Consider the following 142,159-nt stretch of genomic DNA (forward strand, 5'->3'; position numbering starts at 1 on the left):
TTTCAGTATTGGTGCTACCAGTGTCTCATTTTCCTCTCCCTAAGTGCAGTGTGCCACTTGAATCTGCCATACACTTGATCTGTATATTTTGAGGGACTTTTCCCTTCTGTTACCTATCCTAATATATCAAAATCCTGAGTCTTAGTTCCTTCACCTTTCTAACCCTCAGGTGCAGGCCGCCATCAAGAAGAAGGTGGAGAAGCAGAAGAAGCGCTCCATCGACCAGGGCACTTTAGATGTCCAGATCACTTCTCCTCTCCCCCCTCACCTCCAAAGACCAGCGGAGGCTGCAGCATCAGCAGCTGAGGTGGAGGAGGTGGAGGAGAGTGAGGAGCTGGAGAGGACGCTGGAGGAGATGATGGAGGGACCAGTGAGAAAAGAGAAGGAGAAAGAAGAAGGGGAGCCTGTTGACCTGATGCCCATAGTGGACTCTGTGTTTGGACAGGTAGGAGCCATCTGTTGCAGAGTGTGTGACCCCTGAGTTCATCTGTGTGTGTTTGTGTGTTTCATGTGTTCTTGCATCAAGTTATCTGGCTGATTGAATGACCCGCAGATGGCCTGATGAAACTCTAAGCCTCTGATTCAAATTTAAAGCCTGGCTGCTCTCCAGATTTTGTAAGTAGCTGTCTCTCCCTTGACCCCTGACCAGTCCCACCCCACAATACAAAAGATCACAAAGCTGTTACCCAAACTTCCACCATTTTGCCTTTTTTTTTTTTGTTTGCGTTAACCCATAATCCTTCGAGGGCAGGGAGAAGATGGAGCTAGAGCTAAGGATGTAGATAGCGTGTGCTTGAGAGGATTTAAAACTCCTTTCCTTTAGGAAACATTATGAGAGAGTAATCCGTAACAGATACGGCCATCGTGAGCCACAGATCTGACTCGACCTCGGCATCCCATCACTCTCATGGTAAGCAGTGACACACGACACGGCACAGTAGGCTACAAACATTACAGCATCTGCCAACCCCGAGGTCAGACATGTGGGATCATGGTGTGAGAAAGTGCTGGCTTTGTATGAAAATAAAAATAAAAAAGGATTACGCTGAAGTTAAAGCCTCTCTCGTCTCCTGCTGTGGACTTCAGCATGGGAGTGAGTCACTCTTTTTATTTCTAACACCAAGAAAGAAATAACCTGATCTCAACAGCTAAAGATGTGTCTGCCCAAGGTTAGAAACAGGAAATCATTATAAATAGAGAAAAAAGTAATGCCAGTGATGATGCATGTGATCCAAAATAAGAGAAGGATGAGAGAGTGATTGGGGGCGAGGATGAGAGCTGAGGAGAAGAAAATAGTTTCTCTTTTCTAGTTTCCCGCAGGTTCTCCATGGGATCTCTTCAGGGTCCCTGAACCTTACTTTGACTTATGTTGTGTAAGACTGTGTGAGATACTGACAAGAGCATGATGGAGGGATGAAGCTCTTAACTTAAAGACACATTTCAGTGAAAGAAAACAGAAAACTTCACTTTAGGTAAATCTGGAAGATGCCTTCTGTTTCCTCAAAAAGTTCTGATACTAAACTTATGAGGTAAAATAAGATAGATACATAACATCTCACACTGAACTAAGTATAGATGCTGCAGGGAACAGAGCTTTGTTTATTAGTTAAGACTGATTACTGCCAATATTTATAATATCCATTAGGTTTATTAAAGGTTTTGGCCTTATGTAAGAGAGCATGTGATCCATTTTATTAGCATTTTTATTTATTATAATAATAAGAATAAATGAATAATCATTAGACAACAATGGAACCAACATCAAACAACATAAGAACCTAGATATAATAAGATAACATAAGAACCTAGATATAATAAGATAACATAAGAACCTAGATATAATAAGATAACATAAGAACCTAGATATAATAAGATAACATAAGAACCTAGATATAATAAAAGAACCGTGATATAATAAGACAACTTAAGAACCTAGATCTAAAAAGGCAACCCAAGAAGCTAGTCATCACAAGACAACAGTAGAACCTAGATATCATAAGACAACATAAAAGGTAAGTTTAAATTATACAACTTAAGAATTTAGTTATCATAGAACAACATAAGAACCTAATATATATTATAATAAGACAACATTAGAAGCTAGTCACCATAAGAAATTGTAGGAACCCAGACTTCATCAGCCAGTATAGGTACTGAGACATAATAAGACAGCATAAGAACCTTAACATGGTAAGACAACATAAGAACCGAGGAACCTAGACATCATTTGACAACACAAAAACCTGATGCATCATAACAGAACATAAGAACCCAGACAACATTGGACAGCAAATGAGATTATGAGTACCTAGACATCATAAGACAGCACAAGAACTATAAAGTCGTCAGACATGATAAAAACTTACAACACAAAAACTTAAACATCATAAGACCGCGTAGGAAGCTAGACATAATCTATTTGTTGACATGAATATATTCCACCATAATGTTGTATGTTATCCACAGCATTGTTTTATCAGTCACTAACATATAAAACTGATTAAACATTCCCTCATCATGAGTGGCAAAACAATCCTTTAGTTCAGTAAAACTTGACCTTGACAAAACTGCAACATTAGATTCCTTCTTACACTGTTATGCATCGTTGCTGGCAGTGCTATATACATCCTCAACCTCGTTGCCCTCCTCACTCTGTCTCGTCTGTCTCCTCTTTTGTTTCTTTGATTGACAGCTCTGGTTAACGGACACCAGCTGATGCACATCTGACACCACGTCAGTACATGATACGTCTGTTTGTTACAGAGAAATGCAAGGGTGCGCTGAGTCCCAAAACAAAGAACAGAGTCAGTTTACCTGAGTACTGCACACACAGCATGTTTAGTACACGTACACGTCAAACAGTAGTGTGCTTGGTGTGAAAATTAACCTTAAACGGCTTTTGTGGCAGTCATTCAATGCTGGAGACAAGAAATTAGGTGTTATTTAAGACAGGTCTCGAGTCAAGCCAAGATAACGCTTAAAAATAACTGAACAACATGAGAAAGGTACTGTGTTACAGAGAGAGACAATGAACTTAAGATAAAAGGATGAAGAGCATCCATATTTACAATAAATCACATCATTGATCAAAATGAGATGAATATGAATGGATGAATGAAATAACAGGAAGGAGCAGGGCCAGAAAATTAAGAAGAGATGGGTGTACAGCACTAGCTTAAATACATCATGGATTTAGCAGATTTTATACATAAATGAATTCTGCTATGTAACTTGGGAGCAGCCACCATGAAGATTTGATCCTCTCTGTTTCTGAGTTTTGATCTCCATGAGAAGCTGATCAGTTATGTTGACCTGAGTGGTCCAGCAAGAGTTTTGTAGTGCTAGCTAGTGCTAGTGCTAACCCAGTTAAATAAAAATACAGGCCTGTTAAAACACTCACTCAGACACACACAGTCGTCCCATCTGATTAATTGAGTTGATCAGTGATGGAGAATCTCAGGCCTGATGGTATTGGCTTTGTCTTGGTTTATTAATGCAGCTGCTGGTGTCAGCTCTGCTGAACATAGAAGAATGTCATCTATCAAAGAAAGGAAGAAGTTCATTTATTTTATTTCATTTTTGGTTGCTCTGTTGGACTAAAAGGGATAGTCAGAGGAAAGAAAGTAGAGCAAGAAAAGGACAAAATGCAAGGAAAGAGCGGAGAGGGGGAAAGATCCCAGCTGAGCTGCTTCACTCTGCACCTTCTCTCATCAGTGATGATCAAACTCAACATTTGTGAAACAGTGATATCGTTAAATTTTCTGTATAACTTTCCTGTAACACTAGAAATAATAACAAAAAGGCATAAATAATGGAACATGGATTCTAGATAAGCACTATAACACAAAGTATGTGGGGCACGTCATGCTTTATGCTTTTTGTCACTTTTTATCCTTTGTTAGCCATTTATCAGAGCGGCATGAACTGAAACCTGTCTTTCTGCTTATTCCTTCTGACTTTATGAGCAGAGCCAGGCAGACCTATGACCAAAAAGCCATACCTACATCAATGCGTTTGTGTCAATTTTGGTGAGCCCTGTAAAGAGAAAATGTTATATCGATTCTCCTGCTGACTTTGTCCTGTACATGCCTAAGTAAATCTAAAGACACCCTGCTGTCTTTAAACATGGGACACATGCAAATAGCATCAAAAAAATAACACTCAACCTTTCCAAAATAACCTCTATGCCTGTGATAACTCATCTAGTATAATAATACAGTTTGTATAGTACTTTTAAAACAGGGTTTACGAAGTGCTTTGACGTGTGCAAGGGCAAACAAAAGAACACAGTATACGCTCATAACAATGAATGATCTTGCCTCTCAGTTGAGGTTTAGTTGCAGTTAAATTTTGCATTTAAGGACCTGACTGCAATCAGCCTAACAATGAAAACAGAAATCCACTTGTTTTCTTTTTTTATGAACAAGGCAAGTTTTTTCTCTAAAGGTTTGAACATTTCACTTTACTGAATAGCCTATAACTTGAATACCACAAGTCTTGATTATTGTAAAATACTCTTTAAATTATGCTGATTGTTAAGATAGAGTGGCTGGTAAAAAAAAAACAGTCAGCGGTGCTTCATATGCTAAAAAAGTGACAAAGAAATAAATCTTCGAATTTGAAGAAAACTGTAACCAGCAAATAATAATTCCATTTGACTTGAATTCATCAAACTAGTTGACTTTTTGATTTTTGAATGTAGTAGTACCATGTCTCCCCTTTTAGCTTTGAGCACCTGCCCCTCTAAAGGTCTCTGCACTGGCCTAATAGATAATGAAGCTGTTTAAATATGAAAAACACAACTTTATGAAAAAACACATTCTCATATTCAATCAGCATTTGCCATGAATTTACATCATAATTCAGACTTCAAAAGACTGAAAAAGTTTAAAGGAGCATATGTAAGTGTTAAAAATTAAGAAGATATAAATACAGTATGCTTGTTTGACACACAACATGCTGTTTTTTTGACATTTCTTTGTGTTAGTGTACAGGTGCAATTATTTTTATTGTGGACTTATAGAAAGGTTAGCAAACTAAAAATCTACGATCCTCTTTATAGGGCACAAGTATCTTGTGTTTCATTCAAACTTTACAGACCTTGAGAGACTGTTTCATTTTCAGAGAGCTGCTTATTTCTAGCAGAAAAAATAGAATAATGAAAAAATAGAAAAATAAAAAATAGAATAGAAATAGAATAGAAAAATAGAAAAAATGGAAACACTTAAAAATAACTACACACAATCAAGCCTTTATAACTTTAGTAAAGCATTGGTAAATACTGTGCACGTGAATGCATTGGTAGTGATTAATTAAGCTGCATATTTTATGCATATATCTTTTTAATAGCATACTTTATTGCCCCTTTAAGCACACTTCAGTTAAGCCACTGCAGCCACAGTGGTGTAAAATAAATCCACCACTGCTGCTTTTTGTCTCATTTCCCTTCATATTTTTGATCTACCTGAAGTTCATTTTTCTCTTTTAAACTAAAAGCAGATCTGTGTCCAGAAATGAGGCATTTGAAAATAAGGAGATTAAATCAATTAAAACAGAAATTAAAAGACTAATTGTAATTAATATTTCAAATAGTTTGACAGCCCTAGTTAATACTTGAGTCTTTATTTATAAGACACTGTTAACTAATTTATACATCACTTTGAACACTATACTGATGAATTAGTAAAGTAGGAAAGGACATTAGGGTTAGGTTTAGAGTTATGAAAGCTGTTCTAAAACATATATTAAGCATTTATTTCTCAGTTTATAAATGCTGAATAAATCACCTCATAATGCTTTGTAAATGATGTAAGTTTTAATAATGTACTAGTGAAGTGTTTATAGTTCAGTTTATAGATGGGATGTAAATCACAGACATTTGTAGATTATGGGGTAAGCTTGGCTAATGCTTTACTAATGTACCAGTTTTATAGGTACAGGTTTTATGGGTTTATAGTTCAGGTTTTTAAATCACAAGTATTTCCTATTTTTTCCCTAATTCTTGATTAATACCAAAGTGCGAAGTTATTAGAAAGAGTAATCCAAAAATTAAAGCAGGATGGAGGCAAATGTCTGCTATAATCAGATGGGACTATTCAAAGCACTACTCTTATTTAACTGGATAAATTGTTGGCAGCCTGCACTCTGGATCCCCCTCTTTAAGATGGTTTCAGCCCAAACAGTCTGTGACCACTTAAGATCCTTTTGGAGTAAAGATTTCATTTACAGTGCTCACTCTTAAGCTGCACGTCACTCATCTAAAATCTATCCCTGAGCCTTGCTTAAAATAGAATCATTACTGTAAGGTTTGCACTGCAGCAGATGTCCGGTGTATTACATCTGTCCTGAAGCGGCCTCTTGTGGTGGCATACTATTACTGCAGCAGATGAACCAACAGACAGACACGCTGCTGTTTGGTTCAGACCACAAAACATTGTGTCCTATTTGATAATGTAAATAAAAGTTTATTAAACTGCACACACAGGGTATGGCACATTTTTCTTTTGTAAGGCTCAGGTGAGGCAGAAGGGGTTTCTTACAAGACTTAAATGGTGGACAGAAGATTTATTTTTGAGGTGCAAGGGTGAAAATAATAAATGGGTATCTGCTGTATGTGGTGGGGAACAAAGAGTAGTCACACATTTAAGGTCAAACAGTTAGAAATCCTGGTTAAAATTGTTTTTATTGTGTAATTATACAATGCCGCTGTAGTGTAACTAAAATGACCACAGAGGCCTTCTCTCTGATGTGATTCTCAGTCGTGCCCCATGTATGTGGGGGTCCTGGATTCAAGTCCATCCTCTTTCCTGCATGTCTCAACCCCACTCTCATACCTATTTCTGGCTCTATCCACTGTCCTCCTCTCTAAAAAGAATAAAGACATAGAAGCCAAAAAATATCAATATTTTTCAAAGACAAATCTTTTTTGCTCAAAAATGAACTGATCCTCTTTATTTTTTGATCTTTTGGGGTGGTCCTTATACACCAATATAAAGTTTCTTATCATGATTTTAAAAGATACATACATGCACATCTGATTTTGACAATGCCTCAGCTGCTTTTTGTTGTTATTGCATTTCTTTCAGCTTCCCATCAAATAATTCTCATAGCTTAGTAATAAAACTTGCACGTCTTTGCAAATTCCACACCGTGGCCATAGAGCATCACCAAGACCAATACAGGAAACTCCAAACTTAAATAACGGTGGTGGTACTTCCTTTAATCTGCTCACTCCAGAATCTAGGTCCTCACTTTCTGTAATTATATCTCTCCATTTTGCCCCATGCACTAGTAAGTTAGCTGAGCAAATTACCTTTTTTTCTGGTTTATGGTTCCATGCTTCCCTGAAGCTCTCTGTCACCCTCCAGGGGAGGCCTGCCTCACTCTTTGAAAACTAACATTATAAAGGATATTTTTAGGTACCGTCTCATTTAAATCCAAACTTTTATTTAAAATAAAATACTTCCAAAGGAGCTTCCTAAGTTTGGGTGAAGTCTCAGTAATCTAACAGCTCTGGTTCCTCTGCTGATTCTCTTTTCATGATAAAACCTCTCTGTATGTGTGCAACAGCCTAATATAGTCCATATTTATGCTTGTTAACACATTTTAAAAACAAGACTGAATGTGACCAAATCTAAAGTTAACTGAGTGCAAAAAGAACATGACAGTTTCTTATGTTTAATAAAAAGTCAGTTCTGACCTCTTAAAATACAGACTGAGCAGCACAGGATCATTTTTTAAGAATATTTCTCCATATTGACGGTAAAATAAAATACTGTACTCCATCTAAAATATGCATCAGCTTTTACACACACAAACACAAGCTGTGCTTTCCATATGGGCTGACTGTAGTCAACAGTGTTTTCAAATCTGCTTTTGGACAAATTTGTGACAGATGTTTAGTATGAGCTTAGCCGACACTTAGCACTGCACTTATAACACCAGTATGTGGTTTTTATGTTTTATCATTTTGAGCTTGTCAGAACTAGTTCTAAGAAGTGGATTTAAAAAGGGAAAGGTCAGATCAGCCTCTGTCTACACCATGTTTCCTCCCTGATAGTCCTGAGTGACCAGAGTTGCGTTCATAAGCTATCATTCGCCTAAGCATCTCAGCTGGTTTTCATAAGTTCAAAAGTTTAGTTCTTTTGAACTTCGTAGTATTTCTAAATCTTTCTCTGAAAAGACTTAAACTCACAGAACATCAGCTCTTGAAAACAGGGAAGGGAGACTTGTTTCTCTCATTATCTCTCATTTTACATTTGATCAGCTTGCCTTTAAAATTCTAACTCAGCAGAGCATATGAGTGTTTATTATGACTGATAGACATTGTTATTCACAGGATTTCTTTTAAATGCTAGATTGGTTTACAGTTTTTGATCTACTGTAAGGTATTGTATGGGTGTTAAAGCCCCTAAGAGTTTTACTTTGTTCTTAAGCAGACTGGAACTATTGTAATGCTGATGTTTGACCTATGAGAGCAAATAAGAGCATCATGACAAGACTGACAGTTCTCAGCAAGGCTTGAAAGGTAATCTGACATTTTCCTGGTGGTCTAACACACATAAGGCTGGAATGATTTAATCTGGATTTTTAAAATTTGAATTAAACACAAGATACTTGTACCCTGGTGAAAGATAGGCACTCAGTGAGGAGACCAAATAATTTGATAGCCCTTTAAAAAGGGACAAAACACTTCTTTTGTGTTGGACCAGTGGTAAGGGTCTGGTTTGTGCCACAAATGGCAGGGCTGAATCTTATTTTCAATTCAGTGCTGCTACATAGTGATTTTAATGTCCGCCACCCTTGCGAGGGGTTCGTGTGTCAGATGAGCATGGCCTTTCTCACTGATGTTTTCCACAGACAATATTTATGAGTTATACATCTGAATGTTACAAGACAGTAGGATGACATCCTTATGCATCAGGAAAAGATCCATCTTGAAAAGCTTCAATCCATATAATTTGTGCTGAACCGGTTCTAACCAATCAGTGTCGTTTGAGGAGAACGAGGCTGCAGCTGAGGGCGGGGTGTTGTTGTACTGTGAGCCAGTGTAGCAGTTAGCTGGGACATACAGATATAGTATGGTGGCAGTATGGCGGATCAAATCGAACAGGATCGTTCTGTTTTTTCATGAATCGTCAGCGAAGTGAATCACAGCCTGTGAATCAGAGTTTGAATCAAACCATCTTGAGAAGGAGAGATTATAATGTGATGTGACAGACAGAGTGTCCGTCCAATCACCTTTGGAGAATTTGTTTTGAAACGTCCTGCTCTTCCTAAACACTTTATATGAGAACTTTCCCAGATGATTGTGAAATATACCCATTCAATGACATGTCAGGTTAGTAATTTCTCAAACCAAGCACAGACATTTCAGAATTCAGCTCTGAGAGATAAATCTGTCTGATGACAGACTCAGCATGTGACAAATCAAATACTCTTAATATATCAAGTTAAGTCTTTTTTTAGAGTTAATTTTTAGGGGCTTTTGGTTTTACTTTGATAGGATTACTGAAGAAAGACAGGAAATAAGAGTCGATATTGTGAGGGAAAACATGCATTAAACAGGGCCAGGGTAGGAACTCAGAGCTGTGAGCAGTGCATGGAGGACAGGACAGCACCCACACATGGTGCAAGGTCGCCTATAAGGGGGGGAAGGGGAGAGCATTCTGGGGCCCAAAAACAAGGTCCATCCTACTTTTAATCAATGATGAGTGAATTTTATTTACTCACCATGTATTAGAGCAACAAAAAAAGCATTTCTTCTTTATTTTTGCTTGAGTTAAATATAGCTGGTTTCAAAATGTATAGCCCCTTTTACCGAAATGTCACAAGACTTTTTTTTGTAAAGTTAACATAGTGGGCTGGTCTGGTGAATTCAACCGTCAGGCCAGTTATTTTGGACTGTCTATTGCCATGCCAGAAGATAATTCAGGATGCCAAAAATGAAAAGAGAAGGAAAAAAAAGCAAACTGGCTCACCCGACTGACCACAACAGTAGCTTTTCTTTCAGTCAGCTCAAAAATGTAATCTGAGTCAGGCCAAATAGAAACATTAGCCAAATGGCTACCACCAACACAGCTAATCTGATGCATTGATATAATTAATCTCCTTTTTGCTAGGCAGCCATTCAGTGGACCTTACAGGGGCCCAACTATTTGTTGGGACAGGCCTGCATTTATGCCGGCTTCAGCTGAGCTAAACTGGGGCCAAGGTTATGTCTTTAATATGCCATTATATAAATGATCTCACTGAGGAACCAGAGGACACGTGCATTATTCAGCTTCAGTCTGTGGTCTTCTGTTGGATGTAGCCTAATGTACAGCAAATTCTCTCTTACCTTCTTCCTGTCGTCAGTCATTTCTGTATCACTTCCTGTTACTTGAACTGATTCTTTCATCACCCCATCTTCTCTTTTAATCTCAAATATTGGGGATTAATCCCTCTCTGTTTACTTCCTCTTAATTCTCGCTCTAAAACTCTTCACACTGTAGAGGAAGTCATTTGAATGCCCATGCAACATGTGGATGAGGGAGGGTGAGCATGCAACTCCAAAAGGATCGAGTGAGCGAGTGAGAGAGGGGGATTAAAAACATTGATGAGAGTGAGGGGGAGAAATAGTGATGCTGCTGCTGTAAAAAAAAAAAAAAAAACAATCAGGCAAGCTGCACTAGGGAGTTTCTTTGTGTTTGGTACTTTTTGTGCTCATTTGTAGACTTTGGATCATATAGAGAGGGGCGGAGTCTTTCAGGATTTTTCATGCTGAGATTAGAGCAGTTTTTTTTTTTTTTTCATCTGTGTGACATCAGATGTGATGAGTGTTTGCAAGCATGGGACGCAGAAAGAAGTCAGAGCTTGAACTGAGACGCCCCAAGTGAAGAGAGCCGGGGAAAACGTGGACAAAGAGACTGAAAACAGAAAAAAGGATAATTAATACAAACAGAGAAAAAGAGGAGGGGTGAATTTGGGAAGCTGGAGGACACCGGCAGGGTGAGATTGCTCGCTGACCGGGGCAGGCGGTGGGTAATGGGAAACTGCACCAAACCATCAATGAAAAACAAAATGAAGAAGGTAAGAGCGCCTTATCTGGTATTTTTTTAGACTAGAGACTAATGTGATTAATACTCTGTTTGTATTTTTCTAAATTAAAAAGTTCCTTGATACATTATGTAACACTTCATCTGCTCTTAGATAACCCAGTCCATACTTGTTTTCCTAAATTTGTGACAAAATAATAGTTCAAAAGAACACACTCGAGTTTTTGGAGCTTTTTGTCTTCCAGCCTTTAGTACCATTGCTAATTGCTGAAATGTTCAGGTGCAGGAAACAGTGAAAGGCCTGTCTTACAACTGCGGAAATATTCCTTTTAACACACTTAATTAAACTGTTTTGATTGCAGATACAATAAAACTGCCTAAATTACTCAATTTTTCATTAGAGTTGATTGTTCTACTTCTATGAACTCATTGTCAGTGTGCAATAATATGCAGAAAAAAGACAGAGCAGCAGGATGGATACAGACGAATTTGTGGAGATAGTTTTGGATAGTTTGAAGATATGAGCAGTTTGTCAGCCTCATTCTGCCTCATGTTTGTGTGGCTAAATCAGGGGCTTATCAGTGAAAGGAACAATGGGTCTCATTCACCAAACGTTCTCATGAAGGAAATTGTTCTTAAAACCCTCTTATGAAGTTTTTAAGAAAACATTCAGACACTCTTCCAGACATTTGAGTGCTGATATGAAATAATAAACTGATTTTGCATTCATCAGCACTCAAGTGTGCTCGATTAAGAATGACACAACAAACTAGAATTTAAATTCTAATTTACAGCACTTTTTGCATAACTTGAACACTTTTATATGATTCAATAATACACAAAATAACATGACTACACTGTAGTCAAGTATTGATTTAAACATGCAGTGTCTGATATAGACTGCAAAATGTTAAATAACTAATATAAATGTAGCACATTTGTAGGAGTTTTATCATTAGACACTTAATTTTAACAATAAAAAGCACATTACACTCAGCTATGATTGCATCAGCAGGTATTAATGTGTTTACATGATGTTAAAACATTTTAAAGCATCAGGATTTAGAATAAATGTATGTTTTTATTAAATCCTGCTGATGAAAAAGACACTCCACCATTCTTTTAACTCATCTGCATCACATCCTTTTCTTATTACAGCATGTTACATGTCACGTCAAGAACCAGTGATTTCATCTGATTAAATGTTTGTAGACATATTTCATATCCACTACCAGTGCTACAAATATAAATAACTCTTCCACTCTAAAAGTTATAAATTACTGGTACCATGCTTCTTCTCTCACTTCTGTGTGGCTTCTGTGTTTGCACCCTGCCCTGCAGTCGCATGCCCTTATATGGGTATAAAAGGGGCATTTCTCTATGCTAATCAGGAGAAATGTGCGTACTTCCTGCTTACAAGCACCTGGCATTCATAAACTTAGGAGCACAAGTGCATACAATTCAGCATTTTAAGAGCATATCATGGTTTCCACATACTGCAGGTTTTTCTTAGAATCTTTCTAAAGAACAAATTTAGGAAAAATCTTAGGAAGATATTGGTGAATGAGGCCTTAAAATGTTTAGGAGTGAAAACACTAGTCATGCAGCTGCTGTCTGACTGCGTTTGAATAACAGTCTTGTCTGCCCTTAAGGGGGTCAAAGATGGGCCCCTTGAAGGTAAAGTAAGGGCAGGGGGCCAGCAGGATCTTCAGCTGGATGAAGAAGATGAACAGGACATGGAGGGAAAGCCGTACAGGGAAACGTTTGGTGCGCTGGTGAAGAACTGCAACATGCTGCACATTGTGGGGCCGGCTTGCGTCTTCCTTAAACAGGGCTTTTCACTGACAACCGTATGTAACAGAAACATAAATCCTGCCCCCTGACACAACTCTATCCACTCATTTTATTCATTCTCATTCACTCACTGTGGCTCCTGATCTCTACCAAAACCAGCTGTGTGATCCCATCACTGGTCTGTTACAGACAGTCAGTGCTGCTGCCAATTCATGCCTGGACTATTCAGTCTTTCAGTTCAATGGAAATAATTGATTGGCTTTTGGGGAACTTGCGCTCAACTGCGTCACAGAATCAAGTGAGGTCAAGCCTGAACACAAAAAGTGCAGGACTGCCTGTTGGCTCCAGAGGAGGCCCCCTGGAAAGCACCAGTAATGGTAAACTTCAGCCCTTTCACACACAATCCAGAAGTTTAATCACAGCCTGACTGTAAATGCTTTTTCCAGCCATGTTCTTCATGTTCCAAGGTTTTCCTTGTCGGGCGGGTAGGGGGGTGGAGGAGACAGGCCACACATGATTTTAAAAAGAGGACACTTAAATCTAAAATAGATGACTTTTTCCCCTCCTCTGCAAATATGTGTTACCAGTGTCAGTGAAAAAGTGATAAAGAACATACTGGTAAGTAGGAAAGAGTATGAAGCCGTTTCATTACATGAAGATCGGTCCAGTTTCTGCAGGTCACATGACATATAGGCTATAATCCCTGCCTGAATTATTTAATCTCAAAACCTCAAAAATCCTTGAGGTTTCCCTCACTTACAATGACTTAAAGATACAAAAGTGCCCAATTAAAACAAACAAAGAAAAGATGATAGTAAAAAGTGACATCGTGGCTAAATGGTTTGAGATCATCATCTTAAGTTGATCAAGAGAAACAACAGCATTAAACTTAGAGCTATGCTGCAAATTAATTTGTGTTTTTGGAGTGCAATGTAGATTATCATCAGCTCTCTCACATCAGCCCACCCCGACTTCTCCTGGAACTCCCTTAACTCATGCAGCTTCAGTCTCCTCTGACATTGTCAGTGACAGATGTGCATATGTTTTTAAATCATGATTAGAAACATCCTGACGGTGTATTAGGACCACACTAGAAGATAAGAAAAATAAAGATGACCTGCTATTTGTTTTTTTTTTACAAAAAGTCAGTTTTTTAAAGGATATAATTTTGGAATCTCAGACCAAGGAGATCTAAACAAAGTCTAAATCACTACAGTGCCCCGGGTTTGACTGGCTTGAGGGAGGGGGAAGGGGGGAAGAAAATTTTTTAAAAAGTTTCCTTCAAGATATGCCACTCTGCTTGCTATTCTGCACACATATGGTTTTGTTTTAATACATTTTATATTTGCAACTGTTGTGGCTTAGATGAAGTGTCTTATTTATTTATTTATTAATGTTTTATTATGAATTTCATGTCTTAATTCATTATTTTCATTATTATTATTGCTGTTTACGTTGTCATAGTTTATTAATTTATGTTTTTATTGTCATATCATTATTATTATTTACAGCTTCCTGGATAATTTATTCTCCTTTTTGTCCTTATATTGTTTTCACAACCTTTTATTATCTTATTCTCGTAAATGTGCAGGACGATGGGTTCAATGCAAGGTATATGATAGAGAGTTGGTTAACACACCAGTGTGTTTAAGTATAGTTGTATCACTTTTGTTTTACTTGGAGCAAATGAGTGACTCTTGTAATAATGCTGACAATGTTTCTGGTTTTGAAGGAAACAATAAAATCTAAATTGAAAAAAAAAGATATAATTTGGGGCTTTAATGCCTTTATTTTTAAGAGAGGAGGCAAAAATGTGGGAAAGAGACTGAACTTGAACCCAGGCTGCCTGCCCATGGGGCATAACCAACCTGCTGGGCATATGCACCCCAAAAAGTCAAAGTTTTCAAGGGAAAATTTGAAAAAAGAGCTTAGGAAAAAAGGTTGGGAACTACAGGTCTATGAAATGGTTGTAGGATTAAGTCAAATAATCTTTAAACAGTGCAGTTTCTACCAATTTCTGAGGACATCATACAGCTTGCCTCCCATTTTTCCCTTGGCTGGGCAGCAACAGCCTGACTGAGGCTCAACCCTGCTCATCACCTTTGAGTAGCTCAAAAAATGCAGACTAAATGTAGAATAATTTCAGAGTAGAGGCCTCTGGAGTCATTTCAATCACCCCAATAACTTAGCTGTGGAGTCCTGATTTCTTGTATTTGTTTTTCCTTCCTTCTTTCCATGTCTGTATCAGAGTGGCTCCTGTTAGATAACTGTGTCGATCAGTATAAAACCAACCAAGAGGCTGGATGATACTAGATTGTTGCCGCTTTGGAGGCTACTACTGATACTGATTTAGTTTGAACTATCCAGTTTGTTGTGTGACTAAAATGAGTCAACACAAAAGTAAATGAAGCAAGGATCTGAGGGGATTAATCCCACGTTTTTCTGTGTAAAGCTCTTACTCTAGCATCCTAGACACTGAACCTCTGCTGTGCTGAGTTTGTGCTTCTGTACGGGTGGACTTGCGTGCGAGCATGAGTGCTATGTGCAACACAGAACATGGACATTAAGTGTATTTATGTTTGCTGAACAACGTATACCAGGGTCTCCACACAAACTAAACCCCCCAAATCTCATAATCTCCAGATGCTTGTTCCCTGGTTAAACTCCCATAAATAATCTGGTGATTCGTTGGGGTTTAATGTTAAATGAATTGTCATGTAAGGCTATATCCATTTATTTAATCCATTTCCCAGTACAGTGGGGTTGTCTTTATATACAGCTTACTGGACAGCACTACTTTTGAAAATGAATGTGTCATATACAGTAGATGGCTATAACAAAGCATGGACACAGTTTGAGGGGATGTAAGAGGGTAACCAAAGGCCAAACTCCATTCATCTTCCTGTCTATTTTTCCTTGTCATTTGATGTTTGTGACTATCATTTTTCCCAGTCCAGTGTTCAAATTACAACAATTACAGTACAAGTTGTGTGTGAAACTGAAGTGTTTCTCCTTTTCCCCTGACAGGACAGAGAGCTGAGACCAGAGGAGCTTGATGGTGAGGTTATTTCTCTACTAACATACTTCCTTGTCTTTACAGCACATCAGCTCATCAACTGACTAACGAACACTGACATGTGTTTGATTGTGTCTCTGTCAGAGCTCCGGGAGGCGTTTGTGGAGTTTGACAGGAACAAAAAGGGCTACATCAGTCACAAAGACCTCGGGGAGTGCATGAGGACCATGGGATACATGCCAACAGAGATGGAGCTCATCGAACTGAGCCAGCAGATCTGTGAGTGGAACAACACTAAAGGTTTTAGAGCGCTTTAGAAAATATAATAAACCCATTCAGACCTAAGGATGCTTTGAAAAACCACCTCTACAGCCACATTTTAATGAAGACAGTGCAGCCTCCGTCTCATTTCACTTTACAAAATTCAGACTGCTCAGTGGACTAGTTATCAATCATTTAACTTTCTACTTTTCTTTTCCTTTTAATCTCTAACAAGTTCTTTTTCATGGTTAAGTTCATGTGACTATCTTTGATCTACCTGTGAACGCAGGTCTTGGGTGCAGGTTTAGCTCAGCTGGTGGAGCAGGCGCCCGCATATGGAGGCTAATGCACTGGTCACTGGATCAATTCCCAGTCTCTGCACTATTTGGTGCATGTCTATCCCCAATTCCCTATCCAAATAAAGGCAGAAAAGCCCCAGAAATAATCTAAAATAGGAGCAGGTCTGTAGCCTAAAAGGAAGTCAATAACCTTCATTTCAAGGCAGTATAAAAATAAAAAATGAAACAAGAACAGTTTTGAATGATAAATAGTGAAGCTTTCATATGTGACAGAGGGACACACTTAACATCACAATTTTTGAGAATAACTGCAATTAAAAGTTGTTATCGTTTGACAGCCCTCATGTGAAAACAACCTCCAAAAAACAGTTTTCTAAAAACTGTCTCAGAATTCTGAACATTTACTGAAATCTTCATTTGTCAGTCTTTGTAGTAGACCAAGGCGTGGAACAAAAAACATTTCAAAGTTTTATCCCACTTCCATCACTTCACATCACTGCTATTATCCTACAGTCTGTTAACTCCTTAAGGCCAGTTGTATCATATTTGATGCACACTTTTATGAGACCTCTATCTGATCAAAATGATCCATTATTAAAAAACATTTTTAATACAATCTGATAAATGATAACAATGCCCTCCAGTGGATTATTAGTTGCCAATATGCCTAATGTATCAAATGTGATGCAAAAAAATATATGCTAAATTTTATGGCAATTTTTTTTTGGATTTTGGTAGAAGATCAAATAAACATGTCAGTTTGAAAAAAATAGAATTCTCTGACTATTATTTAAGTTATCAGGCATCAAAGGGTTAACTTCTTTAAAATTATCAATCTATCAAATCATTACCATCAACATCCTCCTCCTACACCTCTTCAAACATGCTCCTTATCCACTGATCCTTCATATTTTCCTGAGTTTTAATCAATGAGTTTTTCCACATGGAGGCTAAAATCAAAACCTTCCACATCTCACCTGCAGCTCATGAGAGGGAGTGATGTTCTGAACATCATCAACGCTGTGATTCAGTCCTAGGCGCGAGACTGCGGGCCTGTTGAAATAAAGGGGAAATGGAAAAGTGTGAAATTAAAGAGAATTAAAGGAATGCAATAGAATATATTAAGGACAATGACAGAATTAAAGCAAACAACAGCATGACTATATGCAGGGGTTTTTGTTTACAAATTGAAATTAAGAATCAATTAAAGGAAGTTCTTGATAAAGAAACAACCCCGTTTTAAAAAAAGATGATGAGAGCGAGTCACAGCAGAAACAGACATTTTTATGTATCTTGTGTGTTGCAGGTGGAGGTAAAATTGACTTTGAGGACTTTGTGGAGCTGATGGGACCGAAGATGTTAGCAGAGACGGCTGACATGATCGGAGTCAAGGAACTGCGAGATGCATTCAAAGAAGTAAGGAGGTGCAGAGAGTGACTGGAGGTTGAAAACTGTTACTTATTACTCAATGTTGAAATTTTAAATAAACACATTTAGATTTTTATCACTTTTTACTGCTGCAGTGTAATATTTGATTCTGCTATCAATAATGTGGTTATTGTGCTTCAAGCTGTTAAAGACATAAATATGTGCTTCTAACAGCAACAATCAATCAGAATCATAAAGAAACACACTAAAAAATGCTAAAACACACCTGAGTTCCTAATAAATCTTTTAATATACAATGCCAGGCACTACAGACAGGTAAGAGTCTGTGCAGGGTTTTTTGAAGCCACAAAAGAAATTTTTACCTTGGAAGGTCATCATCAATGATAAATAAAGGCTATGAAAACAAAACCTGGGTTTTTCCTAAATGAATAAGATATGATAAAAAAAAAAAAGACAATTCTGACATGTCACTGCAAGAAAATCACAGGTGGAGTTCAGATGAGTAAAGCCTTCTTGCATTCATGGGAGCTGGCTCCATGGTCCTGGTGTTATCCATAATGGCTCACTGGAACTGCTTTCTTAGAGCTGAGTCATCATGTTGGATAATTACAGTGTTTTATTTTCCTGCTGGGACAAGTCAAAAGTTATGCTGTGGAAAAATGTTTAATGAACTTGAGTTTGTGTAACATTTTCTAGTCGTCTGACTAATCAAACACAGCTCACACTTAATACCCAACACATTCACGCATTGATGGTGAATGCTGCTCTGCAGAGTGGCCATAAGTGTTAGGTAATCTCATTCATACATATTCACACACCACTGACACAGCAGTGGGAGCAAACTGAGGTTAAGTGTCTCTCTCCAGCAAGTGAATGTAGAGGCTGGAGAACAAGCAACTTTGAGTCTCAATGGTAAACATGCTAAAGGCAGGATATAAATTATACTATTAAGGTAATGCATGGAAAATTAAATATAGGCAAAAAATATATCTACAGTGCTTAACAAATTTATTAGACCAACTAACCCCGACCAAAGTAAGGTTTATGCCACAGCTGCCCTAAATTAACAGCATTGATAATTACCAAAATCATTTTTTTATGTTTCTGCAATGGTTAATACACCAATATGTAGAAGCTCTTTAACCAAAATGATATTTTTAATGCTAAAATAGAATTATTATTGTTATCCATGAATTTCCAAATTTACTGATTTACAAAAAATGACAAAAAGATAAGGCACATTATTATTTCTTGATTAATAAGTCAAATTATAGTTATTTACTTGCATTCCTGAACAGAAAATTAGTTTTAGTGTTTGAATGTTATGCCTGATTAATTTCTGACTTCTCAGAGAAGCCCAGTGAGCCAGCTCAAATTTGGGTGAATTCAGTGTGAAATTCCTCATTCCTGTTCCAAATGGTAAAACCTGGAGAGCTCACTAAAAAGGAAAGAGTCCGCATAAAAGTACTTCATGATGCTGGATGGTCTCTGAGACAAATATGACAGGTGGTCTAATAAATTTGTTAAGCACTGTATATATACAGTGCTTCAAACTGTGCTTTACTATGTTTTCAGTTTTTTTGTAAATCAGTAAATTTGAAAATTCATGGATAACAATAATTATATTTTAGCGTTAAAAATATCATTTTGGTTAAAGAGCTTCTACATATTGATGTATTAACCATTACAGAAACATAAAAAATTATTTTGGTAATTACCAATGCTGTTAATTTAGGGCAGCTGTGGCATAAACCTTACTTTGGTTAGGGTTAGGGTGGTCTAATAAATTTCTTAAGCACTGTATATGTATGCTAATAATAAGAAATATAAAATAATTAATTTCCATATGTTTCTCAGTCTGTGTGTATCCACAAGCTTTTCCAGAGTTTCTTGTAGGGATTAGAATTGATAAGATTTTGTTGATATTGATGCCATTATCAATTTTTCTCATCAATTCAATTCTTTATCAATTCCTTCCTGTGATATTTCTTTTTGTAAAAAATAGACTATTATAGGTTTGCTGTGAACAACTCAAATCTTTTTGAGTCTCTGATAACTTAAAAATGTTGAACATCAAATGTTTGGGAGAAGAACATGCTAAAATATACAAAAAAATCTCTTTTTTTGTCTCATCTAAAACAAACTGCTCCCTGGATCTTTACTCTCTGATCTTAAATTAACATACAAAACTACTGCTCATTTTTAAGGATGCACAATATTATCAGCCTGAAATGGGTATCAGCAGATATTACTGGTATTGGCAGACATCGGCTGATATTTACATCCAATATTTTGGCCATGAATATCGACACTGACTGTAAATTTTGCCATATATACTAATAAATTATTGAGTTTTACACTGGATCAACAGACCTTTGTCAGTTGAGGTCTTTTTCTTTATTCAATTTCATTCTTTAAGTGTGTTTAAAGGACTAAAGTTTGTTACTTTATTCATCGTTTGACCCTAAAATGTGCTCAAAGGACTGAATTTTCAGGTCTGAAAAACATATTTTAATATTGGAATCGGTTAAAATGAATCTGTAAATATTGGCATATCGGCAAAGACTTAATATTGAGCATCCCTACTCAAATTATTAAAAGATAAATACTTAAAATAAATATCAAACTAGTCTCTGGACGTATAAAAATAAATTGAAATCTTGTACAAAATGAATAGTTCCCTTCCATTTTTGAGAGATAAAGCTACACCTTTGACCGCTTTAGCCTGTTTTTGTGACTGTCCACCATGTTTACTTCCTCAACTTCTCTGTTGCTCACTTTGCTGACTGCCCCTTGTGAGACTGATTTTCAAGGCAATGGTGAGGCAGTCATTAAGATTAAATGTAAATGATGTTGATGAATTTAACCAATTGGAACCGGTTCTCAATTTCCCTATTTTCTACAGACCATGGTCTTACAAAGCTTCTTTCCGAAAGTTGACCCCTGCTTTCCAATTGGTAGCTTAAGTTAGCTGTTTTAAATAGCTCCATGTGCTTAATATTTTCCTTTACTCAAAGAAATATCACAAACAAACAAAACAAACAGTTTGTGCCCTTAGAACGGCTGAGAACATTGACAGGAAGCCACACAGTTGCTTGTTTAGCTTGTTCTCTCTATCAACAATCAGTTTAATAACCTAATTATTGTAAAAATTCTGCTAAACAAATCAAATCTTGTGTAGTGAAAAATCACCATCAAGTCAATGTCATGGTAAGTATTTTCATTAGGAGGAATACTGACTGAAATCAAAAGTGATTTCAATCAAAAACATCTTAACAGGCCAAATTACATGTTAACATAGGAGCCCTTCTTTGATATCACCTTCACTATTCTTGCATCCATTGAACTTGTGAGTTTTTGGAGAGTTTCTGCTTGAATTTCTTCACAGGATGCCAGAATATCCTCCCAGAGCTGCAGTTTTGATGTGAACTGCCTCCCACCCTCATAGATCTTTAGCTTGAGGATGCCCCAAAGGTTCTCAACAGGGTTGAGGTCAGGGGAGGATGGGGGCCACACCATGAGTTTCTATCCTTTTATGCCCATAGCAGCCAGTAACACAGAGGTATTCTTTGCAGCATGAGATGGTGCATTGTCATGCATGAAGGAAATTTTGCTACAGAAGGCACTGTTCTTCTTTTTGTACCATGGAAGAAAGAGGTCAGTCAGAAACCCTATATGCTTTGCCGAGGTCATTTTCACACCTTCAGGGACCCTAAAGGGGCCTACCAGCTCTATCCTCATGAATCTGGCCCAAAACATGACTCCGCCACCTCCTTGCTGACGTCACAGCCTTGTTGAGGCATGGTGGCCATCCACCAACCATCCACTACTCCTCCATCTGGACCATCCAGGGTTGCACAGCACTCATCAGTAAAAAAGACTGTTTGTAAATGAGTCTTCATGTATTTCTGGGCCCACTGCAACCATTTCTGCTTGTGAGCACTGGTTAGGGGGGCTGAATGGTAGGTTTATACACAACTGCAAGCCTCTGGAGGATCCTACACCTTGAGGTTGGTGGGACTCTAGAGGCACCAGCAGCTTCAAATACCTGTTTGCTGCTTTGTAATGGCATTTTAGCATCTGCTCTCCTAATGTGATGAATTTGTCCATCAGAAACCTTCCTCATTATGCCTTTATCTACATGAACCCTGTGCTCTGAATCAGCCACAGATGTCATCTATGTTAACATGTAACTTTGCCTGTTAAGATGTTTTTGATTGAAATAGCTTTTGATTTCAGTAAATATTCCTCCTAATGCTGCAAATTCAACAAATTACCATTTTCAGTTCCTTAAAACCTATAAAATCTTTTAAAACTCAGTTTTGCATAATAATGTGGAAAATTGCATTTTGGGGTTTATATTCTTAAAAAAATAATGGTTATCATTATGAAGTTTGTTCAAAAACATTTGAATTATGCTCTAACGGCTGATGGCTTGAAAAATATTCTGTCATTTGCATTAATGTTTAGGAAAATAAGAGAAAAATGTCATTTGCATAATAATGTGGAAAGTGGTGTATATGAATAATGTTACATTTTTAAATAACCTTAAAAAGTGAATAGGTAATACCAACCCATTACAGCACATACTTTCTGAGATATACAGTGTCTCAGATGAACAGTCTGTGAGAGTGGCTGTCAGAAATGTACAGTCTGCAGCCAGGCACAGGAGACAAGATTATTGGATAAAAATGTTATATTTATTTTATAAAAATATATGCATAAAATAAGTTTATTTAATGAAAATAAAAATATTTTGTTGGTGAGAGTTCTGCTGAAACCAAAATCCTGTTTTAAAAAATCCTCAAAATCTAAGTCCAAACATTACTATTCTTGAATTTGCATGGCCCCGTTCAACTATCTTTCATCCACCTTCAGCTAAGGAAGGGGTCCCTGCTCCCTGGCACCTTTATTTTGGGGGTTGCAGGCTGAAAAGTTTGAGAACCCCTGTGCCATGGGTCAATGAGAGTTATTTTAAAATGTCTCATGTTTAAGGCCCTCTAGTTTTCATAAAAAGGTAAAACCATGGCAGAATGTCTAATCCTCTAATCCATGTCTTTCTTCTGTATTCAGTTTGACTCAAATGGTGATGGTCAGATCAGCTTAACCGAGCTGCGTGAAGCGATGAAGAAACTAATGGGAGAACAAGTGACCAACAGAGAGATCAACGAGATTCTCAGAGATGTTGACCTGAATGGAGACGGCCTGGTAGACTTTGAGGGTGAGAGAAAATTTCTTTGCATCCATTAGAGGCCAAAGAATACAAATCCTTGTCTTCTGATGTCTTTCCTCCTTTAAATGTTTTTTCAGAGTTTGTGAGAATGATGTCCCGCTGACCTCGCTGGCCCACCTGTCAGATGAACATACAGACATTGTGCAACGACTGCTGGATTAAGGACAACACTACATTGTAGTGAACATTGAATATCTGCTCTTAAGAGCATGTATCTTGAAGTCTATTTTTTATATATTAATCAAGAAATACAAAATATATGTATATATTTTGGAATAGATGAATAGCTTCGAGCCTACTACTGACATGAATATCCACTTGTAAACTCTGGGTGCAGCTTAACTCTACATTATTTATTTGAACTGGTGTTAAACATATCAAAAGCTTCATAGACAAAATTCACAGCTGTGTTTTTAGATGTATTTTTATATATTGATGGTTGTCCTACGAGTGTAAATCTTGTTTCTTAACTGTTTAATTCTTTTTTTAATTAAAGAAAGAAAAGTTGGATGTGTGGACAAACTTTTTTTTACTCTGAAAATCTTGTGAAGAATTGTACACATGGTCACATGGTTTAAAAGTTATCCATAAAAATGAGAATACTCTTGTAAACATAGACATCAAAAGGTCTTTGCTGAAATGGAGCAAGTTTTCTGGCAGTATCAAGACCTTAATAAATATTTTAACAGCCCTATAATTGAGTATCTTAGTGTCCTTAATAATGTAGGGAATATGCATCAGCATGCAACCACCTTGAGAAAACAGGTTCTGAACTTCTTATGTTTCAAAAGAGAAAATGTCAGTAATGTAAAAATAAAGACAGTAAATATGAATGTTCTTGTTTCAAATAAGTAGGAAAATGTCAGTGAAAACAGACAACATATTGTCTGGATAAATGTCTCTTGATACTTTTGTTAATTAATGACTACAAGTGCCAAGCAAGATTGCAGAGATGGTTTGACAACAACAGGAACTGATTTAAACTGGTAATGCAAAGTATGACAGATTATTGTACTTCCATTAAGATTGCAATAGCAGAAGTAACATTTCTCTTTCTGATAAGGAGGGCAAAAAACAAACAAGCCTTTTTCTCATGATTTTGATCTATTTGCCTTTAATTTTCTGAAGATAAAAAGATTCATTGACTTGTTATCAAGCAGAAATAAGCATTATCTCTCACACAGTGATATCAGGATACTGATCTAAAAACAATGCAATCATGTCTGATGTTGGTTAAAGTATTTTCATACATTCACATAGAAAAACTACAAATATAGGTTTCACACAATAAAAATTCCTGCCCACAAAATTTTCTCAAAACTTTTCAGGTTAAACATGAAACTCTATTCGGTGCCAATCCATCCAATCAATAAAAACGGATCAATCTCACAGATGTATTATTTCATCTGTCTGTGCTGCTCGTAATAAAAACAAAAACATATTTGAAATCAAGATTTTCCTTTTTATTGAAAACTTGGCCAGGATTCTGTACAGCAGAGGATGTGCAAAGCACAGGGGCTAGAAGTCAGGGGGCAGGGAGCTCTAGGGAATCAGTTTCCCATGATGCATCAAACCCTGAGCCGAGAATCGAGTATGTAAAACAACCAGAGGGGTTGTGATCCCTCTCTGGGGTTCAGAGGACTGTGAGGGGAATGATGTGAGGGACTTTAAAAAAAGGAGTAAAGGGAGGAAAGTAAAACTCAGCCCATAGGGGAGAAAGAGAAAAATAGAGACAGAGAGGAATGGAGGTTGGTCCGGGTGGTCCTTCCAGTGAGGTGTTGTCTCTAATCAGGGGCAGATCTAGATCCTCACCCTTCCCTTCACTGCCTTAGATCACAGAGCATTAAAAGTACTGAGGTAAAACCTCAGACATCTCTTCCCCTTTCCCTCTTCCTCCGCCCCTCTCCCTCACTTCCGCTCTTTCTCTTTCTCTCCTTCCCTGAGCCTCACTTGCTAGCCAAGGTGTAGCAACCCTGTTGGTGCCACTGCATGTCACGGATACGCCTCACGGACTGCAACTGAGGACTGCGGGCGCCGAACTCATTGAAGTGCCTGAAGTCGCCCTTTTCCAAAAGGTACTGGCTGCCACGGTAACCAGGGAACTGGTATCCCACAAAGCTGGAGACAGAAGAGAAAACATTAACTCTTCTCTGTCCACATCAGTGACACTTAGCGGGACGTCTGAGCTGAAACAGACACTCACGTTCCACAGCTGACGATGATGCTGCCCACTCTGTCAGTGAAGCCGTAGGAGAACAGGCTGGGAACATCATCATCCATGATCTCCATTTTGCGACCCTTAAACTCACCAACCTCGTACAGACAGATCTTGTGCTTCTCGGGGTCCTAGGAGAGAAAAAAATATATTTTAGGGAGGACCCTTAACCACAGGGGGCATCTGAGCATATAAAATCAAAAACTTGTTCTTTTATACCATTCTGACGGGCCTGAAGGACAGCAGGTAGTCGTTCTTCTGGGAGTTGCTCCAGGAATCCCAGCGAGGATACTCTCCCTTTTCCAGGATGTACATTTCTCCACAGAGGTTCATCTGCTCAAAACCCACAAAGCTGCAGAGGAGACAATGCCATAAAAACTGTGCAAAGATAAATTAGAAATTTCAAGTGTGAAAACAGAGATAAGCCATCTTTTAAAACTTACGGTCCACTTTCAACTTTCAGTGAGCGCACACGGTCCATGCCAAGCTCACACACATTCATGCACTCGTTGCTGATCTCGATCATGCGGCCCTGGAAGTTCTCCTGGTCGAACACCAACATCTGGAGGCACAGAGGCTCACGGATAAGGTCTTTGATATGATAAACACATCCCGACACGATGAAACGTTAGATCTGAGTGTAGCTTAGACTGAGTCCGTGTGAAAGCTGCCCACCTTATAGGAAATCGTTCCTATATCTGATTTCTTGCCTTGAGTGGCCTTCCCATCAGTCTGGGAAGAACTCTTTGACTTATCTCCACTGGACATGATTACTGTGTGAAAGAGGGAAAAAAAGCACTGAGAGGGGGCTGCTCATGCAACAAATGGGACTTCTTTTGGATGAACAGAAGAAAGAAAAACTACTCTTCATACTTTGAGCAAGTAATGTAGAATAATATGGATATTTTGGTGAAAACCATGCTTCTTCCTCTACAGATTTTAGCACGTGTTTGCGTCTGTGTGTAACTTACCTGTCTGTGTGTGCGATGCCTGCGTCGAGCCTCACTCAGAGTGTGTGCGGCTCGAGTACGCCTCTTCCTTTTATACCCTGGCGCCCAAAGGAGAGGGATTACTGGGAGAGAAACAAACCTGCTGAGGTCAGAGACAAAAGACAAAAGAAGCCCCTCATCATCACAGAGGAAGAACAGAGGCGATGGGCGGAGACAGAGCAGGATTGACAGAAGCTTGGGGACAGAAATAATTCAAATTACTGAGAGATAAAGAGCTTGACATCACATTTTAGATATAAACCTGATATATAGTTGTTATATTTAGCTGATTTTTTTCCCGTATCCCTGCCACATTATCCAAAATGTAACTCCATGTACACCCGTAGGCAGACAGGTTAGACTGCCCTTTCGATAGCTGTAGTGGGATTTTTTGGCTTAATATTGCCAGCTTCTAGAAAGGTGGCTATACTTAACATTTTGGACCATGTGTCCTGGTAATGTCAGTATGATGTATTAATCTGAATGAAACTTTCTCTACTATAGCCTAACTTCTTTTCCCTTAGAAAGCATGAGCCACTGACAGCTACTTGCTAGCACAGGATTTTTTGTCTTTCTTATACTGTTCTTTCCAGGTCCCAGGACTCCACCTTTGCCAAACCCTACTACCTGCACGCTCTGCGGTGGGCATGCGGGAATGAGAAGACTGAATTTTAACTTATATTTTCAGACGCTGGTTTACAGACCCATCCAGTTATCTCCTCCATGTACCTCATTGGGGCCTCCCTGCTCCACTCTTAATCCCCACATTCATCACACGATCCGGGCCCTTTGTGCAGGGGCACGCGCTGGACTGCTGACCGGGGTGCGAACATACCGGAGCGCCTTTTGTTTCAGAGCAACAGCATCTCTATGGGATCTGCTGAGCTTGCCTCTACAGCAGGACAACAGCATCTAGCGGCTGCAGAGTGCTGCCGGGAGTGCGCTTTGCAAACGCTGCACCGCACAGATGGAGTGCATGGTCCAATCAGGAGTCGTGCACGCGCAGATGCAGGCGCGCTCGCTAACAGCCCATATAAAACTGAAGCGCCAGGTCTTCTCAAAGTTCTACGCGAGGCAGGCGGTAGGCGCGTTACTCCAAAGCTCTTCCATTAAAGTGCAGAACTAGGTAAGGCTACATCTCTGCTTTTATCACTGCACACAGCCAGATAGGCAGGTGGAAACCAAAAGCACTCTCCGAAACACCTGATAACCCATTAATTCTTAAACGAGATGTTTTGATTTATATAATTAACCACCGTTTTGCCAAACCTTCAGTTTTTGTTAGATTTCTCTGATTTAAATATGCGTGTAAAATGAGGGCCATCATATTAAACCATTAAAAATATAAAAACAATCTTAATTTTGATACTTTTTACTTATTTTGTTCTCAACCTGTTTTAACCAAACCTTATTCCCTTTACTTTACCTCTGTCTCTTTGTTTTACACCTCAGGAGTAAAAATGTTTAGAACTACAAGGTCCCCCATGATGCAGCCGCTAGCTAACTCAGGACTGGGCATGGCTCCTTTCTTCAAGGTTAACATACATTTTGTGATACGAATGATGTGCTTTGATATGCATTGTTACTGTCATCTTACTCTCTTTCCTCCTTGGTGCCTCTGTTTGTCAATCCTGCTCAGGTTACTGTGTTTGAGCAGGAGCATTTCCAGGGTAAGAGTCTGGAGTTCACCTCTGAGTGCAGCAACATTCAGGACTGTGGACTAGACAACATCCGCTCCATCAGGGTGGAGAGTGGAGCGTAAGTCTCACTAATTCCTCCTCTGGGGACAAAAAGACAATTAAAAGGCTTTGTTTACAAAATGTTAAGAAATCCACTCATTCCAGACATCCAGGGGAGACGAAGAGGATGTTAACAGTTTACTCTCTCTCCTCTGTGAACAGTTGGGTGGGTTTTGAGCACCATGACTTCCAGGGCCAGCAGTTCATCCTGGAGAGAGGAGAGTACCCCCACTGGGACGCTTACAGCGGATCCCTCTCCTATCATGTGGAGCGCCTCATGTCTCTCCGCCCCATCTACTGCGCTGTGAGTAACATCCTGCCTGTTAGTGACGACAACAAACAAAACAATTGAGCAACAAAGACCCAACCTTCCTATGTTCATGGCCCCCGCAGTCTCACCAGAGCAGCCGCATGATTATCTTTGAGAAGGAGAACTTCCTGGGTCGAAGTGTGGAGATCAGCGATGATTACCCCTCTCTACAGGCCATGGGCTGGACACTGCCAGAGGTCGGCTCCATGCACGTGCAGTGTGGCGCGTAAGTACCTTTAAAAGTGTGGAAAAAGACAGTTTTTACACCTCTTTATAAAGCCTCCTCTCTCTACAACAAGTTTACATCATTTTTAACCATCTGTTTTAGAAGCTTTAACAAACAGCTGTGTATGAGGAACGTTATTCTGGTGCAGTCTCTTTTTTTTTCATTCCAAGCTCTCATTAACATGTTATTTGTAACAGACATACTTGCTAAACACTATATCTCCACACTGTCAAACTAACCCTTGCTGCCCTCTCTGCAGCTTTGTGTGCTACCAGTTCCCTGGATACAGGGGTCAGCAATACATCATGGAATGCGAGAAACACAGCGGAGATTACCAGCACTGGAAGAGCTTGGGCTCCCACTGTCAGACCCCCCAGATCCAGTCCATCAGACGCATCCAGCACTGAGGGGAGGACAGGCTAAGACTGAGGCATTACTCATTCCTTTTCCCATCACCTGCTCTTCTTTCCGTCTTTCTTTCTTTTCAATCTTTTCCTCTCTTTTGACTTGAACCGCCCCCGACCAACTCATCGCCACCACTGATACACAGCCGTTGCTGGAGTGTGATAAGAGACAATATCGCACCGTTAAAGCACAGGAAATCAAACACTCCACATACACGCACATGCTGACTTAGATGACACTCACACAGTGTCTTTTTATTTGGTTTAAAAGTCCCTACACACCCACACACACCTGCGCTGTACTCTCACCTGAGCTGGGCAATGATGAGTGGAAAAGTTCTTCAAGCAGAGGTGAAGCTCTAACATGGCACTGTGACCAGGATCCCCCTCCTATCAGTTGCCTTCTCTCATCAGTGCCGTGGACTGCACTGCAGTGCAGCTCAGATGTGTTTGTTGTTGTGTGTAGGAGGTTGATCCACAGGTTGATATCTAATAAACTCATTTTCAATTCATGTGTTCTTCTTTCCTTACAGATCAGTGTGTTATTGTGTGGACTTCTCAGAAGGAAGAAGTAAAAAGCATCACTTGATTTAAAAACCAAACAATTTACAGACTGCAGTATACTCTGAAAACGCTGCACATTGCCACAAATTCTTTGAACATTTGCTATTCTGAATAAATGAAATAACTGTGAAGATAGAACACAACAACATAGTAACATTAAACTGTTTTTAGTATTCATGTTGTGATAAATTTAAATATTCTTTAAGTGATCAGTAATATCAATCACTTGGATTAAGTCATTTTTCAACTGTATCAGATCTCCACAAAAAACATTGTGTGTATGTCTGATGAAATGATAATTATGGTTTTAAATTTACTTTATATGAAGCATAATAAAGATCCAGAGAATTTATCTGAAAACATAAAATAATGTCCTAAAGCTTTTTATTTGTAACCAGATGTAATCCAGTGTTTGTTTGTTCAACTAAATCCACATTTTCACATCTAATCCTAAATGAAACAAATACTTATCTTATATTTTTGGGTGCACATTTTTTTAGTTTTATATTTTTTTAATTGCACTGCCAAAAGGAAAACCCTGAAGTTGAACCTACAATATCTGACTGCACATATAAATTAAGTTCTAATTACCACAATAAGGAGAGTTAGTGTATTCAATTAAAGTTACAATCTGCAGAATTCTTGTATTGAAATGTTGATATAAAAGCTACAATAGTTTGTGATATTTTGTCTGGTAGCATTTAACAGAACAAACCTGGCGAAAATTAAACATAATATTTTTTAGTAGGCCTATCTAAATTAGTGTTCAATCACATAGTTATATAAAATTGATTTATTTTTATGAACATAAAATAAGCCTTTTATTAAAATCTTTTTTATTCCACCACCTCGGATTTTTGCATCTTGCATGTTTCTACTTTACCAAAAAAAGGGGCTAATAAACATCAATGCTTTTTTCCTTTTTTCTAGACATGATCACAGCAATCTTAAATCTGATTGATATACAGGTGCATCTCAAAAAATTAGAATATCACGAAGAAGTTCAATATTTTCAATACTATTGAAATATTTCATTCTATGTGTAATGAGTCTATATAATATACGGGTTTCGCTTTCTGAAATGAGTGACAAAAAAAATGTAACTTTTTTCCATGATATTCTTATTTTTTGTGATGTACCTGTACATGATTGGCAAGAGTATTCTATTTTGCTGGGATTTTGTTCTCCAGATATTGACCAAATTAATATCTCTACATATTTTTAAAATATTTTTATTGTTTGTGCTTTATAGGTATCACAACCTGTAGATCGGTCTAAAACAGGATTTAAAGTGCAATTGAAGTCTCTTCCAATAATAAACAATCCTTGTAATGTAACTTAAGCAAGAAATAGGTCTTCAAAACACTTTGGATTGTCCTCATTTCAACCATATACACTGACAAGAGTTAATGTGTGACAAAGGATTTTACCATAAGCAATAACATACACTATATAGCTAAAAGTATTCACTCACCCATCCAAGTCATTGAAATCAGGTGTTCAAATCACTTCCATGGCCACAGGTATATAAAATCAAGCACCTAGGCATGCAGACTGTTTCTACAAACATTTGTGAAAGAATGGGTCACTCTCAGGAGCTCAGTGAATTTCAGCATGGTACTGTCATAGGATGCCACCTGTGCAACAAGTCCAGTCATGAAATTTCCTCACTCTTAAATATTCCACAGTCAACTGTCGGCGGTATTATAACAAAGTGGAAGTGATTGGGAATGACAGCAACTAAGACACAAAGTGGTAGGCCGGAGCAGGGTCAGCGGATGCTTAGGCACATACTGCGCAGGTCGCCAACTTTCTGCAGAGTCAATCGCTACAGACCTCCAAACTTCATGTGGCCTTCAGATTAGCTCAAGAACAGTGTGTAGAGAGCTTCATGGAATGGGTTTCTATGGCTGAGCAGCTGCATCCAAGCCATACATCACCAAGTGCAATGCAAAGCATCGGATGGTGTAAAACACATTGCCACTAGACTCTAGAGCAGTGGAGATGCATTCTCTGGAGTGACGAATCGCGCTGCTCCATCTGGCAATCTGATGGATGAGTCTGGGTTTGGTGGTTGCCAGGAGAACGGTACTTGTCTGACTGCATTGTGCCAAGTGTAAAGTTTGGTGGAGGGGGGATTATGGTGTGGGGTTGTTTTTCAGGAGCTGGGCTTGGCCCCTTAGTTCCAGTCAAAGGAACTCTGAATGCTTCAGCATACCAAGAGATTTTGGAAAATTCCATGCTCCCAACTTTGTGGGAACAGTTTGAGGATGGCCCCTTCCTGTTCCAACATGACTGTGAACCAGTGCACAAAGCAAGGTCCATGAAGACATAGATGAGAGAGTTTGGTGTGGATGAACTTGACTGGCCTGCACAGAGTCCTGACCTCAACCCGACAGAACACCTTTGGGATGAATTAGAGCAGAGACTGAGAGCCAGGCCTTCTTGTCCAACATCAGTGTATGACCTCACAAATGCGCTTCTGGAAGAATGGTCAAAAATTCCCACAAACACACTCCTAAACCTTGTGGAAAGCCTTCCCAGAAGAGTTGAAGCTGTTATAGCTGCAAAGGGTGGACCGACGTCATATTAAACCCTATGGATTAAGAATGCGATGTCACTTAAGTTCATATACGAGTCAAGGCAGGTGAGCAAAGACTTTTGGCAATATAGTGTATCTACCAGCTGGATCTTGGATTATTCTTATAGTCTGAAATGGTATAGTTTTGTGAATAAGTAGAAGTACACCTCTACAGTTATTAAATGTTGCATATATTTCCTGACCAGGCCATCTATTTCTTATTGATCTGAAGTTGTAAGATGGGTTTCTTGAAGAAAAAATATCTTTGATTTAGGATGCTTAATATGGTTCATAACCTGTTTCAATTTTGTCAATTTCTTTAGTCCCCTGACATTCCAGCTCATCATTGTAATGTCAACTGTGATTTTTTTTTTTTGTTGTACCATATAAAGTACATCTTAGTCACAGGGGTGTAATAAGAAGAAAGTTCGCTTACTAATGCCATGTCGAGTGTGTAACATACACAAAGAAAAATAAAAAAAACAGACAACATACACATCAACGCTCTTGAACCTGCCCTTCCCTTATTCAAACAGAAAAAAAAGGGGCCTGTGCTGGTCCACTCAGCGGAGGAGTAGCTGAACTACTTTACCTCTGCACCAAAGACCGCCCGTGTCCGTCAAACAGGCACCTCAGAATTTTTAGAATATACATGTTGAACCCATAATGTAAAAATATAATCGTGTTAATGAATAAACAATAATTCAGGTTTGCCTGATATCAGGTAGAACTGGGATTAAAGGTTATAGTTACAAAAGAGGTATCTTCAACGATAAAAATGGCTTAAAAATGAAAATATTACAATAATAATCATTATAAATTCAGCGGCAAGAACTGTTTCTAAAAACATTAGCAACAAAAGGCCGAGATAGCAACTTATTTATTTCTAATAAAAATGAAACAGAAAGAGTCTCTCTGGACGTTTTAATCAGTACCTGTCAGGCAGTCTGTGTACCTTTACTTCAGTGGGTATGCAGAAAAACAGATCCTTCACCGTTGTCGTGGTCCGACCTCTCAGGGATGACCTCGGTGAAAATCCTCCGCTTCTTTTTGGGTAGAAAACAGATGAATTTTTCCACCGTGCAGGACCAGTATCCTACTGCATGGGTTGTGTTGAATTCCGCGGAAGATTCCCTTCTCGACGAGCACCTTTCTGATCGAGTTGAGCTCACTTCGTTGTCTTATGGCATCAAACTTAAAACTTTAGGAACCAAATAAGCACCACTCTGTTCTGGCCTGGTCTCGCCGGTGCTAAGGTCCGGTGCACCCTCTCTAAAGTGAAGGGTCCTCCGTTGTCCAGCTCCAGCCAGCACGGTAGCATACTCTGAATGAACTCCATTAGCGGCTGATTCCCTTCAGCGCCCTCGCGGAGACCAAACAGCCTTAAGTTTTTCCAGCCACTGCGATTCTCCAGATCTTCAGCTTTTGTCTCCAAGTAGGCGATTAGTTTCATGGCGTTTTTCAGTTCTGTCAAGTTTGGATCCGAATCCGCCTAACTCCGAGTGGAGCGAATTTAATTCAGCTAGCACCGTTGCTCGGTACGCCACGCTGCTTTTTACTCCGTAGCTTTGTTTGATCGGTGAAGTTTGGATTTGCAGTTTTTGAGTGTCTTTGGGTGAAAATGTCACAGTTTTTGACTGAAGATGTTGTAGACATGATGTTAGTTCAGTTGGCGTTTTTAGTTCGGGATTTCTGGCGTTTTGTGCAAGTTTGTACGGAGCCTCCACTTCAAGCTGACGTGCTGATTCGTGGCTCCATAGCGCCCCCAAACACTGTATCTTTAATGAAAAATTGACTGCCCCTATGCTTTATACATTTTGGTTGAGTTCTTACATTACCTCAAATATTTCCAACAGTTTTCAAAACCACAGAAATGCTTATTTTTTAAATCATTTTAATGGGACGAGCCCCCCCACAAAACCCCAAACCCCCTTCCCTTGGTGCTGAATTTAACTTGAGGCAAGCTCAAGTTAAATAGATAGTTTAATTGCAAAGTTAGTTTTTAATTCCTCAGTTGTGTCTCTGGACATTATTGGGTTCCTCTTGTGTTATTCAATGGAGGTTAGAACAGCCCTACCTATGTGGAATTTCAGGCAGAACTATGTATACACAGTATCTATATCAGAAATTTGGATTTATCGGCAAATCAACAAAAATCCAATGTTGTGCATCCCTTGAATTATTAGTGACATCCAATTGGAGGCCACAGAATAAAGCTGCTGCAACACCAGAAGATAAGAGGATTGCTTTACTTCAGAACTTAGTCTCGAAAGTGCCACAAGAACATTACTGAACACAAACTTGAAACACGGAAGACAAGTTTCCTGGAACACTGATCAACTTCGGCAGAACGTAGGCTGACATTATGTCTCATACTTACAACTAATACAGTCATAGTCATATTCCAACTAAACACTCCTGATTCCCATCACGGCACATAAACCTGATTGTTTTCTGCAAAGAGCTTCTTTCTCAACTGTTCAGTTATGTGTTGTCTTCAAGCTTTCACATTTTATACAATCTTTTCTGAAAATATCAAAGTAATAACCACAGTGTACTGAACTTTTACTGGATCAACTTCTGTGGTCTTTACGTAAAATTCAAACATCTAAAAGTACAAAAATGAACAATGCCAGTCAACTTCCAGCAGTTTGAAAATGGTTAAAAGTAAACTTGAGCTAAAACCAAATAGCTGTGCAGAGCTGCACAGAGCTGTTTAATTTAGTCTCTGATTTTTTTCCACTGTCACTTCTGCAAGTTGTTTTCTTCAGTCCAAAACAACGTGTCGCTCACAGCTCTTATTTTCAATGACAGGGATGGCCGTCATAGAGGTGATTGCAATAAAAACATTTATTGAAGCTACATATGTCGACTTTAAGCTAAATAAAACAAATGACCTTAAAACAAACTGCTTAACTTTAAGACAAGTGGTAAATAAAATGTTTTATCTCAGTCCTACATTTTCAAGCTCACCGTTTTTCAGAGAAGTGAAGAGTTTCGATGGAGCGTAGTCCATCTTTTCTCCAACAACATCCACATCCTCATCTGCCTCCTCTTCCTCGCCTCCTGACCAGCTGATGATGATGGGAGCAGGGACCGGACTGGAGCCTCCAATCACATCAATGTCTTCATCTTTGTCCTCTTCACTGCTTCCTGCTGATCCCAGATGGACCTCTTCTGCTGAATATGCAGACATGTGAGAAGCAGAACCTCCTCTTCCCTTGTGGCCATTCTCTTCATCGTCAAAACAATTTTTTTTAGCAACAGGAGCAAAGTCACCAGTGTCTACTGATGACTCTGCTCTCCTCTTCTTTCCCATCTTTCTTAATCCCTCTTCCTCGTCTGCCTGCCTCTCATCCTTTTCCTCTAGTTCTCCATTCTCTGATTGCTGCTGAGCCAATGACACTGAACTCTCACCATTAGATGAAGTGCAAAGTTTTCTGTTTATCTTGGGCCTACCTTCTCTGGTAGCTGGCTGGTCAGCTGATGGTGGCTGTTGGTCCGTGAGTGGCTCATAAAGGAAGGGCAAACTGTCCTGCAAAACATATCAACCCGTTAGACTGTAGGGATAACGTAAGAATATAGAGCCATGATAGAAAGCTGTCTGTCAAAACAACCAGAGGAGAGAGAGCGGGAGGGGCGGTTTGCCTGGGTGTGTGAAGCAGCGTGACAGAGAGAGCTGATAGGTAGATTAAACATGTGGCTAGCTCTTCTTCTGTCCCACAAGTCAAATCTGTGTTTCCTCCTGTTGACATAAATGAAAAATGTGTTTTCTGAAATTCATCTATCTGTTATTATTGATGCATCATAAAAGTGTATAGTGGCAGTAGCCTATGATAAACTCTGGTATTGGTGCATTAAGTAATTTTTCCTGTCAGTGGGCATATCAATATAAATTCTTCCTGTAAGTGAAATTTAGTTCATGCAGAATTGATCCCCCACTCTGTGTTAGTATTTTTGGTCCTGTATTAGGTGTGCATACCAGAGTCACAATGCAAACTGACTCTGTGAGATCCACCACCACTGGATTACATGTGAAACAAAAAAATGATAATAAATTGCTTTAAAATCCATATTTTAAAAGGCAGTATGTAGGTTATTCAAGATGTTTTCAAAGAATATTTTTCACTGAAATAATTGGCTTAAGTGACAAAGCAGATGAAATAAAATTTGCCCTTGTAGTTTACCCCCAAAATCCTTTATATTAAACATTTAGTATTTCATTTACAGCAGCTGTGAGGGTCTCTCTTTACTTTCTTTTATGGAATCTGTAAACCGGACCCTCCTTATGTATGAATTAAAGGTTTATTCTAAGTCAACAAAAAATAAACTATTTATATATTTAGGTGATAACACATTAGAACAGATAGAATAACGTATGTTTTTAAGCCCATTTAGTCTGCTGAATGCTACTAGGCCAAATATTACACACTGTACCTTTAAATGACTGGTAATTAGAGGCAGTTGGCCAGTTGGTTTCTGCCCCATGTACATGGCCCAGGTTCAAGTCTGGGCTGTGGTTATTTTCCTGCTGCTCTTTCCCCTCTCATTCATCCCAGTTTCTGACTATCCACTGTCCTCCTCTTTCAATAAAGGTATACAAAAGCCCCAAAAAGACCTGAAAAAGGACAGGTAATCCTTAAATATCTATACTTGGATTAGGGTGATCCTATCCACTTTTTCTTTGAACAACCAGGTTAAAAGGGAGCTGGATTAGTTAATTATTGGTAGAAATTAAGTGGATTACGCATTCTGGATTACTTCTATCTTGATAAAACCATTTGAATAGCCAGACCCTAGAGATAAACAAAGCCTGTAGGATTTATAATCATACGATTATTGATCCCAGTACAAAAAATTTGTGTAAACAAATTGGTCCTTACCATGATTCGTGCCTCCCTCAACCGGCTTCTGATTGGGTACACCTTTGTGCTCCAGCTGCCAAGTGGGTATTTCAATGATGATGAAGTGCTCTTTGTTTGTGAGGGACTCTGTAAGATGCAAGATACAAACACATTTTGTTTTTATTTCTTACAGATTCCTTGTCCATCAGAGTCACTTTTCACTGTCATACTGACTGCAGCAAACGTCTGATAGTGACAGCAGGTTTTATCAGAGGAATTAGAGCAGACTTGTTTAAAAAATGAGTCACCTCAGCTCCTGGACTATGACTGCCACGTCTCTGCAAGGAAACTCTGACTGGCAGTTTGCCACTCCTCTCCAGTTTCACCACTGGTATCTGCTGTAGCTGCTTGTCTCTTTCTTCATTTGATGATGCAGTCTTCCTCACCTTCACTCGTTTTTTCTCCAGTGAGAACTGATACTGATTTTTTCCCCATTTCTTTGGTCTTTTTCTGACTGGTTTTGCTATTTCCTCAGCCTGTTTCTGAGGAATGGAAGGAGACTTATGAAGCTGTGAACAACTCTGCCTAATCCCAGCTTCATCACTCTGGGATTTTCTGTATTTGCTCAGGATGGCCTTTGTGCTGCTCTGACTCCTCCGCTCCACGTCCTCCATGGTGGAGCAGCTGTCAACATGCTGCTCAAAGGACTGCAGGAAGTTCTCAAGCATATCATTTATCTCCCCCTCTCCCTGCTGCTGCAGAACTGGCTCCGAAGAGCTGGACACACCTCCACCTTTACCAACAACCTGTGTGGATCCTGCAACCAGAGGCACATTGGTACTGCCTCTGTTTTGGGAGGAAGAATTGTCACCATTGTCGTTTGGTAAAATATCAAGGCCCATCATTACTTCCTCCAAGAGATGATCAATATGTTCAGGCTCGTTGGGTGCAGGAGCAGGAGGAGGTAGGCAAGTGGTGTGGAGGAGAGAAGGTGCTGCAGAGATGTAGGAAGCTGGAGGTGATGTTAGGCCAGGTGATGGAGATGGATGGAGGGGGGTGGATAATGCATGATGAGCATCGTAGAAGCTCACCGGAGGGGAAGAAAATGAGGCTGGTGTTGTTTGTTTTGCCCTCTGAACTGGTCTGACAGGAAGACTGTCCTGTAACCAGAAGAAAACGTGTCATGATTACATGACATTAAGTTCAATTGCCGGAGGAATAAAAATCACCACTAATGAAACTACTTCATCTAAATCAGATACAAGTCAGATCACTGCAGTCTGAACAGGCTAAGTAAATGTGACTGGCATCACTGCGCAGCTTCACAAATCACAATTCTGCCTTGCAGGCCCAAGAATCTGTAGAAGTGGAAGACTCAGTGAAAACAAAACTGGAAGACAGCAGTGATTGAGGCATTCAGTAGAGGGACAGTGAAGTTTTTAGACCTCACAAGTATTTGGGGTGACACTTTTATAAAAGCAAAACTTGAGGGGTCGCACCGTAACCGACCTGTCTTCAAAAGAAATTCAAAAGAAATGGCTGAGCATGGTCACAGAATGATGTGATTATAGCGTCACAGGAAGGGAAAGGCTGCTTCCTCGCTCCTCTCTCAGCTCCACTTGACTTAGCCTCTCTTTGCACAGGAGACACGTAGTGTTTTTTACAATTAAAAAGATGTGCATATATTGCGATTAGTATCTGTACTGGCTAATATAAGTTTGGAAATATCAGCAAAAATCCTATATTGTGCATCCCTAGTCAACATACCTATCATTTCTGTTATTTGAGAAACAACAATACCATCCTGTCTCCCAGTCATGTTTCTATAATTTCATAAAAAGACAAACACACGTCATCACACTCACCTGGTTTGACTGCTGCATGCTACCTTCTCCCACCTGGTTTTTCTCCCACTCTTTGCCGCATCTCCTCCTCCTCTGGTAGCTCTTGGTCGGCTGTAGAAGCTCTCTGGTCTTCACACACAACCTCCTACCAATGGCTCCTCCGCCCTGCCCTGACCTGGGTGTCCTAAACCTCCACCTCTGCAGGAACATCTTCTGAATCTTGCCCACACCAACACTCTGCACGTCCACTGTCTGCATTAAAGCTCCCCTACCTGCCCTCTTCCCTACTGTTCTTGCTCTCGGTCTCCTTGTGCCTCTCTCACTCGTCCCAGCTCTTGTTCCTGCTGCTCGCCCCCCCCGTGGCCTCCCCCGTGGTTGCCCCCTCCTGGAGCCTCCCTCCTTATCAGGGTTCAAGAAGTAGTTGATGTATCCAGAGACGTTACCCTGAAACTGCTCTAACTGCCTGTCGTCTAGATCTTCAGCTGTAGCTCCGGGCCAACAGTGGCCAGCAGATGGGGTCACTTGGCTTTGGTTTTCATCTTGTTGATAGACAAGCGAAACTGGGATGTAGGGAATTTGAGAAGAAACAAGATGGGGGTTTGTCTGCTCTAACATTTGGAGAGCACCCATATCAATAGTCTCAAAGCAGGCTGCTGGTTGAGAGAGGGGAGCTGTGTCTACCTGCAGCTTCTCTGTCAGAGTCCATGTGGCTTTTACACTACCTGACACTCTCTCTTGGCACAGAAAGGTATCTCCATCCCTCTCCTCTCTCCTCCACCAGCCCCTTCCCTCCTCATTTTCCTCATTAGTCAGTGGCTCTGTCTGAACTCCGACCTCCCGGTGCTGCCCTTCTTCTTCCTCCTCATTTCTTCCTCTTGTGACCTCCACCAGCCCATGAATGCCCAACCTGGCTGCAGCAGAAACAGCTTCCTGTCTCTCCTCCTCCCCTTCCCCAGCCATCTGTCCCGAGTACAGCAGTCTAACCAGGTGGAGTAAGGTGCAGGTGCCAAGAGTGTGAAACTCAAGTAGACGGCTCTGTCCTGTAGGAGGCATGGGCATGGCGGACAGGGAGGAGGAGATCTGGGGACTGATGGCTGAGAGAATACAACTGTGTGCTGGCACAGAAACACCTGAAGGAAAAGGGAAAATAATAATGGCATCCACAGCTACATTTAACTATAAAATGACATGTTTGGATCTTAAACTGTGAAGAATTTTCACACAGTTTATGTTTACATGGCACAAAACATAACTGACAAACTCTGAAGACAGGGATGCACAATCACTCTATGCGACTTAGTGTTTTTGTTAGAGTATTCATACCTTCTGTTTTAAGCAGAGTGTCACAGAACTGGTTGCACTGCTGTTGCCTCTGCAGCTCAGCAAGAAGAAGGGCTTCAAAGCCCGGCTTTTGGTAGCACCACATTTCTCCATACACATCTGAGAAGGACCAGGGAGGAGGAAAGAAGGAAGGTGAAGTATCCAGAAACCCGAGAACAAGATTTGCAGCTGTTTCCACACAGGAGCAATACATTTTTCTAGGTGCTTCATTATCTCATGAAGGTTTGAAGGTACCATGACCGTTAAAAAGGCCACATGAGCATTACCAAAGAGAATAAATACTGAGACTGAAAGTGACGTTATTAAAAAATAATTTAGCCAGTGACAGCACCAATGTTTTCTTTATTACTTCTTCTGGTTTTAGACTTCTACTGTGCCAGCATTTTCTCTTGTGTTTTACCATGAAAACAGATCAGAGATTTGAAAAACATGTGAATTCTTCTGAAAGAAATCTCTTCTTTGAACCCCCCCCAATATTGCAATTGTGATTTAATATCCAATTATCTTTTGGATCCTCTTCTTGTGCATTTTTCAACAATCACAGCTAATAAATCATTCAGAATTATAACTTACATAATATTAGATGGAAAGAAATATTGCACCTTTTTAAAATGGACTTGGTAAATGGATTTGAGCTTGAATAGCTCTTTTCTAGTCATATGACTACTCAATGCGTTTTATGATATACTTGCAAATATTGTGTTTGGATTATGAGGTGGGGATGAGGGGAAAGGGATGGGGTTGGGTAGAGTCATGTATTCTTTCTTTCTTATTCTGTTTGTGTGTAAAGCACTTTGTGCTACATTGTTTTGTTTGAAAAGTGCTATACAAATAAAGATTGATTGATTCTGGAATTTTAAAATAGCAATTAGCCATTTAATCTAAATTTCCATTCATAGCCTAACCTTATTGGACACAACATATTGAGACTGACTACTGACATGCCACATCATTTGCAGAAGGCCAATGTTTGTCAACAGGTTGGCTGATACTGATGTTAAACCGACGCATCGGTGCATCTTAAATTAAAATTTTTTAAAAATTCACAGTTTAAAAATTCTTACTAAATATGAAAAACACACATGGCACTGTCTGCATCAAGGTCAGAATAGTTTTGGATTTTTCATTAGTTTTTTTTTTACTAATTGTTTTAAAATTCAGCTTAGTTTTCATTAGTTTTTACTGCTGCTTTTTTAGTTTAGTTTTTATTTGCAAAAATGCTTTGTTTTAGTTTGGTTTGTATTAGTTTAGGGCAAGACCCTAAAAAAAAAGAAAAATTTAACATCTTACAAATCTTAAATACACATTCAACCAAGCTACTCTTAAATTTTTGATTTCTTTCAAGGTGTACATATAAAATCTGACATTAGACATAATAATATTTAAGACCTTTTTAATACCACCTTCATGCATTTTAAGACTTATTGGATCTTTAATTTCTAACCAGTTACATTAACGACACAGTTACAGTTATGTTGTGTGGTGATAGGGAGACAAAAATATGACAAAATAAAAGAAAATTCCAGTAGTATTTTTGTTTAACTATGTAAATAAGCTTTCCTTGAGCATTTTAAGATTACATTATGAGAACAAAAAGATCCTGACACCATAAGGCAGCTGAATGAACAGTCTTATATTTTTATTAAGAAGACTAAAAGTAGCTATCCTAAAATCTGAAAGTATCTTTATACAAGCACTGCCTTTAAAACTAAAAAAATCTACAATTAGATATTAAGAAAAAAGGAAGGTATAGTTGCCAGAATATGTATAATCATTAATTGATTTTAAAGCATTGATGTGCCAATGATCACGTTACTGTTGCAGCTGATTAGCCATGGCTCACAATAACTGAACTGAATTCATTTTGATAATTTAGCTCCAAAAAAGTCTCATGTAAATCTTTATATAAAAAACAAAAGCAGAAAACTAGACTACAACTTTTCTGGATGAATCAACTTTTAATCATCATTAAGCCCCTGTGGACACCCTTTATTTATTCAAATTTGATATCTGATTACAACTAGGGCTGAACGATTTGGGAAAACAATCTAATTGCTATTTCTTTTTACCTAATATCGTGAGTGCAATTTAACATGCGATTATTTCTTAAGTTCCTCATCTCATGTATTTTCCAACAAAAACAAGCAATAATTCATTCTAAACTACAACCAACACAATATTAGATTAAACTAGGGCAGGATCATTTTGAAAATAATTTTAATTTTGGTGATTTTGACTCATTTTGCAAGTTAGATATGAACAGTTGTATTAAAGGACGTGATAATTTTAATATAATTCTAATAATCAACTAGAAAAATATACAAAATTGAAGTAAATATGATTTTTTTTGGACACTATTCTAAAAATATGCCACTAAAATGATTGCATATGTTATGCATAATGTCTCTGCTGCAAAAACTTTTAAACTGGTATTTTGTCACAGATTTCAGGTTAAAGAAATATTTCATCTGTGATTTGAAAATTGCAGCAGGCAATATTGCAATTTAATCTAATTTGCAATTAATTGCTCAGCCCCGATTACAGTCTTTGAAAAAGTAACCACTAAAAGTAAAGTCTTCTTTAATAAAATCAGGCCATTTTGTCCTCCCCAAGCCTGGGTGTTTGTGTCAATCTGCTGCTGTTAGAGACTAAAACTAGGTAGATTTTGTCCTTTATTTTATTTCAGCCAGTTTAATAAACACAAAATTAAGTTTTTGTTATATTATTATTTTTATTAAAAAGCTTAGTTTTTTATTTAGTTTCAGTTAACTTAAATTCTTTTAACATCTGTTTTAGTCATTTTGTTAGTTTTAGGTAACCATTATAACCATGGGTTCCCATTAAGCTCTGGCCCAGCAAATCTGTGCACAAGTCCAAACTTCTATGAGCAACATCAGTCTCTTTTTTGTGATTTTCTTTCTATTAAAATGAATTTTAAGAGAAAATGTAATCTTGTAACAGCAGCACATCAATAGCTGGTATAGTAAAATGAACCAAAGATGAGATAGTGTTCATGCATGTCTGCTTTTGTACATATTCATGTTCCTTGTAGATATAATAAAATTTTCCTTATAAATATAATTTTACCAAAATGTTATAATATTTTGATCGACTTTGTGTTGGATTCAATGTATTTTAAATTCTATAAATATGACGTTTTCTGCGTGTAATAATCGATAATCTACAAATTCATTTCTTTATGCAGTCTCTTATTTTATTTTAAACTATGCTAAATATTGAACCCTTGCAACTGGATAACTCTAACAGCCATTAACAGCTTTAATTAAAACTCATGGTTTTAATGTTTGTGTTCTTATTTTCGGAGAAATCCTTTTAATTCATTCAGCCAGTCCATGTAAATCCAGTTGATTTATTTGTATTAAAACCCATTGGCCTGCTGTCAGATTTGTACTGAATGATGTGTCTGTTCCGCAACAGTGCCTACATGTCCACGTTTATCGGTCTGTTCAACATTTCTTGAATTTATAATTTTAACTGGCATGTATATTGTACATGAAAATACATACAGGACTTAAGTTAATTAAGTTAGTAAAGTAGAAGTAGAAAAGTGAAGTAGGTCAGCTGCCGTAAAAGCAAAGATACAAAGCACACCTGCAGGTTAGCATCCTTGCTGACAGCTAGCACATAGCTAACAAGAGAATAAACAAGCCCAGGTCACCCAGAGGGCTGAGGTGTAGACTTGTCATAGCAGACCATCTGTTGGTTATAATGTCATTAACGTTAATTTATTGTCTTTAAAATTTGCCCAATATGAGCTAATTTCCACCGCGGAAGTGTGCATTAAAAACAAACGCGGGCAGGTGACAACCAGGTTCACTCACCGGTTTCAAGTCTCAAAACCGTCCATAAATCCGTCACAACGTCAGCCAAACAGAAAAAAAATATATCTAAAAAAAAATGCAGATGCTTCGAAATTATGTTAATATGAGGTTGTTTTCTTTTCAGTTTTTACAGGACGTTTTTTGAGGGTTATTCTCGGGTCAGCGTAGTCATGAGCAGGAGGGGTAATTACACTGTTTGCCTCTCCGCCACCAGGGGGCAGAACAGAGCAGAGACCATGGCAAGTCAATCAAAGAAAAGAACGCCAACGACGAGATAACTCACTTTACGTACTTCCTTTTTCGCTTTATAAAGATCATAGCTTCAAGATGTGACTTGTTACAACAGTTTATATTTGTGTTTAATAAAAAGCTCGAGGATAGAGATACAAAGCTTATCTGAAAGAAAGTTTTCTGAATACACAGGAGATGACTTTATCCTGCAGTTAATTGGGTTGAATAAAAATGTTAAATAACCAAGTATGGAGATACATGGATAGCATCACTGGTCTGGTATAATTATCCCTGTGATATCAGATGTAAGCTAATATTAGTGCAGGTTGTGTATTTAACTGGTACCACTAACTTTAGCTGACTTCTTTCTTTGTGAAAAACAGATATTTAAAAATAATGTTCTCACTAGTATTTTTAATTTCAGTTTATCAGTTATCTTTAATTATCATGTACATTATTACTGTATCATTTTGCCTGTAATAAGGAGGCAGTTTAGTTGCACAGATACTGTTTACCACAGTAGAAAAAAATCATTTCATGAAATGTAGGCAAACCTGTTTTCCCCATAGTAATATCTGTTGGCATCTGTGGTGCTGGTAATAAAAATCTTAAAATGGTACATAACTGCAGCTGAAGACACTTAGTGCTAAGATCCAATAAAACACAACACCGTGTTTATTATCACCACCCAAATCTGCTACAGCCACAGTAAGATCTTGTATCGGGTAAATTATTTCAATGAAAAACCTTGGATACTTTTCCCAAGTAGTGTGAAAAAACAAATTATATTTTATCTAGGCCTCCTCTATACAATATCAAAATAGCTACGTGTCTGCCTGTCAACTCTGCCTTCTTGCTCATGTTTTTAAATAGGTATAAAATGTCACAGTAAGACACTCTAATCCACTATAATCAGGGTATATCAACACATTTCTGGCTGTGTAGCCAAAAATAATGTACAAAATCCAGGTATTATTTGGTTATGTTTATTATTTGAAAGGTTATTTGTTGGTTGCTTTTATAATTCAGGGTTGCAGTGGAATTGCAGATGATGAAATTTAACAGTAAATACAGTGAAGATGAAGCATATCGAAATTGTATGTTGTGCTTTTTAAATTTGTCATTTTTCTTCAAAAAACTGATTTTTAAAAAGAGCTCCCCTGAAGAGACATTAATACAAAGTGCAAATTCAAAACAATAGTGTTTTCTCTTTGGAAGATTTATGCTTAGAACAATACTTAGACTGTTGTAATTTCCATTTAGCTTTGACTCAAGCGTTAACTTCAGCGTTTTTTTTTTTAACACACAGGACAAACAAACTGCATGATAACTCTGGTTCTTAACATTTTAAGGCAACAACACTGTATATAAAACATTCATAAAACTAGTTTCAATTTATTTGACTTGTTAGAAATTCAAGTTCAAGTGCCTTTTATATAAAGTATTTACAAAATCCCTGTCAAAAGAGTTGTACTACAAAAATGCAAATGTAAGAGCAATGTTGATTTTAAAAAGGTTGAATAGTTTGTAAGAAATGTGGTGGCCCAGTCTCATGTTTCACACAAGCATGACAGACTGAAGCACATGGATTCATTAAAAGTTTTGGCCTTGAAATAAGAAGCAACTAAGTCAGCTTCTTTAAAAACTAGTGCACAAAACACTCACCTAATTTAGTCATTATAGTCATAAGCTTTAGTAAAAAGGACAAACAAGAAACCTGTCCAACAGCACAACCCAAATTGAATTAGTCACAAATTAGCCTTATAGTAACTCCAAGCCCCAGTTGAAGCACTGACACCTGATGTACTCCATGTAAAGTCTCTTTTTCTCATATCCATAAAAGAAGTCTTCAGTCTTAATCAAATACTTAACATAGTTTCATTATCTGTGTGGAGTCCAAAGAGGACTTGCTCAAGAGATGAGGAAGGGACCGGACTGAGACCGTTGCTGGGTGCCGGAGAGTCCTGTTGGATGGAAGCAGGCCGGGGCCAACGCTCATTGAACTTGACAAAGAAGAGCGGGTCCTTGAAAGGCCCCCCATAGATGATGGCCTGCATTAGATAGACAAGGGCCACAACCATGAAGCTGATGAGGAAGAAGGGCACAAAGGGCCTCAGGTGGTGCCAAGCCACCCCCAGTCCATAACCCAGGCCTCCAAGTCCACTCTGCTTCCTGGTGTGGGATGTGTGTCGAAAGGAGTCCGGGGCTGGAGTATGACCGGGAGACTCATCATCAGAGTTTGAAGAGGAAGGGCTAGAGACACCCATGAGTTAGACCCCAAAATGAGCAGCTTTGTTGCTCTGAAACAGAACTCTTTTACTTCCTTCCTGATACCAGCTCCAGGGAATCATACGGAAGGAAAAGCAAGGCCGCACGTTATCTCCCTGCGGTGTTGTCCCCTATCTTATCCTTACTGAAGTCCCTAATGTAGATTTAATGGGATTTGTCCTCTCTTATCTACGTTCAGCAGACATTCTCCTCTGTACGAATGTGCTATATTCCCTCAGCTTTATCCTTATGGTAGTTGTCCTCGTGCTGGAGTAAATGTTGCTGCTCGTCTTTGAGCTTGAGTGTGTTTGAGAGGAAATGAACAGACGGGGAGCTCTAAATAGATATGATACCAAATGACGGTACATGGGGAGGGAGAATCTGAGGCGCTCGGTCATCTCAAGTTTAAGGCTGTGTGCGCGTGTGTTCATACCAGCTGCACGGGTTACAACATCACACACCAAATGACTAACAGACATGCACACAGACTTGTCACTCAACATGCTCACTGAAGACAGAGGACAAAACCATGAATGTTCCTCTACGCCTATAGCCCTGTGTTCTTACATTATGGCAGGTGCAGCTGTAGAGTCTAAATCAACTTACACACATGCTGGCATGTCATGTCTTAGCACGGCTATAGAAAAGGTTTTAAATGTACTAAGGGCACAAGTCCCCCACTGAGGTTATCTTCTTTATCATTTGAATATATTTTAAGTGTTCAGTATGTAAAATTGAACTGCCAGGGCTGTCAATCAAAAAATAAACACAATATGATCTCCACTGTTTGCTTCTTATTTTGAATTGAGAACTCTGTTAAAAAAATCAAAAAATCAAAAAAATAAAAACAAACAAACAACAAAAAAAAAACGCACCTTATGAGGCGTAGTTACCAAACAGAAAAGGGGCATTTTGTTTTCATTCATAATTTTCTCATAAAGAGGGAGAATCTAATTTAAAAGTGCACTTCTGCATTTGTGCTGGAAATGATCCCAGAATGCACAAGTTTAGTCAGATCCAGGGATGCACAAGCACTCTAACGCCACTTCCAGCGCGAACACAGAAATGTACTTTTAAATGCATTTCTCTATCATTATAAGCAATTAATGAACAAAAACAAAATGTCACTTTTATGTTTAGTAAATACACCTTGTAAGATGGCTTTTTATCATCCTCAATTCATGATAACAGTAGTATTTGAAAAGAAGGCTGGTAATGCTGAGTGTGGGGCGTTTCCATTTTATAGAGGTGAGTTTGGGCGACTGAACTCACAACCTATGGAGGCCTGCATGACAAGACATGTCCTTGAATACTTAAAGAAATATCTGAGATACCACAAGACCTCAATTTAAAAAATATGACACAAGAATGTCACTTTTTAAATTAATAAAGATATTTCAGTGCAAAAATTCTGCATATTATATCTTTAATGTAGGGCTATAATCCATATTTGCTCTTGTGAAGAAGGACTGCTTTTCTTATGAATGATCCAAGTATGCCTTTCAGATCTAGTATTTTTCAGTGTATAAACCAGTGTTTATTATGGAAGCTATTCTGCATTTAGTGTAAATCTCTAAATTAAAATGCCTTTCAGTTCTAGTGACATTTTAATCTTTATCACTATTTCAAGTTTTAGTCTAATTTTAGGTGACAAAAACTGAAAAACATTTAAGTCCAGTATTCTGCCCTTACTAGAGTGTATTTGTGTTTTCCAGTGTAGCAGATAGTTAAAGTTGTTAATAAACACCCAGGAGATGGCAGGTAAGTTTCTGAGTGTTTATCAGTCTTTTATCCCCCATGAAACTGTAAGGCAGATACAGCAGATACATTCCCAAATTTACATTAAGTAACACTCATTAATCATTGTTTTATCTAAGTTTAGCACTGTGCAGAACCTCTAAGCATGTTTGGGCCAAAAACTGAGGCGCAAGAAAGGCGTAGATTTGGCAAGTAGGCCACCTGAGGGATCCATTATGTAGGAAGGAGGACTGGCACAACGCTGGTAATGCTCTGTATGTTCTTACATATCACCAGGGGCATGGAAAAACAATATAATAGAATATTAACAAAGTCTAAACCTTTAGGGCAGAGCAGGGGGTGGATGTAGCAGGTAAGCACGACCTAACTGTGGGTGCCCAAAGGGCCTGGGAAACACCAGAAGTCTCCAGTTGTATTATTTGAGGGGAAATGTCTGGATTGTCAAAGAAAAGCATCTTTAGATCAACATAATTTCTACCTTGTCTCTGTGGTTTTTCAGCATTCTTAAACACAAGACTCACTTTACTGGAAGACATCTGGTGAACCTTCTTCCCATAACTGGAGGACAGAACAGGGGAAGGCAGCTGCATATAAAGAATGACAAATAGGACGAAGAGCCGAACAGAAAAAAATCTGATGAAGTTGGGCATAGTATCTTACTACTATTCAAAGGCCAGAGTAAAGATCAGGTGGATGAATACTGGCCCGATGAATTAGGTAGGAGTTATAATATATTGTGGTTATATTTATTTACCTTACTTTTTAACTTTAATTTTAAGTAACAAGTTTCCCAACCCCTCTTGGATACTGTTTTGGGCAGGGGGTTGTTGCAACAGATTGTGTTAAGTATTCCATATCTTATGACTGATTTATAAGAAAATAAAAACTGAAAGCCATTAAGAGACAAGACTCTGTTTATAAACAAAATTTTTGAAAGAAACAAAAAAAAAGAGATGATTATAGAATAGATTCAATTTATAAATTCAGTTCTATATATATTATCCCCATGGGAAAATGACATTTATACTCTTGTTGTGAGACACGCTGCACACACAGTGATGTCAGTGCATGGGCACTTCAGCATTGCTCAGAAAATAAACTGGCATCACTAGCTGCCCGTCCAGCATTGCATACTTGGTCTGATACAGGACTTTAACCAGCAACCCTTCAGTTTCCAGCCCAATTCCTACAGACTGGGCCGGTGTTAATTTTGTTGACTAGAAATATGACTAAAAATATTTGCAAACCAACTTTGTACCATGAAGAAAATTAGACTAGCACTAGCTGAAAATAGATCTTTGATGGCATAATTCTCATGGAAAAGGCTGTTTGGTTTATTTAAGGAGACTTAAACGAGACCAAAATGGAATTTGTTTTTTGTCAGACATTCAAAATATGTTATATGAGAGAGTACAAGTTGTTGGTAGGGTAAATCTGTAGCTCTGCTGCCTTAATATAGAAAAAAAAAAAAAAATTTTATATTGTATTTTGCTATGCTGTACTGTACTATTTTATATTATTTTTACACCTTAACTTTGTTTTTAATATTCATACTACAATACCAAACTACACTGTTATCTGTATATCTTGTATTACTTAGAATCTTGCTCCTCCATACTGCACATATAACATCCCACTCTATTCGATCTCTTTTGCACTACCTCATGTTCATGTCATACCACTGTTCTGTATATAATCTGCTGCCAACAAATGTACCATGTCACTTTACACAAGCATGTGCAACTTTAATAACTACTGCCTGCAAAGAACCTTAATTGTATATACCTACTGTGCCTTATTTAATTCTTTATTTCACTTTTATCAAGACATATTGTTCAGTTCTACTGTATTTTTTCCACCTTTCTCCTGTGTTGTGTTGCTGCAATGCCAGAATTACCCTCTGGGGATCAATAACGTCTTATCTTATCTAATCTTCCAGCTGCAGAAAGCAGGGATACCAGGTCTTGCAGGATGAATTGAATACAGTGTTATGATTTGCAACAGATTCAGGCAAAGAAAGTTCTAAATGGGAGGAGTTTCTGGACTAAAATGTTTCTTTTGGCTTTTGCAGATAAAAATTAGGTTTAAACTGTAAAGGCTGAACATTTCTTAAAACAATTTCAAACCACCAGTGGCATTAAGTTTGTCTATATACTTTTGAAATGCCTTCTATACCCATTTTGTTTGTATTTAGACTGAACTGGGTTGTCATCTGCAGAATCTGAACTTTCTAGGTGTTTCTAAAACCCATATCTTTCATGGATCTCAGGTTACATCATAACTTATTTGACTAATATCAAACATTCACCTCATGATCCAGCAGCTGCTTCTCAGACTGTGTGGGAGACATTTCTGCTATGCATGCCAGAAACGCTGAGATCCCTTCACGTCCTCAAACAACCCTCATGTTTCTTGGCATGTCTAGAGAGTGACACAGACACAGCAGGCAGGTTTTCTGTGTTAAAATTTGTAACCAAAGCCAACACCCACATAGAGTATCAACACATCTTATCAATGCTGCAGTGTTTCAAAGTTAATCAGCTTTACGTAGAATAAACACAAGACCTGAGCACATGCTGAGCTTTATTAATATAAGTTTGTTGAGTTAAAAACTATCTAAAGTGGTCTAATAGAGACAAACCTTCATAGAAGTAGAGAAATTTAAAAAATATTAACATGGCACACTGGTTAGAGTGTGAACATCTGACATAGTGTTGAGTGCATGTGTTTGCCATTTGCCTTAACAAGGGTGAGGGTATGAAATTACTCAGACGATCAGAATGCCTCTCTTTAATTAGACATGTTTATCTACATGACACAGCAGTCCTTCATCTCACCACAGAGCCACATCAATCACTCGTCGCCAAATCTTGTCTAAGAAAAGATCTTTATTTATAAAAACAACAGTATTACCAGATACATACTTTACTGAAAAAGCAAGTTCTCAGAGCCAAGGCAGGTATGAATGGTACATCATAATTTTACATGGATAGGCAACATTACAAATATACTGTGTGGAGAGTAAAAAAACAACAAAAACACAAAGATGATTGGTCTCTTTCCTTAAAAACAACTGTAACGGTAAAACTGGGACTAAAAAAGCTGAACAAATTGCATAATGCTCTCACCCACCAAAATAAAACACAAACCAGACAGAAAGTGAAAAATAAAAAAAATAAAAAAGGTATATAGGAAATAGAGTTTTTCGTCCATCTCCTGTATTAAATTAAAGGTCAGTATCTGTTAAAACTCGAGTCTGCTCTGATGGTAAAAGCCTGCCATTTTTAAAGTGTTTATTTATAAGACGACAAGGCCAATAAAAAGAGCAAGTAGTGATTTGTAAAAGTTCAGATTTTAAAGTGGAGATATTATTTACAGGAGAGTATCCTTAAGTGTTTGTCACTTTGTCTAAATAAAGGATAAAGCAACGATTAGGCTGCAAGTCCATCATAGAGGAGCCAGAAAGGATTAATAAAGCAGAGGTTAAATTATTGTAGTGGTTTCGTAGTGTTTGGGTTTTCAGCGTAACACATCAGTACCACATTTTATGTGATTTGATGCGTTTAAGAAGCTTAAACTGTCAGAGTTTTCTTTATGGGAGCAGAAACTAAGCTGAAATTAAAGTATGAAACACAAAAAGAAGCAGTCAGTACATAAAAAATGGATGAATCAATGCTTTGTCACAGGAGTAGGAGCACAAGTTAAAAACAACATAAACTGATAAAATTATCAATGTGTGGTCTTATAGGTCTGGTCCATGCACACATTCACTCAAACACTCAAAGGTCCATATCAATTTTCCACACACAAACATGGCCACAGGTTTACTGTATGACAAATATACACACACCTGCCCTTTCTTGTCTGCATCTGTGCTCGTCCCAACCGAGAGAAAATAACTCTAGACAGGAAAATAACTCATCTATAAACAACATTCTCGCTCTACAGGGCGGTCCGTCACTCCGTCCAAATCTCCCAACAATCCCAGTAAAGGGACGATTTAAATTAATGAGCCGAAACTAATGCAGTCATCCCATTTTCTTTTTATATACAGTATATACCCTACATAGAAGTCTACGTACAAATTCATCATTAGGATGTGGGTGTTTGCAGCAACTTTTTGACCAAACTGTTTTAGCAAGAAAATATAGAAACAAGCAGGATGACAACACCAGAATTAAATGATTGTCAACAAAGGTGATTGCCTTTACAGAGGAATTATAATTTAAAAAACGGAATATATTTGTTGCTACACTTGAATAATTTGTCAAAAGAAGTTGTGTATCTATGTCTTTAATTGTGTATGTTGTGCGTGTTGCATGAAAAGCTTGCAACACAACCACTTTCTTTGGATGCCGACCCTCGTCTTCTAATCCCATCTGTGTGTTGATAGAGAGAAAAAAGAGGAGAGGAGGGGAAAGGGGGGCAAAAGGGAGAGAGTCTGTGCATCTGAATCTTCTCTCCTCAGTAGCAGTGGTAGGGCAGGGATGGCCCAGTCTGGGTGATACACACGATCAGTTTTTCTAGAGGAAAAGAGCAAAAGTATTTAGTTAAACCAGAGAATATGAGCATGAGAAATATTTACAACTGACACATTACAAACAGAGGCAACACAAGGATTTAATATGAGGTATAAGTATGACTCACTGCAGTAGGGCTGTCACAATAACCAGATGACAATAATAAATGCCAACATAAGTTTATCAATATTGTTTTATAAGCAGTGTTACAGTACAGTATAATATTTAGTCTTTTAAATGAATGTGGGTTTTTTTAAACCTCCTGAATGTTTGACTCGTATGAGGGTTTTTCTGAGAGTATCAAACTACTGGCAAGTTGCAAAGTTAAAGAAACACTACTTTTTCAAGTTGCTGACTTCATAAAATAGTTTTACCCAAAAATTGTGGCTTGCTTTTCCAGCACATTTTAGAGGTTAGAGGTTTGACTTTCTGTGACTAAATGGCTTAAAAAATGTGGGTACAAAGTATAATAAAGAGGGCAAAAATATTGCAGGTAAATACAGCAAAAAACACAGATTGTTCTTTCAATTATCATTTCCATGGTTTTTCTATTATTATTATAACAATTTTTAATTGTCCTAATATTCAATTCTGTGCCTGATTAATCAAAAGTGACATACAAATTGACAGCAATAAGTAATGTAAACATTTTGCATCTGAAAGCTAAAGTGTTGGTTTTCCAGAATCCTTCTGACATGGCATGGTCAAACAAAACACATTCATGTAAACAGCAACTGAAGCCTTTAAAGTACGGCAAGGACGACGCTGCACACTGAAAAACTTGTGATAGTGTAATCATGTCAGTAGAGAGTTAGTTTGCTTATCTGGATTAAAATAAACTTTTAGTATGGCAATGAAATTTCATTATATTAAAATTCAAGAGCAGTAACAGGAGTAACAGGAGTTTTCTGGTACAATATTTTTTCTTTAAATACCAAGGTACAATTTCTTTTTTTAAACAATTTTCTTGTCAAACTGATTAAAGTGACTTTAAAATGTTAATTACAGAAACAATAAAATCCAGTACAGTGTGTTAACGCTTTACATTTTGGGAGATTGTTGTTGTAATGTCCTGCACAGCCACAAGAGGGCACTGAAACACAGATTTCCAGCCTGAGGTAGCAGCCATGATAAGACGGTTGTATCTGAGAACTCTGATGCTCTGAGTTTTATACTTTAAAGCAGCAGACCCCAACCACTGGGCCATGGACTGGTACTGGTTTGAGGGAAAAAATAAATAACGACTTTTCTTTCAATTTTATTGACTATTTGAGTTTGTAAGATGTTTTATGTTGAAAAATGACCAGATTCTCTTCAGCAATGTCATCTGCCTGTGCCTTTGAATTCTGGACACCAGTCAAGATGCTCGTCTCGGTCAGATATATCCAAAAATTCAGCTCACAAGCTAGCTAAAATGTGTAAATAAGAAACCTCATTGGAGAGCTTCCTTGCAAAGGGGAAAGGCTCAATGAAGAGGCAGATGTAGAGCCTACAAATACCAACAAAAAGAAAGCTGTACTTTAAAAAACAACACCAAAATTCCTATTAAAAATATTGGTTTATTGTGACAGGCTATTCTCATGTGGTCACTGGTTTAGCATTAGAGTAAACTGTACTCTTTCTGCATTTGTTATGCTGTTTGTAAATGTACCAATCTCTTCCCTGTTCCACTATTTTGAGTACCAAGGTCATTTGATGCACCATATTTTGTATGATCATATTTCACACTTAAAGTCTCTGTAAAGCAACAAAAAAAAATTAGGTCTTTCAGTTTTTCGGATGACTGTGGGCTGTGTTATGACCCTCTAGGCCAAATTTCAGTGATGAAAAGCATCTCTAAGTAAATAAACTAAGCTTCAAAATCAGGAAAAATGAGGCAGTGTAATCTGCTCTACAATACTGTTGGTGTGCCTGTTGAATGTGCCACATACAAGAAAGACCTTCTTCTCTCCAAAAGGACAACCTCACTGGAGGGCTTGTATGTCTGCTCTACTGGACCTGTCTGCTCAGGCAGATAGTTCAGTACTTAAGAGTGTGAGTTTCATTTTCTCATCCTATATCTAAAGACAGCAAGCATCTCAATATTTCATTTTGACTGTAATGTGTGACGTGAACCAACATTGCTATATTGTGTTTATGAGACGTCTGAGTTTTAAGTTACAGCTGAATGTACTCATTTACTGATGATGCCTTCAAAATAAAAGTCTTCCATGATAATGAGAGACAGAGACTTTTATTGTAAAGTGAAATGTGCCTCTCATCAAACACTTAACTGAACTTTAGCATCATGACACCAGCAGAGAGCAGGGATTAACCACCCCTGCCTTGAGAGACACAGCCACAGCCCACTTTTCAGTTAAAACACACTTTAAGCAGGTAAAGATGTTAGTTCCTGCTGTGCTGGTTTTATGCCAAACTGAGACAAACACTCAAGCAATTAGCCTGCCCCCTCATTACAGCGCAGTTTAGTCTCAGAGCATGGGTCCCTGTCTTAGAGCGGGAGAGGCAGAAGACTTGGATTAAATTCAGCTATAGATAAAGGAGCTACATAGCTACATAGCTAATTCCACTATGTAGCTAGCATAGCTACCGAGCTAAAGCTAAGCTCACAGGGCAGCTATGAAAGCTACAAATGTACATTGTTTACGTAGCTTAGTTAGCTTTAGCTTTGTTTGCTAAAACTCAAGCTATGTTAGCTTCGCTACATCTAACAAAGCTAAAGCAAGCCACTGTTCCTGTAACCACTTCTTAAATGAACCTATGCATAATTTGAACCCTGATTAGAGCCCTGATCTTTTTCTCTGTTTTATTTATGAAATGTTTCTGTAATGTTTGGAATATGGTTGTGTCATGATTGTAACTGACAGACTTTATGAACAAAGGTAACTTAAACAAAATATCCTGAGATATGCGGTGTCTCACATGAACGATCAGTGAGATTGGCTGTAAAAAAAGCACGGTCTGCAGCCAGAACCCTCTCTAATATTTTGCCCAAAAAGAATCTAGGTTTGAAAATTGTGAAGAACTTTAGAATCTAAAATACTAACAGTCTAATTCAGTCACACATCGCTCTCAGTCTTTTCATGTTTACAGCAACTGCATTCTTACATATACGGTGTATTTAGGAATTAATTAGGGCCCGAGCACCGACCTCGGAGCGAGGACCCTATTGTATCTGTAAGGATTATTATTTCTGATTAGTTTTACAGGGACTTTTAAGTTCTGGTTTTGTGACAAATCTACTGCCAAAACATTTAACTGGTACACCAATGACCAAGATACTGATCACAAATCTGGGTCCATCTCTGCAATAGACAGACTGAGAACTAGAACCTTACAGCATACTATACCAGCATGTACACATGACAGCAGGGCGTCTTATAGCTAAAAGTCACTACAGAGACCTTCACCAGTGTTTTAGTACAAGAGAAACCAGGTTCCACTGAGGTTTTTAAGTTATAAAAGACAAAGGAAAAGAGTTGACTGAGTCCATGCAGGACGAGAGGCGAGTTGGACATACCATGCTGTTACATGCAGAGGGGGGTAGAGGGGAGGGGGAGGGCTAACCATCGTAGGAGTCCAAAAGGGGCAAGGAGCCCTTTCTGCCCCCATACACCCCTCGCTGAGAGACAACCAGAGAGAGAGAGAGAGAGAGAGAGAAAGGGAGTGAATGTGAAAAAAAGAAAAATGTCAGTTAAAGTGAAGTTTTAGAGACTTCCAAAAGAAAGAAAAGGTTTTAGTCAGGAAGTACTCAATGCAGTGCAGGAGACTGAGGGTGAGTGTAGTAATGTTAGCAATCCAACATGTGAAAGCGCCTGAGACTGATTTGAAGTACCGGTAAAGTGTCTGTGGTTTCATCTAGAGTATGTCTTCTCTCCCTCTGGTCCAGTGTAGAGTAGGCCTCTGAAAAACAAAGACAGCCACAATGAGAAGAAAGTAGATCCTGCGAACACGTTAGGTAAACACAGTGTATTTTGATAAATATACAAACCAGGGCCAAGGTCGTTCAATGGAATCATGTCCCTCTTCTCCCCTGTGATAACAGAATAATTAAAACAAATGCAGACATTAGTTTTCATACACAGATGTAAAAAATAAATAGCTTTAAGAGAATTATAAATTATGCTCTCCTTTGAAAACCACATCTTAGAAACTGTTCTGTTAGTTTCCTAATGTTTGGTTTAAATGCTATTTTTCGTGCAGACCCACCTCTGTCTAACAATGGCGTTGTGCTATCTTCATAGGTGCCGTTGGCCCGGGTGCTGGGACCATTGGTGGTGCTGGTATTGGGGCTGAGGTTGACCATGAAGTCTGTCTTCTTCCAGCCGTCCTTCTCCAGAGGCCGACGCAGCTCTTTGTGGGCCCAGACGAGCTGGAGTACCTGACCTGCCCCTCGCACTTCACGCTCTGATCGCTTACTGTGAGAGACACCGATATATGTTTAAATGATCAAAGCTTTAATTATTTTATATATAACCCTTGGCTCAGGTGTCTTCAGATAAAATCATTTACAAAAAAAATTCTGATCTACAGTACCTGAAAATAACCATATCACATCTAAGATTTCAAAATATTTCATGTCTTTGTAAAATATGGGAAGAGTTTATTTAAAACCACTGCAAGTAAACACAGTCAAACTCATGTGTGTAGTTTAAGTTTGCTTCACAGAAAAACACATACCCATCTTTGTTGATGAGAACCAGCCTCTCAATGCCCTGCGACGCTCGGAGGGTCTTTGCTGCCTCCAAACTGTTGCCCAGTACCTCAGCAAGCGTGCTCAGTACAGACACCACCGTCTCCTCTGACAGAGCGCGCCCAGACTGGCTCTGGCCTCCGGGCAGATTGGCCACAAGGTGAGGCACTGCATGCAAACCTGCAGCACAGACAGAGTTAGGAAAGATTATATCAGGACAGACACAAACACAGAGTTCCACTGATGTTTAAAATTCTGAAAGCACTATTCAGAAGAGGAGAAGTGAAAGCTTTGATCTGTTAGGGGAAAAAGAAGAGCTTTGAAGCTCATTTTACAACATACCAAGCAGTTCACAGTTACGGTTGTCGATGGCGAGGTTCCTCAAGGCTCCAGACATCGCCCGAACCACGCGGTCATTGCCATGAGCCAGCAGCTCTGCCATCATTGGAAGACCTTTTTCCAGACGCACAGTGGCCCGAATATACCGACCATACTGCAGACCAAGCAGATAGAGAAGGGCCGCTAGATATTAGCATAAACTACGAGCTGTTTAAAATCATTGATAGTATCATTTACTGTTGATGACTTATTAGAGAAGCCCTAATTTTCTTTATAAATTCTGATCTAAAGACATAGTACTCACAGTCCATCGGCCAGCACACAGGTTCTGGATTGCACCAGCAGCAGCCTCCAGGACTGAGGGGTTCTTGCTCTCTCTGAGCAGTGAAGTGTAAACACGAACCACCTCTGGCTGGAACAAAAGCTCGTAGCCTGAAACAGAAAGAAAGAGGAGGCGGTTAAACAAAATTTGACATTCTTGCAAGAAATATAAAGCCAACACCAAAAATGAATCTAACTAGTATTTGTAAATATTCAGACTAAGCCTGAGCTGTTTATTCTAGGAGGGTTTGGGAGAAAAATGTGTAAATTTTAAGATTAAATAGATTCATCTAATGCACTTTGAGAGCAAAATTAAAAGGATAAATCTATGAGACGCTGTCTAATAAACAAGTTCGTGCTCTTGGAGTAAACCAAAGATGCACCGATTCCAATATGGTTAGCCAGTTCTAATTTTCAACAGTTTCCTGTTCTGACTCGATAAAAATGTTGGCAGATGGACGAGTGGTTTAAGGTGCGCACCATGTACACAGTCAGCCTGGATTTGAATCCGGCCTGTGGCCAAATAAAGGACCAAGAAGCTATGGTGGGGCTATGGCGGGGGAGATTAGACCACTGAGGAGTCCCATAGTCTAGGTAAGTAATGGGAAGCACTGAATGAGCCATCAGAGTCTCCCCTCTCTGCTGCCAAAGCTTGGTAGTCATCTTGACCAGGGGAGGAACAAGAGGTGGCCATCCAGGGCAACGCTGAAATCTGATAGGACACCTCAAATCACTAATAAGGCTATTTACCCTGTTAGCTATTTGTGTTACTGTAGGCTGTTATTTAAGCATATTCAGTTACTAAGCATATCTTGGATTTGTTTCACTAACTTTAATACACTGACGGCGAGGAACATCAAAGTGGCCCCATCATCCTTACACTTTTTTGTACGTGGCCATTAGTGTGAAAAGTTTTTGCAATCCTTTTTTAGGAAAATTAACAAAATATAACATGTCTCAAAAGAGTTTCAGGGGTGCTGGTTTAGCTCAGTTGGTAGAGCAGGTGCCCAGAGCAGCGTCTGAGGTCCTCAACACACTGGGTATGGGATCATTTCCCGGTCTCAGCACATGTGTAGTGAATGTCTGCACCCACTCTCTCCCCATATTTCCTTTCTCTTTCCAGCTGTCTTATCAAATGAAGGCAAAATGCAGAAAACAGAAAAAAAGTGGTTCAAATAGTCCTGAGTTAAATACGTCATCTTTCTTTTTTTTATAACTGAAAATGTCTATCGACACTCAGAAGCAGGAAAGAAAGACACAGAAAGAACAAAAGGACAAAAATAAAGTTATAGTACACCATTATAAATAAAATCTAAATTATCTTAAAGGATGTATATACCTTTGGCAGGTGTTGTCCTCTTTGGGATATCAATCTGATCTGCGCTCCCATCATCTCCATCCTTCTTTCCTAAATTAAAAAAGAAGAAAAATATCCAATCAAAAATTAAATACATGGAAATTTGAACTAAAGAAATAACAGATTATGCTAAAATTGATGAGATGAGCTGTCAGTTCTCTTCAGTCCTCTAATCTGACAAATTCAGCATGAGAAATGTGACCATGCAACAAGGGGAACACACACTGTGACCATGCAATGCGGTCTGCATGATGTCAGGCGAGCATGCTCATGAACTGATGTGAATTTAATATTAATCTGCATTTATCTTTCCTTAGTTGTGTTTTTTCTGTGTTAGTAGAAGAAGCGATGAAGAGCGTGGTCAGTGGTTTCAAAACGCTCAAGACAGCACCGATAGAAGAATCTTACCTTTGGAAAACCACTCATCTAAACACATCAGAAAGAAGGATGTGAAGGCAAATAGGAGGACGAGGTTGGGAGAGAGGAGGGAAAAGTGGGGAAGGAGGGAAACAGTGGTAGAGTGTGAAAAACAGCAATAGGTGCATCTGCCACCAAGAAGCCCAAACACACCAGCAGCTACCAGCATTTCATTAGCAAATCTTGTGTCGCTCGGAGCTGTTGTATGTTTGACTCTTACCTTTGCCTTTTCGAGAGCCAAAGCAGCCGCCCTTGTTAGCAGGGACTGGTCCCTGGTTGAGGGGTGTGGCCTCTACGTAGCGCTCAGAGCCGGGAACTTCACGGTGAACATGATAGGAGAGATTTCTAAGGAGGCAGACACAGTTCTCCACCAGCTGCAGGAAGAAAGAAGAGCAAATAGCATGGTCAGAGATGGAGCTGGAGGAAGGTGCTTTGATAAAAGTTAATCTGTGCAAAATCTGTCAGCTTGTACCTTGTTATCCACATCCTTGCGGTTAATCTGTGATTGGACAATGTACATGAGTGAATCCACTAATCCTGTGCACTCTCTCAGCTTTCGTCTGGCCTCGCTGCGTTCTGAACTCACATTCCTGTAGGAGAGGGATAAGTTGGGCACATAATTGCATGTTTTTCTTCTCAAAATAACTCCCTTTTTGACCCTTTACAACTTTTTCCACGTTCCATCCATTGATCTCTTGCATACCTAAGGCAGCCAGCAGTGTTGGTCAAGGCGGTCTCCCACTCCAGATGCCGTGGTTTGCAGCTCTCCTCTCCTCCTCCATTGCTCCCTCGCTCCCAGCCAGAGTGCGGGACAACCACTTCGTCTGCCAGAGCGTGAAGGGCATGGTCGACAATCTCCATCTTTACCGAGTCGTGTGATGAAAGGTTCCACAAGGTGCCTGTGAATACATAAAAGTACCGTTAATATTGCTGCAAATACGATAGAGGCTTAGTCTTAAACAATAACATTTTTAAAATGACTAAATGTTGCTATAGTTTGAAAAAGTTAAACAACTTCCTAGATCCAGAGGTGGAAAAAGTACAAGAGTACTGAACTTGTATAAAAGTAAAGTTACTTTGGTGAACTGGCCAGTTTCATGCTGTTCATAAAAGCTAGGACTTCCTCGCTTTAACTTTCAGTTTTGTTTTTACTTAGTACTTGATGCTAAGAAAACTAATTAATTACAATACTCCCCCAAAAAACACACTTAGGAAAAAGGGAAATCACTGATTTTAAAATATACTCAAAACAGTAAAAGTACACCAAAAAGCTATTCAATTGCAGCAATCACTAAAAACTACTTCATATTATATAAGTACCTGTTATGGTGTCAGTCAGATCCTGGTCATGGGTTTTCCTCAGTAATCTGATCAATGCGGGGACTCCATCACAATTCTTGATGGCAATCTTGTTGTCCTGATCCCTCCCGAATGAAATGTTCTTTAGTGCTCCACAGGCCGAATGGTGAACGTCTTTACTGGGGTGGTCCAGCAGTGACACCAGGGCTGGGATGCCCTTCAAGCGACGCACCTCTGATTTAACCTAAGACCACACACACAAAATTACCAAACTCTCCACATAAAGTTTGTGAAGACCAGTTATTTGGTTGTGTCTGAGCTCGTTGTCTCACCTTATCATTTTTAAATGTGAGATGCTGCAGGAAAGCAGCAGCATTAGTCTTGACAGGGTCCAGGCGGTAGTTCAACATGGCAATGACCTCTGGCAGCTCTGGCTGTCTCCACGTACCGGGAGGAGCCTTCCTCAGCGTGCTGTCCAAAGACGCCATGCTCCCCCTCTCCATTGTCATGGGAACACCCCACGCATAAGGGTCAACTCCTCCCATGTCACCATCTAAAGTGTCCTCACAGCTCCTGCATTTTGCAGAGACATAGAACATAAGATTTATATCAACAAAATGAGTCTAAAAAACTGGGATCTAATAGAATAGAAATCCTTTGAATGTTTTACCTGAGTCTTCGTCTGTCCATACCCCCAGGGCCAGGTCCCAGGCGGGGCATGGTGCCATAACCACCAGGGTGCATGGGTGGAGGGCCCATGCCATAGTCATCATATCCCACACTGCGCTGGTCATCCTCCAGACCGTAGTGACCGTGGCCATACCTCATCTCCATCGCTGAGCCCAGGGCCCTCATCCCCCGGCTCACCTGGGGCTGTGCTGCATATGGGTCGAGCTGCTGGCGGCTTGGGGCTCGGTAGCCTGAGTCCAGGGTCCTGTAGCCATCAACAGGCCTGACGAAAGAAACAAAAACAGATGCGAGAAAGTGTGAGAACCAATCCTGCGTCATTTGCATTCCAGCTGACAAGGAGATCAATTTCTAGCTGACACCATTTGGACTTTTACCAACTTTTAACTTCAGCATGATAAAGTGCAGATGTTTACCTCCAATGAGTGTTTAACTAACTTTCTTAATAAAGGCAACTAATAAGGGACGGAAATTTAGAAGTTTAACCACACAGACCAAGCTGTCTGAGCATCAAATTGGAAAATATCTTTGGACAAACATACAGTGCTCATGTCTTAAGTCTGGTGCATTTTAATATAATGTATGAATTACAGGAGTAATTACAGTTGTTCTAAATAAAATTATACAAGCAGTGAGTGACAGATATAAACACATCATGCTTTCTTTTGTTGGAGCAGGATAAGAGACTTGATCTTTGGAATCAAATCATGAAAACCAAACACACCAAAGTCCTCTAAACAAACATATTTCAGCCCTTATGAAAAACATTTACATTAAAAAAAGCAAAAAGTATTCAGAGCACTCTTTTTGTACCTGTAGCGGTCGTCCATGTGTGAGCCCCTGCTCAAGCTAGGATATGCCTCTGAAGGTGGGCCTCCACGATAGTCATCATAACCCCCAACAGGACCATAGTGGTAGTTCCTGGGCACCGTGGCAGTGGGGTAGTCTCCTGCTCCAGGCTGCCTGTAAGGACGGTCTAGTGTGGCGCTGTAGCCGCCCATACCAGACACGCCATCGATGGACATGGAGTCAGAGGGCAGGACTGTCCGCGAGATTGGTTTCTTCATCTGGTTAACAAAGTGACAGATGGGAGTTATTTTGGGGGGAACTGTGCTTGGAGTCATCACTGCTTCCGTACTACTAAATTCAACCAAAACAATCACAACAAAAAATGGCAAAATGTTTTAAAAGAGCCACTGCAGGTCTTAAAATCTGTTGATGGACACTGTGCATGCCATACTTACGCCATTGTCTTGGCGTCGTGCAGTTCCTTCCTCAGAAAAGACAGAGTGCACTTCCTGGGAGTCATCCTCTGGTGTATAGCTGTCATCTACAGCGCCGTGTGCAGGGTCCACCATTCTGTACTGTATCAGACATCCCACATGATTATAAACTCAAATCTTTCTCACATTATATTTTGATCAAGATTTACTGAACACACCAACACATACCTGTGTGCCGTTTATGTATGCGTCAGTTAGTTTCAGTCGTTCTATGTCTGCATCCCCCAAACGCCCGTTCTGACAAAAGAGAAAGAAACTAATATCAAACATGCTCAAACATGCAAAATTTCACATTATTTAATTACACAACACTTTAATATGATCTTAAGGCATGCTTCAGAAAAGTCAGAGCAGTCTACTTTCCCACAACCACCCAGATGATGTTACTGCTGCTGAAGCACATTCAGTGCTGACCAAACCATCCCTGCATGTTTATGGTCCGTGAGTCGCTGCCAGACATGAGGGAGGACATTTTGGAGAGCAGCCACTCATCCTCACACCCTACTTCCTCCTGCTTTCTTCTTTTACATAACCAATGACTGTCACACTGACTGCATGACTTGGACACTTTCTACCTTACCCCGAGCAGCACTCACTTTTATGCAATGTAACTGCCTCAGATATCAGAAATAGCCTTCAGCTGACATGTCTTCATTGATATTTCTCAACAACTGTTCTACGTTAGAGAAATTCAGTACTTCTTTGTCATTATTGACTGATAAAAGAGAACACATTATTATGCATCTTACCAAAACCACCTCTGAATTCATTTTCTTCAACAACTCACACTGCACTTTATTCTATGTCCACAGGGAGGCAACTCTGTTATTTAAGAGCAATGGGAAGTACAGATCATGCTTTTACTAAAAAGGGTGCACTTCCTCTACAGCTGGTGCTTCCTAAAATACCAAATCTTTTACCAACAGCTGTGCTGTTTCAGAGAAATGCTCTAAAGCAGGAGTATCTACACTAATTATCTAAGCAATATACAGTTGACACATGGCTGAAACCAAAAATTCCTCTTTTCTCAGACTTCTCCCTCCAGCTGCCAAACACTTATCAAATATACCAATGCCAAGGCTATAAAGAGACAAAACATCCAAACTAATCTATGTCAGCAAGCTCTCAAAGAAAGGAAAATATCTGGGTAGAAGGTTAGAGTTATAAACACTTAAACTCAGAGCTGAAACACGTCCTAAAAATGTCAAGCCCTGAACGCGGCCCTGCTTGACCTTTAGTGTTAGCTGAGGGCAAAATGATAATGGCTTTACTTTAACTGCTCTTCAAGGCCTAGAGGCACCAAGGGAAAGTTTTTCTCTCTGATAGAGTCTTTTGATAGAGACCACAAAAGAAGACCAGGCATCAGATGCAGCCTTGCCCAACCACATAACTCAGCCCTTAGAATAAAGCAGCCTTGAAAGTCAAGACAAGAGACACGATCTTCAACTATAAGAGTCTTACTCATTATAATCAAGCTAGTTTAAAAAAAAATCAGTCGAGGAATTGTTTACAACTAAAACAGAGATAAATAAGCCACATTTTTGACACAACAATCCTGTTATTACTTGCATCATTACTGCAACAATGGAAAAAGAACAGTAGGCAGGAAGATGCTACTGCCAACTATTACAAGAGTTGATAAAGAAAGATCTGAATAAATAAATCAGAAAATTAACAGCAGCTATTTGAATATTGTTTTTTAAGAGTCAAATCTTAATGCAAAAGCAGAGAAATCCTCAGGTACTATTTGCTCAAACTACTGGATTTTTATGGCGGCATTTATAAGATTCGGGGTGTGGGACAGCCGAGTAGAAAAAAAAGCTAGGGCTCTGCTAGACTGTGATAGGGATTTTCAAAATGTATGCACTTTTGATATATTTAAAAAAATTTTAAATATTCGTTAAAAAAAGGTAAAAATAATTTCAAAAACTCAAACAAAAAGGCAGCAGCACTGAAAGGTGTTTAAATCTGAATGTGTAAACCATGTAGGACGACACATGAATTTACAATTGTTTTATCTTTAACCCTCTTAGCCCTATGCCATCTTTTCAACCATTGTGTTTCACCTGGATTTTCTGTCTTAAAAAGTTTGTAAAACATCAACCCTGTGGTGCATATTCAAGCTCTAAATATCCTTTTTTTCAGGACAACCTGAGCTTTAGGAATACATATGCTTCAGCAATGTCACTTGATTTTATTTAAAAAGTTATGGGGCTATAAAGACTTTAAAAAAAGAAATTAAAACTCAAAAATTTTTATGTGTTACACACAGTAAAAAATAATGATAACTTTTTTTTTTTTGGCACAAAGGTGTTCATCCATCTTTTGGGAACCAAAAAGTAAAAAAAATCAATCAGGGACAACAAGTCTTAAAAATATTGACCTTTTTCTTTCTTTCTTTTTTTTTTTTTTACAAAAAAAGTTCTTCCGCTTTTGGGTATCACATATCGTGCTGCAGAAAGAATACATGTCAGTTTGTTTCAGAATGATTCAGCCCAAACATTATGCAATCAATAAACCACTAACACATTTGCTATACAAGCACATCTAATAAAATCAAACAAATCACTTAAACAAGCAGCATGCAATATATTGAATGATCAACAAAATGATCAAAGAAAAAATCATTCATGGTGAAGAAACCAGACTAGATGCAGGACTATGTGACACACCACAACACATGAACTCATTCATGAACACAACATGCCACAACAGGAAGGTAAATAGCAGAGATTCCACAGGGGCCAGGAAAGGTGTTTGTGTGTCAAACGTATCTGGTGAGTGACAGTGAAGGCATGCAGCAATGATGACCATCTCAGGCATGTTTAGAGTAGTGGAAGTGAGTGCAGGCGGAAAACTGATGTGTGCAGATGAGGGTTGAAAGACAGTCGGTCTTATAGAGTCAAAGATGAAAGGCATTTAATGATGATTTACACGAACATTCAAGGACGCAAACTCGCCAAGCAGTGGTGGAGACGAGTTGGAGAGGAGAGAGAGGGATGATTGACAGATTGATGGATGTCAGACATTTTTGAGGACTGGATGGATGAAAGGCTGATCCATGGACTGGATGTAAGTGACAGATGAGGGCGGTGGACGCCTACAAAAGACTGTGATCGGGGATGTTCGGGTTGGTTGGGGATGTTACCTGTGTGTGGGGGAGGGTGCGACCCAAGGCCGAGGGGCTGGTGGCAGGGAGGCCCACTCTCCTCCTCTCCTCCTCCAGCGCCCTGGTCAGCTGTTCAAACTGCACCTCCTGCTCCCTGACCGACTCCAGCAGAGCCGCTGCGCTCTCACACTGCTCCATACACACTACACGGCCCCAAGGGGAAAGAGGGGGGACATTACATACTCATCCAAACAGCCTTATACACTCTACAGAACAGGGGGATCTTGCCATACTGAGTACACCAAGATCTGGATGATGCAGGACTTTTGAAGGGGATTTAGTGGTTCATTTGAGCCTATGGTCACAAATAGCCAAATAATTCAAATCTGCTTAAAGACAGTCATGTGATATGGGTAAAGTGTTTGACAAGGTATACAAATATAATAAAGGTGCAGAAGAAATGTCCGCTAAAAACCTGTCCTAAAGATACAAGAAAACTGTTTGGTTTGAACCCTTTCAATATCAAATCATGATATTAACTGTTACATCATCAAAAAAAGGCTTTTTTCCATATTGTGCAACCCCATCTTCTGCCCCATCTCTCCTTCATCTGTTCTGATTTGGATCAGTGACAATTAGCTTAGCTTCTTGGAAAGATTTCTGCCCACAGTTGGGATTGTACAACAGGGGATTTATTCCTTTCTTCAGTAATAAGGATACAGCAGACGCCACTGATGAGACATATCTGTGGTTGAAACTGACAAAGTCTTGCCAAATGACACCAAGTATCTGTACATCATGCTGTGGTGTAGTTATCCACGTAAGTTATTGTCCAACAAAGAAACTTCAAAGGAGGCCAGCAAACTCAAATTTCATACTGCCTTAGGCACTAACTGATCGCATTAGCGCTCATAAATCTTAGACTACAAGGAGTATGTTATATCAATCATTGCCAACAGTGAGTGCAATAGAGAGTGCATATCCATAATAACGTGCTGATAATGAGAGCAACATTGCAATTGTTACATAAAACCACCATCATTATGCATACAGATCAATACACAGGGTATCACTGAACACATACATAGAAGAGAGCTGACACACCAATGCAGACAAAGAACTTTTTTTATTATTTGTCTTTCTTTAGTGTAGACTGGAGCGCAGATGTATAAGAGACATGAGGTATGGTCAGTGTATTTTCTGGCCGTTCTATTTCCTGTTTAAAACCAGCCTCAGGATTCTGGATAAACTCTTGACATTAACTTTTTTGTTTGTTTGTTTTTGACAGAAAATGGAAAACAAGAAAAACATAGCTGTTTTTTTTTTCATTTCTGGACAAAACAGAATCACCAGCCATTTTTCTTTTTTTTTTTTTTGTTTCAGTCACAAAAATTGAAAAATGGGGAAACAAATTTTTGGAAAAGCAGGTCAACTTTTTGTGGCTGTCTATTTTTTATTTTGTTTGTTCTTGTTTTAATGACTTATTCAAGGAAAAGGACATCATCTGACTCAATGGGAAAGGTGAACATTTCAAAAGAAAATCCCCCCATGTCAAAAGTAGAGCCTACATAGCCATCCGTGGTGTTTTACTGTATAGTATTAGGTCTATTGGTTCAATAAAATGTATGGAAATAATGTCAACAGCAAAAGTACTTGTGAAATAATGGACTGTATTAGTATTATTCTGAGGAAAATAAATTAATATGAATAAATACACCAATTTGATAGATTGTTTTTCTCTTTGATTACAAATTTATTTACCTACATATTCTGTACACACAATAATATATACACCTTTCAAACAAACCAATCATGAATTGAAAATGACTTCTGTTGTGTGTACATGTATAAATACCTCAAGCAGTCCAGGTTTATTTTTTCAAATCAATTAATTTCCCTCCAAATATTATTGTAGTCCATTAATTCACCAGTACTTTTCCATTTACAATATTTCAATACATTGTACAAAGCAAACAGGCCTATTATTATACTGTACTGTAAAACACAGTGGATGGCTCTGTAAGGTACAATTTTGAAATGAGGGCTTTTATTTTGAAATGCCCACCTTTGCCATTAGGTCACATGATTTTCTTTTTCTCAAGAATTTCCTAAAAACAAGAAAACATAATAACGGAATTGAAAAGTACACACATTTTACTAATTTTTTTTATTTGTTTTCCCATTACTCCATTTTTGACTGAAACAAAAATAAAACAGGAAATGGCTCTGTTTTTTCCTATTTTTTGTTAGAAAAGAAAAAACCCATAATGACAAGAGTTTCTCTGGATCTCTGAGGCTTGTTTCAACCACAAGATGGAACTGCCATTAAATGCACTGACCAGGTGTGTTGCAAGAACAAGATTGTCTTATTTATGAGGAGATACTGATGTGCTTAAATTTGGTTTGAATTTTAAGCTCCTCATGAGTTGAATATTCTACTGAGTATCTGATAGTGCTTTGGCAGAATGGATTTTTAAAAAAGATAGTTCCTGTTTATACACACAAATTAACTGCTGAATCAAGAGGATGGGGCTTATTAAACAAACAAAGCCTTCTTTATACTTTGTGATGGCTTGAAACAAACAGAAGACACAGACATTAAAACCAAGGATCTCTTTGTTTTCATGTGTGGTTAAAGCACAAAGCAGAACAAGGCATCACAGAAACACACCGTCAAAGCTTATTTCAGAGAAAGTCAGAAATACACACCTTCACCTGCGGGCGTGGTTTGGTAGTAGAGGTGAGAGATCACGCCAAGGTCAGAGGTTGAGCTCTAGTTGCTCATGGGTAGAAGATCACAGAACTACCCAGCCCAGAAACAAGGAGGATTTAACTGCAGACAGAGACAGGCAGAGAGGTGGAGGAAAGAAAAAAACAAGGAGAAAGAGAGACAAGTGTTTTATAAACAATCAGCCACCTCAGTTTGAAAAACAGCGTCATAGTGAGAATACCATGCATGTGTATCAACAGGATTGTTTTCTCTCTTTGTGCAGAAAAACAGCAAGAGACAGGGTTGTACAGTAGCTCCAGCCTTTGGACACACCCTGTATTTACTCAAAATTTGGCCTGTGTGCAGCAGCTAGCTGTGGGAAGTGGACCAACCTGCAGCTCTTTCTGGGACAGACAACATCAACTGTCAGCAGAAAAAGAGAGCAGGTCTTGTCTTTTTTTCTCCAGCAATTTAGCTATGTCTTTTTCTCCAAGCCTTATTTTTCATTTATCAGTGTTCATCTACCTCTGCTCTGACAGTCAGTCTGCTGCTCTTGTTCCCTCGCCTTAACTTCCTTTCATCCCACCCCCCTGTAGCAGTTCTTTGTTATCTTGACTGTGCTTCGAGAGAAAGCCATTGTTATACCACAGCCAAACAAGTGGAGACTTAGATCCTCTTATCTCCTGATACAACCTATGCAGCAGCGGCATGACTCCCCATCTGTGCTGGCTTTAAAGGTGAATAAGCCCAGGTATTGCCATCCACCTACAAATACACCTGCATGACCGGTTGGACCAGGTATAGGAGGGGCTACGAAAGTTTAGCTACTAAATGTCTCTCTTCAAGCACAGACACACACTGGTGATTGTTAGTCTGCAGGGATTAAACGCAGGCCTGTATTTACAGGGAGGCCGCAGGTGTTTGTGAGCACAACAGGTAGTGTTAACAAGTGCAAATAAAAAGACAGACAGCATGGAAGTAATGAGTCCAAGTGAAGAAACAGTGATGAATGACGCACAGTTTCACCTATATGAGAGTGAGCAAACACATAAAAAAGGAGAAACACAGACATGGTGTCACCTTTCAACAATCACACTATTACTACACACTTCAGCTGGTAAGCTGGAGCAGGACGAGGCTGAGACAGTTCCCGTATGCGTGTTAAACAAATGACTAACAAACCCATGCATGTTAGTTTGCTTATTTGAAGAAAAAAATCCCCGCTGTGGGTGTGACCAGCACTGTGGGAAAAAAAGGGAGGAGAGTGGGATGAACTGATGAGAAAATGAGGAGTGGTTGAAACATATTTCACAAGACAAAGTTATTTGGAGGAACCAAAAGGAGGATTTGCATGGAGGACAGGCTTGACTGACAGGAAGACATGATGTCACATGCACATACTCACACAAATGGTCCCTGAGCCATTACCTCCCACCTGAGCAAATCACACATTGCTGTCCTGCACTACACATGCCCATATATGGTCACAGCCAGGACAGGGCTGATATTATCCTCCGTAGACAGACAGAGACAGCAGAGCAGGAGCTGCAAACAAATAAAACTGTCTTTCAGGAGAGTGTGAAGGTACACTTCAGAAGAGATGGGGGGGTCGTGAGACACAGAAGAGTGCTGAAAATGAGGCAAAAGCTAATCTTGCATTCCTAGCATTGTCTCGTGTCAATTCAGCACAGCAGCCCACCCACTCATACTCTGTATAATGACCTTAACATGACACTAGCCAACAGAGATCACTGTTTACTGTACTCAAACAGCAGCACAAGGCAAGATAAGAGGAAGAAAACACAGAGAAAGACAGAGGAAAAAGAACCGTTTAATCACTTCTCCTCTCTTCTGGAGTCGCTCCACTTTAATTAGCCACATGTAAACACTTCCTTGCTCCACATCTTATCTCAGAATAACGTGCTATCTTATTTCACTAATGAGTGTAACTGCCATTCACACAAGAAAAATTATAAACTGTGATTGATATTTTTTGGCAAATGCACTTGAGAATGTTATTCTAAGACTGAGTGTGCATATGTGCACTTGTGTAAACCACAGGCAGAGGAGGGGATTTGCAGCTGTCAGTCTGGGAGGCTAGTGAAACAATAAGAAGTTTGTGTAACAAGTACAGTCAGTGCATTTTACAGCCAGTGGGTTTTTACTTTAATATGAGCAATCCAAAATTAAAAAAACCCAATGTTTCCTTAATCACTATTTAAACAGGAAAACACTACAGGGGAAAAAACTGCTTGTGGCCAAGGCCGTCCATATTCAATTGGGGATGAAAATAAAATAAAAATAGTAACAGAAAACAAAACCGTTTTCCATTTTTCTTAATTCTAGGGATACATGATGATAGACCTATATCAGCTTAAGTCTTTTTCTTTATTCATTATCATTCCTTATACTTAAAGGTCATTTTTCAAGGACTGAAATTTGTTAATTTGTTCATCCTAGAACTTTAAATTGTGTGTTTTAAGGAATGAAGATTTAGGTCTGCATTAAATTTAAATATTGGTGTTCACCCGAAGTAATTTCTACACAACAGCTTTTCTGGATATGGTCAAACATCCAAAACCATGCATCCTTCCTTTTTTGCCATTAAAAAAAGGTATGAAGACATAGAAATGAATTGTTTCCTCTTTATGTTTTTGTGTCACTATCAAAATAAGAGATTAGAGAACAGAATACCAACATGTAACATTCTTTTATATTTTATGTGTGACCCGCTGCATGTGTTGTGAAAAATAAAATGATGCAGCCCTAGTATTCTGTTCTTTGATCTCCCTTTTTGACCAGGACACAGAAACATTAAGAAAAGACCTGACCATTTTTCAGTTTTTTTCTACTTCTTTTTGGAAAAAACCCAAAACGAGTGGTTACCTTTTACTCCAGTGTTAATTTTGGCAGCTTCTTTGAATTTAGTTTAAGTACTTAAATCAAAAAGTATGTTCGTTGTAGTCACAATTTACTCATTTTCAGGCTTGAAAGTTTAATACTCAAACATTTTAGCCAGGTTTCAGTCAGTAAAAAGTCCTTACATTTTAGTGTTTAATTTTAGTCAAAGCATTTCTTTTTAACTTATTTCATTAGACCGAATGCACTCTAAATATTTTAATTAATTTAAAACATACTAAAGAAAATACTGACAGACCTTAAATGCTCTACCCAATCTCTGCTTGTTTTTTTAAGATCATAAGCACAGGTGAGAAATATCATGGATTTTGAAGCTCCAACAGTCCACCACCATCATTTTTTCCATTATTTTAATATTCTAGTTGATAAAATTAACAGTTTAATTCTCAGTTTAATATAGACTGCCTGACATGACCCTGTGCATGTTTCTACCAAGTTTTGTTTTCCTTTTTGTTTCACCCATTACCAGAAACGCGAGAGAGGAGAGGCAGGAGAGGAGGACGACATTATCAGCCACATTTAAGAGTCATCTGTGTTTCTAACGTTTCTGTCATGGAAAGTCACTTGTGACCTCTGTCCTCCCCCCTTCTCCCTCTCTCACAGCTGTTAGTTTTGGCCTCGAAAGTCACTGAGTTTCATTGAACAATGAAAACAATCGGTACAGGTCTATTGCCGCTCCCCTCCCCTTTTCCCTCTGAGACCACATCCGGAGAAACAGGATGTTATGGATTCGACATCAGAGAGGAGTTAAAGGGGCGCTGTGGGTACTTAAGCTCACCGAAAACCATTTTCCTGGATGTGCACAGAACCATTACAACCAATAGGATGTATACTTTAGTAAACCACTGACTGATAATGGTTTGTTCCTCCTTTTGTGGTGAAAATCCCCATAGCTGATATGCTGATCACACGACCACACAGAGCTTCCCATTTTGCTGACATTGTTCTACCTCTACTGTTTTCTGTTCTGCTTTCATGACCTTCCAGAAAGAACTTTTTAAAACCTGCATGTCTGAATCATCATATAGAACATGTGATGAATTGTTGTTTTATGCAGATTACCAACATCTGCCCATAATGTAGCCAACAAATCTGCATACTCTGGAATCTGAAACACCTGGTGTACAAATTTTGTGGTAAAAAATCTTTAGGGCTTGTGCACTGGGGAACTTTGGTTTGTGTCTATTTTCAGACATATCACAAATAAAGAAACAGAAAGTAAAACACAGCATGGGATAGACTTAATTGACTCTGAAAGTCCAACAACACAGTTAAAGTCACTATTATCAACTAAATCTAATGTGGGAACAGTGATCAGAAACAACTTATTTTCTGTTGCCTTCAGCTGAAACATATGGTCAAAATGTCAAACTTGAGGTCAACATGTGAGCAGTAGCATCTCAGGGTCAACATCATACCCACACACACTCCTTAGACATCTGATTGAGCCCTGACTCACCACGAGTCACATATCTCCATCTGATTTTGCAGCCGTCAGTCAGCATGACTCACTCAGCCTTGTCAGAAGACATCTGTAATAGTATGCACATACAACCAACAGTGCAACCTTTGATGACTTAATGAAACTCCGCCTAATGTGATAAGCGCCTACACCTGCGACTAAAGCTACAAACTCCCACTGAAACAACACCTCCTCTGTCAAAATGCACATCTGTCTGCACATCTTGAGATAACCTGCACTGCTAGTTTGCTAATAAGTTTGACAGTATGATTCCACCAGTGCTTGTTTAAGCTAAACGTGGCTTGTAATGGGATTGGAGCTTTAGGCTGCTAATCCACTTATGTCCTAACACATACACACGATGTTCACATGCATGCACAGATAGACACACAAACACAGGTTAGGCCCTTTTGGGATTAACCTAGACACCTCAAAAAGAGCAGACACAATTGCAACTGGCATTGGGAGCATGCATCAACAATCAAACAATCACAAGGAGATGAGTAGAGCGAAAAGGTTGATACATGGGTGTTAGTGGCCACATACAGGGTTATTAGTGGTGGCACCTGCAGCCCTGACCCTGTCACTTGGACTGTAAACACAAACCAGGATACTCCTCAAGTCCACAGGCAAGGTGGGTGCCTTCACTGGGATGTGTACCTGCAGTAAACCAGTGTTTACAAGGGAACAGCTAGTTTACTTGTTCACACTGAAGCTGACAGTTATCCCCACCCAGACGTTTCCCTGACAAAACATGTCCACACAAGACCCACCCAACAGGTTCAGGAGCTGGTGACTTAAAACCAAAGCCAGCATGACAGACTTCAATTATAAGACCACCACCCTTAAAGTACAGGCTCAAATGTACACAACAGTTTAAAACAAGCAGAGAGGTTTCCAATTACCCTTTAGCCACACGCTTCTATCAGGATGGAATCTACTTATCTGCTTAAACTGATAAAACTGTCTGCTACCATCAGAAAGACGCTTATAACCCACAGCAATGGTAACCATACTCTCCCCATATGGACTGGCGAGGCTGAGGAACCAACCCCGGTGTAATTCTGGGTTAAAAACCAGGGTGACTCTGGTTTTGATGTCAGTTTGTATTCCCTGGTGAAACCTCTCATTTCTAGCAGACGTTGTGGTGAAACATCTAAAGCCGCTAGCTGCTAGCAATTCCCCGATCTAGTTAGCAAAACCCCACTGCCTGACATGAATTGATTTGCTAACGCAATATAGGAATGTAGGGCAGAAGCAACTAGAGCTGGCGGCATCAGCCAAACACAGGCAGAAACAAAAAGCCGTGTGTATAAAATGACTCTCACGAACAAAGACTCGTGTATTTCAGAACCGAGTGAGTCGGTGTTTGCACTAACGCCGCTGCCCTCTTAAATGACAATGTTGGAGATCAAATCAGCCCAGTTGGCTAGCGTGCTTGCTCGGCACCCGTGTGACCTGGTTTGGCTGTCTTACTACGTTAGCATCACAATAACCCACATCGCTGACTATGAGCTATGCCAACAACCACAGCTAGCGTTAGCATAGCAAACACAGATTAGCCACTACAGTTGAAGTTAGCGTCAACTGCAAAGCGCTGCTTGAATGAAAATTATGACTGAAGTTTTGTTTCGGCGTTTAATTCTATGCGATATGTGGAGATACAAGTGTTTTACAGGACAGCACATCCTTGGGTCACTGTATGAACCTTTATTAAGGTTAGCATCGTAAGCTAGCGTTAGCCTGGAAGAGTCGTGTTGCTGATCTGTCGATGATGTGACCACTCCTTGCCAACGCTGCAGTGCACCCACTATTTATGGGGAGAAAACGCGGCACCACCGCTCTATCAACCGCTCTGGAGCGTGTATAAGCTCACTCACCTGCTCGTCGAAAGGCTGCCCCGTTCCCGTAGACTATCCCGATTTTAGTATGCTTTCTCCCCTCTTTTCCCCTCCTTCCCTGGGTTCTGGGTCAAGCTCGTTAAAGACGAAGCGACATCGCCGAGATTTCTATCAAAGAGGGGGCGGGATCAACAAGCGGCTTTACCGTAAAGGCGGCGCACACAGAATTCCTTTTCTCTTACAGGTGTTTTTCAAGTGTTTCTACACCGGCACAGTTATTCAGCAGTGAGACCCCGGCCAAGATGAAGCACGCACAATATGAAACGAGGGAGCTAGGGATGATTAAAATGCCAGCAGGGGGTTTAAATTATGTTGCTGTACTTGACTAAATAAGATACCTCCCACCGCCTCTCTCCTCCCATTTATTTCCGTCTGTCTCCCTCTCCCTCACATAGTGTACACACACTGATGTCATTTCATTGATTGCCCAAGAACAATAGACTGGGAGGAAGCAGCATTTCTTGGGGAAGTAAAACAACAGCATTCCTCACCAACAAGACAAAACTATTGGTACATAAAACCACAAACAGTGACCGTTAATATCCCACTCACGAGCCTGGACTGTATATAGGGCAATGATAGAAATCACTTGATTTATGACTCATACTTGACCGATAAACTATTAATACATGACTAACTTAGGCATCTTACTCATGATCTTTTCTTTATTTTCACAGCGAATCATGTATTTAATTCCAGCAGTGTTTGATACCTTCCTACCTTTGAAGATCTTAGGCCAAATTCCTCATTTTAAGTTAAATAATAACAAACTGTACTTTAGTGAGGGCAGGGTGGATAGAGGAACAATGTAAGGAATTTCCCTGTTTCCTTCTGAGCCCCCCTGCAGCACCACAGTATGAATAAACCTGATTCACAGCAGTCCAGAGGAACGAAACAATACTGCACTCTAGAGGAGATAAATGAAAGGAAGAAAACTGCTTTAAAACATCAATATTTATTTAAAACGTCATATCTAAAAACAACCCTATCAGAACTCAGACTATTGCTCTATTTAAATGTTCCCTGGATGTACAAAGGAGGCCACTGAAGAGGTAGTTCGCTTTTAGATAAGAGACAAGCAAGAATACACTTGAATGAAGCACGAATTGGCCTAGGTGGTCCATTTCTTCTGCCTGTTGTGCAGTTAATGTTTCACTGTTCAAAACTTTTTTCAATCCATCCATAAATATACATTTCTGATTAAGATCTACATCACCTTTTTCAGCATTCCTAATTAACAATATCCTGCATGTTTTTTAAAAGCTTAAAACACTTTACATTTATAGTTTTGGAGTATGGTGATATGGCTATACATACTATTTATTTAAGTGTTACACTATGTTATGGCTTAAACCGTTCCATCAAACCTGTGTGGACAAACTTATGATAAGGATAATATTGCACTGGCTGCTGTTGCATTAATGCAACTATTCTGTTAGGCAGTTTATCGATTTGAAAACTCAATGATCAATATTTCCTTTCTTGTTTTAACATATACATGGTTAATCAACACAACTGATGTATTCATTTTTGGATTTTCACTTCATATCCCCATTAGTAGTACTAATATGAAATGTTAAAAATGTTAAAATGTCACATTTTACCCACGCTCTCAACCCCTTTCTATATTTCTCCTTTACTTGATGTTGTCAATGTCAGTGCATTTTTAGCAGTCAAATATGCATCTGTTGTATGCTTAGCCATCCAAGCATGGTAAAAAGCGTTCATCCTGTCAGAAGAGTGCAGATGGCAACTGCAAGGGTCATTTATATTTAGCATAATTTAGACAACAAATGACCTAGCATTGAGCTAAAGTTGTATAATATCCTGAGTTGGTTAAGTCAAGAGAAAAAGAGAAGGCATTTATATAACTCAAATTAAAACAGTTGCTCTAAGTTTGCCTTGATGACTGGGGGATGAGAACAGAAAACTTTGCAAGGTTGTTTGCTGTTTTTTTTTTTAATCTCTAGCAGTCTAATTGGTTATGTATAAAGATTGATAAAAAAGAGAGTATTTTGGTTTTTAAGACTGTTTATCCTATCCCTTTTTTTGGTATAATTTGACAGTGATGAGGCATCTTTGAAAGGAGATACTGTTGGGCCGTTCTTCAGTTTGAACCCCAGCATCCTTGGCTTTTATTGGTAAGATTTATATTCATTTTGGTAACTGTATGCGTTTAAGTAACATTTGACCTTAAAAAAATCAGGATAAAAACCCAGACAATATCATGACACATTGCCACTGTAACAGGAAAGTGTCAGTAGCATGCAGAGTAATTACTGTTTGTTATTATCAGAGAGTGCCATTGGGAATGTGTGTGATCATGTGCCTGCGCAGGTTGCTGGGGTTGTTGAAGCTGGCGCTGCATTGACTGCAGGTGTATGGCTTCTCTCCAGAGTGAGTCCTCAGGTGGATCTTCAGGCTGCCACTCTGTGTGAAACGTTTCCCGCACTCTGTACAGGCATACGGCTTCTCCCCAGTGTGAATGCGCATGTGGATGCTCAATGTAGTCTTGTTGACGAAGGACTTGCCACAATATGTACAGGAGACAGGCGCCTCACCAGTGTGGCTTGCTCGGTGTACAATCAGGTCCTCTCGGCTGAAAAAGTGCTCACCACAGAAGCTACAGTCCAGGGGTTTGTTGGCGGTTTGAGGAAAGACATTCTGCGGCTGGGGGAACAGGCTGACATGACTGAGTTGCCCTGCATGACCATCAGCGCCTATGACTGAATGATTTATCACAGGATTCAGTGCTGTTGAAGACATGTGGGGGGAATTATTCTTGTCCAGGTGACTGCTTCTCACCAAGCCAACACTGTTATCCTGTACCTCTCTCACAGAGAGTCCATCAGAAGTGAAATCCATGAGACTATCATGAGGGATGTTCTGATCAGGAGACAGAGAGCTGAAAGCCTGGAGTTGAGAAATGTCGAAGAGGCTGCTTTCCTCCTGCAGAGGCCCTTCCCCTCGTCCATGAATGCTCACAATTCTCAGTTCCGCATTATTTTCTGTCTGGTTGGAGGAATCAGTGGGCTGTAAATTCACTGTGGAAACACCTGCCTGCATACTTTGGTTTCCACAGTTGTCCTGACCTAAGAAGACACATAAAATGACACCATAAATCAGGAAAATCATAGACTATCTTGACTATGAGTCAAAATATTAATGATGAAAATGTGTATCAGAACAAAGTTCTTATAAATAATGAAAATAAAGAGGGCAATGGTATCTTGCCCAAATGCAATTTTACTATTCCTGTTTTGATTTTTTTTAAACAATACTTAAGTCCCATTCACCGGCATCAAGAATAAAATGTGCTTCAATATACTGAAGCTAGCAAGAGAAAAGCTGATTTTACCAAGATAATCTCCTAGAGAAAAACAGGTAAGGTATATAGTGAACTATTATAAATGGCACATTTAAATGGAGAGTGTAGGATTTTCATTTACATTCTTTCAGCTGTTCAAAAAAGTGTTCAAATTAAAAATAAACAGTTCATCTTACATGTTCCCTTATTTGTCAATTATGTAACCAAATATCTTAAAGGCTTTCTGAACAGAAAGTGTAAATTTAACTATATTCATTTTTCATTTGACAAAAATCAAAACAGTACTCTCACTTTCTGCTGGTTCACATCCTCCAATGTCGTCTTCATCTTTTATCAGGATTACATCTGGGGTCTCCACATCTGCACTCTAGCACAGTAGGAAGACGACTAAATGAGCAAACACGGTTTCAAACAAATTTGTTAGTGACTGAAAATATATGTGCAACATGAGCTGTATTTACCTCCACTTTAGAGGAAGTAGTGGGAGTCTTGTTGTCTGATTGGAGAGAAATAGAAACAGCCTTCCCAACAGTCTTTTGAGCCACTGGTGGTTTAATAGAAACTAGAGGAAACAAAAAAAGCAGTTGATTTAAAAGTGGACGTACATGAGCCTAATCATAAAGAAATAATTATTTAAATATACTTAATATGTTCCAAATAGAAGAATTTTAATTTCATTGGTCTGAAATACTAAAATGCCCAAGCAAATTAATAAAAAAATAATATGAAAAGAGGAAAAAAGGCATCAAATCACTAGTCTGAGTCTGGGACTAGATGATCAGAACATCTTTGTACAATTATATATATGTATCTTTCAGTTTTGCTTTTTGCCCCATTATAAAATCATGTTACCCTCAATTTTAACCTAGTGGAGGAGTTATTTAGCTTTTTCATTAAGTGAATTTGAGTGGTTGAACATATTTGGACCTCGCAGATAGACTAGCTCAAAAAAGCCAAGCAGAGGTTTTACTTATTGAAAAGCTCAGGAAAGTTGACCTGCAACTGCTGATCATTTTCAACACTGCCTTCATACGGTCTGTTTTCTGTTTAACCATCACTGCTTTGTTCAGATCTGACTGCAACGGACAATCAGGTCTGCAGAGTACTAACCCCCCCTCCATTGGTGCCTTGAAGCAATTCATTCAACAGTCATGGAGTGACTCTGATAACCGCTCAACAGTCACATAATAACTCTGATGACTGTTCAACAGAGAACTCTGATGACAGTCACAGAGACTTGAGACGACTCATACAAAATTACCAATCTCCCAATTATGCCAAATATCGCAAGAGCAGAAGCATATCAGTTTCACTGGACTGAAATACCATAAAAGAACATATTGATAAAAATAATATGGAAAGGGGGAAAAATGCGAAGAGATACAATAGGGATTTAGACTATATTTATAATTCAACATGACCTGAATAAACACAGTTGTGTTTTTTTGGGATTTATCCTGTATTTTGTTTCATGTTTTTCCTTTTAAATCCGTAAAGCACATTGGTGACCCAGGGATAAATACATAAATACAGGCACATAAAGAAACAAGTGACGTATGGGTCACATGACACAGGAACTGAGGTTTACTGTTGGTTCAACGTTTAGCCAGACAACTGAAAGCACTTATAACTCATAGGTTAAATATATACATAAACAACTGAAGAGGGTTTCATTACAATGTTCTGCTGTATTGAATCAGACAAACCTTTACCATACAAAAGTACCGTGTCTTTACCTGGTGGTTTAGCCCGTGGTTTAGGGACATTTCCTCTGAACGGAGAAAAACGGCTTGCCGGTCGGTTCGCCCTGGTCTGCAGCCTGAGGGAGAAAAGCTCACTCCTCATCACTTTCATCCTCGTCCGTAGAGCTTCGTTTTCCTTCAGGCTCTGGCTCAAATGAAGCTGGAGGGACGACGAGCTCTCCGAGAACAGCTGAGAGATTTCAGTCACCGCAGCTTTAACCAGCACGTCCATTATGGAAAAAAGCTGGGACTCAAGGGTTGTTCTGCCAGGTGGCATGTCTGTGGACATGTTTCATTCAGCTGCCGCTAAGAAATAAGTTGGAAGAGCGACTACTCGAAGAGCTAAGCTCACAAAAGACACAATAGCCTTTCCGGTAGCGTGACGTTCGTTACCGTAACACATAGAAAGCAGGCGCAGCTTTTCCCGTTTAACTCATACGCTCTTTCTGCTTATTCTGACCACTCAGCGGTCACTGAGTCACTCGGATGACCATTCAACAGTCACAACGCGACTCGGATGGACACTCAACAGTCACAGAGTTACTCTGATAACCACTCAACAGTCACAGTTACTCTGATAAACACTCAGCAGTCACAGTTACTCTGATAAACACTCAGCAGTCACAGAGTTACTCTGATAAACACTCAACAGTCACAGTTACTCTGATAAACACTCAGCAGTCACAGTTACTCTGATAAACACTCAGCAGTCACAGAGTTACTCTGATAAACACTCAACAGTCACAGAGTTACTCTGATAAACACTCAACAGTCACAGTTACTCTGATAAACACTCAGCAGTCAGAGAGTTACTCTGATAAACACTCAACAGTCACAGAGTTACTCTGATAACCACTCAACAGTCACAGAGTTACTCTGATAAACACTCAACAGTCACAGTTACTCTGATAAACACTCAGCAGTCACAGAGTTACTCTGATAAACACTCAACAGCCACAGAGTTACTCTGATAAACACTCAACAGTCACAGAGTTACTCTGATAAACACTCAGCAGTCACAGAGTTACTCTGATAACCACTCAACAGTCACAGTTACTCTGATAAACACACAGCAGTCACAGAGTTACTCTGATAACTACTCAGCAGTCACAGTTACTCTGATAAACACACAGCAGCCACTGAGTCACCCTGATAAACACTCAACAGTCACAAAGTTACTCTGATAACCACTCAACAGTCACAGAGTCACTCTGATAAACACTCAACAGTCACAAAGTTACTCTGATAACCACTCAACAGTCACAGAGTTACTCTGATAAACACTCAATAATCACAGAGTTACCCTGATAACCACTCGACAGTCACAGAGTTACTCCAATGACCACTCAGCAGTCACTGATCAAACTTGTTTCGATGCAGACTTTGAATTGGAACAGAACTTTGGCTGTGATTGATGACATATCACAAGTCCGCAAGTCCAGAAGTACGCTGAAGTATGCATATTGGGAAACAGCTACTGAGTCACTCTGATGACCACTCAACAGTCACAAAGTCACTCTGATGACCAATCAACAGTCACCGAGTCACTTCGATGACCAATCAAAAGTCACTGAGTCACTCTGATGACCAATCAACAGTCACCGAGTCACTCCCATGACCACTCAACAGTCACCGAGTCACTCTGATGACCAATCAACAGTCACCGAGTCACTCTGATGATCAATGAATATTCACAGAGTCACTCCGATGACCAATCAAAAGTCACCGAGTCACTCTGATGACCACTCAACAGTCACTAAGTCACTTTGATGAACACTCAGCACTCATAGGGTATATTAAAATTAAAATATCTAAACCAAGATATTAAAATATTTAAATCTGAATTTTATACCCTCCTTTTATTTTCCATATTTAATGTTTACTTCCTATTCACTGAAAGCAAAGCTAACTGGAGTCAAATTCTTTGTTTTGTACTTGGCCAATAAAGCTGATTCTGAAATTTGGTCCATGTCTCATTAAGGAGGATTTGGTGGTTGGTCCTGAGTCTGGACCAGTGGAGGACCACTGCTTCATTAGGAACATGTGCATGTGTTGCATGGATTGGTGCAAGATTGTTTTATAAATGGTGTATAAATAGACATCTACTTAACTACAGAAAAAGAATAGTTATAAAAGGTAAATATTTGATAATACAAGGCACAGATACCTTTGACTTATCCACTGAGCTGTCTGTGAGTTATGTTGACTTAAGTCAAATGAGAGATTAACTGCATTATAATGCATGCACTAATGCTGCCAGCCCCTGTGTTTATTTATACCTAAGAAGTTTATTGTTTAATGATTATATTATTTCTGTTGTTTGGGTTCATTTCTATCCCCTGTAAAGAATGATGAGTTTGCATTTGTAAAAAATCTGCAAAACAAACAAACAAAAAACTTAATTAAACTGGTTTGTGTTCATAAAATTAGATGTAAACCGTTTCCTTCTTTTATCAGAGCTTTGCTTTAATCATGAACAGCGACTCTATCACAAAATGCTAGACAAAGGATCCACATGCAGACACAGGACAAAGGTAAAAGTTCATATCCGTTTCATGGAGACAATGTTCGGTATACAGGAGGTCAGTAGTCTCAGGCAAAAGTACAAAAACAGCAGGCAAACTCGGAAATCTAAGGTCAAAAACTCTGTCTAAATACGAAGGATCTACCAGGATACTAAGGCTCGAAACTGGAAGCAGAACAAGACGATCTCACATAGAGGGAAGGGAATGAATGGTATAAATACACAAGGAGAGGGGGATCAACAGCTACTCAGACAATCAACGCAGGTGAAACACATGTGGTGATTACAGACACGGGGAACAGGTAGGGATGGACAGGAAGGAGTGATCTGGAAAAGAGACACAAGGTAAGTAAACAAAATAAAACAGGAAATGACAAGACTGAAAACATGAGGGAAAAATAAAACTTAACTAACTCAACCAAAGGGTGTGACAAACCCACTGTGCACTGTTAATTAATTATCTTACTGTTAGTACAAAATTTGACTTGAAGACCTCCAATCTGTCAAATCTAATGAATAAAATAAATTACGCTTTAATTAGCTACAACTTTCTTTAGTAAATTTAGTTTTTTATTTGAAGCCCATTTTATAAGGCAAATAATTTGCATATATTATCAGTCATGACATTATTAGTTCTCACATTTTTAAAATTTATTTTCAATGAAGCTTGAAAAAAGTCAATGTAACAAAACACTGATCTCCTTTCAAAAAATACAGTCCATCATATTCCTGAAAATGATTATTCATCATTTAGCTCATAAGTACAAATGTGTTCTCACAAAAAAAAATCCTATACAAGACCATTATTTAATTATTTTCCTCCACGTACACAGCAAATCATAACAGAACATTACTGCTTTTTGTGCTCAAACCACCTCAATGAATGAAAAAACACAAAGCTTACAGTAAACATTCAGACATGACTTAACATTTCATTGCCAATATACAGTCTGAGACCCAGCTTGTTGTCCCTCCCTTCTTTAGGGAAGTCAATCCAAAATCAAACTAAAACTTTCTTCTTACACCACCCATCAGCTATCTTTTTGGTCTTCTCAGTCCTCGTGTGTTCCTTCAGAATTTTTAGGACTCTGCCTCCACTAACACTGCTTCATCACCTTTTGTCTCACAGCTGCTGTGTTCTTCCTCTCCAGTTTCCTCCGTCTCTGCAGCACCTCCTTGTGTCTCCTCTTGGCTCTCGATGATCCCATTCTCAGTAGACTCATCATCCACCTTCTCTGGTGACTCTGCCCCTGCTTCATCCGAACCTTTCTCATCTCCAGCCTTCTCTTTCTTTTCCTTTTCTTTGTCCTTCCTCTCTTTCTCTATTTTGGAAAGGCTGTGACAGAGGGACTGGACATATGTGAACACACACATGGGGTCTGGGTTTTGACCCATCATGATCATGTCCTCCACTTCCAGCAGAGGACAGCAGTCAGCCAGAGACCTGCCAGGAAGGTGACAAGGAACAGGAAAAAGATGTGAGGTGAAGCATCACTCCATCTATCTATCCATCCATCCATCTGTTCCCCTATCCCATTTGGAAAGGTACACCGAGGACTTCTTCAAATCAATCACAAGGCTGGCATTACAGTATAGGAACAAACAACCACACACATTCACCACATTCATTCAGTTCGTTGTCCTTTTTCCTTGCAGTGCCTCCTACACCTTGCTAGTGCTTCTGCCTGTCATCAGTCAACTATCATCTTCATATGCACTATTATCTCCTGTAAATAAAATCAGTGTTTGGTGTCTGCCAAACATAGCATCTTGTCTCATGGCCAAAATGCATCATTTTGCTCTCATCATACCAGAGAACTTCCTCCCACTTGACCATGGAGTCTCTCACATGCCTTTTGGTGAACAACTGCCTCAGAGTAGTCATAGGTGACATAGGTGTCTTGGTGGTCTCTTTAACTAGTCTCCTTCTTGTCTTCTTAACTGAACTCTGGGACAATGTTCAGTGCCTTGGATTTTTTTGTATGCATCCCCTAATTTATACTTTTCAATAACCTTTTCTCTGAGTTGCTTGGAGTGTTCTTTTGTCTTCATGGTGTAATGGTGGCCAGGAATGCTGATTAGCCGGTGACTTGACCTTCCGACATAGGTGTCTTTACAATCACTTGAGACATATTCACTGCACTCAGGTGATAGTGGGACTACTAGCATCAAATGGCTGGACCTTCACTGAATCAGCTCAGTCACAGTTATTTAACACTGCATATTTATGTTTGATTGACATTGCTCTGCAGAGACCCTCTTATCCCTTTGACATAAAAGAGGCTCAAATGTTTGTTTTTCAAAAAAGCAGAATTATATTGCCCATATTTGATTTATGAATTCAATAAAAGGGTCAAAAATCCAGTGGGGCGAATACTTTTCATAGGCACTGTAACTTTACATTGGGCCTGCTATTTTCAGGTATATTTCTTAAGGGGACAATCTTCTTTTTGTAACACCAGTAGCAGTAAAAATACTGTCTGTAGCTGTTATAATTCTATTACACACTAAAAACTTTTGTTGGTTCCCAGCACAACCTAGTTCTTTATCCTCTCTTTAAAGGTTGTAAGAATAAAAGGTCAAGTAGGCTATATCTTAAGTGATCCTCAGTTGGTCTCCTAGCATCTGTACAGTCTGGACAGTGGGCCATGGGCTGAATAAATTTGGACCAAATAATCAGCACATCGAGGGGGCATGCCATGGCATCAAGGCAGTCACTCAGCTGGACCATCAAAGTGAAAGGTAGAGAGTACTATAGTGCTTGGGTTGTTGGAGGTTTCAAGATATTGTGTGATTTGTTCGGTTTTCTAGTTGCTATTTGGGCAGCTGCTGTTTGATATAACTGGAGTTATTTGGGGGCTCAGCCTTGCACCCATTTATACCAGCTCTCACTTGGCAGAAATATTCTGGTATCTTAACTTCTATGCTGTGTTAATGTTGTACTTTTAGCACTTTTTTAGCACCAGTACAAATTTCCCGCCGTGGGGCAATACCGATCTAAATTTGATTAATAAAAGAGATATAAAGAATAAGAGTCCTCCATACTCTGCAGTTTGGAAGGCCAAAGTGAAGTTTTTCTCCCTCTCTTTTGGGTTCAAGGAGCTGAAGTCAAAAGCATCAGGAAAGAAACGATGGATCAGTGCACAGAAGGCCAGCCCATCACACCAGGATGATGAGAAGTTCTCAATGTTGACACCCTGAAAAGTGAAAGGACAGGAAGACGTCAACTGAAAGAAAAGACACCACAAAGTATACTCTTAAATTCTGATTATCTCATTCATCTGTGAGGCTCCATGTTAACCTCATATTTGCGAGTCTTGTTGCGACACCACTGAAGCATCTTCTGCTTGATTGAAGCTCCTGTGGCTGCGGCGGTGGATGACTTCTGAATTTTGAAGTTGCGGGGTATTGGTGTCCTAAAAGTGTCACAAGATTGTACAGCTTGGTCAGATGAAATATGTTGTCCTCCTTGCCATCTTTACCTATTTAAAGTTGTAGATATCAAACAGTGACTTACTCGGGAGCACCCTGTTGGAACTTTGCGATGATATCATTTTTAGCAGCTGCTCTGATAGAGCGCGCAGAGGGTCTTGGTCTGGAGAGAGCAGAAGGAGGAGGACCACTCTTTCTTTTTGGCTTCCCTTGCTTTTCCAACTCCTTACTCTGTCCTTTTTCTTTTGTTTCCCCATCCTTGACTTGTTTTTCCTTCTCTGCTCCTTTTGCGCCTTTCTCATCAACATCTTTTTCTGCTTCTTTCTTTGCTTTTTCCTCTTTTTCTGTTCTCTTTTCATCCTCGTTTTTGTCTTTCATCCCACCATCTCTTTCAGCCTCAGAACCCTTCACTTCTCCCACCTGTCTGTTTTCCTTGTCTTCTTTACTCTTGTCCTCTTTATCCTTTTCTCCACTTGTTGCTTCGGGGTCCTTCATGTCAGTATCTTGGCCAGTCTCTTCACTGTCACCTTCAGCCTGCTTTGACATGTTTATCTGGGGCTTGTCTGTATCTCCAGAGCTGCCCTCCTTTTCTTTCTCATCAGCTTCTGAGTCCCTGTCTGGCATTACCCCCTGACCTTCTTCTGTCTCCTCGGCTGCAGGCTTGCTCCTTGGGTCTTTACCTGCCCCCTGCTCTTCTTCATCTGCCTGGAAGACAAGCACGCAGTATATGTTAGTTGTGCGCAGTGGTGTAGTGCAGGGTACCAGGATATATGGAGTATACTCACTCCTTTTAAAGGCTCACTGGAGTATACCCACTTCTACAGTACCTTAAAGAAGTATTTACCCCCCCTTTGGGCTTTGACTCGGCCACTCTAGAACATTCACCTTGTTGTCTTCAAACCATTTTTGTATGGTTTCCACTGTATGCTTCAGGTCACTGTCTTGCTGGAAAGAAATCTTCTCCCAAGCCATAGTTCTCTTGTAGGCCTGCTACCTTTACAAACCCTCCAGGGCTGGCCGTCGAGAAGCATCCCCACAGCATGATGCTGCCACCACCGTACAACAGTGGGGATGGTGTGTTTGTGGTGATGTGCAGTGTTTGCAGAAACATAACGTCTTGTCCAGTGGCCAAAAAACACCACTTTGGTCTCATCAGACAAAATAACTTACTCCCACTTGACCATGGAGTCTCTCACATGCCTTTTGGTGAATTCTAGTCAAGATTTAATATGGGTTTTCTTTAACAGTGGCTGTCTCTTTGCCACTCCCCCATAAAGCTTGCAATGCCTTCAGAGTAGTCATAGGTGTCTTGGTGGCCTCTCACTTGTCTCCTTCTTGCACATTCACTCAGTTTATGAGGACGGCCTGGTCTGGGCAGATTTACACATGTAACATATTCCTCCCATTACTCGATGATGGATTTAACTGAACTCAGGGGATGTAGTGCTTTGAAATGTTTTTGTATGCATCCTCTAATTTAAACATTTCAATAACCTTTTCTCTGACTGTTCTTTTGTTTTCATGGTAGCCGGAATACAGACCAGCAAGTCACTGTACCTTCCAGATACAGGTGACTTTAAACTACTCACTTGAGACACATTCACTGCACTCAGGTGATCCCCATTTCACTAATTGTGAGACTACTAGCAGAAAATGTATGCAGTCACCCATTTCACCTTACATGTTTTTTACTTCATAGACCTTAATTTGTAAAAATCTGATTTCATTTTGACATTAAAGAAGTTTTTGTTTGTCAAAAAAGCTAACTTATATTGACCATGATTGATTTACAAAATCAATAAAAGGGTAAAACATCCAAGGGGGTGTATACTTTTAAAGGCACTGTAAATCCCCTTTCCTAAAATGGAAAAGGCAACACAAACATAAGCAAGTACACTAATGTGCAATTAATTTGTAATACATTATCCCCAAAACTGCTAAAAATTCTGCAAATGCAAACTAGAGGAATTTCAAAAAAAGAGATTAATCACAATTTACTATGGGACTCCTGCTTTTAATCGTGATTTTAACTCTAGCAATGCTACTAATAGCGCTACACTGCCCCTGGACGTATCAAACTCATCTCTTGACACATTTAACAGCATGTCTGAGTGCTTCTACACATGTCTTTGTTGATTTGCAATTCACATTTAATTTAAGCACTTCCATTGCATGGCATATACTTCACATCCATCTGAGAAACCTTCTACAGTCTTTGTTAGGGAAGGGCAGAGCCTTTGAAAAATTCTTGGAGAGTGATTGAACGGCCGTTCTGTCTGTCACATAATTATGGGCAAATCAGGACATAATACACAAAACATGATGTAGTGAATGAATGAATGAATGAATGGATGAATGAATGAAAGAAATTTATTGTGGTTCACTTGCAACAAATAAAACAATTTACAAGATCAAAGTGTAATTTCCAAATTTCCAAGCTAATGGAAAGGGTGTAGGCAGAAGCTAAAACTTATTAAAACCTACTCCTCTTATTCTACAAAAACATAACCATCACAGAAATAAGCGCATAGCAAGAACAACGCTGATGGATTGTTATTGTTAACATTCATTAGAAATAAATACATATTAACTTATCCATATCAACTTACAGTACATTTTACATGGTGTATTTTAAAACTATTGATTCTGATAGTCTTTTGAGCCTTACCAATGTACTGTGTGTTTTTATATTTTCAAAACAAGAATTCCACAAATTTACCCTTCTAACTGACAGACAACAAAATTTGACATTTGTGCGTATCTTTGATTTTTGAAAAACAAATGTTCCTCTCAGATTGTATTGACTGTCTCTCATGATAAACAACTTCTGGATACTTTCTGGTAATTGTCCAATTTTAGCTTTATACATAGTTTGTGTTGTATTGTATTGTATTCAACTAAGTCTGAAAATTTTAGTATATTTAGTTGCAAAAATAGAGGATTCATGCTAGGTTTTTTGTTTTTTTTTACCTATAATCCATATGGCTTTTTTTTTTTTTTTTTTTTTTTACAAAAAATGGAGTTTGTATTTGTTTTATAAGTGTTTCCCCAAACATCTACACAGTATGTCATGTATGGGACAATGAGTGAGTAAATAGAGTGTACAAAGATTTCTGGTTTAAGAAATCTTGAGCTTTATACAGGATTGCAATGGATCTAGATATTGGCTGTACCATGGTTTCTATGAGATTTCCAATTTAACTTATTGTCAATCATTACACCTTAAAATATATTTTCAGACACAGTTTCAATTTTAACTCCATTTATTCTGATCTTATAGCCAAGGTCTGATGCCAGGTTTCCAAAAATCATGCATTTTGTTCAACCAAGGTGAAGTGATAATTTATTATCAACAAACCATTTTAAGTATCTGAAGTTCACTCTCTACTGTATCCAGAAGTTGTTTTAGTTGTTTCCCACTACAAAAGATTGTTGTAACATCAGCAAATAAAATACACCTGAGTGACCTAGAAACCAAACATGAATCATTTATATACAATATGAACAACAATGGTCCAAGTACTGAACCCTGTGGCACCCCACATGTAACTTTTAAAAAGTTTGGATTTGTGTTATTAGTGTCGACAAATTGGTTCCTGTCCTCCAGATAGCTGGATATCTAATCATTAGCCAGTCCTTGGATACCATATTTCTGTAATTTAGACAATAGTAATTTGTGGTCAGTGGTGTCAAATGCTTTTTGTAAATCTAGAAATATCCCAACCATGAATTCATTTCTCTCTGAAGCATTTGTAATTTGTTCCATGAAATCTGTAAGAGCAAGTGAGGTGGGTCTGTTTTTTCCTGAATCCATATTGTTGTTCACAAAGTATGTTGTGTTTGGAAATTAAGTCATTAAATCTTTTTACAAATGTTTTTTCTAACATTTTTGAAAATTGTGATAACAGAGAAATGGGTCTATTATTTGAAAACGTGTTTATCACCTAAGATCAGATCTATGACCGGTGGCCACTATTGTTGTTCACCATCAGTGAAGCCAGTAGGAGGTGAATCAAACTCATGCTGGTGCTGGTCTGAAGAGAGCAAAATATCTCTTTTTTTTACCTTGTTATTCACATTCAAAACAATTTAATATTTTACTATATCACTAAAATGTACTTTTGGTAACATATTAGAGCTAAAATCAACTGATTAAAATGATGAATAAAAGATATCGTTCACTTGGCCACCACATCGGGGCGACAAATTAGGGATTCATAATATAATCAGCATGAAACTGGTATAGGCAGATATCATCTTAAAAAGTTAATTCTTGATATAGGCAGATATGAATGTTTCTGAGGATGTTTACAACAGACACACTGGCTGCAAATATTAGCCACATGTTCAAATAAGCATGTGGAATTTAAGGGTAGAACCAACGGATCCAAGTCAGCTGAAGTCTTTATTCATCCTCAGTCCTTATACTTTAAAGTGTTTTTTTAAGACTGAAGATTCTGGTCTGGACAATATTCACAAATCTGTATAAATGAAAGTATTTGCTATGATGAATTTGTTAATATCAGCAAAATACACTATTGATCATCCCTAGGACAAATATTTGTTTCAGTTTTCAGATTTTAAAGGGACAATGTGTTTCACTTACTATTCAATACCTCTCACCACAGTCATTTATGCTCATGTCCTGTTTGATTTATTGCTCCAAAAGACAATGAAGAGCGTAATTCTATTCAAACATTTTTTCTATGCTTGTGGCTCCTGACAGTAAATAAACTTACATGGCATGAATGAATCCTCTTATCTCTCACAGCAGAGATAAGTTAAAGTTGTGGCTTAATCTACAAAAACAATACGAGGACTAAACTAATCTTGTGACACTCATGTTTAAATTAAGAACATCAATTTAGTTTGTAAAAAAAACATTACATAAGCTGTACTAATATTAGCATCATCTCTTTACTCCAGGGATGACAGAGTCCCTAAGTATAATGAATACGGCGTAATGTGAGACCCACAGCTTTAGGGGATTGGATGAGGATCTCAATCATTTGAGTGCAGCTAACTGGTTAAACATCAGACTGAAAATGGCCACAATTAGTTTCTGAACTTAAGTGTTGGCTGATTTCTTTCCAATGAATGCATGTCTCCTTAGACTTTCTATATTTAAGTAATTTCTAATGCTACAAGTAAGCTGTCATAACATTTGCTTGTGAGTTATACAATCCTTTTTAAAACTCCTGAGCTCATCAAATGCAGCAAGGGTGTCATTTTTCCTTTTAGAGATCTACTCACTTATAAACTGCTTTTTTAAGTTCATATCAGTACTATGACTTGCTGCAGGAACAGTCACACCAGGTCAGGCCTTTCAATGATGACTCATGAGGAAAAAAGAAACTCACAGTGTGTTTGTGCATGAGCATCACTTTGCATTACTTTAGTGTGTCTCTGTGTGTCACAGCAGCAGCACAAACAGGTGTAGCACAGACGTTTCTTTCATGCTGCACAACACCTGCTATGGTCTCAAATACACTCACTGTCTGTTCCTAGAATAGATTGTAGCACCTGGCATCATGGGAATAACAGGAAAAAATCTGGAAATAAATCTGAAAGGTGTTAACAAACCTCGTTCTTGTTGGCTGTCTCTGGAGATGAGTCTCCATCCATGTCCTGAAATCCACTTGATCAAACGTCAACCAGTTTTTTTAAGTCAAACAATACTAGAGGTGTTCATTCAGTAAAACAGGAGACCAGCTTCACAGCAGTCCTTCTTAAAGTCTTACTCTCCTCTAACTCTACTTTGTCTGCTGTCTCCTTGTGTGCCCGTCTCTGTCAGCAGTGCCTAGTGTTTAAGATGTGTCTGGTTGGTTTGTGGATATCCGCCCTCACCCCCATTCACCCGACACCCCCACCCTCTGCTTTGTGAGGATTCCTATGCTTCTTTATCTGACCTTTTAAACAACACATGGTCCTGAAATAGACGCACAGTTTGGTGCTACGAGCCAAACAGCTGCGTCTGCTGTGGAAACCGTGGCTGTACACACACGAATGATAAACACACAGGGATGTCTGCAGTCAATTAAACATACCCGTACATGCAGACACTGTCAATATTAAGATTTCTTCAACATGTTTAATAATTGACATTTAATCTAACTGGCAAGAATGGTTTGAGAAAACTGAAACCTCATGTCTGGATTGCGAGGATAAAGCCTGGACGTAGTTAGCTAACCTTAGCTTGAAAGCTAGCTTGAGTAACACATTCTTTATTCTTTAAATTGCTTTTAAATATTTTTTAGTAATTTTTCTGACACAAATAACCAAATTTCACCCTGGTAAACAATTGTCTGGAAACCAAACCAAGCTAAAAACAAAATAGCGCGTTGTTTAGTTAGCTTTGTGAAATTTGCATTGCTGCAGCTTAGCTTAGCTTAGCTTAGCTTAAGTGAAACTTAAACTGTAAATTTACGGGCCTATGGATGTATTCCAATGCAAAGGTCACAAATTGCTGTTTTTAATTAAAAGCTCAACTAGCTGTCGTCTTACTTTAGTTCACCCATGTGAGATTGTTGTTTTCCCATTGAAAGAAATTAGAACTTTTTCTCCACAAACTTTATAGTCTAATATTGGCCTAATATATGTCATATTAAAACCGTGTACACAAGTTGATAAGTGGTTAAAATGACTTGTACAGCTGGTGTCCTGTCACAACCATGTATCTGCTCATTCAACACCAAACAGATGGCTGTAAAAATAAAAGTCTATCTTTATTCCCAACCAGTCTGTCATTATCTTCTCCAACTCCCCCTCCTTCCCTCCCTTCTCCCAAACACTCTCTATATCCTTCTCCCCTCTGTCTTGGGGGCAATAAATATGTCAGTGCCTTCTTGTCTATCTGTCTTTTCCCTCCCACTTATGAACTAATCACTAAACCCAACTTGTCCTCTATTTTGGGGTGTAATGTTTGAGAATATAGCAAAACAATATGCCATGTTGGCAATTCTGAGTGGTGATCTTAGTCAGAATCGATCAACCAACCTACAGGCTACCCCAAAAGTGAGATTTAGTTTATTTACAACTTTGCTCGTAAAATAATGTATTTAGATTGGATCATCTGAGTGATGGCTCCATGTAAATCTCTGCTTCTGATCTTTGCTTCAGGTGACTGATTGGCACCTGATTGTCAGCACAGGCTCAGCTACGGTGGTCAGTAGGTGTCTACTCCAAGAATCGGCATGCCATATTTGACTGATCTTGATAGGGCCTGTCAGGGCAGCTTCACGCTGATGTTCTGCAAACCCAAGCTGCAGCATTGTTTAAAGTGAGCCTTAGTGCCATCTCCAAACTGAAGGCCAAGCTCCATATAATGGGGGATGTCAGAGACAGGCCATGAAGTGGGCGTCCCAAAAAGATGACACCACAAGAAGGCTGTTTCCTCACCCCGTCAGCAACTAGGAACCGTAGGCTGTCTTACAGATTTGCAGTCAAGGTTTGCAGGACTATGTGGAACAGACTGCACGCAGCCAGTCTCTGGTCTCATCGGGCTGCCAGGAGGCCTGCCATGATTGTCCTTCACCTTCAGGCCTGTTTGCACAAACTCAGTCCCGCTGCTCATCCCACAAATTCATGTTTCTCACAAATGTGGCACCGTCTAGAAGGGAAACTAACAGACTTCCAGCGAAATAAGATGTATTGCCATCAAAAAACAATCTACCAAACACAAATTCCAAAATTAATCTGTTTGCAGAACAGTTTTCCATTTTGCCTCAGTCCATAATAAATACAACCTTGAAAAGTAGATGGATACGCCCGTTTCCTTGTTTCTCACTGGCGAATCCATCTTGCAAAGCTCCCGTCTGAACCGTTTGGGCCCAGTTGGAAAGTGACAGGACTAATCAGCAACAAGGTGTAGTACTTTCGGGTGCAGCGGAGTTGTGACGTAAGCGAGCTGCAACAAGAGACCGGTGTAATTATGGCGGAAGACATTGGCATGGATGCTGCTAAAGCGCCAGTTTTATCAGAACTTGACAAAATTTCTTCGTTAAAAGAAGAACAAAGGACAGCAGTAGGTTGTTTTCTTTCAAAAATGACAAAAGCTTTATACTGACATATCTACAGTCACCATGATTCACATTATGCAGCTCTAATGGAGTTTACTCCTTCGGTAGGGGCACAGCTCACTGACGGCTTGTTGTTTTGTTGCTCTGATTGGCCCATAAAGATGTGACAGACAGAACATTCATCCAATCACCCTCCAAAAGTTTTTTTTTTCTAAGGCTCTGCCCTTTCCCAACCGCTGTGTATGAGTGGTGGCGTGCCAGGTTATAACAAATGAACTTTTGCCCAGAGAAGACTGCAGTGTTTCCAGACCGTGTTCACATATGGCTTCTTCTTTGTATGATACAGCTTTAAGTTGTATTTTTGGATGCCGTGGCCAACAGTGATCGCTGGAAGTGTTTCTGAGCCCATGCAGGGATTTCTAGTATAGAATCATGCCTGTTTGTTTTTTTTTTTTTTTTGAGTACTACCTTAGGGCCCATCAGCATCCAAAACTGACCTTTAGCTTTGTCCCTCCCACACTCAAATTTCTCCAGACTCTCAGAATCTTTCGGTGATTTTATGTACAGTCAAAGTGTTTGCAGTTTTACATCGAGGAACATTATTCTGAAATTTTTCCTCAATTTTTAGCTGTGACTTTTCTCACACCGAGGAACTTCTGCCCATCTTTAATTCTCAGAGACTCTGCCTCACTAAAAGACTCCTTTTATACCCAGTTATGTTACTGATCTGTTGCCAATTGACCTAATAAGCTGCAAAATGCTCCTCCAGATGTTTTTCATCAGTAACACTTACTTTTCCAGCCTTTTATTTGGCTGTCGCTACTTTTTTGAGATGTGTTGCTGCCATCAAGTTCAAAATAAGCCAATATTTTTCATGAAATGGTAAGATGTCTCAGTTTTTATATCTGATATGTAGTTTATGTTCTATTGTGAATAAACCATGGGTATATGAGATTTGAAAATCATTACATTCTGTTTTTATTGACATTTTACACATCGTCCCAATGTTTTTAGAACTGGGGTTGTACTTCATAGTGAATTTTAACATTACCATTAGTCCTCCAGTTTTCCTAAAAGAGGTGCACTGCCATTTACAGAACAAGATCTTGAATGTAGATAGACTTTTTAATTAAATTATAAAACTTTCACAAAATATTAACATAAAGATTAACTTTCTGCTGTGTATTTTATAGTTGTTTCATCCATACGTTTATAGTGGGAAAATAGTGCCATCTAGATGTATACACAAAAAATGGGAAATGTTACTGTTTTTAATTTAAAGTGAATCACTGACACAAGTGAATGCATTGTTTTATTCTGCAGTCTCAGAGAGGCTGAAAAAATGTGATTTTAATGGAGGTAAACGGGACGTTTATGTGAAAGGTTTCGGTGTGTTGTAAATTTTAAATCATGCACTACAAAAAAAACGAGTCATGCATCACAATCTATTTGTCACTTATCTTTGACACAACCAAGACTTTAATACGAAAAAATATTTCAGCCCCTTGTTATATTCTATAGTGAAAACAGCTCATTTTTTGTGTGTTTTTCAGTAGGCGATACATGGGTGACATGTATTCAGACTGACACTAAAAGGGTTGATACTGTGAAAATAACTGAATACTTTGTAGTTTTGATCAGAACAGGTTGACTGAAGGATTCAAGCAGAAAAAGTGCTAAAATATTAAACTGTAATTTTGATAGCACCTTTTGGGAGTGGAGATTTTTATTTTTATTTTTATTTTTTTTGGCTTATTTGGGTGTAAGGTTTTAAATCTGACTCTATACAAAAACAATAGCACATCAAAATCATCTTAAACATATCCAAGACTATACTTGAAAAGATCCTCAGCCACCTGACTTTAAGTTTTAAGAAAATAACTATCATTTTCCACTAAAATCAATCGGGACTTCTTGTAGTCATACTGGCATTTAAAGAGTTAAAGTCTCCAGAATATTGAAGAATAAGTATTTAAAAACAAAAAATGTTTGGTAGATATGATCAGGACTGAAGTCAATGAAATGAATAACACAAACAAAAAGTATGGGGAAAATATTTTCTTTACTTTTAATAAATGTTTTACACGGTGGACATTTTTGTCCTGAATGCCTTATTGGGGTGCAAAATTAAATTAAATTAAATTAATTAATTAATTAATTAATTTTTTACTGAATAGGTTGGTTTAATTGATTTCCAGCTCTGCTTAAGAGTGGATTTTAAGAGATTTTTCAGTAATGCTTTTCTTTTTCTAAGTACAGTTTTATTCAAACACCACAGGATGGCGCCAAATGACAAACTAGTGTAGTCTTTCATTAACACCTAATTCAGTGTCAGTGATAATATTCTTGGATTGATTGTCTCATTGTTTGATTGATTGATTTATGGATCGTTTGATTTAATTTTGCAAGTCATTTGTCAGAGCAACTATATTGTTTGAATGGATGGTGCACAGCTGTAGCTTGTTGAAAAATCAGGACAATATGTTCACTAATAAAAAGGACAAAACACTTGTCATCAGTAATCTTAATCTTCTATATAATCAGACTCACGAGCTCGTAAGTTGTGATGTCTGTTGAAGACAGAGACAGCCATCAGATGCTCGATCTACATGCGTTACAATCAGTTTGCTTTTATTTACTTTGCCAACAGCAGGGGAGTACTTCGAGGTCTTTCAGTAGAAGTCATTGATAAATCACAGATTGGAGCAGGAGCACAGACAGAAGCGGCATCAACATGAGCGTCCTCCCCGCCCGGAACTCACCTCTGGAGGGAAGTTCACCGTGTGGATGGTATGGACCATGGAGGAACTGTGGGAAGGCATAGCATCACGTAAGTGCACATCCATGGAAACAGCACCCCAGGCTCGTATGTAGACTATAAATAGATCCGATCATTCTGCTTTCTTTGCGAGTCTGTGGAGGAGTTAAAGTTGATGAGGGGACTGTGGATATGGGAGACAGGTCCGCGTGGGCAGCAGTCACTCAGCTGCTTCCAGCATGACCACAGGGCTGTGACTGCACTGCTCCACAGATGAAGCCAGATAGCCTACCTGTAGAGAGAAATGTTTTTGGGCATTGATTACTCAAATAGGGCACATTTGAACACTTTAAATCAACTTTATAATGCTATATATCTAACTTGCCGATTATCTCCAACATAAAACATAAATGAACACTGAAACGTGGAATCCTGAATATATTTGGCAAATATGCTGCTCGAAGTATTGAAATAATTCTGGAAAAAGCTCTTCTTTATGCTGTTCATTTAAATCCCTCTGCATCAGAACACAAACTGTCCTTCATATTTGAAAGACAACTCCACATGTGGAGCTGCACAGTGGTGCAGTGTTAGTCATGTTGCTTCACTGTGAGAAGGTTCTAAGTTCAAATCCCCATCAGACTGTGCCTTTCTGTGTGGAGTTCTGGCCACGCATGTGTCGGTCCTCTACAGGTACTCTTGCTTCCTCCCACAGTCCAAACAAGCTCATGGTTAATGACTGAATCGTGTGTGTGCACGTGACTGGTGATCTATCTGCATGTTAGCCCTGTGATTGACTGGTGAGTGGTCCAGGAGGTGTACCCTGCCTCTTTCCCAATAATAGCTGGGATCGGCCCCAAACAGGACACGTGGTATAGGTAATGGAGTGGAATAGAACTTTGACATGTCCCCAACCAATAGGAACCTGAGACCTGAAACAGGTTTCTAACCAACTTTTTGGGTTAAACCGTTTAAATAATGTCAAATCTCATCAAAATTACAAAATATTATTCAGGACATTAAACCTTAAAGTGCCTGTTTTTTCTGTACTGGCCATAATGTGCTTTAAATTTCAAGTTGATCACTGCACATGGCTCAGAGGCCAAGCTTCTTATCTAGAGGTGTCCATCTTTTTTTCCCCAACAGCCACATGAAGAAAAATACAAGTGTGACAAGGCCACTCTGATTATAATTAGTAAAGACAATGCAATGTAGGTTATAATCAGCTCAGTCATTGAATCTGCTTTAAGAGCTAACATCCTACATCATAGCTTTTCATAAATGGAAAGGCAAAATCATTATGCCCATTCAGATTTCAGAGGGTCTCTATACCATTCATGTCTACCCTGAATCAGGATGAGAACAATGCTCCATGGAGCAGAGAGGACAGATGCTGACGGCTCATCTCCACATTCAGTCAGTAAAGAAGAGCTCATGGAACAAAGCTGCCAAACCGTACAGGAGTGTTGGTGTTTGAAGGTGATAAGTGGGATATTCTTTGTAGCTCAGACCTTCATGCTGCTATTTGCCTCTGTAATGTTTTATCTCTTTATTCATCAGGCAATCGTGGACATGGGCGTAGCACAGGGGGGGAAAAACTGTACCGATTACCCGGGCTAACAGTAGGGAGGGGCCCTTGAGAAGCCTACAATGAAAAGTTTGTTTTTGTTTTTATTGGTAATTAGTGTCATTATTGAATCAAAAGCGACCAAATGAGTCAGTCAACAGACTGAATTTGTATCACATAAAATCGAGTAAAACCCAATCCTGGGGGACCCCTGCTCCTCCCTTAAAAATGTCCAAATGATGTAGTCCAGCGCTACAAAATAATCCAAGTAAATTTAATTTAAACATAGTAAAAATGTTGCTCATAAATGGGGATATTATGGTTCAAAAATACATTAAAATGCATATATATTTGTAAAAATGATGCAACATTTATTTCTTGGCTAGCGAGTTAGGGGGGCCCTGGGTAATATTCTTTCAGTGGGCCCAAAATCCCTAGCTACGCCACTTATCATGGATATGGTTAACATTACATTGTTGTCTTAACTTGGTCATGGAAAAATGTCAAAGAATTCTTCTTGATGAAATGTCACAGCAACAACAGTCTAATGTCTAAACTATGAAATACAGTACAGTCAGTCACAGGCTTCAAAATAGGTCTACATGTGTTTATAATACCAAAAGATGTATGTATAAACTGTATAAAGTTTTACCATGATCTTAGTAAATATGTGCCAGACTAATTTTGACAACCTTAGAGAAGAGAAAGCTTTGCTTTACTAATTCATAAAGGGATCTGCCTCACTGTTGCCTTTCTATCAACTGGAACCAGTCTGCTCATTCTCCTCTGACCTCTGAAATCGACAAGCCATTTTCAGTCACACGACTGCTGCTCACTGGATATTGTCCCTTTTTCAGACCATTCTCTGTAAACCATAGAGATGGAGGTGTGTGAAAATCCCAGTAGATCAGAAGTTTCTAAAATAATCAGACCAGTCCTCTGGCACTGCCATGCCATGTTCAAATCCCCTTTCTTCTGCTTTCTGATGCTCGGTTTAAACTTTAGCAAGTCGTCTTGGACACATCTACATGTCTAAATGCACTGAGTTGCTAAATGTGATTGGCTGAGTAGCTATTGTATTAAGAAGCACTTGCACAGTTGTACCCAATAAAGCAGTCAGTGAGTGTATGCTTCAACGGAGCCATAAGGATTCAATAAATAATGATCGTATGCCATACAGAACAAAGAAGTCGCCACAGCTTATATAGCCTATTGTTTTGTGTTAACAGAAGCAACATGTGCTCACACCTCAGTTCATTTTGCACTGCGGAAAAAATTGCAGCAGCGCCGTCTAGTGGTTTTGGGTGGTTTCAGCTCAAAAGCATTATGTAAACCACTGATCATCAACTGGCGGCCCAGGGGCCATATCAGGCCATATCAGCTTCCTGTCCGGCCCCCGAAAGATATTAAATTCAGAAAAGGAGGAAAAGAAGATGTTGTGGTTTTAAGAGTATCTCTTGGCTTCTGCAAGGTTGGCAGAAGTGCTGCAAAAATGACCAGATAAAGTGGTGAAAAGCGGTTAAAATGTGGCAAAAAATTGGTGAAAGAGGGGAAAAAGGGGAAAAAAATATTGAAGGTGGGTTAAAGATGGGCAAAAATGGAAGAAAAATGGCAAAAATTGATTAAAGAGTGGCAAAAAGGGAATAAAACATGCAGGAAAAGTATTTAAAGGGGTTAAAGAATGGCAAAAAAGTGGCAAAAAATTGGTAAAAAATTGCAACTATTGTTGAAAAATTGTATCAAAAGAGGTCAAAATAGGGAAAAAAATGATCAGAGTGGGCACAAAGGGGATAAAACCTGCAGGAAAAGTGGTTTAAAGGGGTTAAAGACTAGCAAAAATTGTGTTAAGGAGTGGCAAAAAGTATCAAAAATGGGTTAAAAGTGGCAAAAAATTGGTTAAAAGTTGCAACTATTGTTGAAAAATTGTATGAAAAGAGGTTAAAATGGAGGAAAAATGGCAAAAATGGATAAGAGTGGCACAAAGGGTTTAAAGTGAGTAAATACGGCTGTTAATTCACAGCTGGGGAGGGCCGATTCTCCGGGATTTTCAGGGGCACAACCAGTTCTGTTGTCGGGCCTGTCTTTTTGTGGCCTGCTGCATTACAGATAACTGGGATTGATCTCACTGGTAATGTCTGAAAATGTCCTGGGTTTTGAAAGAAAACACAATTACTACTACAATAATATTTTAATCAGACCAAAATATTTATTTAATTTTTGCGTATTTGAAAGTCCGGCCCCCAGAGTTTCTGTCAAGACTGAATCTGGCCCTTGTGGAAAGGTACTTGATGACCCCTGATGTAAACTATCACTCACAAATCTCTACACCTTATCAGAAAATCAAGTCTCAGCTGATGTCATATTGTGCTGCTAAAAGTAAACCTTATGTAACACAGTTGCTGCTTCACAATGAACTGGAGTTACACTCGATCCACGGTTTGTCCATGAATTGTTACTAAGAAAGGTTGGCTACTTTCATGTGTTTTAATGGATTGCTCATATAATGTTTAAAACATTAACCCATCCCTGTTGATGCTGTGTGTTTAACCCTGCTGGGCAAATGGACTTTGACTACGTCATAGTGTGCTAGTGAAGGTGTTCATTCAACAGGGTCGTTCACACTGCAGGGTTAAATCCTGATCAGGTCACCTCAGGTCAGTGGTAGCAGTACTAAAGTCTTTAACAAACCAGCAAATGTAAACATTAGCTGTGGGAAAAAAATCCAAGCAGAAATACACCATGACAAAACTGCACAATGACCAACCAAATTCCAAAAAAAGTAGAAAATGTAACTACAAGCAGAAGTCAATGATTTCAAAATCTCATAAACACATATTTTATTTACATTTGAACATAAAAAACATCACATATTGAAACTGAGACATTTTACATTTCATGAAAAACATTAGTACATTTTGCTCAAAAAAGTAGGGATGTAGCAACAAAAGGCTTGAAAAGTAAGTGCTACTGATAAAAAAAAAAGAAACTCTGGAAGAGCATTCTGCAACTTAGTAGCTTGATTGGCAACAGGTCAGATTATTTTGGAGAGGCAAAGTCCCTCAGAGGTAAAGATGAGCAGAGACTGTGAAAAACTTGGTCTAAAAATTTTGAAAACATGATCCTCAATGCAAAATTGCAAAAATATCCCACCATCTATAGAGGGTTCATCAAAAGATTAAGAGAATTTGGAGAAATCTCTGCACATAAGAGACAAGGCTTAAAACAGTATTAGATGCTGCTTGATCTTCAGGCCCTCAGATGTCACTGCATTAAAAACAGGTCTGATTCTGTACTGGAAATCACTGCATGAGAACACCTCTGGCAAATGTTGTCTGTCACAGTTCACCATGCCATTCACAAATGAAAGCTAAAGCTGTGTCATGCAAAGAAGAAGCCACATGTAAACACATTACAGAAACGCTGCCGTCTTCTCTGGGCAAAACGTTCATAATGGACTGAGGCAAAATGAAAAACTGTTCTGTGGTTAGATTAATCAATATTTAAAATTCTTCTTGGAAACCAGGAATGTTGTGTCCTGCAGACTAAAAAGGAGCAGGACGAGCCTGCTTGTTACCAGCACACAGTTCTGAAGCCAGCATCTCTGATGGTAAGGTGTGGGCAGCTTACACATCTGGGAAGGTACTATTAATGCTGAAATATATAGAGAGAGGTTTATATAGTATATGGAGGTTTTAGAACAACAAATGCTCCCTTCCAGACGTTTCTGTCAGAGAAGGTTTTGAATATTTCAGCAAGATAATCCTAAACCACGTACCACATCCTTCAGCATGGCTTCACAGTTGAAGAGTCTGGGTGCTAAAACTGGCCTGGTGCAGTCCAGGACTTCCACCATTAGAGAACAAGCATCATTTTAAAAAATCTGGCAAAGAAGACACAGGACTGTTGAGTGCTAGAATCCTACATCAGACAAGAATGGAACAACATTCCTCTCCCAAAACTGGTCTGCTCACTCGCCATATCTTTACACACTGTTGTTAAAAGAAGAGAGGGTAAACATGGCTCTGGCCCTACTTTTGATTGGTTGCAGTCTTCAAATTCAAACTGAACAAATTTGGGGTTCAGTTTATTTACATTTTAATACAATACAATACAATAACACAATAATAACTTTATTCATCCAGAAAGGGAAATTCATTTGTCCAGAGTCTCATGTAGTCATCTGCTTTTTTCACCAGTTTGTCCAGAAAAACAAACAAACAAAAAAAGCTGGCTTTACACAGCGTCCCAACTTTTTTGAAATTGGGGTTTTACAACATCAACAAACTTGCATGTGAAAACAAAATTGATGGTAATCATAGCATCAGTATTCATTACACTTTTCCTTCCTGATGATCTTTCTTTGGAAAGAGGAAGCAGTGGATGTGATGGAGAATCTCGTGGTTTTTTTCTATTTCTGCTTCATTTTATAAAGAAATGAGATTATGACATATGACTATTAGTTATCCTGGGAGTTGCTGATGTTTGCACTTTCCCTGTTGGCAGACACGTTTGACTGTTGGTTATGAAACACAACTGCACGAGCTTTCACTACCCTAAATATCACCGTTTCATCCTCTTTACTTAGTCATGTCTGTGGCATTACTTTGATTCAAACACAAAGATGACTTAGGAACCTAAAAAGTGGACGACTACCCCAAACACAGACTCCTAAAGGCACCCAACCCAATGAGTCTGAGTCATGATGCTCTTCTAAGAGATGATAAAGCACTGCTGGGTATTCATATTACAGGTTTTGGGTATGCCCAGTAATTCTCTGGCTTTGTCACCAAAAAAGATACTTCAAAGTATTTTGTTAACTTGCTGATTGTTTTATACGACAGTTATAGGGCCACTATAAAATAGATAAATAAAGTAGATCAATTTATTTTTGAGAATACAATTGAAGTTTTTCAGTCTAAAAAGTCCTGCATTTGTGAGAAGAAAATGAAAATTTTGGAATTTAAAAAGATGGAGATTACACTGTTCATTCAGAAAGTATTTACACCCCCTTCACCTTTTGCAATCACATATTTTGCAGACAAAAAAAATCTGCTCATTAATCTGCACTCATGACAAAGAGAAAAAAAGATTTTGGAGTTTTTTTTGCAAATTTACGAATAATAAAAAACAGACATGTTACACTGACATTCAGAGCATTTGCAAAAACACTCGAAATTTAGCTCAGGTTCCTCCCATTTATTTCTCTTGAAATATCCATCAGGTTCATGGTCACCTTTCTTACTAAGGCCCTTTTCCCCTGATTGCTCAGTTTGACTGGGAAACCAGTTCTCGAAAGAGTCCTAGTTGTGCCAAACTTCTTTCATTTGAGAATTACGGAGGCCTTCAGTGCAGCAGATTTTTGTAGCCTTCCCCAGATCGGTTCCTTGCAACAATCCTGTCTCTGAGTTCTGCAGCCAGGTCCTTTGACCTCATGGCTTGGTTTTTGCTCTGATATGCAGTGTCAGGTGTGAGGTCTTCTATAGAGAGGTGTTTGCCTTTCCAAATCATAAGCAATCAACTTAATTTACCACAGATGGACTTCAATAAAGGTGGAGAAACATCTCAGCAAAGATCCAGAGAAATGGGAGGAACCTGAGCTAAAGTGTTTTTGCAAAGGGTCTGATTATTACTACTGTGATATTTCAGTTTTTTATTTTTTGACAAAAAAGATAAAACAATACTAAAATTCTGTTTTCACTTTATCATGAGGTACTGAGTGTAAGTTAATGAGAATAAAAAATGTTTTGTTCCTGACTGTAGCATCAGGCTGCAACATAAGATAAATAAAAAGTATAGGGGTCTGAATACTTTCTCAATGCAATGTACAGGAAAATTAAGTCAGAAAAAGCCAATTGCAAATACTGCAGCTGAGAACCATTCAAAATATGATTTTAACTGGGGCTGAGCTAAAAGGGAGTGCTTCTGTCTTTATGCCAGAATCATCGCACTGCCATCAATAACTGGATTAATAAGGGACATTTCTGCAAACTGGGGCTATCCCACCACTGTTTTTAATTAGGTGTCTTGTAAATTTCTGACTTTATATTGTTGTAAATTCACTACTTAGACACCACATTTTTGAGTTTATAAGTCAAATTTATTTATTTTCTTGCAAATTTATAACTTATAGCTAAAACTCAAAATTCTCAGTTTGGGTTTTTCTTAAATTTATTATTATATAATAAAAAAAAAAAAAAGTTTATCTCAAGAAATTTTGACATTTTTTGTCTTGAAAACTAACTGCTCCTCTTTTAAAAATTATTTTTAAAGGCCCTGATTTGCTTTCACACTTTTAGCTACACAGTCTCATGTTGGTCTTTGCCTGGGGTCTACAAATTAGAAAAAATGCCAGTGCAGTCATGACTTTACGCCCCCCTACCTTAAACTAAGCTACTCAGAAAATGAACTCAGGTTTGAGAAAAAATTTCTAAAACTTGGTATCAATTTATAATTTGACCCATGTCCCATCTGTTAATATGGATGAGGTGCTCCAAATCTTTTGGCTTCAATCCCACACAGTTGTTGTTCAGTCCATTTTCTATAAGCAAAGCCATCAACTAGTTTTAACACATGTTAAAATAGTATCAATCAACTCATCATAAAGCTAATTAGTGTATTTAATCACCCCAATGTCAAATCATACTTCTGCATTTCAGCTTCCCCTGGACTTTGGCATTTCCAAACATCATGCTGTAAATTTCTGCACATTCAAGTTAAAACAGTAGACCAACATATGCAAGAACAGAGGATTAATCGAGGCCCCGAAGCTCCCTTTTCGTCTGAAGCTCTCTCATCTAGCCGTGCATATTAAAATCAACTTTATCCCTAAAACTAACACTTGTTCTTCAAACAGCCCTTTGAACCGAGTATTTATTGTTTATGATTTTCACCGGGTGTTTTGCTGCAGGATCATTTTACTCTTTGGACTTACATCCATAAATAAATTCAGAGAATCTAACAGCAAAGTTGAACCATGTGAGCTGGATTAGTCAGACAAAATACACCAAGAAGTAGAGAGGAGCAGTCTTATGGGCACATTTCTGTATAGCAGGGGTCGGCAACTAAGTTTGGCCTCAGGACAAATTTTTTTCTGACCAACTCAATGGCGGGCCAAAGCTACATCTTCATCAGGCAAAAACCTGTCTTTCCTACTAAAATAATACTTTTTTTCTCATCTATACAATTATATCTTGTACAAAAATGTAATTTATTAAAGTTATTTATTTAAAATCAATGAATTTGCTACAGGTTGTTGTGATTTATTTATTTGATCTTTGAGCCAAGCTTGTTATTTGTTTTAATTCAATGAAACAGATTTTGCACTTTGTCTGTTGCAGTGGCACACAGAGAGCGATTTTTCTTTTTTCTCCTGTTTCTCAGAGCACACGTGCCAGTTAAGTTCCTACCTCAAGCCAGTGTGCGTCTGAAGTCAAGCTGATGCTGCTTTATTTTATTTTATCATATTTTGTCTCGATTTTTGAATAAATGTTCTGAAATCTGTGTGGAATTTTCATTTTTGTGATAGCGAATATATATATAGATATATATATATATATCTATATATATATATTAATCAGTTTTTAATCAATGTCATCTGGTGGGCCAGGTATTTTTGGCAGCGGGCCAATTTTGGCCCGTGGGCCACCAGTTGCCTACCACTGCTGGATAGCATCTTTATTCCAGCTTAAATAAAGGCCATTCATGTTATGTCAGCTAGTGCAGCAATATAACTTATAAAAGCTTATTGTACTGGAGGTCTGTTGCTTATAGGATAAAACACATCAGAGCAGCTGATTGACATGTGTGTTTTTGTGTGTTTTTGTTCATCATAAGATGATCAAACTGAGTCTGTGTTTTCCTCTTTAAACTATAGTAACGCTGCACTGTGATAGGATAGAAGTCATGTGCTGAAGACCTTGTTCTGAACTTCTTTGTTGTCGGTATCTCTTGGTTATCCTCCTCACGCGTGGACACTGTCTGAGATCTGTGTTCACTCTGGGTCAGTAGTTTTAGGAAGTGCGTGCACTGTTTGCATGACAAGCATCGTGCATGCAAGAGCAGTGTCTTGTGATGGGCTGATGATGGTGTGGAAACATGTATGTATTTTGGTCTCTCATGAGTAATATCAAAGGGGGGTAGGACTTCCAGTATTCATTTACATCTCTGTCCTCTGCTATACATTTTTGGTTGCACTGTAATAAAAAAAAAAAATAATAATAATAATAATAATGTGAGGGTCCAACATAAAGTAGTTTAGCAACAAGTTTCACTGCTTTTTGATTTGAGGGGCCCAACTTAATACTTCATGTTTACATTTAGTTGACATAGCATGCTCAAATCTAAAAATGTCAAGTTGGCAGAATTTTTTCTTGTTGAAATCTATATCTCAGTTTGCCTAACTAAAGTAGCTGAGCTAACATAATTTAAGAAATTCAAAATAATGTGTTGTAGCAGCTACTTCACTTTGCAAAAGAGTAGATTTGTTCACTAAACATAAACCATATTGGACTTTTACAGATTGATGGGCAGTTCCTCTGACCTCATGGCTTGGTTTTTGTTCTGATATCATCGTCAGCTGTGAGGGTTTCTGTAGAGACAGTGTGCCTTTCCAAATCATTGAGTCCATAAGCATCCTAACTTTGATTAAACATGATTGATAATTCACAACAAATGAAAACAGGCCTATTCATACAGGTCTAATGCTCCTATTTAGTATTGATTTCCATACTTTTGTGAACTTACAGGAGGCCCTTTTTTAAAGATGTAATTTTGGGCTTTCTTCCTTTATCTGGAGAAGACAGGACAGTGTTTAGCATAAGAAATAACAGAGTAGAAAATGGGGAACGACATAAGGAAAAGAAGTCACAGGTTAGTTTTCAACCAAGTCTACCTAGCTGGAAGACAAGCTTCCATATACAGTGCTGTGAAAAAGTATTTGCCGCCCTCTGGATTTATTTTTGCAGAATTGTCACACTTTAATGTTTCATATAATCAAATTATTTTTTGGTTTTAAATCTTAGACGAAGATAACTGAATACAAAAATCAGTTTTAAAGTGATGATATAATTCATTAATGGAAAAATAGCGATCCAAACCTCCATGGCCCTAATTGAAAAAATAATTGCCCCACTTGTTAAATCATGAATTAACTGTTATTACCCATACATTACTGTACCCTTGGAGTAATTTTGGTAGGCTGGCCACTCTTGGGAAGCTTCACCATTGTTCCGAGTTTTCCCCATTTGTGGATAATAGCTCTCACTATGGTTCTGTTCTTGAATTTCTTTCGATTAGGGCATGACAGTTTTTTTCTTTAGCTCTTTTAGCCTACTTTACTTTGTCAGACAAGTTCATTTTAAGTGATTCTTGATTCAACAGGTCTGGTTAGGGCTAGGGTTAGCCTGTGTAATAACAGTTAATACATGATTTAACAGAGGGGGGCAGTACTTTAAAATCATCTTTTAAAACAACATTTTGTGTTTACTCTTGTTATTTTTGCTAATCTTAAAATTCGATGGTCTCAAAATTTGATGGTCTGAAACATACAGAATAAGTGTCACAAATATATGAAAATAAGAGTCAGGAAGGGGTAAAAAACAGGTTGCATAGTGTGACACCAGCACCCCTTGAAGGCCTACTTTAAAAGAGTTAAAACCTTATTATTCACAGCGAGATTGCCATTAAGGGTCAGTCTGATGGTCTGGTTCAGTGGCTTAAATTTGCTTACAGTGTATAACATGCAGTGGTAATTTGTACAAATGTCCATGAAGGATTGAATTTAACTTATTCAGGATGTTTAGCAAAGTCATGACACTCCTTCATCTTAGTGGTAGAGTCCATCATTACCTTTGTTTTTATTGCCCTGGTTTGGTCAGACTGTAGATAAGAGCAGGGTGTAACATATTATTAAAGTGGCCAGTCAGGCCATTGGTGTTAAACTGCCTGATCTACCTCACATCTTCTGTAAGAGAGTAAGGGCATCTTCTTCATCTTATGTTTCCTGACACTCCTGATAAAGACAGCTAAAGGTTTGGTCTGGCTTTATATATTTTAAGTGTCCTTGTTGTCACATGATACATGATGTATTTATGTTTTCCACCTTTGTAATGCTCTTTACACTCATTCATACATTGCTTTTGTGACTGATCTGCCTGGCTTACATTAATCTGATTATGTTAACTTTAGTTTGTAACAAATGAACTATTTCTGAAACTTGTTTCATGTGTGACTCCCTTCTTTGTCACAACTCTGAGCCTGTTGGAGACAAGGAGAAGTGCCGGACTTATTAGACATCACTGTGGCTGCAGGGAGACGCATCAGCAGCTTAACCAAAGTGTGCTGAAAGAAACAAAAAGTATGCAGTTAATTGCAATTAGGAAAAATGAATGCATTAATATGTTAATATGTTGCTAATTGCCATTAATACATCAGTGCTGACAGCCCTAAAAATATGTAGCGCTGTGCAGAACAGCATGCTTAGGCCAAAAATTGAGGCTGAAATAAGGCGTACATTCGGTGTGTAAGTTACCTGAGGGCGCCATTAGGTGGAAAGGAGGATTGACACAACCCCTGCTCGGGATGTCCTTGCATATTGCTAGGGGCATGGGAAAAAAATCTGTTGAAAGAATAAAAAAACACACCCTTAAGGTGGTGTAATGGGTGGATGTGATGATGAAGAAGAGCCAGTGGTAGTAGGGTTGCTAAGAGCCCCTGTTGTGCAGTGGATGTCCCAAGGGCCCGAAAATTGCCAGTGATTTGTCAGGCAGCTGAGGTGTGAAAAGCCCTGGACAAAAAAGATGCCATTGAGCTTGACCTTGGCTGCTGAGCAACACAATGTGAGTGTCGACATTGGTGATTGTGTCACAGCCTCAAGCTGGTTCACTTCATACCTGACCTACAGCATTTTCTATGTAAATATTGGCACTTCCACTTCCTTCATAGCTAATTTAACCTGTGGGGCACCTTAAGGATCCATAGGCCCTGCTCTGTTCTCCATATCCATGCTCCCTCCAGGTCAAATTCTCCAGAAACACAACCTCTCATATCACTGTTACACTGATGACACTCAGCCTACGATCCATCTGATCTCACCTCTCTCACAGCCTGTCCCAATGATATAAGAACCTGGATGGCCCACACTTTCCTTCAACTTAATAACAGCAAAACAGAAGCAATTCTTTTGGTCTTCAAGAAGCTACCAAACTGGTTCCACACTGAAAGCCTTGGATTTATTTTTGACAGCACCTTTTCATTTGATAATCAGGTAAAATCAGCTGGGAAAGCTGGTTTCTTCAAACTCAGAACCGTTTCAAAATTAAATCCAGCACTTTCTTTCAATGATTTAGAAAAAGTTATCCTTGCCTTCATTTCATTTCCCCTCACTTGCCTCCATTTCCCGATTAGATTATTGTAATTCCCTCTGCTTTGCAATCAGTCAGTCATCCCATCTGCTTATGGTTCAAAATGCAGCTGCCAGGCGGCTAACAGACTCTAGAAAGTGGGATCACATAAGCCAAGTTCCAGCTTTTCTTCACTGGCTCCCAGTCTGCTTTAGAATAAATGTTAAAACAGCATTGTTTGTTTTTAAAGCCCTGAATGGACTAGCTCCATCCTACATGGATTGTCAGTCATGGCCCCTTGATTGTGGAACAGCCTTCCTTTCAAATCATAAATGTCCTGTTGGTTGACACATTAAAATCACATCTCAAAATTTACTCTTATTTTAATTTGAATCTTCTGATCCCTTATAGGTGTGTAATTGTACAAGGTTTGTGGATTTGTGTTTGCAGTATGGATGCATTTATAGGTGTAGGCCTATGTGGATGCTGTGTATGTGTTTACATTTGTATTCACACTTGTGTATTATTCTGCCTTATTTGTGTTTGTGCATGTATTTTTCTCTCTTTTGCAACTGTTTCTATTTTTGGGTATTTTCGTCTTCAATGCACAGCACTTTGGTGAGATTCTGCTGTTTGAAATGTGCAATATGAATGAATTTGATTTGATTTTGGCATGTCAAGCTTGACATGTGCAGGGCAATATGAGCAAAGAGAGAGAGGTACAGTCTTGCAAACAGAGGGTGCAAACAGAAGGAGCTTTAAAGCTGATAAAACCAAACAAAAACCCTACATGTAGCCGTTTAAATGATCAGATATGATGAGTCTTTGAATGCTAAGTTGACCAGACTTCTTATTAATTTGACCTTTCCAGTGTAACTGGAAGAAGAGGCTTGATTCTGTGTCTCAGTAAAATATGCTGAACTTTTCAGGAGATAAAGAAGGCTTAAAGTATTTTTTTTTTCATCAGGAGAAGCCTGCAGCATCACGAAATGTCATGAGTTCCTGCTGCACCTTTTGTTCAGAGGTCCTGTCTATAAGTGATAAGACTCATCAAGGGTGCTTTGTTCATTTGGAGTCAGATATGACAGCCAGCATCCGCACTGCAAGTCACATGACCTTTTGGCCAAAAAGGTCTAGCTGGCCATACCAGCATCCTCATCTGGAACAGCAGTGGTGCGTCTCATGGTTTCTTTGGCACTGCTGATGTGCTGCCAGGGAACACAGAAGTGTTTTAAGACCAGAAAGAGTCAGAGGAGAGATTTTCTGTGCTGAAAGTTAGAGAGAGTGACTCACAGGGAGGATAAACACAGGGAAGAGAGGGAGGGAACTGGGGAGAAAGAGGAAGGGAGACTAGACTATATATAAAAACGAGAGTGGGGCAAAAGAGAGGTGTGGTTTGCGATAACATTTGGGGAGACCTTCAGAGGCTGAGTGGTGAGTATGAGGAACAAGTTAAGTGTGTAGTGTCACTGGTGTAAAACTTCATTTCTTAGGGGTTTTCCTTCTTTGAGGCTCTACTGGGGGATTGCATATTCAAATCTTAGTTTCAGTTTTGACCTAATGCTTTAGATACTACCAGGACTTTTATATGAAGATTTAACCACATTTAACATGCTTGTGGTGCTCTTTTATACCTGGTTTTTATCTCTTTAAAGGTGCAGATAGGATTAATTCTGACACTTCTCCAAAGCTATGGGGAAAACACAATAATTTCTTTCTTTTTTTTTCTTGTCTGTAGGTGCTGCATCAGCAGAAGCCTCCTGTGTGCTTGTGCTTGTACGTCCATGCAGGTAAAAGTGATTGTGAAGTGTTCAGCAGCTGTCTGACTGTGCGTGCTCAGGTGTGAGGGTGACCATGGCAGGTCTGGGGAACAGCATGGTGGTGAAACGTGGGCTGACCTTTGCCACGGGCCTCCTGGAGTGTCTATGTTTCGCCGGAGCGGTGTTTGGTTGGGCTTCGCTCGTGTTTGTCCTGAAGACAGAGGACTACTTCAGCTACTTGTGTGTCAACACCACAGGAGTCAATGGAACAAAGGTCCTAGGTTAGTTTGAAATCATTGCCTCCTTTATTGTGAAACTTTAAATGTTTGCAGAAATGATCAACACAAACAGGACATGTCTAAGCAGAAAAGAGTGCATTCTTCCTAAGCTTTGCTCTCCTGTCTTTATTTTTTGTGTCCTCAGACTGCAGTGAACAGGATGAACAATTCTCACTGGTTTTCACCATCGCCTCTTTTATGAACAACTTCCTGACACTGCCCAATGGCTTCCTTTTTGACCGCTTTGGTACCACAGTTGCCCGTCTTTTAGGAATGTAAGTCAGAAAACTGTTCAAGATCTTAATACATAACAATTAAAAGAAAAAGACCAGGCAGCTAAGACGAAACAAAGGTGTGATATTTAACTAACAGATTGCATTTGCAGTAACTTTTCCCCACTTTGCTACCCTGCATGCATGCTGCAAATCAATCTGGTTGTGCAATTTTGCAGTATAATTTAATCAACCATCCTATTGGTGATACATTTTTCCCTGTACCATAACTCTTAATTTGCTAAACCTAGACCTGTTGGCCTCATTTGTGAACACTTTGTCATTTGTGGTCACAAAAGCACATTACAACTATCAGTGTCTATTCAAGATGGCCACCATGCTAACCAAAATGCTGTATAGCTAGTCTGAGCACAAGATTGTTCAAGGTACAAAAAGACTTGAAATCTTACAATTGAAATTTGTTTATTCATAAATGGTAACATTTTTAGTTTGATATGGCTGCAAATTTGGCAGGTTTTAATTTAAAGTAACAGGCTGCAGCACTGCTAAACAGGAAGTACTCATATGAGGACACTGGGACTTTTTACCAGTAAAAAATGATAAAAAGTAGCTTGTGTAGATTTTGGTCAGAAATCAACATTTTACATACAGTAGAAGTACAAATAGGCTGTATGAGTCTACATTGATTTGTTTTTGTCTGGGATCATTTTTCCTGGTAATATTTCTCTATCAAGAGCAGAAACTTTGATAAATGCAACAGAAGGAAACTCTGAGGTTTCTCATTCAAGACTTTATGTTGGGCTGCTTGTCATTTTATTGTTACACAGCCATGTTCATAAACATGCTCCTCTACACAAGAAGCACATTGAGGAGATAAAATGTAGTATTTACAATTGATTTTGTAGTACAGCCTTAGTTAGATATGTGAATAAAGTTGCATGGATATTCTAACAATCAGCGGTACAAAAAGAGTGTAAAATTGGTTTATTCCTGCATATTTAGCTATTATTTCATGAAACACAAAAAGATTTTAGATAATACTTTGGCCACATTTACATTAAATGCTCCTTTATAGGATACCTTATATTGTGTGGTGGGTATCCGGAGTCTAAATGTCTACATTTTGAGAATAATACTGTCATATATTTTTTCTGTTGCATGTTAGATATACAGTGCTTAACAAATTTATTAGACCACCTGTCATATTTGTCTGAGACCATCCAGCATCATGAAGTGCTTTAATGCAGACTCTTTCATTTTCAGTGAGCTCTCCACGTTTTACCATTTTGAACAGGAATGAGGGATTTCAAACTCAATTCTCCTAAATTTGAGCCGGCTCACTGGGCTCTCTGAGAAGTCAGAAATTAATCAAGCATAACATTCAACCACGAAAAAACTAATTTTTCTGTTCAGGAATGCAAGTAAATAACTATAATTTGACATATTAATCAAGAAATAATAATGTGCTTTGCTATCTTTTCAATTTTTTTGTAAATCAGTAAATTTGAAAATTCATCGATAACAATAATAATTCTATTTTAGCATTAAAAATAGAATTTTGGTTAAAGAGCTTCTACATATTGGTGTATTAAGCATTGCAGAAACATAAAAAATGATTTTGCATTTTACCAATGCTGTTAATTTAGGGCAGCTGTGGCATAAACCTTACTTTGGTTAGGGTGGTCTAATAAATTTGTTAAACACTGTATTTTAAAAGACATACGAACAAACACATATGTTTTAAAGATTTCCTTTTTTAATCATAATGACCAAACATCAAAATCTAACTTAAAGTGCCTGTTGTTTTAACACTGACTTTAAACAGGAGCTTATTACAGTGTCAAAGGGTACAGACAGTTCTGATGGCATCTCTAAGCCCTCAAGAGACACTTAAAAAAATCTTTATTCAAACCAAATAAACAAAAAACAGGATGATTTAAATTGAAAAATGTACATATACATTAGAAAACATGTTTCCCTTATAAAATTATACCATGATCTTAACCCCTTAATGCCTGTTGTTGCATATTTGATACATACTTTCATGATACCTCTATCTAATCAATATGATCATAAATTACTGAAAAAAAACTTCTGAATACAATCTGATCTTTACCATAATCTTTACCATAATCTTTACCATAATCATGCATTAATTCATCAGATCTCTTAAAAACAACAAAATTCAAATAAAATATATGCATGCAGGCTTTTCTAGGGCTCTGGTGATGTGCTGTTTAAACATTTTATGTCTCTTTGTATAGTTTGTGCTGTTTGAAGTCCAAGCTGCAACAATTTTCTTTGAATAACTTTGAGTGGTTAAAAATTCTTAGAAAGTTTGGTTTCTTTTTAAATTGGGGTTTCACAGTATCTCAAATATTTCCTAAAGTTAGGTAAAGACAGATTTTTTTTATTTTAATAAGATGTGCCATACTGCCATACATTGCAAGTTCAGCAGAGGTGAAAAAGTGTACAACTATTGTACACAGTTACTCTGATTAAAACTAGCTTAAGGAGGCTACTAGTAAAAGTATTGGTCTATAAGTCTACTCAAGTGAAAGTGTAAATTTGTCAAAGAATGTCTTAACAATTGTCTTAACAGTTTTCCTAAAATGTACAAACACATTCCACATAATTCCATGAAAACAATGAAAAATTTCCTAAAGCGTCCAAGTTCACTGAAATTTCCATGAAAATTCTTAATTCAATTCCCAAAAAACGTACAAATAAATTTCCTAGATTTATCTGAAAGGTCAGGGACATGAATCCTCATGCCAGACTGAAAACGCTAGCTGTTTTCTATCCAGCAGATGTTTAAAGAGTCAGTCCCTCTGCCTCAGAGCTGATCCGAATCACCTAAAATAACGCTACACTGCACAATCTTTACAGTTTGTTGCCACAGATTTACGTTAATCCACAATAACAAACCAGACCTTTAAGACCGTCCTTATTTTTCTACTTAAAGAGGGTGTGGGAAAATATTGGACATGAAAACCAAATAATTGGGCAAGTGATGAGGATGGAGGGTAAAGGAGAAGGAAATTAAAGTGGGTCAAAAGTTCTCCAAACAGCAGAACCTGTATCTGACTGTTTAAAAAATCCATCTGACATGTAGTTAAAACTTATTTTATCATCTCATGATTGTTCAGATCTCATCTCTGTGTCTTACTTTGTGAATTTTAACATATGAAAATAATAACATGGATGTTTTCCCCTAGCTTTCTTTACACCATGGGTACCATGATGGTTGCCTTCTCAGCTCCAGGTAAAGCATATTTCTCCACTTATCTTCAGACTTTGTTGTCCAAAGAAACTCTGCAAGAAAGTCAAATGTTTCATGCTGATTTCCTCCTCCTGACTTTGTTTCTTTTCCACTCAGCTTTGTCCAACCTGCTCTTCCCGGCTCTCTCCCTCCTGGCAGTGGGCGGCATGTTGTTTCTAATCACCAACATGCAGGTACCAGAGCAGTCAATCGATGTCTTATCAGCAGGGATGCACAATAATGATATCATTAAAGCTTAGAAAATGAAACATCGGTGTTGGCAAATATGATCATTTCTGCCTTCATTTACAGAAAAAGCTTCAGCCAGACATATTGGCAGTATAAATCCTATATTGACCTAAAATATCTGCAAAATGTACCTTCAAAAGTAGTTGGTTTCCTGGTCAACACACACCAGCACAGGAGAAAAAAAACTGTATATATTACTATTAGCTAAGATGAATTTCAAAAGCATATCAGATATCAGCCAAAAAGATCCAACATTGTGCATCCCTGTCTGTTTAATACCAGAAGAGCATTCGTTTCAGAGTTTGTCAGGTCCCAAACTGGCAAGCACCAACCTTTTTTGTCAGAGTCTCAAAGTTTGGGTACATTTATTAAAGTATGAAACAGAAAAGGAATGAGGAAAAAGATCCTTAAGCACTAAATAACCAAAAAAGTAATTGATTTATAGTAAGACTTTTAGGCATTTTGGCCTGAAGTTAAGGCTGTAGAAAGGTGTAGATTTGGTGAATCAGCTGCTTGAGAGTCTGATCAAATGATACTTTTATATGGGAATAAGCAATAAGTATGTACCTCTGATTTTAGCCAAGAAAAGTCACATTATTATTAGTATCTGGACTTAGAAGATGCATTTCTGTAAACTGGGGTTATCTTACCACTAAATTAAAGACTTTAAACTCAGAAATGTAGAGTTTTTTACACATTAATTTACAACTTTATTCTAGGTTTGGTTTCTTGTAAATATACAACTTTAAAATCTCAAAGATGTATTTTTCTTCACAAAAAAAAAAGCAACAGTTCCCCCCAAAGATTAAAGAATCCTGTTTATTTTGTATCTTTTAGAGTGACCCTATATGCTGGCGTACATTATGTATCTGGTCATGATTATTGAAAAATTTAACACACATTTAATTTTAACAACCTCAGAGCAGACAGGGCCTGGACGAAACAAAAGGGTTTGTTCAGGTCAGTTTGGGTCATCGTACACAGTTCAAGACAGGAAAAACACCCCTGGTGTTTGTTTGCTGGCTGCAGAGCTTGTCCAATACTGGGCTCATAAAAATAGCATTGAGCAGCATTAATGCAATAACTGCAACTAATTTTTCAAAAATCACATTTATCGCATGCTTTAAGCCACAGTGATGTAAAATAAATCCACCACTGCTCTTTTAAGTCTCATCTCAGTTTAAAAACACTCAACAGACAGCTTAGTTGACCCTAATGTCATCTGCACCTTAATAAATAAATACACATGTCTCATAAGTCATGCGATCCCAGATAATGTTATTAAGCCCAAACTATTAACTCAAGTTTCAATGCATTTTTTTTTTAAGGTTGGAAACCTGTTTGGCTCACACCGCTCCACCATCATCACTCTCTACAACGGGGCCTTTGACTCCTCCTCAGCTCTCTTTCTCGTCATAAAGGTGAGAAAAATTCACATCCTGTGAATAAAATCTACAAGATATTAACACCATCACATGTTAGTTTAACGATCCTCCCCATCTTCTTTTCTCCTCCTGCAGTTGTTACATGAAGCTGGCATCTCTCTGCAAGCTTCCTTCCTCTTTCTGTCTGCCTGTGGCGTCATTCACCTGCTCAGGACTTTCTTCCTGCTGCCAAGGAAGTCCATTCCCTACCCGCTGCCTGATCACTACACATATGGGTACGACAACACCTCAAACAGGTTTAAACACATGTACTTCAGGGATACATTAAGAGTGAATGGGACTCGTTTGATGTCTCATTAATACAGGAAAATAAAATAAACAATGGCCTAAATCATGCTAGCTTCATTCAAGTCATTAAAAAGTTGTAAATGAAAAAATCATAGTCATAAACAGTTAAGAAAAATTCTAACAGCCCCCAAAAAAAACTGCATAATGGCTCAGCATCTCTGCGTGCCAGTGTGTATTTGTGGTGACTGACCTACAACACAATAAGGGAGCATTATAGCTGTGCCTTCTGACTTATTTACAAAGTCTGAAAGCATGTGGAGCACCATATTATAGGTGAAAAAAAGTTTTATACAATGAACTACTGTCTTGTTCTTCAGTATGGACAAAACTGAGGATTCATAACAATCCATATCAGTGGCAGACATCTTGTTTTTTTTTGTTTCTTACACCAGCCTCACGTTATAGATAAATGGTTGTGAACCGTCTGAACTCTTTCTGAACAGGAAACTGACCAGACAAATCTGCCAGAGCAAACAACACATGAGCTGTCCACGTCTTTGAACCAGAGGAAGAATAGCCAATGCTTTTGCTAGTGCTATCTCAATAAAGAAAGAAAGTTCTCAGGCTATTTTTAGACATCATGATTCCTCATATTTTGGTTTGTGGTTTTTAATAGGCTGGAGCTTTAAAACCCTAAACTATTTTCATAAATTATGATTATAAAATATGTATCAAAACTCCCTTATTATATTCAGCCTATAGCTGATTCATTGCAATATTTTTCAGAATAACTTGTGGGAAATCAAATAGCTCAGAGTCGCACACAGTGAATGGTATTGCACAGAGAACTATAGAGGACGCACCAATCAGCAAGGACATCAATAAGAAAGAAGGTATGTTCACTTTGGTAAAGACGTAAGCATCCTAAGATAAGGACCACAATTTTGTTTTCATACCCCCCCTCTGTTTAAACATTGTCTGTCTCAGAGAGGACTTTCCGTGAGTGTTGCTTGTCCAGGTTCTTTTTGTGGCACCTGGTCTGGTTGTCAGTGATGCAGCTCAGACACTACCTCTTCATCGGCACGCTCAACCCCATGCTGCAGCGCCTGACAGCCGGGGAGCCTTCGCTTGGTATGCACGGACTTTACATGATGTTTTCACTTTTTTTTTTTTTTTTTTTTTTTTAAAGAAAAGATTGAAGTTTAGAAAGAACAAATTGCACACTCATGGTACCTTATGTGTTTTCACGTGTTCCTACAGTGAGCCAGTACATCAATGCATTTGCTATAACGCAGATGTGTGGCGTCCTTTGTGCCCCCTGGAATGGCCTCATCATGGACAGACACAAGGGCAAAGCTCCTGCTGCAGGTAATAGAGCAGATATGAGGTACAAGTAGCAATACTGATTTCACTCCCTAATAACAGTACACACACCAAATTATTAAAGTTGAGTTAACAAAAGTTACTGAACTGAGCCCAATCTTACAATTTTTTGTGTTTTGGGACATTTCTGTTCAAACCACGGTGCCCATTAAACTGCTGTGTGATAAACCAGGCATGAACTGTTTATTCTGATAACAGATGAATATAAGGTCTCTCACAGCCACTCTAGTAGTACTGAGCTCCATATGATGCACAGGGGCAGCACGGTGCAGACTGGCTACAAGTCACAGGCTTGGCCACTCAAGGCTGCAGGGGCCAGCAGAGGGCGCTCATGTGACAATTTCATTTAGTACTTTTGTCCAAAGCAACCTATATTTGAGAGATAGTATAACACAAGCAAGCATCCAAACAGGAAGGACCTCCATATCATCATCATCACCACCACCATAGTCATCAACATCATCAACTATACCAAACTTCTGAGACATGGAGTTCCTTTCTAAACAATGGGTCTAAAACTTTCACTGATCCGTTATCATGGAAAAACAAGCATTTTTATCTTGAGACGGTGAAATAAAATAGATAAGATCTTGAGAAAACAACCAGAGATTGCTTGGCTTGTGTAGTCATGGAGACTATTGAACTAAACTCACCAATCATCATCTTTTTAATGAATGCCTTTGTTTCCAGTAGACATAGCGTCTCTCTCTTTGTAAACACACCATTGTTTTACATTAATTTCTGTATTTGTTTGTGTGAGCATAGGAGAGACGGAGCAGGAGGCAGACCTGCGGGCTTCGGTACTTTCTCTCTTCCTGACAGCGCTGCAGTGTCTGCTGTTCTCCATCTGCGCCTCCACCCCTTATCTGCCATTGCAGTACATCACCTTTATCCTGCAGGTGCTCAACCGCTCCTTCCTCTACGGTGGAAACGCAGCCTTCATCAGTGTGGCGTGAGTAAAATACACACACAAAAGTGTTTTTTAAGAACTTCTAAAGATGTTCTGGGGGCAGGCAGCACAAAGAAACCCATTTTATCAAATGTATCATTCACTCTATTTTCAGTAGAAACAGAGAATTTTAATACTTTGTGCTAAACTGTCAAGATTTGTACCTTAACTTACAAGCAGTATGGCCTGCTGAAGTCCCATTTTTTTGAGAAAGTGGTCTGAGAGTTTAGTTACACTTTAAGGAGAAGTAGTGTCCTTATTTTACTTCAATGTGGCTGCAGGGAGACAGTACAGTGACTTAACCAAATGGGGCTTTTCCATTACTCTAAGCAGCTTTGCTCTACTTGGTTTGACTGGGAACTGCAGCCCAGTGTGGCAGGGGTTTTGCCTTTCCACCACAACTGAGCTATCTGTTTGAGGGCACATAGATAGAGCTGATGATGCAGCGTTTTAAGACACTAATATTAGATAGCTGCGAGTCAGTAAGCATAGTTTTGTTCCACCTGAAGAAGAAGGGACACTGCCGGGTTTAGCTGTCCACTCACATCACGCCTGGCCAGGCTGTTGTCCCGAGGTATTAACTCTAAAGTACAAAGTTTGCGAGGCCCAAATGTTAACCAACTGCTGTGACGTCACCACAGTGCGCTTGCAGGTGGGATGGGTGCACTTGGACCCTGCTCCAGAGCAGAACCATTCACTAGTGATGGAAAAGTAAATCACTGCTTTGTTTGGATTGGCGCCAAAAGGCATAGTTGAAAAGCCCCAGTAGTGTGTTGAAAGGGACAATAAAGCATGTGATTTAAAAAAAAAAAAAAGATCTAATCATGGACCTTAAACACACTTACGCTCATTCAATGTTTATTGTGTCTTATAAACCAGGTGCCTTTGTGGTAATCTTTTTATAAATGTAGAATGAAAATGAATAATATTAACTTACAGGTGCAGTGTGTAAAATTGGGACTATAAGCAAGATGGACCAGCCAGAATTTAGCTAGTAATTCTCACCTATGGAAGTTAACTTGGCAACCAGTGGAATATAAAAAATGCATATCTGTTATCTGGACCTTTCTGTGGTAGTATAGAAACATGCAAGATGCAAAAATCTAGGTAAATTCAAAGACATTCAGGTGATTAAACACTGATTTAGATGGGCCTAATTATAAATATTATGTTTAATCTTTACTGAGTTTATTCTGTTAGATGCTACTAGGCTGAATATCACATAATGTACCCTTAAAATAAACTTTCTAGTGTGAAATCATTATCATTAGCTCCCACTGTTCCTCATTTGATCAAATTATTGAGACCCAACCAATGTATCTGATTTAAGAGACTTCCTGTTACTTCGGACAATGGTAGTATTGTGATAAGATCATGAGGACTACAGTAATCTTACTCTTTATTTTACACTGATTTGTGCAAGATCTTATTAAGCTAAATTGCAGGATATTGGGGTTTTAACACACTGGTTGTCAGATAAAAATATTTACACTGTAAACATGAATGCATCAAAATGAAAGAACATTTCAGTAGCTGGAATTCACCTCACTTGATGTCTTAAACAATAGTAAGGTTTTTTAAAATTCCTCGGTAGGAAAGTTTATTAACTGTGATAATCCCATCCTGTCTTACTGATGCAATCTGGGACAGTGATAAAAAGCAGACTCATGATACATCCAGCACCAGATCATAACCGATCACACATTAGTTAAGCATTCCTTATGTTTGATTTAAAGTCTTAATGTTAAGGATCGTATTTAAAAGCAAAGTTGCTAAGTCTTGGAAAGTTAAAACTCTGTTACATTTTCACCACTTCTGTTTCATCTGTGTCTGTAGTTTCCCATCATGCCACTTTGGGAAGCTGTATGGTCTTGTCATGGCTCTGTCTGCAGTGTTTTCTGTGCTGCAGTATCCGTGCTTCGCTCTAGTCAAAGGAGCTCTGGGTGGAGACCCTTTATATGTGAGTAAAGGACAAGAGTCCCAACTGATTATGCCAATCCTCCCCTTACCTTTATTTTAATCTTTTACATCTGCTCTTGTGGGTCCGCAGGTCAACATCGGCCTGACGCTGCTCAGCCTGCTCGCCTTCATCCACCCTCTCTCCGTGTACCTGCACTGTCGCAGCCTGGCCTCACAGCGAGTCAAGACCAAGGTCATCAATTAAAGTGAGGCAGGTGACTAATCACACCTAAAACTCACCTGTGACGCCGTTATCTTCTCATTCTCTTTGTTTGGTAGTGACTGATGACTTTGTTGTGTCGCCTCATGTCCACTCAGAAGGGGGCATCTTGTGAAGTGAGCCATTTGCAGCACATTCACACTCTAGCATTGGAATCAGTAGAAATTATGTTCTTTGGTGCTGCCGTTGACTTTTCCTAACTTTAAAATAGTGCTTTATATGAAATCTGGCAATTGACATTGTTTACAGTTAGATTCACCTGCTCTGACTCTATTTCCATGACTGTTAGAAATGTAATGTGCTACTTTACTGCAGTATTATGATTTCACCTATATATTTTTGTTGTAGTGTTCTGTATGTTATTAGCCAAGTATATCATTTTTATTTTGTCGTCAGAGTGCCAAGAGATGATGCACTTTATTGTGAAGGCATGTTCATAGTGTGAAGCAAATGTTTTTGTGTGAAGTTAGAATCCAAAGTGTAAATCCAGGCCTCCTGTGGGTTGATGTGGGCTGAAACTTACAAGTTAAAAAATGTAACTGAGTAATACTGAGTCACAAAATCCTGTAAGAGCTGAGATCATCTTTAAGAGATTTTAGCATCTGATAGTCAACCTAAAATCTAGAAGAATCTCAGTGTTCTTTTTTGCTGTTTTGCAGAGAGGATCAATGATATTTGTCACTTTTTAAAAAAAAATCTGCCATGCAATCAAGATTTTTTATGCATCTTATTTTTTGATTATTAACAAAATGACATTTAATAAGCAGTATATTTAAGTGACACATCTTGCAAATAGCAGATAATAGCAGCTTTGCATAACTTAAGTGAATAAACACATTACATTGTGCTGTTGAACCTGAGCCAGAACTGTGGGGGGAATATTTTAATTTTCTGCAAGACACCATTTTTAAAAGCTGTAGAATTAAGATTATATTCAGTTTTATATAAACCTTTCTATATTTTTTCCCATACATTGCACAAAGATGAGTTTATTGAGCCTAGAATTAAAACAAAAGTTAATTTTTTTTCATGCCCATTAAGAAATATCAGAATGTAAATGTTCACAAATATGTGATAATAATGTGAAACCTGTTGTGTAAAATATGTACAAATTCAGGCACTTAAAAACATGTTTCTCAACACATACATAAAAAGCTTTTAGTCACATGTAAAGATTTTTTATAAATGTACACATCAAAACCTAAATAAATTATCTTTTAAGCCTAAAAATCAGACTCCATTATTGTGATTTTTTTTACCTAATGATGAAGTTTTTACTCTGTCTGTTCTGATCGCACAGGAATAATCAGTTTAAATGCTAAAAATACAATGCTAAAGATTTATTTGATTGTTTTCATATTTTGCCTCTCAAACTGATCCAGGTATTTTTGTAAAAATTGACTCATAGTTAATGAACACGACTTCACACAGTTATGGGTTACAGGGCATGCCAGGCTACAGACTGCCTCTCTCAGATGTCACGTCTGCTCTGCAGACCACTGCTGTCAGACGCCACCTCTGCCAGGACAGGAATACATGCAAAAACTTTCAAACTAAATTTGGATTAATCTTCTGCTTAGGGTTAGAGTTAGGACACCTGAAGTTGAAAACCTGACCCTGAAAAACCTAATTACAAAATGTTTAATATAGCAGACTAAACAGTCTGCCAACAGAAAAGACTCATCCTATTGCTACATTAGCTTAGCAAAGTTAACATGGCTGTGTAAGCTTATGTGGCTAATGCTATTGTAGCTACATTGACTAATAGTAACATAAACTATGACGCTAGCTTAGGGAAATGGGATATATGTTGCACCGGCAAATAACATCACTTCTGTCCTGATGGGTGGCATCTGACAATAGTGGTCTGTAAGACAGGCGTCTGAAGCTGAGCTGTGGTTAGCAGACTGAACCCTCTCTGAGGTGTGACAGACAACAGTAAGAAGTGGGGTAACTATTAAACTATTATTATATTACTAAGTATATTTTAATCCATACTGGACTGGTTTTACGAACAACATTACATTAAAGCAGGGGCATAACCAAAGATAAGTCTAAGTAAGATAACCTTAAGTCTTAAGATCAAGTAAGAAAACACTGGTCAAATGTTATGCTTGTAGACGTGACACAAAGTAATGCATATGTGCGCTTTATTGACCAAGTAATGGGATAGATAATAGCTTTTGCTCACTGCAAAGCTTATCAGATGGCATTCATACAGTATAATAAAATACAAAGAGCTTTGATCAAGGAGATTGAGGGTATCTGTTTGGCTGCCGCATCTGTTTTAATAACATCAGTCACATACTTAAGAGGAAACGGGGGGGTTAAAAAACAGACATGTTCATTTCTTGTGTGTGCATTTCTGCTTCCTCAGGAGCACATTGGCCTGGGGTTTGTGGTAACTACCTTAAACCCCTGAGGTATTTCATGACAGCCTGGACATTCTTAGTTTTTCTGTGTCTGGCCTTTTATGAAAACAGTTTGGACAGACCTGCTATATACCTGCAAAACTCAACTTCTTGATGCAGCCAAGAAGTGTGGACGTGTGTCTGTGAGCTCTTAGTGGTACATCCTGGCAGACGTCTTCATCCTGTTTGATATTCTTATATTGTTTAGACATTTAAAACACTTAGGTGTGCAAAATACAACTTTCATCACCAAAGTGAAATAAAACTATTTTGAGCCACATGTTGAAATTAGAAACATGCAGATCAGAGGAAAAGGAGATTTTATCAAACTTGAAGCTCTCTGGAAAATTGCAGAGGACTTAAGAAAACACAGACACTGACTGCAAATGAGGACAAGATTAAAGATGTGAATGACCAGGAGGAAACAGCTGAGCTTCTTTTACAGCTGGTGACTGTTATTGATCATGTGAGATGTAAATCTGAACTGGTTATCTGAAGACTTCATTTAAGAAACTTGAGTAAGCATTTCTATATGATCCACTTTGAAGAAAACGTAAGTGTTACTTGCATTTCTGAGCCAGATCTGGCACTCTCATACATTAATATTACTATTTTTTTTTCAACTTTTATTAAAACTCTGAAAAGGACGTCCAACTTAGCAGACTGCGGTGAATCTCAGATCGAACCCCTGTTTTCTGAAAAATTGATCAAACCAGCCACACGAGAGATGGATTATGGTGAGCCACAAGTGAGCCATTGGCAGGGATTTTGAAAGCTCAAAACAAATACTCTGCAATGAAACTGTAAGCAAAATGAAATTATTTCATTACTTCATTAAAGGAATGTGAAAACAACCCTTCTTGGAAAGCCGAAACTCTCTCTACCTCAGTACATTTCTATTAATAAATGCCCAATTCTGACCAATAAATAGTGATTCATGTCTGTTGTCCCCATTTCACTGCTGCAGGAAATAACTGTGAAAGCCTCAATTAAACTCCTTCCCGCTGACTGATCATAGGGCTCTCTTTTCCTTTTGGAAATTTACAGAAGAATGGTACTAAACTCCATAAATATAAAGAAATTCATAAGATTAACAACAACAAGCCTTTCAAGGCTGGCTGCTCAATTACTAATATTTTAATCCATGCCTTCTAATTGGATTATTCATTTAAATGTGGTGTGATTTCAACACTTACTGTACCAACACACCTCCAAACTTTCTGTTTACATAAAGCATTAGACATAAAATTTCCAATCCTTGAATAGCACTGTAACCCCCAGTCAATCAGGGTTCAGATATGACCATGGTACAAAATCTTCAGCATTTACTGCTAATAAATGGCATTGTGAATTCAATCAATAAAGGTAAAACAAAGTGCATCTCTTTCCACTGACCTATGCCAAGGTTTGATACCGTTCCAGCTTATTAAGTTGATTGTCTGCAGTTGATGTGATTGTGTGTGACTGGTTCAAATCTATTCAACAAACAGAATTCAAGCAATAGTTGTGGACACTGTGGATAATGGGATAAAACAAGGCAGCTCTGCCATCTACTGACTTCTTTGTATAACTGCCATCCTCAAATACACACTAACAAGATAATTACTTGCTTTAAAGTCCTTGTTGTGTCTAACAAGATGATCAGTGTTGAGAAAAAATCAAGTTTATGGAAGATGCTTTTTGTTAATGGAAAAAGAAACAATCACATGGATGTAAAGAATTATAAGCAAAATATACTATATGGACAAAAGTATTTGGCCACACCTGTTAATTATTGAATTCAGGTTTTTCAACTAGACCTGTTGCCACAGGGGTTTAAATTTAAGAACCTAGGCATGCAGTCTCCAATAAAAAAAAGGGTCGTTCTGAAGAGCTCACTGACTTCAAGCCTGGTGCTGTGATTGATGCCACCTTTGCAATAAGACGGTTAGTGAAATGTAATTCCTGCTGGATATTCCACGGTGGGGGCTGCAGCATATTATTATTTAAAAGAAGATATTGTACCATGTAAGAGTTCAGTTCTACTTCATTGTGAAACTCAGCTTAGATACTGGAATAATGGAAAGTTCAGAGTCATTGTGGGTAAAATAGGTAGCCTACAAGGTGTGGAGAAGAAGCAGGAATCTGTGTAACAAGGACAGCTATATTTCTTGTTGTGCTGCATCCATTCTTTACTCATGTTGTTTGACTTCTCATGAAAGCTGACAGAACTTTTTAAAGCACAGATCTGATTCTGTGAGCAAAGTTGAATGTTACAGCAGGCTCAGAGGACAGTCTGGAGTCTCCAGATGTATCTATGCTCCTCTCAGTTTGGCAGGAGCTGTCTGTCAGTGATAGCTTATGATAGTTGTCTTATTGGCATCAATCTTCAGCAGGGATTGAACCCGAAATAACAGGGACACTCCCCCACAACAGCCTCTCTCAAGTTCTCTGTGCACCTGCTGTGTGAGCCCAGAAACAACATAACTCCACCAAGTCTGTCACATCAGAGTGTTTATATGTGTGTATGTGCATGCAGGGGGGCATGTGCACCCTGACAGCTTCTTCCCTTGCATCTTGCATCTGCGTCATTGATGATCGCAGCCTCAGTATCTCAGCAAAGTAAAAATACTGCTCCGACCGATGTACGACAGCAGTAGGAGTGAACACAGGAGGAGCAGGGTATAAAAATAAGCCAGTCTGTTAATGAGGTGATCTGTGTTGATACTGCTTTTGTTTTTATTTCTTTAATTGGGCCTGAATCGACCCCACGGACTGAGGATGTCTTTATGACACATACTGTAGATTTGTCAGACTCACTCAAAGTGCGTCTCTTGCTCATTGTTGTTCCCTTTCACTGGGAAAACAGGAGGAATAATATTTGCACAGTTTTTCATCTGTAGGAATAATTAGTTATTTTTGCCACCAACTCATACACAAACACAACAAACTGACAAAGTCTAAATGACAAAATAAGTGACTGTGTCGTACTTTTGTTTTTTCAATGATAACCTCACTTTGTTTACTCAATGCATGGTACCTCTTGTGCAAAATATTTACTAAAACTTTAGTTCCCAGTTTCAAAATTTCTTGTACATTTACAAAACTATGTTTTTACAGGCATGTTTAAAGCTAAACTATATTACCAAAAGTATTCTCTCACCCTTCCAAATAATTGAAATCAGGTGTTCCAATCACTTCCATGGCCACAGGTGTATGAATTCAAGCACCTACACATGCAGAGTGTTTCTACAAACATTTGTGAAAGAATGGGTCGCTCAGTGAGCTCAGTGAATTTCAGCGTGGTACTGTGATAGGATGCCACCTGTGAAACAAGTCCATTCGTGAAATTTCCTCGCTCCTAAATATTCCACAGTCAACTGTCAGTGGTATTATAACAAAGTGGAAGCGAGTGGGAACAACAGCAACTGAAGTTGTAGACTCAGAGCTCACCAACTTTCTGCAGTCAACCGCTACAGACCTCCAAACTTATTGTGGGCATCAGATTAGCTCAAGAACAGTGCATAGAGAGCTTCATGGAATGGGTTTCCATGGCCGAGCAGCTGCATCCAAGCTATACGTACATCACCAAGTGCAATGCAAAGCGTCAAATGCAGTGGTGTAAAGCACGCTGCCACTGGACTCTAGAGCAGTGGAGACGTGTTCTCTGGAGTGACGAATCACACTTCTCCATCTGGCAATCTGATGGACGAGTCTGGGTTTGGCAGTTGCCAGGAGAACGGTACTTGTCTGACTGCATTGTGCCAAATGTAAAGTTTGGTGGAAGGGGGATTATGGTGTGGGCTTGTTTTTCAGGAGTTGGGCTTGGCCCCTTAGTTCCAGTGAAAAGAACTCTGAATGCTTCAGCATACCAAAAGATTTTGGACAATTCCATGGTCCCAACTTTGTGGGAACAGTTAGGGGATGGCCCCTTCCTGTTCAAACATGACTGTGCACCAGTGCACAAAGCAAGGTCCATAAAGACATGGATGAGAGAGTTTGGTGTGGATGAACTTGACTGGCCTGCACAGAGTCCTGACCTCAACATGATAGAACATCTTTGGGATGAATTAGAGCAGAGACTGAGAGCCAGGCCTTCTCGTCCAACATCAGTGTGTGACCTCACAAATGCGCTTCTGGAAGAATGGTCAAAAATTCCCACAAACACACTCCTAAACCCTGTGGAAAGCCTTCCCAGAAGAGTTGAAGCTGTTATAGCTGCAAAGGGTGGACCGACATCACATTAAACCCTATGGATTAAAAATGGGATGTCACTTAAGTTCATATGCGAGTCAAGGTAGGTGAGCGAATACTTTTGGCAATATAGTGTACTTTGAGAAACAGTTATGTGTTGCTTACCTGTTCTCAACAGATAATCAAGGAATTTTTACACACAGCTTTGAGAAACAGAATTATTGATGCTCACAAAGCAGGAGAAGGATCTACAAAGTTATCACAGCATTACCAAGTGTCAAGAACTGGAGTGAGAAGTATCATCAAGAAATTCAAAGAGAGCCACACAGTCAAAAACACGCCTGGCAGAGGTTGGCAGAAAGATTTCAAAGACTCTGGAAAGAAAACTAGTGAGAGATGTGTGGTGAGATGTGAGAGAAAGACTGTGAAGTTGCAGACCACAAAAACCTCTACTTCTGCAGAAGGGACACTTTCAAGTCAGACTGCTGTATAATAAGAACAACCTGAAGAAAGATTATGCATTCTGAAAGCATGTTCTTTGGTCCGATGAGACCAAACTAAAGCTCTTTAGCCACAGAGTATTCTGCTGTTGGGATGCTTCAGTGTGTCTGGAAAGACACACTGACAGAAGCATCTGTGAAGATTTTGAAAGAAGACCTCATGCAGTCAGCAGCAAAACTGTGTCTGGGTCATCACTTTGTCTTCCAGTGTGACGATGAACCATAATTGGCTCCTGTTGAAGAACTACTTCTAGAAAGCCAAGGTGAACATTATTGACTTCTTCTGTACTAAAAAATATCCTCTATTTTATGCATTAATTTGCAAGTGTGAATATAGAACTTCTCCTCCATCATGCAACCAATTATTTAAAGATTCAGTGTGTTGATTCAGTGACTCACACGCTCCTACGTTACACCTCACACATTGAAAAGCTTGATTTTGAACAGTAAGGGAGCCTTTGAAATTAAATTATCAGTGACCCATTAAATCCTGCACGGGATTTCTGATAGCACACTGTTTTATCATACTGATGCAGGACCAAAAAAAACTGTCCTTTTAGACCAGGAGCCCCCAAGCTGTAGATTGCAAACTCCTGGTAAATTTCAAGAGAGGTAAATCTTCAACACTAGATGTGCATTATGTCTGACTCATATCTACTGCATGGATTTATTTCACATTCATCTGGGAAAGCTCCCATAGAAAGCATTTGGGAAAGGCAGGAGTTTCCAAAAAATTTTCGAATGGTGATTTGAGGAATGTTCCATCTGTCGCATTTGTGACAGGCTAATCAGAGCGACAAGACAAAGTAAGGTTCTACGCATGCGCTTCTCCTGAGCAAACAGGCTACTGCTGCCGTGGTTGTGAATGGTGGAGCTCTTCAGTGAATAAATTTATGCCAAGGCTGGTCAGGAGACATGCAAAAACATCTCTGCCAAGACAAGCTTTCTATGCGACTCTTAGTTTTGTTTCAACGGAAAATGTGGTCAACTTCCGATTAAACTGCCGCTTTCCTACAGCTACATCTGAGCTCACAGCTACAGCAGTAGCAGCCATTGGATACACCGGCAGACCCCATCATAACAATCGCACACTCGTGCCAAAGCAGAGCGGGAGAAGAGTGAAAACATCTTATCTGTCATTTAAATCTTTATTGTTGTTTTACTCTTTATTTCATACAGAAACGTGGAGGATGTCTGCCAGAAAGGTTAATGACTTCTACTTTAGATAGTAAAATGCTCAGACAGTTCTTGACACTGTCTGACAAAAGAAACTTTTATATGGAGTGATGTGTCAAAAACCAATCAACAACCAGATTCTACAGAGTAACAGAGATTCTAGAGATTTCTCAACCCTGGTAAACACAGGGGGCAGAAATACACACAACGCCCTCAGCACTATGTTTGTGTTTGAGCGTATGAGTGGGGTTGGTGGATGGAGTCAGAAACTCATTATTTAGGATCAGTACAGAACCTTTGAACATGCTGTGTTTACACCAGTTCGGATGCCAGTGTGACTGTGATTCACTTTAACACACAGGCTGGCGAGAGGATGCATGAGAGGTGATCTGGGTGTGGAGATGTGCGTGTGTGTTTGTGTGCATGAGAGGTGCTACATACATTTATGCATTTTCTTCTGCCCATGTGTTTAAATGGCTCATGATTATGTTGCACACACAAAAACAGACACACACTCCCACAGCCTCCCAGAACATAAGAGTCTATTTGGTGAGCTGGCTGCATCCACGAATGGAAATACAGTACATGCAAGCACATTATAATACCCCCCCACCCACCTCCATACCCCCCTTGAAGGCTGCCAAAGCTGAGATATTGTGTTGTTCAAGACGCACAACTCCTACTGTGTCCTTACTGTGCTCACAGCTTGTAGTTGCTGATGACCTTCCCATGGGCAGGTTTTGAGTGTGTGTCTGTGTGCTCACTTGAGAACAGATGATGTGCATCATACAGGATCTGGCCTTGACCTGGGGCTAAATGTCATGAAAGAGGACTCAATAGTGAGTAAACCCAGCCTGTGAACCCTGGCTTTACTTCACATGCAGAAGTCCTGTGAGTCCCATCCAGCATCTCCCACCCTTCTGCTGCACCACGCCTCCTCCAGCAAGCTGCTTATACACCACTGCCAGAATTAGATCCAAACTGTGGCTGACATCATCGTAGTGTCCTTCACTGTCCCTGCCAGGGTGCAGAGCTGAGATCATCCATACATCCTCCTGGGAGAGAAAGACCATTTAACAAGTCCAGGTTACAGAAATACTAACCAAAATCAGGAGTGGAAACAAACTAATTATGTTTACTCATCATCATATTTCTCTTTGGCATTAAAGAGCCTTCAGATAACAACCCAAACGTAACCTGTTTGTGTCCGTACGATTAATACGAAGTACAGGAATGAGGTGAAAAGCATGTTCTCCCCTCTTTCAGTTTGATGTCTGCGCAACAGCAGCATGGAGTCTACTCTGTTGGCCTGTCTTTGGTTTTAATATGAGCTGCAGCAACTCGTATCACAGCAGCTTAAAGAACAGTTTAAAGGTGTTTCAACTAATAAATCACTTGTTTTAAGTCCACGATAATTCAAAGAAGCAGGCAGTGGTGTTAAGCGAGGTCGCAGCAGCAGCTATAAAGAGTTGCAGAAGGCTGACAGTAAAAAACGGTGGCTGCTGCTAAAGCTAAGTTAAATCAATGATAATACAAAATAAAAGTCTGCGGTTCCTATTCCCCTAAAGTGCTTTAATTGTGAACGCCCACATCAGGAAATGAAGTGAATGTGAAATAAAGTGCTTCCTGCTGCAATAAACCCTACATATACCTTGTTTAGTTGAATGTTGAGCGTTTTTAATTTTGTAGATATTTATTCCTACATATTTATTTTTCTTGCAGTGTTACACTTTTATTCAGTTTGCTGCGGTGGCTCTGGGATGCTATTGATTGTTCACAGATGTCGCTCCTGTTTTTACAGTTCACATCAGATATTTAATTTGAAAACATTACAGTTGTTGCTGCAACATGTTTCTATGTGAAGCCAGCACAAAGTTTAAATACATCTATTGGGAATAAAATTAAGTTTTATGCATTTTAAAATATGTTTTAGTCTTTTTTTTTTAGAAGAAATCCAGTTACATGTTTATAAGAGTTATGTGTAACATCACATATAATTTCACCAAAATCAATAAGAATATTAATTATGATTTTAAAAAATATCAGATTCCCTAGCGGGTATCAGTGCATATGTATCAGAATCAGATCAGAACTGAAAAAAGTGGGTTGGCCCATCTTTACTTTCCATCAGCTTTTAGAAACTGGCCAGTTGTTTGTTTTTGTGAACCATATGGTGTCTCAGAAACAAAGTGAAAGAAAGACTCAATTCCAATTCCCTCTATCCACCTCCACATAGCCCTATTCCTTAGTTTTGGATGTTCATGTCTGTAGGTAGGGTGTCCCAACTTCAGGGGTGGGAAGTAACATATTTTAACTGTAATTGAGTAGTTTTTGGTACTTACATGTTTGTGAGTACATTTTGAAATCAGTACTTTTCCTTCTACTTAAGTAAGTTTTAACCAGAGCAACTGCCCTTTTACTTGAGTACAATAGTGCTGGACTTTTTCCACCTCTGTTGATGGCACAGAGGCACATAGTGAGAAAATGAATCTACATCACATCTATAAACAGCAAAATCTGTACTGATGATAAACATGTCAGAGTTGATTTGAACTCTTGAAGTTTGATTTTAACTCCATTCTGAGTGAAATGGTCTTCAGTGTTGGAGTTATTACAGTGTTGATCCACCAGTGTAAGTTTAACTCTGAAGGATCTAAGATCTGCTCACTGAGATTTCAAATCTGGGGGGATGTGTGGGCAGGGTTACCCATCACGCACTTTGGCAATGTTTAGTTGCATTTTCATGTTGCCTGTTGTACAGTGATCCATTCTGGCATTAACTTACTCATGGTTCTGGTGGACTGGTTTTGTTTTTGATGCATTTGCACCATGGATGAAGTATACTACTGAGCTAGAATTTCCACCTGTGACTTCAAGTCTTCCTAAAGAATGCATAGTGCATATTTATCATCAGTATGCATCGTCTTGCTTCGAGGTTGACTCTCTGCTTTGTTCTTGCCAGAAGAGACCCACCTTACCACAGATTTTCAAGAGTCACGTTGTAAAGTATGTAGCACTTAAAGTATATGTAGTGTGGAACAACATAGCGTTAAATTATAAAGTGTTTAACTTTATACAAGTTTAATGAACACTATTCATTCTGTGTATTTTACTTTAATATATAGGTGTTATTTTATCCGACCAGCCTGCTTGGAGATCTATTCTTTTGTTCTTGCCACTAAGGAAAGATAATATTTTTCTGTACAACTCCTCAGTAGCTACTCAGTACTTAAAGTAAACTTTCAATTAGTTTTTTCTTTTACTTGAGCAGATTTATAGACAAGTACTTTTACTTGGGTTAATTTTGTCCAGAGTAACTGTGCTTTGCCTTGAGTACAATAGTTGTGTACTTTTTCTACTTCTGCCCAAATTTTGTTGGAAAGGAGGGGCAGGGTGAAGTGCTAAAGTTACATGGCAGAAATTTTCCGAGACACACTCAGATCTAAGTGTTATAGCAAATCTCCCAAAATGCCTTGCAAATCACTATGATTAGAAAATGACAACAACAGTCTATTGACATACTTTAATGTTGTTCAAATGTATTATTGTCCATTAGTGATTTTGAATAAGAATTTTAAAAAATGCTCAAAGTAGAAATGTCTAGTTCAATGATGCATCAGTAACTTGGAAAAAAAAATTAATCTATTTTACTTTTCAACACCCAACATAACTATGCAGTAATTTCTTTGAGTAAATTTTAAATGAATTACTTCTTGCTTTTACCTGAGTAGAATTAAAGAGCTGTATTTTTACCTGTAATTAAGTACATTTTAATCACAGTCCCTGTAGTGTACTACACTATATTCTTGAATTCTTTCTACCACTGACCAAGATAAGTAGCTATCTGTTGTCACATGTTCACCTGTTTTCATGGTATGTGTATGGTCCTGAGTTCACTGCGGATCCTGTCACCTCTCAGCTGGGGTTTCCTTTTTCATGTTCATTTGCTGTTCTGAATTGTAGGCGGCTTTCGGCTTCTCTCCAACTGGCCCACACAAAAATGAGAAAAAGCATTTATGGTTCTTTCCTCCTTGTCCTCCATCCTCTCTAGCATGCGCCATGGTTGGACCACAGCACCGCTATCAATAACGTCAAACGTGTCGCAGTGACTAGCCTGTATTAAATGTGTTAAAATGTCGAGCAAGATCTGTTCTGGGGATTTTAGAAAGAATTAGCAAATTATACGAAAACATTTCTATGACGACTTTAACTTTAATCATCTCTGTGTCCACAAAACAAACACTAAAGTGTCTCAAATGTCCTCATACTTAGAAACATGCTGAAATACTCTTTCCACCTTACTTTAGCCAGCAGTGCGTCGGTGACGCCTCACTGAGGACCTGTCCGCTCCGGCGATGCCTTTCTTGTCTCTTCCTCCGGTGCTCCTCCCCCCTCCTCCATACATGACGTAGCGAGGGTCCTCCGCTACCCACAGTTGGGGGCGACCGGCCACGGGTATAAAAAGCATCCCGGGACTCCTTAACGTCACTGCTCGAAGCGGCAGCGACTCGGTCACCAGAGCTGAATCTCAGCAGAGATAGCAGCAAGCAGGCATCTCCTCGCCGCGCAGGCTAACTCGCTTTCGGCTTTGGTTCGACATGGAGACTCGTTGTACCGTGAGAGGCTCCAGCGCCAGGAACTTTAAGAGTGAGTAGCCATCTCTCCGTCGTGCACCTGCAGTAAGAAAGCATGCTCAGTTCTCGTGTTTTGTGGGCTTATATTGTCGTTTACAAGTGAAAACTTGTTAGAACTAATGCACGTTCTGTTATAAAGACTCTTAACTTCAACTAAAGCAATCACAGTGAGGAATCCTTGTTGTTCAGTCTCCAATGCGCATGTGCCACTTTGAAGTTGCTTTTACGCATGGGAAATGTTATTATGTTTTAAACCGCTCACATTGACTTGAATTTTAATAATGTAGGATGCAGAAGGAGTTAAAGTTCGCATTCAGGGGGCATTTTACGCAAAAGTCATTTTTATTGCGCAATATATCCGGACGTTTGCAGTTATTGTAACTATGGGATGTCTGCGTCCCTCCTGCAAAGCTTACCAAAATCTCTCTATTTCCTTTTCAAGCATGGAAAAAAGTAGAGATGGTAAACGTGCTTGTGCGCAATGCCAATAATTCTTACCCATCATCCTCATGAAGAAAGCTTCAAAAGATCCTATCAGGGGCCAACTCATCTTAAAAATCTCCAATTCTCTCACAGCGCCCAACGCAGCTTAGACCAACCTGTTAAAAGGTCAAGAGGTCAGCCACTGGAAAATCTTGCGCACTAACATGAATGGGAAGTTCATTATTATTTCATGCATGTAATTTTCCCGCGGTGTCCACCTTTGTGTGCCGTTATCCGAGCTGTGCCAAGGAGCTGTTTAATATTGATAAGAACCGAAACTGATCCGGATCTGGTTGCTTGTTTCACGCGTGCACGTTACGTGGCGAAGGCTCAGAGGAAATATCCCATGAATGGCCCAAGAACGAGGAAAGCAGGTTAATTCAGTGCAGGGGCACGTGGGACTCACGTTTTCGTTTCTGAAAGTTTATTTTGGTCCCCTTGTCCTGGATTTGTGTTGTATTTCTCGTTTTTTAAATTTAGAGTTATGTAACCTTGTCACAACACTACTGGAGACCTGTGTAAAGTGATCTGGTTGATATGAATGGTTGAATGATTTCTGTGTTGTAAGGAGTTGAATTATAAATGAACACCACTGTTCTCAGAGCCATCAACAAGTCACAGTTGAGAGCACTGCAGTGCTAAAACAATCACTGATATCAGCAGTTTTGACAGACAGACAGCACAGGAAGGCTTGTGCCAGCCAAGAAAGGGTCCTTTCTGTCATCATCACTGTGCATGCACCCTTTCTCTCTTTCCACACACAACCCAGGTGCAACTATTTTGATAAAGCTCTTTTCTTAAAAAAAAATCTCTTGTGTCTCTGTCCAGGTGGATTTACTCTGTGGCTGATTCTTTGGCTGGTGGTGGTGAAGCCGGGCGGGGTATCAGCATGCCCCAAGTTGTGTGTATGTTACCCCTCGCCCATGACGGTCAGCTGCCAGTCCCAGAACATCACTATAGTGCCAGCTGGTGTTCCCTATGACTCACAACGCGTTTTCCTGCAGAACAACCGCATCACAGAGCTTCGCGCAGACTCCTTTGGCTTCGAGACACAGGTTAAAAAAAACAACAGCATGTTCTTAAATCTGCATAATTTCCCCATAAATAATCTTTTCCTGATTTTTATTCTCATCTGTCATCTCTGTGTCTTCTCTTTGTGCAGGTGCTGTGGCTTTATGGCAACAACATCACATGGATTGAAGCTGGAGCCTTCAGTAACCTCAGGGTGCTGGAGGAGCTGGATCTGGGTGATAACCCACTGCAGCGTCTGGAGGGTGGAGCATTCAGGGGTTTGGAGAAGCTGCAGAGCTTGCACATGCATCGCTGCAAGCTGGCTGCTCTCCCCCATGATCTCTTCCACAAGCTGTACAGCCTACAGTTCCTCTACCTGCAGGTAAAGCCAGCATGCAAACACAAAGTATGCAAACATATATCTAGTTAACATGCATGAGTATTTGCAGTGCACACTGTGTTTGCAGTAATAAGCTTTGTACTTAGTTTACTGGCAACTTAGCTGTCCACATGCAGGCTGCACACCCACACACACTTTAACGCTGCGCATGTTTAATAATGGTCCAAGCAGGTTCAGTGAGTTCCACAGGCATGAAAACCAAACTGAGAATGCAGGTCTGCAAATTTTAAGATATCAGTACAGTGTAAAACCATGCAATGTATATCAGCAGGAACACTTAGAACTATTAAGAAAACTTAATTAAGTCTTTTCAAGACTGAATTGCTGTCTCAGTTTTATCATTTATAAAGCTCATACAGCTTTCATATTAATTGCAGCACAAGAATTACAAAAAAAGCAGAGAGCTTCTAAAAAGGACATATATGGCTGTTTAAAAAATGTTAAAGACAGAAAAATAACAATAATGTGCACACTTGTTACTCTAAGCAGCAGTAAAGGCTGCATCTAATATTAAAAAAATAACCTGACATGAATACACACAACATAGTGGAAAATACCAAGAAATTGTTCTCTTTTTAATAAACCTGCAGCCAGCTGGACTTGATAAAGGTTCTTGAAGACACTACTCCTCCAAACGGTTTCTCCAGTTCTAAGAGTACAGAACCCTTTTCGAGGAAGGGAGGAGCTCTAAGAACCTCAGTCTACTCCTGCTGTCCTCTATTGACCAAGATTTAGATAAGCAGGCCCCAGATGAGTGAGAGCCTACACAGAGATACAGAGGGAGAAGAATGGCTGTAGCCCTGCTAGCTGAATCCTGTTATTCTTAGATTCATAAACAAGAAAAATTTATTTAAAATGTAAAAAAATCACTTAAACTCTCAGATTTAGTCATAAAGAACTTTAATTACAGTAAAGACAATACAGTTTCTCTCATCCTTATTTTGTCATAATTACTCATTCTATTTGTCTACAAAAACTAGCTGCCAGATTTTTCTGTAATTTGTATTTTTTTTCCCAGCTCTCCTGCTGCTGACAGTGACATCAGTGGACAGAGCGTCCTTATTTGGACAGCTTATCTAGGTTTTCAGCCAATAAAAACAATCTTTGCCTCATTTAGTGTGATTCAGAGAACAGAAGTCACTTCTCACTTCTGATGAGTTACTTCAAATACAACATCATCAAAGCGAGCGTAAATGGTACATTCAGAAGACAGACTTTTTCCTCCTGTCACAGCTGATCTAAATCACTCATCACCACAGACAGAGGCGATCATTTTACCTGTCCTACCTATGGGCAAGACCTCAGACTTTGTTTAATAAGTGGATGCAGCCATCATGACTGAATATTATCCATTTGTTTGTGCATCATGGCTTTATTGCTTTGAGTTTGGCATTCAGGTCCTGGGTATTGTGGTGTTTGAAAGCAGGCTTATTGGATACACATTTGTTCGTATCTGGTTTAAGTAAGCTTGCTGTGATAGGACCATAAATAACAAAAATCTTACTGTATTAAAAAATACTTTAAACCAGCCATATGTAACTGTGTTAGATGTTTTACAGTTAAAGTGTTAAGAAGGGTCATTTTCCTATAAATCCTCATACAGCTGAACCTCCTGCAGGCATAGCTGTTAGGGGTCCACGATCATGCCAAAGTGATTTCATCATGCGTTACTTTTGTCACATGACAGCATGAAAACAAAGCTATATTTTGTATTGTGGAAAGCATGATCTTCAAGCTTTCTTTCAGGTTTTGTTTGATGTCAATACGACAAGTAAAACAGGAAATATGATTTTAATTTGACACAATAATTAATGTTACACATAGGGGACTGTGGACCATGCTATACAGGACTGGCACTGGTATTTTTTCATACAAAACATTTAAGAAATGCGCTTTTTTCCAGACTAACAATAGTATTGCATCAGCTTAAAGCTACAATATTTCAAATTTATTCATTGAAAAGTCTATATTGATTCAAAAGGTGACCATTCCTATGTTTTTAGAAAAATATATATTGTTAGATGAGGCCATGCAGTATCTCATATATTTCCAAAAGTTTTAAAAAACAGAAATTCTTAACTTTATAATTGCAACTGGATGTGTCTTTTTATAGATGCTGCCATAGGTTACGAGTTCAGTCTTCCAAACTCAACTCTGTAACATGGAAACACTCCATACTTGGCATTTTCATTGAGTTAAGAGCAGCACTGCACAGCACCCCCCACCTCTGCAGCCATCTTCTTAATACTAGTTCTTGTTTTAAACTTCACATTCATGCTAGAAGCGCTCTTCCCTAGCTTCCACCACATATGCACATCCTGGGACCACTTCCAGCATGAACACAGTAATGAACTTTTAAATGCATTTCTCCCTCATTATTAGAAATGTATGAATTAAAAAAAAACATTGGTTTTATCAAATACACTTTATGAGGTGCTGTTTTATTAAACAGAGTCCACAATTCAACACAAGAAATTAACAGCAGAGATGGGCAGCGTTGGTCTGTGCTCATCATCTTGTGTTACCGTTTTGGCAAAGAGCCCTCTAGTGGCGAGATTTTGCATATTGTGCGTTTAACTTCCTCACCTTTTCCACATCAATAAATCTTATTCTTACTTTGATTTTACTCCAGGACAATCAGCTCCACTTTCTGCAGGATGAACTCTTCTCTGATCTGGTCAACCTCACCCATCTCTTCCTGCATGGAAACCGCATCCGCGCTCTCACTGAGAACGTGTTCAGAGGCCTTGTCAACCTGGACCGCCTCCTTCTCCATGACAATCGCATCAGACAGGTTAACCGACGTGCTTTCCGTGATCTGGGCCGCCTGACCATCCTTTACCTGTTTAACAACTCCCTGGCTGAGCTGCCAGGCCAGGCCATGAAGGATGTCCAAGATATCCAGTTCCTACGTCTGAATGGTAACCCCTGGTCCTGTGGCTGTGAGGCCCAGCCCCTCTGGGAGTGGTTCCGCGAGGCCCGCATCTCCTCCTCTGAGCTCATGTGCTCATCTCCTTCTTCACGTCGTGGCCAGGACCTCAGATTCCTGCGGGAGCTGGACTTTGCTCTCTGCCCTCTGCCTGATCCCGGCTCTCTGGCTGGAACCACGACCACCACCTTCAGCACCAAAACCCGCTGGTGGTTCTCCAAGCACAAGCCTGCATCCTCATCCAAGGCGGCGTACCAGAAGACGAAAGAGACAGTGAAGGCCTTCCCGTTCTCTGCTGTCAAGCCTCAGTTCATTCCCAAACCCGCCATTGAAACCTTCCCTTCCAAGTATGAACTGTCAGCCGATGAGGCGGCCCTTCCAAAGCTGGACCAAGAAGAATACTGGGCCAACTATGGCAACGAAGACTCCTCTATCCGCTGCTATGAGCTGGACTGCCCCCCAGGCTATGAAAACCTTCCATTTCCCTCATCCCACTCCTCAACCTGCACCATATCCGTCCTACATCTCTTCTCCCTCTCCATAATCACATTCTGCCTCCATCTCCTGTTTGGCTGAGCTCTTCAGTCGTCCACACCTTTTTATCCTTTCTGATTCTTTCCCTTGCTCTTCAAACTCTTAACAAAAACCTGGATCTTTTCAGTCACCTCCAGACTTCCAGGAGGTTCTACACTGATGCAGGAGACAGGCAGCAGGAAGCTGTTTTATAAAGCAGAGATAAACTGAGCTGATGTGGAGCATGGCAGGATTTCAAAGATGAAGTAGCTGCTGCTTCCTAGTTCAGGTTTTAACAATCAGGGTTGAACCTGTAATGTGAAATGACAGGGAGAGGACAAAACTTATCAGGTGACATCTCCAGAGGTTTTTTATCATCTCAGCTGTCAACAGTGCAGGCGTTTTATCTACAGCTGTCTATACCAAAACATGCTCGCCATCCAATCATCACTAAGAATCTCTAACTAGTTTCTTTCTTCAGGAGTAAGAGTGGTGTTTGCTGATGGGTTGTTCAGCACTAGCAGAAGTAACACAGATAATAGCAGGCTAGGAAATTAAATAAAGGAAAATCAATACACTATAAGCAGCTCAAAGATATTCGTCTGTAGGCACAAAAGGACACAATCATTGTTAGGTTCACAGCCAAGACAAACTCTTCTCACTGCTTCAAATTCAAACACAGATGCCAACAAACCACCACCCACACACTGTCATCATCCCTGTTCATGCACTCATCACAATCTGATCTCCAAAGAAGACAAGCTTCGTTTTTACCTCTCATATTGGTACCATTTAGTTAGAGACAGCTTGTGTTATTAGAGGAGATATGTAGATTGTAAGTGGAAGGCACACGTAGAATGTGGAAACCCCTTTCACCCCCTTAGGTTTTCCATCTTGTCTCTACCTTTTCAGGACAGCACATCCAAGCTCCTTTAGCACACGCAGAGACAAGCATGGTGTGATGACATGAGGAAGACTTATTGATTTGTTTGCATGATTGAGTTTCTGTTGTGTGAGAATTATTTACTTGCTGGAGACTTAAAAAACTCCTTAGAAAGCCAGCAATATAAGGTCTTAAATAGGGTGCCTGTATGCTTGAAAAACTGTGGATGAATTTAGGATTCTGAGTATATTTTTTATCATGTTTGGTACATCTGACAGTTTCACCTTATTTCAATATCTTATACCTGATTTTTTTTTTAATATTGCAGACAAAGTGGATAGGATTTAACCTTGTTTTATCAAAATACCAGACTCTGATCTGAATTACTCATGGAGGCCATTTGGTCCATGTCAAACCCTTCAGTTAAAAATCCATAAATCAACCTGAAATAAAAGGGATTCTGCATAAGATGTGAAAGATGTTAGATTCTGTATTTTCAGTGGAAAAACTTGTTTTAAAGTGCTTTGCTTTGTAAAAAAAAATAAAGAAACAAACAAAAATGAAGTTTGTGGGTATTTGTTTGTTGTGACACCTTCTTCAGTTGCTATGGATACCACAAAAGAACACCAAGAATGATCAAAAACAGTCACTGAGATGGCACACACTTGCAAGCCCCGCCAATAAAGACTGAAGCAATTAGGCTTAAGTCTGATAAAGCCTAAAACACAGTTAGTTTAAAAACACCTCAAAAGTGCTCCCTTGGACGTGTCTAGCGCACATAAGACATAATAAAGTGCCCTACATGGTGCCATCCTATGGATAAAACTTGATAAATGCCCTGCAGGGCACCCCACCAGTTGTCAAAACATGCTAAAGTGTTCTTTAGGGTGCCAACACATGATGACTTCCCTTTTAAGGGTGCCATACAAAGAACAACACCTGGAGTGCCCTCCAGAGTGCCCCACCAAAGGGTAGTAAGTCATAAAGGAAGCCTTCCAGGAAACAAAACTTTATAAAGTACTCTCTAGAGCAGTGGTCATCAACTACATTTGTACAGGGGCCAGCTTTTTCCTTGATGGATGTTTTGGAGGCCAGACTTTCAAATAAAGAGAAATAAATAGACATTTTGGTTTTCTTAACATAGTTTAAGAAAATATCTTGTGTGCCATTT

General features: G+C 39.0%; 9 protein-coding genes across 19 annotated transcripts; 4 read left to right on the top strand and 5 right to left on the bottom strand.

The window, feature by feature from the left end:
* The first annotated feature begins 333 nt into the window (after window positions 1-333).
* Window positions 334-23,202, top strand: cabp2b (calcium binding protein 2b). Of its 2 annotated transcripts, none has more exons than XM_041798110.1 (6): window positions 334-445; window positions 15,858-15,888; window positions 15,991-16,146; window positions 17,713-17,822; window positions 22,869-23,016; window positions 23,106-23,202. In XM_041798110.1, exons 1-6 carry the CDS (start codon window positions 356-358, stop codon window positions 23,129-23,131), a joined length of 561 nt encoding a protein of 186 aa, XP_041654044.1. In that variant the 5' UTR covers window positions 334-355; the 3' UTR covers window positions 23,132-23,202. The 2 variants fall into 2 exon arrangements, with proteins under 2 accessions (XP_041654044.1, XP_041654045.1); XM_041798111.1 differs by lacking the exon at window positions 334-445 and adding an exon at window positions 11,026-11,070.
* Window positions 23,203-24,227: 1,025 nt separating this feature from the next.
* crybb1l1 (crystallin, beta B1, like 1) lies at window positions 24,228-27,961 on the bottom strand. The gene is made up of 7 exons (XM_041798108.1): window positions 27,830-27,961; window positions 26,215-26,335; window positions 25,919-26,016; window positions 25,687-25,805; window positions 25,463-25,595; window positions 25,232-25,374; window positions 24,228-25,146 (listed from the first exon to the last, which is right to left on the bottom strand). The coding sequence occupies exons 3-7, from the start codon at window positions 26,009-26,011 to the stop codon at window positions 24,975-24,977; spliced, it is 660 nt and encodes a 219-aa protein (XP_041654042.1). The 5' UTR covers window positions 26,012-26,016; window positions 26,215-26,335; window positions 27,830-27,961; the 3' UTR covers window positions 24,228-24,974.
* Window positions 27,693-29,036, top strand: cryba1l1 (crystallin, beta A1, like 1). Its single transcript, XM_041798109.1, has 5 exons — window positions 27,693-27,767; window positions 27,872-27,990; window positions 28,134-28,275; window positions 28,365-28,507; window positions 28,767-29,036. The coding sequence occupies exons 1-5, from the start codon at window positions 27,693-27,695 to the stop codon at window positions 28,912-28,914; spliced, it is 627 nt and encodes a 208-aa protein (XP_041654043.1). The 3' UTR covers window positions 28,915-29,036.
* A 5,270-nt stretch (window positions 29,037-34,306) lies between these two features.
* Window positions 34,307-44,096, bottom strand: LOC121516049. Of its 3 annotated transcripts, none has more exons than XM_041797102.1 (7): window positions 43,928-44,096; window positions 40,068-40,184; window positions 38,766-39,874; window positions 37,209-38,060; window positions 36,940-37,047; window positions 35,516-35,591; window positions 34,307-35,233 (listed from the first exon to the last, which is right to left on the bottom strand). In XM_041797102.1, exons 2-7 carry the CDS (start codon window positions 40,168-40,170, stop codon window positions 35,001-35,003), a joined length of 2,481 nt encoding a protein of 826 aa, XP_041653036.1. In that variant the 5' UTR covers window positions 40,171-40,184; window positions 43,928-44,096; the 3' UTR covers window positions 34,307-35,000. The 3 variants fall into 3 exon arrangements, with proteins under 3 accessions (XP_041653036.1, XP_041653035.1, XP_041653034.1); XM_041797101.1 differs by having other exon boundaries at window positions 34,307-35,236; XM_041797100.1 differs by having other exon boundaries at window positions 34,307-35,591.
* A 6,958-nt stretch (window positions 44,097-51,054) lies between these two features.
* On the bottom strand, window positions 51,055-75,491 carry LOC121516061 (catenin delta-1-like). Of its 6 annotated transcripts, XM_041797118.1 has the most exons (23): window positions 75,181-75,491; window positions 70,325-70,464; window positions 68,919-69,042; window positions 66,249-66,412; window positions 63,269-63,337; window positions 63,062-63,181; window positions 62,631-62,884; window positions 61,801-62,082; window positions 61,463-61,703; window positions 61,152-61,374; window positions 60,535-60,730; window positions 60,304-60,421; window positions 60,052-60,205; window positions 59,823-59,840; window positions 59,397-59,465; window positions 58,041-58,168; window positions 57,740-57,890; window positions 57,385-57,577; window positions 56,914-57,122; window positions 56,696-56,737; window positions 56,540-56,607; window positions 56,225-56,326; window positions 51,055-52,707 (listed from the first exon to the last, which is right to left on the bottom strand). In XM_041797118.1, the coding sequence occupies exons 4-22, from the start codon at window positions 66,405-66,407 to the stop codon at window positions 56,267-56,269; spliced, it is 2,754 nt and encodes a 917-aa protein (XP_041653052.1). In that variant the 5' UTR covers window positions 66,408-66,412; window positions 68,919-69,042; window positions 70,325-70,464; window positions 75,181-75,491; the 3' UTR covers window positions 51,055-52,707; window positions 56,225-56,266. The 6 variants fall into 6 exon arrangements, with proteins under 6 accessions (XP_041653052.1, XP_041653051.1, XP_041653055.1 ...); XM_041797117.1 differs by lacking the exon at window positions 70,325-70,464; XM_041797121.1 differs by lacking the exons at window positions 66,249-66,412; window positions 70,325-70,464.
* A 649-nt stretch (window positions 75,492-76,140) lies between these two features.
* On the bottom strand, window positions 76,141-80,709 carry LOC121515884 (zinc finger protein 37-like). Its single transcript, XM_041796822.1, has 4 exons — window positions 80,266-80,709; window positions 78,991-79,091; window positions 78,821-78,896; window positions 76,141-78,293 (listed from the first exon to the last, which is right to left on the bottom strand). The coding sequence occupies exons 1-4, from the start codon at window positions 80,558-80,560 to the stop codon at window positions 77,494-77,496; spliced, it is 1,272 nt and encodes a 423-aa protein (XP_041652756.1). The 5' UTR covers window positions 80,561-80,709; the 3' UTR covers window positions 76,141-77,493.
* A 2,682-nt stretch (window positions 80,710-83,391) lies between these two features.
* Window positions 83,392-92,005, bottom strand: smtnl1 (smoothelin-like 1). Its single transcript, XM_041798079.1, has 5 exons — window positions 91,811-92,005; window positions 86,313-86,932; window positions 86,097-86,211; window positions 85,841-85,992; window positions 83,392-84,239 (listed from the first exon to the last, which is right to left on the bottom strand). The coding sequence occupies exons 1-5, from the start codon at window positions 91,850-91,852 to the stop codon at window positions 83,876-83,878; spliced, it is 1,293 nt and encodes a 430-aa protein (XP_041654013.1). The 5' UTR covers window positions 91,853-92,005; the 3' UTR covers window positions 83,392-83,875.
* Window positions 92,006-96,961: 4,956 nt separating this feature from the next.
* slc43a3b (solute carrier family 43 member 3b) lies at window positions 96,962-123,056 on the top strand. Of its 2 annotated transcripts, none has more exons than XM_041797889.1 (13): window positions 96,962-97,075; window positions 111,648-111,950; window positions 112,093-112,222; window positions 115,399-115,445; window positions 115,560-115,636; window positions 117,020-117,112; window positions 117,212-117,351; window positions 118,151-118,257; window positions 118,352-118,495; window positions 118,625-118,732; window positions 119,513-119,699; window positions 121,533-121,656; window positions 121,747-123,056. In XM_041797889.1, the coding sequence occupies exons 2-13, from the start codon at window positions 111,764-111,766 to the stop codon at window positions 121,858-121,860; spliced, it is 1,458 nt and encodes a 485-aa protein (XP_041653823.1). In that variant the 5' UTR covers window positions 96,962-97,075; window positions 111,648-111,763; the 3' UTR covers window positions 121,861-123,056. The 2 variants fall into 2 exon arrangements, with proteins under 2 accessions (XP_041653823.1, XP_041653822.1); XM_041797888.1 differs by lacking the exon at window positions 96,962-97,075 and adding an exon at window positions 111,317-111,343.
* An 11,545-nt stretch (window positions 123,057-134,601) lies between these two features.
* rtn4rl2b (reticulon 4 receptor-like 2b) lies at window positions 134,602-141,552 on the top strand. Of its 2 annotated transcripts, none has more exons than XM_041797020.1 (4): window positions 134,602-134,782; window positions 136,081-136,307; window positions 136,415-136,645; window positions 139,296-141,552. In XM_041797020.1, the coding sequence occupies exons 1-4, from the start codon at window positions 134,734-134,736 to the stop codon at window positions 140,166-140,168; spliced, it is 1,380 nt and encodes a 459-aa protein (XP_041652954.1). In that variant the 5' UTR covers window positions 134,602-134,733; the 3' UTR covers window positions 140,169-141,552. The 2 variants fall into 2 exon arrangements, with proteins under 2 accessions (XP_041652954.1, XP_041652955.1); XM_041797021.1 differs by lacking the exon at window positions 134,602-134,782 and adding an exon at window positions 135,552-135,626.
* The last annotated feature ends 607 nt before the right edge of the window (window positions 141,553-142,159 follow it).

The sequence above is a fragment of the Cheilinus undulatus genome, linkage group 10 (assembly GCF_018320785.1).
Source record: "Cheilinus undulatus linkage group 10, ASM1832078v1, whole genome shotgun sequence".
Lineage (NCBI taxonomy): Eukaryota > Metazoa > Chordata > Actinopteri > Labriformes > Labridae > Cheilinus > Cheilinus undulatus.

What these genes read in the sequence shown, in the direction of transcription:
- LOC121516061 (XM_041797117.1), bottom strand. Translation starts at nt 66,407, where the DNA reads ATGGAGCAGTGTGAGAGCGCAGCGGCTCTGCTGGAGTCGGTCAGGGAG. An exon ending in CATACATAAACGGCACACAG is followed by an intron (nt 63,182 to 63,268) that starts GTATGTGTTGGT and finishes TGTCTGATACAG; the next exon opens with TACAGAATGGTGGACCCTGC. An exon ending in TCTGACTGACACCATAACAG is followed by an intron (nt 60,731 to 61,151) that starts GTACTTATATAA and finishes ATGTATTCACAG; the next exon opens with GCACCTTGTGGAACCTTTCA.
- rtn4rl2b (XM_041797020.1), top strand. Translation starts at nt 134,734, where the DNA reads ATGGAGACTCGTTGTACCGTGAGAGGCTCCAGCGCCAGGAACTTTAAG. An exon ending in CAGCGCCAGGAACTTTAAGA is followed by an intron (nt 134,783 to 136,080) that starts GTGAGTAGCCAT and finishes GTCTCTGTCCAG; the next exon opens with GTGGATTTACTCTGTGGCTG. An exon ending in TACAGTTCCTCTACCTGCAG is followed by an intron (nt 136,646 to 139,295) that starts GTAAAGCCAGCA and finishes ATTTTACTCCAG; the next exon opens with GACAATCAGCTCCACTTTCT.
- cryba1l1 (XM_041798109.1), top strand. Translation starts at nt 27,693, where the DNA reads ATGTTTAGAACTACAAGGTCCCCCATGATGCAGCCGCTAGCTAACTCA. An exon ending in TCCGCCCCATCTACTGCGCT is followed by an intron (nt 28,276 to 28,364) that starts GTGAGTAACATC and finishes TGGCCCCCGCAG; the next exon opens with TCTCACCAGAGCAGCCGCAT. An exon ending in ATGCACGTGCAGTGTGGCGC is followed by an intron (nt 28,508 to 28,766) that starts GTAAGTACCTTT and finishes CCCTCTCTGCAG; the next exon opens with CTTTGTGTGCTACCAGTTCC.
- crybb1l1 (XM_041798108.1), bottom strand. Translation starts at nt 26,011, where the DNA reads ATGTCCAGTGGAGATAAGTCAAAGAGTTCTTCCCAGACTGATGGGAAG. An exon ending in TAGGAACGATTTCCTATAAG is followed by an intron (nt 25,806 to 25,918) that starts GTGGGCAGCTTT and finishes CTGTGCCTCCAG; the next exon opens with ATGTTGGTGTTCGACCAGGA. An exon ending in CCTTCAGGCCCGTCAGAATG is followed by an intron (nt 25,375 to 25,462) that starts GTATAAAAGAAC and finishes TTTCTCTCCTAG; the next exon opens with GACCCCGAGAAGCACAAGAT.
- LOC121516049 (XM_041797100.1), bottom strand. Translation starts at nt 40,170, where the DNA reads ATGTGGTGCTACCAAAAGCCGGGCTTTGAAGCCCTTCTTCTTGCTGAG. An exon ending in GCATGCAGCAGTCAAACCAG is followed by an intron (nt 38,061 to 38,765) that starts GTGAGTGTGATG and finishes TTCTGGTTACAG; the next exon opens with GACAGTCTTCCTGTCAGACC. An exon ending in TGAGGGAGGCACGAATCATG is followed by an intron (nt 35,592 to 36,939) that starts GTAAGGACCAAT and finishes TATGTTTTGCAG; the next exon opens with GACAGTTTGCCCTTCCTTTA.
- cabp2b (XM_041798110.1), top strand. Translation starts at nt 356, where the DNA reads ATGATGGAGGGACCAGTGAGAAAAGAGAAGGAGAAAGAAGAAGGGGAG. An exon ending in TGAGTGGAACAACACTAAAG is followed by an intron (nt 16,147 to 17,712) that starts GTTTTAGAGCGC and finishes TGTGTGTTGCAG; the next exon opens with GTGGAGGTAAAATTGACTTT. An exon ending in TGCGAGATGCATTCAAAGAA is followed by an intron (nt 17,823 to 22,868) that starts GTAAGGAGGTGC and finishes TTCTGTATTCAG; the next exon opens with TTTGACTCAAATGGTGATGG.
- LOC121515884 (XM_041796822.1), bottom strand. Translation starts at nt 80,560, where the DNA reads ATGTCCACAGACATGCCACCTGGCAGAACAACCCTTGAGTCCCAGCTT. An exon ending in ACCACGGGCTAAACCACCAG is followed by an intron (nt 79,092 to 80,265) that starts GTAAAGACACGG and finishes TGTTTCCTCTAG; the next exon opens with TTTCTATTAAACCACCAGTG. An exon ending in CTACTTCCTCTAAAGTGGAG is followed by an intron (nt 78,897 to 78,990) that starts GTAAATACAGCT and finishes CTACTGTGCTAG; the next exon opens with AGTGCAGATGTGGAGACCCC.
- smtnl1 (XM_041798079.1), bottom strand. Translation starts at nt 91,852, where the DNA reads ATGGATGGAGACTCATCTCCAGAGACAGCCAACAAGAACGAG. An exon ending in TTCCAACAGGGTGCTCCCGA is followed by an intron (nt 86,212 to 86,312) that starts GTAAGTCACTGT and finishes TGACACTTTTAG; the next exon opens with GACACCAATACCCCGCAACT. An exon ending in ACAAGACTCGCAAATATGAG is followed by an intron (nt 85,993 to 86,096) that starts GTTAACATGGAG and finishes TTCACTTTTCAG; the next exon opens with GGTGTCAACATTGAGAACTT.
- slc43a3b (XM_041797889.1), top strand. Translation starts at nt 111,764, where the DNA reads ATGGCAGGTCTGGGGAACAGCATGGTGGTGAAACGTGGGCTGACCTTT. An exon ending in CTCTCTTTCTCGTCATAAAG is followed by an intron (nt 117,113 to 117,211) that starts GTGAGAAAAATT and finishes CTCCTCCTGCAG; the next exon opens with TTGTTACATGAAGCTGGCAT. An exon ending in GGGCAAAGCTCCTGCTGCAG is followed by an intron (nt 118,733 to 119,512) that starts GTAATAGAGCAG and finishes GTGTGAGCATAG; the next exon opens with GAGAGACGGAGCAGGAGGCA.